At 40.3% G+C, this 128,052-nt stretch overlaps 3 protein-coding genes across 6 annotated transcripts; all 3 read right to left on the bottom strand.

Moving 5' to 3' along the window:
- Positions 1-11,923: 11,923 nt before the first annotated feature.
- On the bottom strand, positions 11,924-40,085 carry CENPC (centromere protein C). 4 transcript variants are annotated; one of them, XM_088057021.1, is made up of 20 exons: positions 39,945-40,085; positions 38,591-38,637; positions 37,339-37,400; positions 36,919-37,016; positions 35,827-35,917; positions 35,504-35,723; positions 34,423-34,626; positions 33,866-34,245; positions 32,355-33,204; positions 31,778-31,816; positions 30,488-30,558; positions 29,398-29,466; positions 27,531-27,635; positions 26,775-26,873; positions 24,079-24,177; positions 23,651-23,805; positions 23,135-23,225; positions 21,779-21,848; positions 15,316-15,391; positions 11,924-12,191 (listed from the first exon to the last, which is right to left on the bottom strand). In XM_088057021.1, exons 1-19 carry the CDS (start codon positions 40,083-40,085, stop codon positions 15,325-15,327), a joined length of 2,958 nt encoding a protein of 985 aa, XP_087913147.1. In that variant the 3' UTR covers positions 11,924-12,191; positions 15,316-15,324. The 4 variants fall into 4 exon arrangements, with proteins under 4 accessions (XP_087913147.1, XP_087913150.1, XP_087913148.1 ...); XM_088057024.1 differs by lacking the exon at positions 31,778-31,816 and having other exon boundaries at positions 39,945-40,037; XM_088057022.1 differs by lacking the exon at positions 15,316-15,391 and having other exon boundaries at positions 11,926-12,191.
- A 3,023-nt stretch (positions 40,086-43,108) lies between these two features.
- UBA6 (ubiquitin like modifier activating enzyme 6) lies at positions 43,109-72,748 on the bottom strand. The gene is made up of 34 exons (XM_014263178.2): positions 72,638-72,748; positions 72,236-72,358; positions 69,956-70,018; positions 68,966-69,060; positions 68,112-68,140; positions 67,226-67,320; positions 66,623-66,734; positions 65,460-65,540; positions 64,777-64,899; positions 62,905-63,028; positions 61,546-61,649; positions 61,051-61,113; positions 60,508-60,584; positions 59,793-59,859; positions 59,238-59,381; positions 58,491-58,558; positions 58,154-58,232; positions 57,883-57,963; positions 57,439-57,516; positions 55,970-56,151; positions 55,508-55,613; positions 54,401-54,490; positions 54,211-54,291; positions 53,521-53,649; positions 52,642-52,693; positions 52,471-52,534; positions 51,491-51,560; positions 50,783-50,854; positions 50,199-50,316; positions 49,033-49,226; positions 47,785-47,912; positions 46,921-47,008; positions 46,452-46,546; positions 43,109-44,004 (listed from the first exon to the last, which is right to left on the bottom strand). Exons 3-34 carry the CDS (start codon positions 69,994-69,996, stop codon positions 43,869-43,871), a joined length of 3,066 nt encoding a protein of 1,021 aa, XP_014118653.2. The 5' UTR covers positions 69,997-70,018; positions 72,236-72,358; positions 72,638-72,748; the 3' UTR covers positions 43,109-43,868.
- A 3,888-nt stretch (positions 72,749-76,636) lies between these two features.
- On the bottom strand, positions 76,637-118,704 carry LOC102113545 (transmembrane protease serine 11E-like). Its single transcript, XM_005517984.2, has 10 exons — positions 118,431-118,704; positions 109,826-109,947; positions 109,014-109,132; positions 96,512-96,579; positions 93,146-93,309; positions 84,727-84,765; positions 82,553-82,748; positions 81,492-81,751; positions 80,577-80,719; positions 76,637-79,225 (listed from the first exon to the last, which is right to left on the bottom strand). The coding sequence occupies exons 1-10, from the start codon at positions 118,592-118,594 to the stop codon at positions 79,064-79,066; spliced, it is 1,437 nt and encodes a 478-aa protein (XP_005518041.1). The 5' UTR covers positions 118,595-118,704; the 3' UTR covers positions 76,637-79,063.
- Between the last annotated feature and the right edge of the window lie 9,348 nt (positions 118,705-128,052).

Below are 128,052 nucleotides of genomic sequence, written 5' to 3' on the forward strand. Positions count from 1 at the left end.
GTGCAGTATTATTGCATGTGTTGGGTTTGCGTGGCCAGGCAGGGCAGGGTACAGTAGGAGGGTGTGCTACAAGGGTGGCTTCTGTGAGAAGCTGCCAGAAGCTTCCCCCGTGTCTGATAGAATGTCCCAGCTGGATCCAAGACAGAACCACTGTCCATCAGTGGTGACAGTATCACCTCAGGAATGACAGATTGAAGAAGGGGCAAAAATTACCTCAAGAGCAATTGCAACCAGAGAGTGGAGCAAAAACTTGCGAGAAGAACAGCCCTGCAGATACTCAGGTCAGTGCAGAAACGGGGAAAGGAAGTGTCCCAGGCACCGGAGCTGAGATTCCCCTGCAGCCCATGGTGTGCAGCTCTGTCCCTGAAGCCCATGGGCGAGAAGTGATCCCATGAAGAGCTCCATGCCCAAGCAGATGGATGCCCAAAGGAGACTGTGACCCTGCGGGAAGCTCACGCTAGAGCAGGCTCCTGGCAGGACCTGTGGCCCTGTGGAGAGAGAAGCCTGTGTTGGAGCAGGTTTTCTGGCAGGACTTGTCACCCCATAGGGAACCCACACTGGAGCAGTCTGTGTCTGAAGGACTGCACCCCATGGAAGGTACACACACTGGAGCAGTTTGTGAAAAACTCAAGCCCATGGAAAAGACTCATGCTGCCAAAAGACCACGAAAGACTGTCACCTGTAGGAGGGAACCCATTCTGGAGCAGAAGAAGAGTGGGAGAACTCCTCCCCCTGCAAAGGAAGGAGCAGCAGAGTGAACATGATGAACTGGCTACAACCCCATCCCTCTGCACAGTTGGAGGGAGAAAACTTGGGAGTAAAGTTAAGCCCAGGAAGGATGAAAGATGGGGAAAGGTTTTTCAAGATTTAGTTTTTATTTTCATTACCCTACTCTGATTTCATTGGTAATGTTAAATTTTTCTCCAAATTACATCTGTTTTGCTTGCGATGGTAATTGCTGAGTGGATCTCTCACTGTCCTCATCTCAACTAATCAGGCTTTTCATGTATTTCTTCTCCCCTGTCTAGCTGAGGAGAGGAATGATAGAATGGCTTTCATGGGCACCTGAATTCCAACTGTAGAGAAGCAGAGTTGAGTTTTTGGGAGCCAGGAGCTCTGGCTTGCAGAAAGGACCACGAGCCAAGTTCTTCCACAAACACAAAAAAAGGGAGACTTCTATGCAACAAAGCTGGGCTGAGTATGGAAGTCCCCAAATGTAGTCTGACATCAAAGTGAATAATTTGCCTTTTTGGTTTTTTAGTAAGAGGGAAAATGAATGTGAAAGCAAAGGCAGTTCAGGTATATTCATGTACAGATCTAGGTTTAAGGTTCAATGCAGGTGAAGGAGGTAGGAGACCATGCTGGCATATGTTGGGAAGTTGATTTAAAACATCTGAAAGCTTAAATGACACTTAGTGCCTTCAGAAAACTACCTGAATCCTCAGAGCAAGAGAAAGGTCTAAATTTTGACAGGATGTATATCCAGTACCCAGAGACATCTCCTGATGTATAGCTTCCCTTTCGCAGTATTCCCTGACCAAATGGAGGCAAAAAAAAAAAAAAAAAAAAAAAATCCACTAAAGGACTGAGCCCCGGAGGGGATGCATTAGTTGGCATTATTTTCTCAGTCGTCGAGTTTCAGCGATTCAGAACAAGTAGCGATGCCTCTCTCTACGGCTTTAATGACGTTTGCTGTCAGACACATGAGCCACGGGAAAGGACAGGGCTGTAACTTTATTTTAAGCCGGATAGGCTGTAGCTAAATCTCCTGAATCCCTTTCAGCTTTGGAAATGGTTTTCCCCTATCTCTGCCTTCTACCTGGTGCCTCCACATTGTTTGTGCTAAAAGGGGAATGATACTTTTAATCTCAGAAATGCCTTTGGAGCTTTGGAGTGGATCATTTTAAAGTCAACAGTGTTTAAAGCACATTAATGAGGGTATTCACCATAAAACAGTTTTATTTCTGTGTGTAACTGATAAACATGAATATGAGAGAATATAAGGGAAAAGAGGTGGGGAAACAGTCCTGCTTGGAAAAGCAAACAAATCACGGATCCGTGGTAAAAAGGATATCAAATTATTATAACACTAAAGCTGGCTGTGAATCTTCTGGTGGAACATAATTTTCTTTTTTTTTTTTTTTCTCTCTTTGGGTTTAAGTTCACAGCCCAGCACTTTGCCTGGTGTTTGGAAAATTATAGTCAGACTACATTGTGAGAATAGCATTATCTTATAAGTTTTTTAAAACAAAAATGGTAGCTGATGCTCATCATGCTGGCTTATTCCTGTGCAGACACAAGGTAGTAAAAAACATGAGGGCAGTAGCAACTGCTGCCTCCTGGCAGGTAGCAAAATTAAGGAAAAAGTTTTAAGACAATTTAAAAATTAAGAAAAAAGTAGGTCAGGTTGGTTCTGAGACCACAGATGTCCCTTTTTCACAGCTCTCCAGATCAATGTAAGGTTTTGTTGAGATAGCCACAAAGAGGTGAACTGGGTGAAGGTGCCATCTATGTATCTTTATACAGAAAAGGGAAAATTTGCAATCAACCTCACACAAAAAAAATATACAAAAAAATTTATACCGAATAGACCTTGAGTGCATCAGGAACGAGATGTACTTACCAAATAATCCCAGCAGCACGATGTCCTGGTGTCAATGAACCCACCACTCGTTTTGCTGTTGACTGCAATGTGATCCTGAGCTCTCTCATTATCGTTTTAACCACACATTGGTGGGGTTGGCTTTGGAGAAGCACTGAAATGTTACAGTGAGATAAAGAGTAAATTCTTGTCTGTATCCCCTGCAAAAAAAAAAAAGAACCAAAAAACCAAAAAAGTTAAAGGAATTATTTTGAAAAAGATAATAAGTATTATACGTCACCTCTCTAAACTAAAAGGAAAAACAGTTTAAATTCAGGGGTGTTGTATATTTATTAAAGCCATTTTATATGGGGAGAAAAAAAAAACACACAAAGAAAAAGAATCTGTTTCTCCCAGACAAATTCTCATTTTTGATTAAATCTATTTCCCACGTGCAAGAGGATGAAATATACCAAGTCTAAGAAATAAATGTGTGAGTAACTTTCAAGAGTAATCAGGATGTACAATGACCTTTTATTCTAGGCAAGCAATGGCAAGTGCTATGATGGATACAGAGAAAAGATTACTGAGAAACAAGGAAATTTGCATCCAGGACCAGCAGGAGCAAAAAGGGCACTGAATTGTGCTCGCTTTACACAGAGGGTTACAGTGCCATGTTATTGCAGACAAATGAAGGGCTTGCATTAAAAATGCATAATTTAATCAGGAGAAAAACTACTAATCAGATTGAAATATGCAGACCTGATATTGGTTTTTTAATATTAGTGTTATTAAATTCTGCTATAGTTTCTCACAGAATCACCCAAATGTAAATTAATATAAGGAGAAACGGTTAACAAAATTACAGGCCCAGATCAAACATTCCTGCTCATTCGTAAGCATCCCGCTGACTTGTGATATTGGGGATGGCATAAAAGGCTTAGTATAAAATACTACATGCACTGATCTAATAGTACTTTTCCCAGTCAGAGCAGCTTGAAGTGCACCCTGATGCAGTTGTTGGCTTGAGTTGAATGGCAGCTGAGGATAGATGCCAGCATCCCTGCCTGGGCCAAACACAGAACTGCCACCCCCATGTGCCATAGCCTGAGCATGGCCAGAGGGCTGCCAGCTCCACCCAAAGTCAGCCTGTGCTGTAAGGAGCAGGAACTTATTCCCTGGACATAATCAACCTCTAGAGTTAATACATGCACCAAGAACAGGGCTGAATATTCCTCTGATTTAACATATTGAGAAGCATTAAAAGTATCCCCCATTTGTGCATCACAGATGATGCAAGAGTCACTGCCTCTGCTCAGCATCTGTCAGACTTGTATTTAGCCAAGGCTTTTCCTCCACTGCTGCTAAAGTAAAAGTTTCCAAACTGCCCGTTTTACATCTGGGCAGGAAGGTACTGTCACTTGCCAAGGGAAATGGCACCTTGGAATTAAAGCTAAGAAAATGCCCCAAGCCCCTTTTCTCTTATGAACATTTCTGATGTGGCAAACCTCAGCAGAGAGATGTGCTTGTCTTGAAACTCCACCGAGAAACTGGGGGGTCACATTTTTGTCTTACACTTCTGCTTTACAGTGTTTCAGTTACAGAAAGGCAGTCACCTGTAATACCATTCTTCAGAAAATGAAGAATTATTAATATTAACTTGGTTTATAAGGGTGGCTCCACTGTTTCAAGGGGTGTACAAACCCTTGGAAAATTACACTTCTAATTATTTTCCCCTTATCAGTTAGAATATAAACACTATAGAATAGAGACTCTAGGGTTTTTGTTTGCACAGCAAACAAAATTATTATATTATTACCTTATTGTATCATAAGGTCCCAATCTTTCAGGTACATCTGAACACAAAGTGGCTCACCAAGCAACTTCCCAACATTTAACTGCTGTCCTGGTTAATCAGGGAGGCCCCAGCTGACAGCAGGTGAACAAAGGAGACACCCAACTGCAAGAAGGGCAAGAAGGAGGATTCTGGGAACTACAGGTGTGTCAGCCTGATCTCAGTGCTGGGGAGGTTTACAGACATCACCTTGAGTGCCATCATGCAGCACAGACAGGACAATCAGGAGATCAGGCCCAGTCAGCACAGGCTTATGAGAGGCAGGTCCTGCTTGGCCAACATGATCTCCTTTTGTGACCAGCTGACCTGACCAGTGGATGAGGGAAAAGTTGTGGATGTCGTCTACCTGGACTTCAAGTAAAATCTTGGACTTTGTTTCCCACAGCAATCTCCTGGCTGGTCATGGCTTGGATAGGTGCACTGTTTGCTAGGTCTATGACCATCAATTACCTTGGAGGTCTTTTCCAAACTTAAAGATTCTGTAATTCTATTCTGAAACCGGCACTGAGCATTTAACATTGATTCCCAGTGACACTTTATTTGACATCCACCTATGAGAGAAAGAGAAGATGCACAGCAGGAAAACAAGGGAAATTAAACACCCTGTGTGACCGGTAATATACAAAACTGCTCATTTTGCAAAAATAGCTGTAGACTCTTTTAGACTGAAAGCTGATGTGTCAGTCTCACTTCCTACTTATTTTTCAATTTATGTGATACACTGTATAAGTGTTTCTGACACTACTTGCACCAGGGGATAAATAAATCTAAGCTAGATTCCCTTTTCTTCCTTTTTTTCCCCATTTTTGCCAGCTGCTGCCTCCCCCTGATGTCAGGTCCTGCACAAACATAACACCATAGCACGGCACACACAAGGCCATCAGCAGCATCAGATAACGGCCAGGAAGCTGCTGCTGCTCTTGATTCCCTGCTGTGTTACATCAGTGCTAATGAGGAGTAAATAATAGTAATAAATCAGCTTTCTGCAGTTGACAGTAAGGTGTTCAATATTCGCTGAAGCCACTGGCAACTCAGAGGCGGTTTCCAGAGGCCCCTGCCTAGCAAACAGTGCAATAGTGCAAACACCATTTATTCTGGAAGAGCCAGCTACCATATTCTGTGGTATAAACTTCAAAGCAGCCCATCCTGCCACATTAGGAAAACCTTTGCAGACAGCAGATGAATGAAGTTGGAGGAGACACCTCATGGGTTACACAGCCTGTCTCATGCAGCATTCACCTGGGCTTGACCTCCCCTCTCTAACCACAGAAAGGCTGCAGCAGAGCCCTTCTGCTTCACAGGTTGGGTCAGGGGCTTGCAGATGCTGCTAAATCTTGCGGGGGGGGGCATGGGTGTGCCCTAGCTCAAAGGGCTGCATTAAGCCATGCCACCACGTGATTAGAGCTGGCTCAGGCAACCCTCTGAGCTGCAATCCCACCTTAGTTTTGCTTCCTACCATAGCAGCATATTCATAGCAGTATATCTTTCCAAAGGAGAAGCCAAATTCCCTCTAAAGTCAGGTCTCCTACAACCCCCAGAGAAATCTCACAAGTTTAGGATCAGCAGCCAAAGCACAGTGTGGCAAACAAATAGTGTGGCATGCAGAGGCTATCACACATATGTGCCACCCACATGACACCCCTGCCAGGCAGAAAGATCCTAAACCATCTTCCAAGCTCATGCCACAAGCAGTGCCTTTGTCTTACTGTAAACATTTCTGGCTTTAACCAACATATTAGGCTGCACTATTCTTCATTTACTTGAGACAGAAAATGTGGGGTAGCTCCCAGGCAAAGAAACAATATCCAAGATGGCTTCTTTTGTCTGTGACATGGAGCTGGCACCACCACCCTCATATTTGAGGACTTTTGCTGTTCTTGACCTCTTAAAAACTTTGTAAAAGACCAGTGTTATTACTTAGGACTGAGATATGACCTGAGGAGTCAGGAGGCAAAGGCACTCAGGCAGAATGATGTCAGGGTCAGGACAGGACCCTGTGCCTCAGCTGGAATGGGATGTCATCGGCTCTGTCAGTTGCAAACACAAAATCTAGGAAGCTCCCCAGTAAAACGTAGTAGCTCAAGATGTACTATTTCCTGAAACTCTTAAAAGCCCCAAGCACTGGCATTACTCACTGTTTCCATTGCCTCTCAATGTGCAGCATTATTTCACGGAGGTTGCTACATAGTTAACAGCTAGGAATTGGACATGTGGAAGGTACATGTATCAGCAAATCAAGATTCCAATTCTGTAACTTTCTGAAGGTTTTGGGAACAAAATGCTGGGAGGAAGACAGCAACTGAATTCCATTTCATTAGAGGGAGAACCATTTCTAAAAGGAAATAATCATGGCAATACCACTGTTCAGCAACAGGTCTGGAAGGGAAAAAAATGGGGTTTTCCCTGAAAGCCTTGCAGCAGCCTTGTTCTGAGCTTCATTGGCCTCTAGTGGAAAACACAAGCTATGTCTTGTGATCACAAAACTTCATTTACAGAGCACAGACAAATACACCACTGCCCACACAGAGCTTGAATACATACCTGGTGAAGGAATGCAAGGCATGTGATGAAAAAGGATTACTATTCTGCATCAGGTACATAGAGAGTCTTGGTTTTGCTATCATTCAGGGAAGAGATTGAGTTAAGTATTATTTTTTTCCTACAGATGATCCCATTCTAGTGAGCTTCTAAGTTGTCTGCCATAAAAGAAATAAAATTTCACCTGCAGAGGCACTAAGTTTGTTACATTTGGGGTATAAGCTTGATATCACTGTATGTGCTCCACTGGAAGTTAACTCTTGCAGCATTCAGACCACAGCAGTTTGGCTGTAAAGAACAATCTAAACCAGGATTTCAACTGCTGTCTTCTGTAAACACAGGCTCTCAAACATGAAAACATATGCCTGTATGCAGCAGGCAGTGACTGCAACAGCAGTCCTGCCTAGGTATAAATTTATTGACTCAAAACCCATAGCTCCAGTTTCCATGGATATAAACAAGATCACACCTCTTCCCAACTCATTAAAAATACAAACAATAATCAAAAAAGCACTATGCAGGATCACAGGAATAAACCTCCGAGAAGGTGAGTAAATGGAGGGGAGAAGGCTCAGCGCAGAGCTACTCAGTAACAGACAGGAGCAAGACATCTTTTTGGGCAGAGCAGAACCCTCAAAATCAGGGCTAGCTGAAAAAGCAAACAGTGCCCCCAGCAGAACTGTGCAGATACCTGTGCAGGGGTGCTGGTGCTGGAGAGTGCCATCCTCCTCTGGCTGAGTGCAATCGCTCTGCATCCCTCCAACAATTCCATAAGCTTGGCTCGGTTTCCTCCCTCCTCCAACACCTGCCTTCTGGAGCCCCGGGCAACGCAGCAAGATTTGCTCCCTGGGAAATGGCAGCCTGGAGATGGTGGAAGGCAGATGGAACCTCCACTCTCCATGTGGAGCAGGCTGCTTGGCTGGCCTTCAGCAGAGGAACTGTCCTGCTGCCAGCTCCCAGGATGTGTCTTCGACCCTCTGCAGATGCTTGGCCCTTGGGAGCCACAGAACACAGGAAAAAGGAAAAGAGCAACAGGCATTCTCAAACATGAGAAAAAACTTCTTCAAAACTTACTTTCAGTGTATTTTGACTGGGTTTTGTGTCCACTTGCCCCTGCATTCATTTTAGCAGTTTCTGTGCTTGCCAAGGTTACAGAGAGCTGCTATTAGAAGTTTCTTTGGAGGCTGAACTGACAAAAAAAGTGCAAACAAACTCCCTGCCAAAACAACACAGCATTCATTCATTAATTCAGGACAAGGTGGCAAGGTGATGTGAACTACATAAAAATCTGTAAAAAATACCCATTTTTGAAAGCCACATGCAATCTTCTGACTCATTTGTTTTGGTCAATATGGTTGCATTCCCTTCAAGGAGAGAAGAGAAAGGACTAACATCCAAAAGGCACCACTTCAATACTTCTTGTGAGTTCAGAAGCATTCATACCCACTAACTTGTGTGCCTGTGAGGGAGAAATGCAACCAGCAGCAGGGAAACTACCAGGCTACCTTCTCTTTAAGTATCCTTGGCTCAGTGGTGGTCCAAGTGCCTTTTTTTCTGCAACATTAAGCAGAGTAACCTAAAGTAGCCTGATTTTAATGACATAAATGTAAAATAATCAAGCATAGGACTTCACAATCATGAATCCTCAGGGCTGGCTGAACTCCCATCTGTAAATCCTGCTGGTTAGTTCTATTTACTTCCTTCATGAGGAAAGAAAAAAAAAGAAAAAGAAAAAATATTAAATACAATCAGCCTGAGCTGGAAATGGGCTTCTCTCTGCCTCTTGCACAGACTGGCATCTCAGAGCAGTAGAAAGCAGACACAAGGGCAGCAGGAGTGCTGTGTGGCAGAGCTTCACCAGGCTGGGGCAGTGCCTGAAGCAAAGCAAGGCTATTGTGGCACAGGAAAGCTCTCCTCAGTGTGAAGAGAGGCAGCCAGGAGAACTGTCTGCACCTCAATCACTTTCATCTTAATTCCTTGGGCCACAAAATATTTGGCACTGACTTGATATACAGTCTTTCAGTTAAGCATGCATATGGATAACACTCAGCTGAAAACAGAAGAAAAAAACCAAAATCAAAATCACACTAACCTTAACAGACAAGCTAAACCTGCTTATTGGCAAAGGAATGAAAATCTTTTTTTAGTAACAGCTGAATTCCATGAGAAAGCAGTCACAGATGTGCACCAGCAGACCACATACCAGCATGACCAAGAGGCTTCCTACAGGAGAGAAACTGTTTAACTCAAGATACTGAAAATACACAAGAGACTCAAATGGTAAAACCCAACATTGAGCTGCCAAAGACATGTAATAAATGTGATTTTTAATCTCTTCCACCACCACTGAACATGAAGCTTCCACGGCTGCTCCCCAATACAAGCATGTGTCTTTATGCCCACCAAGTGTCACTGCACAAGTAAACACACGAGCTCAGAACTGGCTTGGCAATCCCCAAGCAGTGACTCTGTGGCTTGTGGCACATGCCATGCCTAAAACTGGGCTACTGTATAAACACCAGCACCTTTGCTTGGTATGAGCCACAGGATATCCTACCTCCTCCTGCTGTGCAGTGGCAAAGGATGGATGACTGGGGTAATTTTTAAGACCTGCACTTTGCTTTCTATTCCCTAAGATAAAAAGATTTAAGTTGAATTTTTTCACATGCAAAAAAAATCCAGCCTCATCTTCTAATGTGTCCCCATGAACTGTGCACCTCCCCTGTTTATCACTCCTTATAGCTCCTCAAACTTGACCTTCCAGGGATACAACAAACTGCAAACAATACATCCATGTAACAGACAAAAAGGGTCCTTGCTTCCAAGAAGTTAATATTGGGTCACTGTGCAGGTTTTACTGGAACTGCCCTCCTTCTATGAAGTTATGGTTGAGTCTAACTGGCATAGGAAGGGCAAATGTTCTGATTCTTCCAGGTTAGGACAGGTAAAAAACAATCTTCTTGACTATCAAAATGCAGCACATGATCTATATGGTTATTGCTGCTTCTGTTTGATGCATTGGTTTGAGCCAATTAACAAGAAACTGTGAGACTGTTCTGAATGAGAGTATCTCCTAAACACTGCAAAGATAAGCAGTAACCATTCCACTTTCCTCATGTCAGACCACAAGCAAAAGAGCCCTGTCTGAGCAAGTCAGGGCAAGGACAGACTCCAGACCCAGGTCCTGCCTGGAGGGATCCTACAATGACCTATACAGCTGCTGAGCAGAACAGTGCTCAGGCTGCTCCAGGTCTGGGCTCTGGAAAGCACCAGCACCACCCTCCCCTTCCCAACCTGCACAGCCCAGGGACACAGGCACTGTGGATGGGTATGGGCTCACCCAGGTGCTCAGAAGCAGCCCCAGGAGGCTGAGCTGTAGAGCCAGGTTCTCTCCTCCTTCAGTGAATGATACTGGAACTGAGACAGGGCTTCAAGAACCATGAGAGCTGCAGCTGGGAATGCTGCTCCTCCAGCAAGGCTCTTGCCAGCAAAATGCTCACTATGGCTCCTGGGGCATAGCTGATGGGAATGAACGTTATAAACAGAGCTTCCATAACTTTCCAGGAGTGGAACACCTCTCTTGCACCCTTCTCTGCAAAGCTTATACAACAATATACTAACATTCATAGCATAGTATGCTGCTATTCAAGAGTATTTTTCCTCACCCTTTCACCACCAAAAATTGATTGGGTTCCAGAATTATTTTTAATACTCATCCAGACTCCTGAGTTTTAAATGCTGGACAACCTACAATATTCACCTTTTCATAGAAAACAGTGACTTCAGATGAGGCAAAGATGCTTTAGGAAAAAACAACCAACCACCACTACCAAAAAGGAACCCAACAGCCACCCAGCACTATGCATAGGACTCTTCAGTTCAATTTGGATATTAAATAATTCCTGGGGAGACCTACTTTTACTACCCACTGTAAGGAGTTTTGAGAAAATGAGCTCGTTGCTGTGGAATTAATAATAGATCTATGCAGACTGATATTCCCAGGAGATAAAGAGAAAGGGGAAAACATTAAAAACTGATGCTCCTGGCAAATGAAAAACCAATGGATCGTATTTTCCTTGAAGGGACGGGAGGTGTTTCTATTTTACTTGACTAGGCAAGATCTGTTCTCAGCATGTACCATCTCCAGCTAAATGGAAACACCTTGAAAATTTTGTAGAAAATGTGTAGTGTGTAAGTCATCACATACCAAATATGAAGAGCCCTGAATGATCACATACTGCAGCAGAATGTAGCTCTGATTATGATTTACTTGAAAACCAAAAGAATTCTGCACCATTCCAACCAGAAGTTTCTGTGTAAGTTTGGCAGGAACACCAGGGATTCAAACTGCAACCAAAGCCACTATCAACTCAGAACAGTGGTTTTCAAATCTCACCTCCATTCACATCTGGGGTTCAACAAGGCCAAGAGCTCAGGGGTGACCTTCTCACTCTCTACAACCACCTGGAAGGAGGCTATAGCCAGGTGAGTGTTGGTCTCTTCTCCCAAGTAACAGGCTGAGAGCAAATGACCTCAAGTTACACCAGGGGTGGTTTACATTGGATATCAGGAAAAGTTTCTTCACTGAAAGGGTGGTCAGGCACTGAAACAGGCTGCCCAGGGAAGTGGCATCACTTCCTGGAAGTATTTGAAAGACGTGGCACTTAGTGACATGATGGACTTGGAAGGACTGGGTTAATAGTTGAGCTGGATTGTCTTAAAGGTCCTTTCTAACCTTATGATTCTATGACTCTATCCTTCAAAAACTATTTTACTTTCAAACTGCCTTTGAATGTTTCAACAACTCCAAAGAAACAGTGAAACATTTCAGTTCATGACATCTTTGAAGCCACTCAAGATAACTCAGGTATTTATTAATAAGTATTTACAAGTCAACTCATGTAATTACTTGCATTTTTAAAACCACATGGAATGCTAGAAAATTGATTCTAAAATTATTTAAAAACAAATAAATCAAAACTGATTTGCATTACTTAATATTTATTGATACAAAAGAAAAGATAACTCATAACAAACTATGTATGTACCATTTACACTGAAGAAAGATCTTTAAGATCAATGAAACAACATGCCCCTAAAACTGGGGTGTCAGATGAAAATGTTCAATATTCTTTAAAACTCCTCTGCATTAGATGATCTTCAATTTGCAGGTAAAGTTATGGGGAAGAGGCGTCCAACAACGTATTTCTTGTTTCTCTAAATTATAAAAAAAACCAGCAATTAGTTCAAATTAACACAGTTAAAAATAGGCCTTTCTGTGCCATAATATTGGGGAGTTACTAGACAGTAGAGTGGAACAACTGCAAATTGTACTCACAGCAGCAAGGACATCCAAGCATTCACCTACTCCAGTGGCAAATCAATAAAAACATTAGTATCATTTCAATTATGCTCAAAAGAGCACATTAGCCTAATTTAATTTAACTAATAGTGGTCTCTGACAAATGTGCTCATCTGTGCAAAATCTGGAGCTGTCAAAGCCACACCTGGTTGTGGCACTGACACTTGCTCTCTGGGTATTTTCTTAAGCTATTTCAAATACGAAATCTATCTTATGAAGGACTAAGAGGCCTCAGAAGTTAATGTGCATGTAAGTTTCATGTTATTTTTATAAAGATCTTGTGTGTATTTTAATTCCCTTTAACTCAGGTTTACACAAATGGTTCACAATCTCTGGTCCGCAGTTCCAAAGGTCACAAAAAGCTGCTGAAAGTAGGGAAAATAATCAGGGACTAAAATGCTTGCTGAGAGAATAATATCTGATGCAATTCTCCGCATAAAGTGACAGCTGAGGACTGCTACTCCACATGTAGAGTTACATGGGAAAAGCAGACATTTGATAGCCTGGACTAAACAAGATGCTAAATTTTCAACTAGTTTAAAGCCCATGCAGAGAATAAAGACTGATGTTAAGACTTGCAAGTGAAACTAGTAAGCCACTATCAAAATAAATGTTTTGGGGTGTATGTGCAAAAAATTGTTAGCTAATTCACCCAAACTGAGCAGTGGGCTTCTCATCAAACCCAGATATGTGTCTGCTGTGGACGGGCTCCTCAGAGCCAAGACCAGAAAGGCGAGGTTAAAGCTGACACTTGTGACTCTACTTAATGTGCACATGCTGTCCTTCTGTGGAGAAAGGGATGGCAGTGGCTGTTCGGCAGTGGCTGGTGCTCAGGCACACCCCACACTCTTGGTGGCAATACTGGTGGGCAGCTGTGTGACACGGAAAAGACTGCTCTCCACATGAGGGGTACAGAAACAAGGGCCTTCCCAACGAAAGTGTGAACTAAACTTATAAAAGAGCAACTTCCATAGCACAGGTTGTAACTTCACAGGATGTCTGAGGTCAGAGATCCAAATGACTCTGGAAGTCATTCGATCCAACACTTCTGCTCAAGCACGACCATCGAGAGCCAGCTGCCCTGGATTTAGATAAGCTCTTTCCCCTCATACAAGCTTCTGTTTCCTGATCTCTTCTGTACCTCTTCTATACCTCTCTGCAGTAACCACAGCAGTAAGAATGAGGATGCCGAGTGTGTACACCAACACTCTGATGTGTTTTGCAAGTACACAATCCCACCCAGGGCACGAAGAATGGTAAAACAGAGATGACAGGATCTGAACTTTGTGGACAGAACTGTTCCACATGGAAGGGTATATCACATGTGCTTGGCCAGGTCTCAGCTCCATTTCCAAGGGAAATGTATGAACCCAATGCTGAGGGGCCACCCAACCTTCACAGCTCTTTTAGTCTAGACTACTTAGACATCGCAGAAACACTAAAATCCAGGATGATTACTTTCTCCTGGAATTTACCAGGAAAGTCAAGCAGCAACAGGGTGTGAGAGGGCACGTGAGAGAGCCATACCCACGCGTGCAGCAGTGGGCACACCTCTGTGCCAAAACCAGCTGGTGCCAGGCAGCATTCCCACAGGCAAGAGGAATGAAGATGTAAGAGCAGGTGAATGCCTGGACTAGCCTTGCCAATACAAAATCAGGGTATGGCATTGTGCCTAAGTGATGGCAGACACACATCAAGATTGTGCCAAGGCAAAAGAAGTCACCAGCACGCTGAATTAGTGCTCTAAGAGGAGCAAAAAGCACAATGTTACAGTGCTCCAGGGTAAGTCTGGCCACAGGGAATGGTGCTGGGATGAATTCTCCCAGCACTGCAGAGCCAGCCTCAACAGATGGATGAGGTTCAAGGGCAACCAAGTGGGCCTGAAGCAGTCTCAATTCTCCTTCTGCAGCCAGGAAAGCGGCAGATGATGACAATAACAAACACCTTGCCAGTGACATCCTAAGCCAACCTTCTTGGGATTAAAACTACACAAAAGTCTTTCAAAGAACAGAGGCCAAAAAATGCTTTGCATCACTTCTGAGGGTGAAAATTGGGAGCTATGCCAGGCCCTGTACAAAACTTGCAGGAGAGGTAGCAAAGGAACCTTCAGGCACAAGAACACCTCTGAAATAATTCAAACACCTGGAACTGAGCTAAAAAATTATTCATTCAATCTTGCAAGTGGCAAAAAGACGGAAAAGAAACCTTTGGTAAGGAAAATACATCCAAATAGGGCAGGAAATTAGTTTAGGCAGCAAGACAAAAAATGAAGGAGCAGATTGAAACTTGATGGAACAGCTGAGATGGAATAGCAGCAGGTGAACGCTTCATCCTGCAGCCTGTTCCAAGAGAAGGAAAAAAAAAAGAGACAAAAGTGCACCTTGGACAGATACTTCAAGAAGGCAACTGCCAACTCACATATAAAGACACAGTACATGACAGTAGCAGAATGTTCACATGGAATTTCATGAAGAAAAGGAAATTACTATCAACACTTCAATAAATACTTAAGGAGACCTCTCCACTGTAATTTCTGCAATAATTCAAGTTCTGTATATGAGAGGGGAAAAAAAAGGAAACACAAGTTTTTAGCCCATGCTAAGTCAAATAAATTAAGAGAGGTTTTGTACTTCATTACCATCACAGTTCAACAGAAATGAGCAAGGAGGGATGCAGGAAATCTGGGGCTTGCATCTCATCAGAGATAGCTTTGCTAACTTAAGAAGTTCTTCAGAAGAAAATTTAAAATATTTTCAGTAAAAACAATACTACTGTTGTAGGTTCCTCCTCTTTTTTTTCCCCCACCAAAACCCACAAATATATCATGCAGCATGAGTGCAGGACTGTGGGCTGACCCTGGCTAGATGCCAGGTGCCCACCACAGCCATTCTATCACTCTCCTCGCCCAGCTGGACAGGCGAGAGAAAATATGAGGAGCCATCTCCTGGGTTGAGATGAGGACAGGGAGAGATCACTCACCCATTACTGTCACAGGCTGCAGGGAATCTCAGCTCCAGTGCCTGGAGGACCTCGTTCCTGCTCCTTCTGCACTGACCTGGGTGTGGGCAGAGCTGTTTCTCTCACATATCCTCATTCCTCTCTTTTCCAGCAATAATTACTTCTGCACATACATTTTTCCATTCTTAAATGTTACCACAGAATAGTTACCACCAACTCTGGTGGGCTCAGCCTTGGCCAGTGGCAGGTTGGCATTGGACCTGTCTGGCATTGGCTCTGTCAGACACAGGGGAGCTGCTACTGGCTTCCCACAGAAGCCATCCCAGTAACCACCCCCCACCACTATCAAAACCTGGCTATACAAACCAAATACAAGGACATAAGCAGCAGAAGCCATTTCATGACAAGGTAATGATTCTGTGAACTTCAGTGGGGTGAGTAACTGAACAAAATGAAGGTATTCGAAATTCTGATAGTTCACTCCGTGTAATTTATTTGAAAGATTAAACAGGATGCCAACGTGGACTCAGTATGCCACAAAATGAAGAGGGAAATAAAGCAAACATTTAAAGTTAGTTTGTCTTTAAAACACAATGGGGCTTTTTCATTGTCTAAAATACTGTTCAAGTCTGGGAGCTGTGTTCTAATTTATAGCTGTAGCAACCTCTCTGCTTTACCTGTGAATTACCTTAAGAGTGCATAGTAAAGTTTAGTTGCTCATCAGGCAACTGTCTGCTTCTACTAAGAAAATCAGCCATAATAAAAGGCAGACAGCATTTGCTGGATGCAAAAAGGCCTCTGCAATTATCACTTAATTGTCCTTCATGGGCCAGTACTGGGAGTCTCATACTTTCCCCTTAAGGTTGCTCCCTTCTTCAGCACTTTTCTTAACTGTCTACTTAATTAGTCTTCCTTCCTGGGCTTAATTGTGAATTTGTTTTGATTAATTAGCCTCAGAGCTCACTTGGCACTAACTGAAATATAGGAGAAGCACTCCGTTTCTTCAGTGTATAGGCTACTGCATCCTAGGGGAGCCCCCTCTTTGTCAGCAATAAAATTTCAAGTTCAGATAGTGCTTGAAAAAAAACCTTTTTTGTAATTAACTTTCAATTCTTGTAATTACCCCCACTGTACTACAACACAAAAGTGTTGCTAACATAAAGAAAGGGTAAAATTCATTAAATTCAGGCCTCTTCTTCAGTGGATTATACATCAAGCTCATTAGCTGAACCCTGTAGTTTTAGATAAGATGACATAATGCTCTTAAATGCAAGTGATCAGATCACTACTAGAATCCCAAACCAGGAGTCTGGTTACCAGCAGAGACAACTGTGTCCTTGTGGCACAAACACCAGAAAACCTTCCCCATGTCAATCTTCTCAAAGTTATTGAGCTTCATTGAAAATGCTTTGCATAGCCTAGACCAGTCAGTCTGTAACACCTTTGAGCACTAGTATAGAGCTCTTAATTATGTTTACACCTCTCATATCACTCCTTTCCCCTCCCTCTTTATGGCACGTTGACTCCAGAAGACACCCTCATACAACAGCCAATAGACACCATTACCATGCATTTGCCATCTTGATCAATTCTCATTTCAGATATTGTTACTGAAAACACAGGAGAAGGCATCTTTAAACACCATCACAATGAAAATATATAATAAGCTAAATGAAATAATGTGTGTTAACAGCTATCATACCCATTTAATAAACTTCCTAAATATCTGTCAAGAGTACTGGAATTCTTCAGTTTTCAAATTTCAAAGTCCTTACCTATCAAGCTGCAAAGAGAAAAAAATCTTATCCTAGACATTAATATTTTTTCTGTGAACACTTTCAGACTTGTATCTCCAAAGTCAGGCTGACAAAGTAAACACTTTTTTTCTTCCAGCTCCTTGTTTCAACCACTATTGTTCTTGTGCTCCAAACAGGACTACAGGAATGCAAATCACCTGTGATTTTACAACCTTCTGTGTTGTACCTTTACTTGGGCACAGAAACTTAAATGAAGCAGATCAGAACAGGAGCTTTGTGAGTGGGCTTAAAAACACAGAGCAGCTCTACAGGCAAACCTTTTAACATATTCATTTTCTAATAATCTGCAGCCTACTGTTCTGACTGATGATCAACCATGTTTTCATCTTAGAACTGGGGACTCGCTTTGGTTGTCAAATCCTAACTAAAGCTCATCTATGCAACCCAAAATGTTTGCCTTTGAGATCTCTTCTGACTGTATTTGTGAACATGTGTGAAGTAACAGGATTCTGCCAAGGAAATGTATCAGCTTGGAAAAACTAAGATATTCAGTTACAACAGCTGTCAATACCATTAAAGAGGCATGGTCCATGCTCTTCAGTTAGATGTATCACCTGCAATCAATCACCTCTTAAAGTAAATCCTGTATTACAAAAGATATCATGCAGAGTCTATATAGTAGTGAAAATACAAGAAATATTCATATTGAAATGCCTTTTCAGCTGTTATGAAATGAGGAAATAGTTATTTTGGTTTATTGCATTCCCCAAACGTTAATTTTAAATCATCTGCAGATAACCAATTTAGTTGTGCACTTGAAAAATAGAAGAAGCTGTATATGTACCTCAACAGTTTGTTTTATTTGTCTTGTTTATTTTGTCTGTAATTACTCAGCTCACAGTCTCCTATTTTATGTTTACAGAGTTGTACAAATAAGGATGTGCATACACATCTGACTGTTCTGCAATCATTCTTCTGCTAATTTAAGCTTCAAAAAGCTTTGTTTAGTAAAACAGGAACAGCTTTTTAACCAAATGAAACTACAAAAAGATAGATTTGCAAAACCTACTAACCTATAATTTTTTTGAAGGGAGCCAAAGCTTTCAAAACTCTAACTTTTTGTTGTGGCATTTGTTGTGGTTAACTTCTCAGTTAAGCTTCTTAAAACAAGCTCCTGGATGTTACCATAGTACCTGCTATAGAACACATGAACCTATTATAAACATGGAGCTGAAATATGTGACTGGGCTTTTGTTTCCAGTTCTCTCAATTACTGTTGATAAAAAGCAATTAATATTTATTACAATAAATAATATTAATAATAATAATAATAGTTAATAATTCAATAATCCATTTATTATTTTATTATTTAATAAAAATACTGAAACAGGGATATTGACTAGGATATCAGTATGTATCCTCTAGGAACAGTAAGTGTATCTCACAGACAACAGAAAAGGCCATATGTCTTTCAAGACAAAGATCCCAACTTCACAATGGGTAACACTGGCTAACCAACTTCAGCCTAGCTCCACAAACACCTGGCTAAACCACAGTAGCCAGTGGAAGCGAGATTACTCAGCAGAGCAGAAAACAGGCTGGCAAACAGAAACACACATACGCAGGAAGAACACTAACATCTCACATTTCAGAAAAGGCTTATTTCTTTGCAATATCCTATTTGGCCTGCTGTATACAAAAATGTAGAAAGCAGGAACCAAAACAAGACCAGGCAGAGGTGAAACATCAGCTGCTGCTTCTGACTATCAATTGATTATTGATTGACACACTGCACAACTCATCAGCCATAGGAGTCCTGGCACTCAGAACATTCTCCTGTACCTCCTCACACTATCTTTAGGCTAATGACACAGCAGCAAATTTCTAACAAGGGCCAAGTTGAAGAAAAAAATTTGAAATTCAATCCAGACCAACAGTGAACAATCCAGGTCCTGCTGTGCACTAATGTTTTAAAGAACAACTTTGTGCAAGTGGCTGCAACAAGTACAACATCCACATAACTGAATGAACTTAGCAACGTTCAGTAGTTAAGTCCTACTGTGAATAGCAACTGACTTACATCTTGCAAGAGAATTCAACTAAATTTATCTCCACCTGTAACACACTGTTCTTCCTGCATTCCAAAAACCAGACCCTAACGAGCAGAGTCCAGCAAAGGACTAAGAGCTATACTTTGAGCCCCATCTACTGACAAATAGTAGAATTGCTGCTAAACCAGAGCAATAGTCCAGGAAACATCCCTTGGCAAACTTGAGACTGCTTCTTAAGTAAACCACAAACATATTCAGATGTATTCCAGCTACAAAATGTACACAAGACATTTATCTCAAGAAACCAACCAGTCAGAGACAAACAAAACCATCCAGCCTAAAAAGTGACATACTTTACCAAATCTGCCCTGTTCTCTTGGCACTCCCAGCCACAGAATCATGAAAACACAAACAGGCATGCTAACCTGAAACCTGCATTTGAATATCTGCACTTTCCAGCCTGTGTCAGGAAAAGGTTTGCACACATTAATTCTGCTTAAGAAAGCATTCTGAAGGACTTATTTCTCTTGACCCAAAAGAAAACCCACTCATGACCTTGCTGCCAAGTTGCAGTGGGCAAAGACACATCAGTGCCTGATATGATACGAGTCATGTCATCACTTGTCATCCCATCCCACCAAATGAAAACATATCTCTGGCAAGCAGCAGCCTACTGAGCTCTACCACACCATCCACCCACACTCTCCTTTAGGACCAGGAGCTCTGTAGTCCATCCACATAAGTTACCTACATTAATCCCTTAAGTATCCATCCTTCTGCTACCCAATCTGCAGACAGGTAACACAAAAAAGAATTTGCAGGGTATTCTTGTTCAGAACTCCCTGGCCATTAACACAACTGAAAATTTTTCTTGTTCTGATTTTCAACTGGAACCAATTTGCTGCTGGGATCAGAGACATCACATCCATGGCCTGACCACTGGGAGACCTGCTTATGTTAGAAGCAGAGTCTTTGGTTTAATCCTAGCCCTGTACTTTTTCCAAGTGGCAAAGTTCCAGATCTCTGCAGGTCTGAGGAGTTGAAAGACTTAAAAACTAAACGTTTTAGTGGGTGGGATCCCCTCAAGCAGCGAGACTGCATGTGTGCCCATCTGGTAGCTGGTATGGCTCCAGCTCAGGAAGGACATTATTTGAATCTTACTGACCTTGAAGAGACAAACCCAAGCCCAAAATTTAGAAAAGTTGCCAACATGAAATTTTTATCTAATAACTAAATGACTTTTTTCCTTTTTAACTCTTAAACTGCTTACAAAAAGTTGAGGCTGGAAAAAAAATTACTTTCTGTGCAGTCTGAACTCTGACAGAAATTAGTTTGTTTCAAGACAGAACTAAATGGCAACAGGCATGTTCCCGTTTCATCTTCTCAGAGCTACACGTGACTTAGCCATGAATGAAAAGACAGCACACAACTTCTACCAAGTATTTCCACTGTCAGTCTATACATGCACTAACCATAGGAACTACTGCTTGAAAGAGAATGACAGGAAGTATTAGCTCAAATTCCCCAGTCCAAAGGATCTTTCACAGAGGCATGGTAATCTTGGTGTCCAAGCCCTTTCACAGGCACAGGAAGTTAGCTGACAGCTAAAAGCCGATTCCTCTTTCCTACTTTAATGAATACTCTAGATTTTGCATAAAGATCATGGCCAAGACTGGTTACAAGGTTAGTGTTCCATCCTCAAGTCCTTAGAAGTTCACAATTCCAATTCAATTTTCCTTATCTCTTTCTCTTCAAGGATAGCAATGACCAGAGAGAGAAAGCAGCATACAAGAACAGCTGTAGTTTATCCTTATCTTCAGCCAGAAGGAACCTTGAAGAGTTTGGGAGACAAATGCTATGTATACCATCTGCTGTCTAGACTTAGCTTCTGGAGTATACAGTATAATTACAGCTTTCCCAAAGGTCCTCATTATTATCCAGGAACACAGCAAGCAAATCAAAAGGAGATATTAAAGTAATACATTTGGCAATGACCTATCACTGTTACACAAAATAAAGCTATCAACAATGTTCAGAGCTAATCAGGCCATAGCTTCCACACAAAAGACACAACTGATAAGCTCCTACTTAAGAGCTCCTATTTTCCTATTCAGATTGGAGGCACTAATCATCCAGCTGCCAGACAAGGAAGGGGTGCCTGTCGTTAACATATGAGAAGGCAGCTGGACCCCAGCACAGCAGCCTTGCAGCAGCCCATCTCCTAGACAACAATTACTGGAATGCAAACAGCAGGTTTGTCATTTAAACAGAGATTATTCTAAGCAGGTTGCACCAGGCAGTCGTTAAGACTATCTATCAGACGTTAGCTGAAGATGCCAACGTTTTTTCAAGTGCTAAGCATCTTTAGGGAGATTAAGCATATTGATACAATTTGGAACAACAAATATACCCACACATTTCATACTTTTATCTTTCTAACACTGGATGGCACAAGAACAGTAATTGATGCAGAGCAAGGCCCTTCACTATGTCATTTCAGTTTGACAGCAAATTACCAATGTTCTTCTGGGTTTTTTTCCTCAACTCTTCTTACGTTGATTCAGCTGCTCTGTATTCAGTTGTAATGTTAGGGTGGGCCAACTCAAACATTTCTGTACAGAACATTAAAAAAATTGACAAGTATTTAAGCAAACTTCTTTGCAGAAAGTTCTTCACCTGTCTTTGAGTTGTGTGAAGAGAAGAACGCTTTCCTCATTCAGAAGATTACGTATGTTATATCCATTTCCTACAAATAAAAACAGAGGAAGTTTTCCTTAGGAGCCGCTGGCAATTTTTGAAGTCCTGTCTTGTCTTCAGCCAATTATAGTTTTATTTTATATATTTTAACAGAAGGAATATTAGCTTTTAGTCTAGGATGCCACTCTTACAGGCAGGTTAGTGCATTTCAAAGAGATGACAAGGAATACAGCTAGTGTCATCTACTTTGATTTTCACACTAGCATGACCACAAAATAGAATTATCTCATAGGTCCTGAGATAACGGACCTGGGAATGAGCCATGAATCCTCACACTCACATACAGCCACACGATGAATTACAGGGATCACCTGCCACAAACACTGCATTGCCCATCCAGCCATACTGAGACTGGCCATCAGGAAGCAGGGAAGAATGAAGTGTAGATCCTTATGGTCATACAAAACTTACAGCATTTTATATAATCTGCTTTCCTAAAAAGCAAATGACAAAATTGTCTCTGCAGACCCACTAGACTTTTAAGATTGAAACGCCAAAAGGCAGCTTTAAAGCACCAAGCATTAATTGAGCAATGATTGTTCAGTCAGGACACTGTGCTGAAAAGTTAACAGGGAAAAAAAGGGCTAATTCCTCATTTTCTAAATATAAGCCTTTCCACAAGAAAGCTGTACAAAAGCTCTCTACAGCTTCATGAACAGCCTGCTTTAACACTACTATGAAATCTCTGGACCAGTGCTTTAATCCACTGATGAGCAGCCTCCTATATGGAATTCATGCCACTTTTATATCAGAAGGACAAAATCATGTCTTTAAATTCTCAAAAAAAAATATGAATTTACAACCTATTCAACAAGGTAGTTTGAACCTTCTATATATAAGTACAAAGCACAAAATGGTGCTTTGGTGCTATGGTGAACTGATCCAAACGGATTTTCATAATTTAACATAGGAAAAAAGCAGCAAGCATATGGTGACGGAAACAATTATATTAATTACTAGTAACATTAGGCTGTCTGTGATGTTTCCTTAACATTACAGCTAGCGACAGAACCAGAATAACAAGAGAAATTTACTCTTAGAACTTGGTAGTGTCATCAAAACTTTGAGGCCAACTCACACAAACAAGCGGTATGTGTACCCCTGCATTCAACCATTAGATCATCAACCCATGTCCAGTGTTGTGTCACATTCCATTCTTCATCACCCTGTACTGTCCCATTCTCGATTCAACCATTCTGTCTGTTTTTGGTTCTTAGCATGCCAATTTAGTCTCCTGCACCTCCCAACAAATGGGTTTTAAACACGTGCACTCACCCGCTGGAACATAGAAGCAGTCTCCTGCAGTCAGGTAATACGATGCCTTATGTAATGTTACAATAACTTTGCCATGGATAATATAGAAAGCCTTAATGTAAGCCAAAGGGTTTTAAGGTTAGCAACATTTAAGAAAGGTATTTAAGATAACACTTGCATACACATAACAAAGACAAACCCCCAAATTGACCAGCAGAGCTGCAATCCCTTTTCCCCATACTGATGAAAAATAAGATGCACAACTCAAAAGGGGGATGGAGTCCTGTTTTATTTTTATGGTATTTCTATCTTGCCTGCAAGATCTAGAAATTAGGAGCACATGGTGGACATACAGATTTAATACAAAGCAAAGCAGGACAATGTGCATGTAAAGTGCCTTCAGCAAACAATTCATTATTGTTTGTTTATTTTAGGGGGTGGGGGAACCTCTCAACTTCATATGTTACTTCCAACAGCCCCAAGAGATCTTCTGTTTACAAAATCCATTTTATAAAAAGTTTTAAAAAGCACACTTACGATTGTATCCATGTGGACAAACTGGTGCCCTTTTTCTTTATATGGTTTCAGAATCAATCTACCAGTTGCAAAAAGAGATGTATTCAAATTTTTGTATATTTCTACTGCTTCATCTTTGAAGAAGTAAGTGTGACTGCTTGCAGTGTTTATACAATCTACAAAAAATGTCCAGGAGATTAACATTAGTGCTACCACATAATTATTCTTGTTACATGCTCAGTGCCATACATATTGTTTCAGTGCAACACCTCCAAAAGCTAGACTGAATATTTAGCTGAAAAATCAGAACACTTCTTGTGTCTCCCTCAGAACTTTCTCCAGAAGAGCAATGATATTTCAAAACTTCATCTTTTTATGCCCAATGTGGCATGAACATTTTTTTTCTTATAAGTCTACATAATTCAGGAAGTCACATCCATTCAACTCACCTACACACACTTCCTTATTTGTTACTGGGTCCAGTACAATGGCTGGCTTAGACGCATCAGCTAGGCTGTGGTCCAAACTTGCAGGTATCTCTCTTCCATCTGAGGATACAAGGAAACCAAAACAAAACCAGAAAAGTAATCAATATAGATTTTAAAAAGTTAATCATTTAACCACAACTTTTCCACAATTCTAATGTCACACATTAAGTACTTAAATTTTCTTTAATAAGTGACTAAATAGACTCTTTCTTCAAATAAAGAAAATCATCCATAAAAAATCTTTGAAAATGTCTTTTTCATGGAAATAGTATCTGTGTGTAATAGATGAACACTCTAAATCCTAAGGAATTTCCCAGGGAAATGCCAACTATTTATCCTATGCTATTAACAACGGTATTTACTCAAAACTAAACTCTATGTTTTGAGAAAAGTGTTTTTCTAGCAACAGATGCTGAGAGAATACGAAATACACGATGAAGTGTGAAGAACAAGTGTTTTTGTTCAACCTATTGTTGATGGGCATCAGGAGACTTCAGGGAGAAAACATTCAAAAGATAAGCACATGTCCAATTTTCCTTTTCTCAAGAAATAACATTACAGGACATCTCACTGTAAGCTGTAAATCTGAGAACTATTGCTATAATAAAAAGGATTTTTCCAGAGAAAGAAATAGCCTAAGAATTTATGACAATGCTATGCTTTTCAAACAGAAAAGAGATGCTTTAGAATGTTCACAGCAGAATAAACATCCCAAAGCTCTCTTGCAGAATTCTCTTAAGCAGACAATTTTAGCTCTACAGTGCACAGGAAATTTCTTTAAACACAGACAGAAGCAGCATGCTAAAGGGAAGCTATAGCACTTTGTAGGCACTCATGGCAGCTTAAATACTCTTACAGCAAGACAATCAGAGGGAGGAAGATACTGTGTTTGAACAGCTTTGTTCCAACATAACCATCTCTCTATAAAAAGAAGCAGCAACAGGTGTTAACAGGTGTTAACTCTATAGCTATAAAACCAGAATTTTTATCGTATCAGTAACATTTAAGAATTTGTGCTAGAAATTTTACTTGGCTGACAGGCCTTACACGCATCACTAAGACTTAAGGATGTGAGTGAGAGACTATCTCTGAGGATAAATGTCTGGCACAGAGGAAATCAATCACTTCTGGAAGACAGTTCAAAGGCACTTGAAGCAACCAATAGTTCTTGTACGACTTTATGAACAGTCACTACCAGTTCAGGTTCTCATGGGCTGCAAATGATTTATATTACAATATAAACTGTATTCAGATCAAATATTGATCTAGACCAGGGTCCTGTCTCCCATCACTGGCCCAAAGCAGGTATTCCTTCCATTCTCCAAAATGCCATAAAAATATACTGACACTTCAGTGGAATACTTTCCACCTCTAACCTGAATCTCACACACTTTATTTAGAGCCATTAACCCTCCTGTTAAGTCTCCTGTTAATATATCTGGTTCTTGTCATGAAACTATATAAATATTTTTATGCACAATACTCTGGGCAGGAAGCACACAGTGAGAATGACCACCTTATTTTGCTGAATAACTCAGCTCTCACTGTCTTCCTTCCACACCTTCTAGTTCTTGTGTTTAAAAAAACAAGCAGAAAACCCTAACAAGACCATTTACTTCTATTTCCTTTCTCCATGTCACACGATTTCAGAGGTCTTTTTTAAACCATTTCCTTAGAGGCCTCCATAGTATTCTCTTCAAGGCTGAGGAGTCTTCACTACAGAAGTCCTTCTAGGTTTTAGATGAGCTTTCCCTAAACCTTCTCTAGTCCTACCACTTTCTTTTTGAGGTAAGGAATGAAATTTACATGAAACACATGTAAAATCAGAAATTGGCACCAACAGTAATTGTTTTCTTCCTTATTTCTCTGATGATTATGTCAGTCCTGATTAGTTTAGTGCTAGAACCATATGGCATTTTCCATGTTTGTTAGCACTTGTTTTATTAGTTCTGTAGCTTCACAGAGAAATGTTTCAGTTTCAAACAAAAGCTCTAGACAGTCCCCAAAAAGAAAGGCTCTTTAGCATTAAAACATCTTCCAGAGAGCACAGCAAAAATAATTTGGCTTTTGGACTTTGACTCTCTTTTCTGAGAACTACTTACATATTTATTATTTACTGGCCAGAGAGTTTGTGTTTAAACATAGATTTATTGTCCACTTTTAACCATTTTATGCACTGTTCTTAAAGCTCTCTCTTCACCTACCATGCTGTGGTTTTGTATTTAAACTATAACAGCTTGAAACCCTACTAACACTCTCCACTGTGTTTTTAGATGTGTCATTACAGGTATCAGCAAAATGCCTACAAGTTTTTATACCTTAAGTGTGCACACTAGCATCTGATCTGAACACAAACTAAGTACAGTTTAGTTTCTTCAGCCCCTGCTTTAAAGGCACAATAGCACTTCTGGGTATGTCCAGCATTTCTTTCTTTCATATGCTGAGAAGTGAACAATTTTACAAGAAGAATGTACAGCATTGCTATAGATCCAGTAGGAGCAGGTTCTTCCTCATCAGATTGTATTAATAAATTATGTTATAAAACTATTTTCACCCAGAGAGAGAATTGAGTGTTTACAGGAAGAAAATCTTAGAGTAGTAGAGCATTTGATTAAAGAGACTTCCAAGTATCTGAAGGAAAAAAGACTGTGTCCTACTTGTGTTATCTCTTTTCTGCTTGGGACAATCCTTCCTCCTTTTACTCGTTCTGAGAGGTTTAGTTTCTGGATGCACTAGCCCACTAATCACAAGCCCTCCTGAAACAAAAGGAAGTTAAACAAAGTTCACTAACTCATACTAAATTTAAGAGAATGCAAACTTGCACAACCAATCAGCATTTCAATTGAGAATACATTTCCTTGATGCTGAATTTTTCAGATCCCTTTAGAAAGCCAGAACAAACAAAAAAGCTTTTCAACATTAAGTACTTTGGAGTGCAATGCAACTTGAGATATTTATAATAAAAAATTCCTGAGAACAAGATCTATTTTCTCACTTAGGTTATTTAACACTGAGACTATAAAATGTTATAGTATCTGCTCTGGAAAACAATCCTCCCACAAAAAGAAATGCTTCAACGAATGATCCAGTTGATTGCCTTTTTCCAGTATCATACACAATCTCTGACTTAAGAAACCCATGAGTACAGAGAAATTGTTCTGTTCTTCCCTCAAAAATGAAGGTAAAAGTACTTAACATGCTCTGCTGATATTATTTTCAGCTGACACAGGGGTGTCAGAACAGAAGAAAACTACATGGAAAGATGACTAAGTAACTGGAGCCCACAAATAGTCTTTTTTTAACAAGTTACCCATTAGTAAGCATCTCAAAGCCTGCACAGCACAAGATCAACTCACAGATTTGTCTCTTCTGCTCTATCAAAAGGAAGCAAATAGATATTTTGCAACTAATACCTGACGACTTCATAGTATAGTTTATGCGCTCGCCTCTCCAATATTCCAGAGGTCTCAGCCGTATCCTTTTTGTCCGACGAACATTAGGTGTGTTGGAAGGCATTACTGATTTGAAGGATGAAGTAATTCACATTAAGTAGGAAAGCAAAATTCAGACACAGAAAACATTAAATATTCTTTCCTCCTGTTCTGTACCACAAGAGGGTCAGCACTTTCTAGCTGATATATTTATCACATTGCTATCACAGTAAGAAAATAGGAATCAAGTATTGCCAAATCCCTTCTTCTGCATACATCAGTATTTTACCCTCCTTTTTCTTAAACAATCACCACCCTGACTTGGTATAAGATTCCGTTCTATGTATCTTCGTGAACCACTCATACACAGACTTTAGGAGCTCAAGTCCTAGGACACCAAACATGCTACACCTGTGAAGACAAAGCTCTCAACAAAGACTAAGAACCCTGCCTGAATCTGAGGGACTTCATTTGCAACCATGAAAGGCACTGCCTCAGTTATGGCAAGGGGAAGGTAACAGAGACTGCATAAGTACATCCTTCTCTTCCAGATTCAGATGTCCTGTTTCCAGAGTCCAGAAAAGCAGAACTTTTGCAACAAGAAACTCACACATTTCCATGATTTCTCAAATATTTATCTTCAGATGTACTAATCACACAGTCTCAACTTTCAAGTTGTGTAAGCTGCCATATATGACTACAGTATGATATTTTAGTGTTTGTAAGAAAGAGTAAAAGCCCCTTCAGATCTCAGAGCAAATTAAATGAGACTATTGAAATGTTAAAAATAGTAAATACGAAACAGTTGCTGAAACAGTTTTTGAAGGGAGACAAGTGTTGTGTATAAAATAATAATGAAGCCAATAAAAAACACCCACAATGTAAAGCAGATAAACATGGGACTACAACGGATTGCATGTTCATTGCTCCATCCTATCCAGACTCAGACCACCACAGAAGTCAGGTTATTTGCACCCTCAGTTTTACTGCATAAAATCAATTCAATCTCTTACTGTTCTCACTGAAAAGAAAGAGTTATCCTGACTCTTTTTTTAGAATTTATTTTAGGATTATATTCAGTGCAGGTGTGCAGCTGCAGTGCCAGCTGAAGATTGAGCTCTGGGTGGGAGCCTCAGGCAAGAGGTCATGAACCAATGCTGACCCTTTGAACAACAAGGGGCACAGGGACCTGTGGCACAGCCACCAGACACTCGGGGACACAGCAGGAGCCAAGGACTCAGCTGGAAGGACCAGTAGGACCCCAGACTGCTGAGGACATGGAACGTGTGAGGGTACAAAAGCCCAGATAGTAATTTATTCTAGTTTAAGCTGTTATTCCATTGCTACAACATAAAATTACTTAAAGGAACCAGAGGTCTGAAAGTCTTCTACGGGAAACCCAGGGTCCAGCCAGCAAGGAAACCTTGTCTGGCTGTGTAGGGAGTCAAATGGGGCACCTGTCAGGGCACTGGACCCAACCACCATAAAGGGGTTTCAGTCTCAGGCCTTAAAAATCTGTGGTAGTGGGCGCATGGATGCCCAAGTGGCTCCAGGATGGTCAGATCTGCAAGTTTCCTTAACACAATATCATGAAAAGCAGAATTGTGGCAGTTAGAAAGACAATTGCTGAATAGAGAAATAAAAAAAAGAAACACCAGAAGTTTTAAGAAATAACTTAAAAATTAAGAGAAGGGCTATACCTGAAGAAATAGCAAACCCTATTTGTAAATACTTATGAACAGATGAACCCATTTCTAGGTGTTTGCCTGTGTCTCCTTCAGCAACATTTACATCGAGTTGAAAATGTATTTGCATTTACACACATTATGATATTTTAAAATAATCTTACCTATTTTATGCCTTGCTATTTCGTCTGACAACAGATGTTTTAATTTGTAATTCAAATCTTCAGAATTATCTGAAAATACATTCAAAAACCCCACCCCATTTATTATTCCTGACTTTTATTCAATATGCCAACTAGAAACAACCAAAAGTAACACAAACAGAAGTCCCAAGGATAGTGCTTCCACTAATACTTTTTACTTAAATAAACATATATGAAATCCAGTGTAGATAAACAGTATCTGTAATTAGTTTTAAACAGAGTAAACTTAAAAATTACTTAAAAACTATATATTCAAGTAAATACTCCTCATACCTATCCCTCTTGATAAAGTGAACATTGACAATATAAACTATACACATAATTTTATTGATCAAAGTGCAAGGTCATTCAGATTTATATGACTCAAACAAATTTAGAACAAATTTTTTACCAGAACACGCACAAAACTCGATATCTGAAGAAAGCATTGCATGAACTAATAACATTCACCTGGCTTTGAAACACAAAGTAAAAGATTTTGTATCTCCAGTGCTCATGTTCATTATGACATGTGCAACTAGTGTAGTGAAACTTAAAACTGAAACCAAACAAATAATAATAGCCCTCCCCACACAAAAACCCCCAAACACAAAACCAAACTGAACAACTAACAAAAAAAACAAAACCCTAACACAACAAAGGAAACAAGAAAAACACAAAAAACCCAAAACAAACAAACAAACAACCCCCTCGCCCCACCAAAAATAAACACCAAACCATAGAATTGTTTGGCCCACAGGTTTGCCTGAAGTGACTGCATACAGAACCATCACATGGCAACACATCAAACTGGAAGTATTTTGGAAGGAATAATTTTATCTTGGTAAGCATGATGCCCAACCATGGAGGGCTGTGGTCTCCCAAAGCTAACAACATAAAGCTGGCATGCTGTACTACACAGTTGGGCAGAAATGTAACCTCTGCCAATAAAATCTGCATTTCTTGTTCTGGACAATCTGAATACAACAGAAATTACTGAACTGTCAGTTACAGTTTAGAAGTTTAAGAAGCTTATATTAAAAATGCAAGGAAATACCAATTTAAATATTACCTGAAGATGCATCCTGTTCAGGAGATTTTGTGCTGGAAGCAAATTTATCACTATCTTCTAGAACAGGCCCACTGCAATGGAAAAAAAAAATACACCTGCTTGAACATGTTAAGTGTCAAAGGAACATTACAGCACTACCAAGAATAACAATTTTTTTTCCGATCATGTGGGCTGGATTTCATTTTGCTTTTAAACAAGTCTATACCAATTAGACACTGAAGCAAATGACTACTCCTTAGAAATCACAGGTCAGAAGTTCACGAACTACTCCTCTACTCAATCATCAGGCAGGCAATGAGTCTTCACACCTCCTCTCTAAAGAGGTTTCCTAAACTTTTTCCTTTTTCTCCATTCCAGAACAGAATCCTCACCTCTGTAGTATTACCTTAGAAACAATTTTCAATATACCATAATTATGGAAGTGCTTTAAAGAGCTGCTTTGGATACTCTAAGGAAAGGAGGGTAAAACAGCTTTTAATATGCAGTCTGTCATGAAATCTGCCCCATAAAATGGCAACAATTTACACATATAGCTCCAACAGAAATTCTCTAGCAATCAAGCCACTTGCAACAGAACTTCTCCTACAGCCTTAGCATCAGTACCCTTGACCCTCCTTCCTTCCCCTCTGAGGCTATGCTTCACTGCTTTTACTGTGCCAGTGAAGTTCAGCTGTTATCCACCTCAACTCCAAAATATGCATTTCAATTACCTAGGTTAGCAAACCAACACTACAAATTTGTCAAAGTCAGTCTGCAATAGGTTCCCTTAGAATTAAAGCCCCAAACATTTTCCATAGAATGACTGCATAAGAATTTAATAAATTCACAGACTGACACTTCTGTTTGCTTTGTTATTAAGTTCCCACCTCATAGAAGGGGAAGATACATGCCTATATATGTGCACAAAGAGTTTGGATTGCAGATATGAGTTCTATACCCCACTTGACATCAATTTTATTAGTGCAACTGTCATTAGTTCCAGGAGCACTGGCCCTTCTGTTCAAAAATTACACACTAATGTGGAAGCAAGCCTCAAAGGAAAGAAATCCCCAAAGGCAAGAAGCTTATTATGACCCTTTATTCATGACAGGAAGAATAACTATATTACTTTATCAACTGTATTAGCACAGTATTTAAATCCCTCAAGCACAAATCAGAATTCTGTTCTACTCAGTGTTTCACTAGTAGGGCACAGAACACAGCAGCCGCACCAGCTGCCCAGTTTCAGGAGGTCTCAGTGGGGCAGAAGTAGGATTAAACTAACATTTTTCAGACAACTCAGGAAATTACCTTTCACAACTCACAACCTTCCCAGCTACAAAGGAACCCCTAGAAAACAAAAAATTATTCTTATTACATTTGGTGTTAAGTAAACTTAATGAAAGGTACCTGTAGGTCAATAATTTTACATCCTGAACAAAACTATAGAAAAGACATTAAAAAAAATGAAAAAGCAATGGATTATAAACCACATTTTAGACCACCTGAACTTAGTCTTTAGATTGACAAAAATAAACATAGCTGAAGAATTAAATGCTGTATTTTCTAAATTTAGTTTTAAAAAGGAACAAACTTGACAGTGAAGTTATTCCATGGGTGTTGGAGTTGTGCTAAACTAGATCTGCTATGCAAGCCTCACAAGAAAATTTAACTAGAACAAGTTTCCTCATGTAGGAGACACTAAATATGGCACCCAGCCCTGAGAAAAGAACATTGATTAAACTGTTTGGTTTCTCTATTTACTATTCAACCAGCCTCAAACTATCATATACTTCAACTGGGCAATTGCTGCTTAAAAGTTGACAAGATGTGTTTAATTATCTACCAAGTTACACGCCACATTTCTAAGGAATCACAAAAAGCTTACTGTGGTCCATACTGTCTGTTACGTTTTCTTTTGTTACTTTTTATTTTCCCATCTGATAACTTCTGTTTTTTCCTTGACATGTCCTGTACAGAAGCGCTGTCAGAATCTGTTTGAGACTCAGTGCCTTCAGAGCTTGAGGAAAGAGCATTATTGGTTCTACGTGGAATCTTTTTGGGTATCTTCCCTGAAGACTTGGCAGACGCACGCTTCTTTTCAGGATTCTTCACACTCTCCATGGGATGCTGGAGTGCTTTTAGAGGAGTTCTGTTATTTGCACCACCAGGTGACTCTGGTGTGTGTAATACATTTCTAGGCTTTTTGGACTTGGTCAACTTCTGAATCGCAGGAGTCTCTAATTTCTGATGCAAGGGTGTGGTGCACATTTCATTCAGTCCTACAGGTTCTCTTCCAAGCTCGTCTTCACCAGGTTCATTGTTAGAACTCTCCTCTCTTTGTAATTGAGGCTTTTTATTACTACTTTGCTGGTCAGATAATTTAAGCCACTTCCCTGGACTTACTGTCCCTCTCTTAGCTACTTTGACTTCTGGAAGTCTCTGCTTAGCAGTTTGTTTCTTCTTAACTAAATGCTGAGAAGCTTTAGAAGCCAACTGCATATCCTTGGAAGACTGGAGAGACTTTTTTAGTGGCACAGACTGCTCTTCCTGATGCCCAGATGAGGGCATAGGCAAATCCTCACTTGGAAGCATCTTTGTTTTACACTGCTTTTCATCAGATGGTTCTGTTTCCAATCCAGACCATGACAACATCTGCTCTTCAGCTTCTGGTTCCCAGAATGTGCTCTTTTCCTGGTTTGGAGAATCTTGTCTAAGTGCATCCTTTTTAGTCTTTCCTGTCAATACACAAAATATTTGGACATTAATACCTTTTCCCATTGAACCTGAAGACATATGTTGACATCTGAATGCACAAAAACGAATCAAAGAATCAAAATGGGGAAGAAAAAGAAAGAAAGAAAAAAAAAAAGGAGGTATCATAAAACCAGTTTTATCACCACTGGCTAAAAGAGGGTTTCCACTATAGTCTACAAAAACCTTTTTGGTGTACTTCCAGTATTTCCTGATAAAAATACAAAGGGGCAGAAATGTTACATTCAGTCTGCTTTGCAGTTTTCAGTGTTTCATGCTACAAAACCCTTCACAAATAATTCCTAAAACTCAAACCCCTTTCTGTTCAAAGCACATAACCACCTTTCAATGGAGAGAGGAACAAAGTTTGTTGGGTACCTACCTTCTATGACTGAAGGCAACACTGCTAACTTAATTTTTAATGTTCTAACAGGGAAGGCAAAAAGTGTGGCAAAAAAAGTGAAGACACTGTCTCACTGCCTCTCTGTCTCACCAAAATCTAACTGTGCAACTGAAACACCAAAAAGGAATCCACTGATGTCTATCATCTACTTAATTATAATTTCCTAATAAACCACCAGAAATGAATCCAATAATTTCCTTCCACATGGAAGGAAAAGTCTGAAGAGCTGTTAAATAACTTACCAATATGAATACTCTTTTGGCTTTGAGATGTAAGGACATTTTCTTCACTATTAGGGTTTGGATCTGACTCTGATACTTCTTTGAAGTTAAAAGCTCCAACATCCAGATGATCCAGTTTCTGTTTAGTAAGTGCTTTAACCTGTACTTTTCTGTTCTTGACTTTCTTATTCTGTGTCTTCTCCTTTCCAGAGGGCTGAGGTTTAGAAATGGGAGTTGCAGAGCCACCTTTTTTTGATTTTTTGTTCTTAGTGGGTATCGAAATCCAAGAAGGAGAAGATGCACCATCTGATTCATCAATTGAAAATTCACATTCATTTTCTATTTCTATATTTTGATGTTTCACAGGATGAGGTGATGGTGGTGATACTGAGGTTGAATATCTAAAGAATGGAGGGAAAAAAAAATTCATATCATTCAGGGTTGGGGGGAAATTGACTTTCAATCTTCCAAATCTAGTGGTAACTTCCCAACACCTAAGACACAGTACAGAACATTCCTCAGTAGAATTATTATAAAGTTCATCCATCGTAAATTCCATATTAAGCCTCCAAACAAACCTCTTTCCAAGAGTTCTTGTGGCTACAGCTGCTAAGACAGCTGCAGAGAAAGACGTCTCTGCCTGGGCAGATGATGCAGTAACACGTTTTGCTCCTTGCACAGGAACAGCCTGCTCATGTCTCCCAGGCTGAGGTCCTTCCAATTTTTCAACTTCTCCATGGGTCTTTGCTGCAGCTGGTGTACTCCAGTTATCAAAATGCAATCTACAAATGAGAAACAGCATTCAAACGTGTTGCTGTAAATCCTGAGTGCACAATAAAGTATTGTGAGGATGAACAGATGCTCCTGCTAACAGCATCTCACTTCTTATGAATGAGCTTCCCTTTGGAAACTTTCTGCAACACAGGTTAGCAGTAGTGCTTTCCAGTATAGTAGCAAGCGTCCACAGGCAACATGCAGTCAGCATATGACTCTTAATCAAAGTAAAGGCTGCTCAGCAAGACAAATTCCTAATTTTAGGAGAACGTGCTTGAGAAATTGTCAGGTTTCATAGACTGTAGGTGCACTGTCTTTCCAATTTCAGTCCATCAATGGGAGTCAATGGGATCAGTGTCAGTCCATCTTTATGATCTACCCCAGAGATTCTACCCTTTAGGAAAGCAGAACTGTGGCCAAGACACTGGCCAGTGTTGCAGCTCAGCTTCAAATATTCCAATGAGGTGATAATAATCACAACTGAAGCTGTTTTACTTTGTATAAAATATTTGCATATTCAGAGCAAGAAGAACAATAACTGCTCATTACTGCTTTAACAGATTCTTGTTAACTTTTAAAGTCATCACTGTCAATTGGATTCACTGAAGAAGTCTGGATGATCTGAGAAGCTGAAACTTTGGTGCACTTTCCTGGAAAACAGTTTAAATCTATTCTGACAGGCGCCTTTCACTTGGGTACTGCACATATCACCAGAATAAGAAATAAAAAAGAATTCTGCCCTTTCTAAACACAAATATGCAAACTTCCTAAAAAGCCTGGAATTATTTTTTATGAGTTCACAATCTAAACTCAATTTACCCTGAGGTGGGGAATGGGGGTGCACACATGGAATACGACACAACAACCATGTTCAGCTCTACTTACTTAACTACAGGAGAACTTTCTGCTTCCTCCACAGGAAAAGGTGTACCAACAGACCCATGGTTATTCCCAGAGTCCAAAGGCACTTCTGGATGCTGGCACGGTGCTTCAACATCTTTTAGTGTATTTTTTTTTTTACTTTTGGACATAGGAGTCTCTGTTTTTTCAGAAGCAGCTACATAATGGTGTGTTGCAGTCTTCAGGTGTGATTCACATGACTGTGCTGCCATATATATAGAACAGGTTTAATTCTTTTACTTAAAACCTTACAAAATCCCAGTAAATAGTTATTTTAAAAACCTTAATTCAGTAATAGTGTGACCAACCTTTACTGTTCACTGTTTTTAGCGGCAATGTGGGTGAGGGGTCTGCAGACTCACGGGCTCTTTTCACAGAGTTGGCTGACCTTGCCTTGGACTGTCATAGTTGGTAACAAATAATGAAATGAAATAAAATATCTGATAAAGCAATGGTATTTTAACAGGAATATACATTTCTACAGAACATGACAATGTCTTTCCCTTAATTCATACTCATTTGAATCACAGTTCTATTTTACCTAAATACTTCAACTTTCTATTGTGTAAAACTTCCTAAAATAACTGTAAATTTCAAACAACAGGTAAAACAGTGCATATGGTAAAAATCTATATGCAGCTTTAAGACATCCTAGTCTCAAGGTAAACATTTAATTACTCTTTATTAAGACAGGCTGAGGCTTAGCAAGAATTGTTTTGAGATTATATTCTATTCTAACATCAGACTAACGTAAACAAACACCATTATAAGGTTGCCTGTTCTAAACCCCACCATTAATAGAATATCCTACTTAAAAAAAAAAATAAAATCAAGATACCACAACTAAATATACAAACTAGATTATTGGCATCATCCTCTCAAGCAGCACACTAACAAGGCCTTCAACTTGTTTCCAATCTTCAACAAAGTTACAGATATTTGAAGTTATTGTATAGATAACTATCAGGATTTAACCAGCTGCTTTTGTACATGAATCACCTTTAAATTTCATTGTCCATCTCATAGCTAAGAACTGTGTCCACATATGCAGCAAAGTGACCACAACCAGCTCCAATGGAGTCCAAGGCAGCCATAGCCACCACCAGTAATAAGGCAGCATGGTTCAGCCTGCAATCATGAGAAATTTAACTATCCTGGACAAAAAGCTGAAGAATTGTTCATTAGTTAAAAACCCAATGAAAAAAGCTATTAAATAATTCTACTGATAGAATATTCAGTATTAGAGCACAACAAACTAAGAACAAAACATTTTCAGCAACTGTTACAAATTGTTAAATTGTAGCCTACATACTTTTACAGGTGCTCATACAGAAATAATGCTAGAGAATTAAACTTGTACCCACATGAACCTGTACCCAGTGCTACACTATGACACTGACAGAACTTATCCTTTGTCTCTGCACTGAAGTCTCCTTCTCATTTTTCAAAATAAAGGTTGAGCAATTTGGAGAGTTTACTGTAAGGTCACTGCTGCCACCTATGAAGAAAAAAAACAGTAAATGTGGGAATCTTGGAATTGTCCAGGTTTCATTAATTTTAACAAGTTCTAAGGCTTATTAAGGTCATGTAAATCCAAACAAGAAAGGAATCAGCTGCTTGACAAAGATCTTATAAGACAGGTAAGACACAGTCTTGAAAAGCAAAAAGAGGCTGTTCTTAAAAACCTTGAGAAATACTATTTTTATCCATTTCATCCATATTTCTGACTACTATCTTCTTACCACTAAATATAACACAAGAAAGAAAATACTTTTTTTCTTTTATCAGGAAATCAAGCAGAACACCAAATAAGAGCTTACTTTCAAAGCAATCCTGTATGACTTTCAGGATGTTTTGACCTGGCTGTAGATCAATCTTATTTCTAGAAAAAAAGAGGGAAAAAATATTTTCAATCAAAAATGCTAAATATTCTTATCTCAAATATTAAAGTAGCAAAGTTTAACTTCTTAATATTTTAGGTTATTACTTCCCCGAGTTCCAACTTTAATACATTTCCACCTACCAGCTCACTGCATAGATCTCTACAAAGAAATTTGTCTAAGTAAGAATTCCAGGAGAAAAAAAGCCTCATTGCCACAATGATACAGTAAGATATAGAGATATAGTAAGTGATATAATAAGAATGAAGAATTCCCTCTACATAAAAGAAAACATGCAACTACTGCAACAGCTCTGAGGTAAATGATCTTTAGGCTGACTACAGTCTCACCTGAAATAAAATTTTTTTTTATAAATCAGACCTGGAGCTATGTTGCCTGCATAGTGATGCAGTCACAGCACACCTAGAAATGAAGTGTGCTGCTGCACGTCTATCCCTCCATACAGGGAGTCACCCTGTAAAACAAGCTATTTCTATGCTTATACAAAAGTTTCAGCAGCAAGGATTGGCTTGAGGTATCCAATAAATAAGCAAGTGAACACCTCAGCTGGTTGGATTACTATTTCAAACCAGCACAAATGAAAAGGGCAGAAATTAGCAATTCACCAGTCAGTGTTGATCACAAGCAAAACAACACTAGAAAAGCCATGGAATATTACTCTCATAATGATCACTACATACCCTTAAAAACAGCTAATTGCATACATTTGGTAAGCTCATGAAACTCATGTCCAGAAATGGATTTCAGCAACAAAACCTTCACAGACTCCTAACACATATGTAAAGAACGTCACAGCACTGCAAATGCTCAAACTCATCTCTAACACTTATCAGCAAGGTCTGAATATGCTGGAATTCCGTGTGGGCTTCATTTCTCTACTCCTTGAAAGGCAACATTTTTGCATAGGTTACTGCTTCCCCACTCAGGCAGCCCAGTTAGGGGTACCTTAGGTACAGCTACACCACCATCTGTTGCCTCAGCAAAGGAAAATCTTGGAGACTTGTCGCCCCAACAGAGCTTGCTCCTCTCACCACTAAGAAACACAAGAAATTTGGGAAACATCACATGAACATTTTAATAAGGTACTCATGTAGTTTTGACAATTAGCTCTCAGACAAAAATCAAGGTAAGTTTTCCAGAATCCAAGAATAGGTGTTTAAATGCAAATTACCTTCCTCCATGGCAGAATCTTGCTCTGTACTTGTTTTTTAAATGACTCTGTGAAGAAACAAGAATCAATTTTTACTAAGCATGATGACACTTGACAGAAAAACAAGATATCAAGGACTCTTGAGACATCTTAAAGTAGTGGGAGAGTGGGAGTTATTGCAGCATTGTTTTTCTTAGAATGCCACAGTGTCTCTTCATCCACTTGAAACCCAAGTATTACCAAAGTCAAACAGCACACAGGACTCCACCCATTTACTCCAACTAGAGCAGCAATAATTCAAGCAGCAGCACATTCTCTGTGTAATCAGGTAAAGCTGCTGACCTGGGAGCCGGCAAGGGTTGTAGATGATAAAATGGGAAGAAAGGGCAAGAAAAATTCAACAGTAAAGCAGAATGCAGTTCTTCACAAATGTGACAGGAAAGCATCTTAAAAAATGTAAATGCTTAGCTGAAAGACAACTATAATCTTTTCCTGATTCATGTAAATTTAAAGAGTATATTCAGTGTGGAAATTATGTAATCCTAACCCAAGAGAATTCAGCACCTTTTTCTGAAGTTTGCCATACTGACTGAACTTTGCATTTCTTTGTGATTCCCCTTTGGATATTACTTCTGGTAGCAAAAATAGCCAAACTCTATATGGATTGATTTCACCGCAAAATTTCAACATCGGTTTAAAGAGGCAGAAGGAAATTACTGGCAACATGGGAAAACTGACCAAATGCCACCACTTAAGAAATTATTCAGAACCACATTCCGCAGTCAACCCGGCACTGGAGCTTAAACCCCCTTCCCCTCGCAGCAGAGTGCAGCATAATGCACTGGCAACTGACCCTGCGCAATAAAGAAATTAAAAATTCCTGTCACGGACCTAAAACAGCCTTTAACAGTTTATTTATTATTGTGTTCGTGTCGCCTTACACATGAAGAATTTTAAAACTTAGGCACGATTCTAGCGTGCCTGCACAAGTGTCCTGCTCTTGATGAGCTCACCCGGCCGTGGAAGTCAGCTGTCCAGAGGCAGCCTGAGGGGAACGGGGTCTGGCAGACACTTGTGCGCTGAGGGGAACTGGGCTCCTGACAGACCAGCCCTCAGAGCACAAATGTCTGTGCCAGCAGCCCGGGTCCCGGAGTGAGCGCGGAACCCCAATTCCAACGTCGCTTTCCTCAGGGGGAAGTGGAAGACCGGCCCGCCCCTCCCCTCAGGAGCGCGCTGAGGGCCGCGCCTCCGAGATACGGACGGGCCCGGCCGCCGCCCACAACAAACCAGACAGACAGACACACGCACACACACATATACACACACACGCAGACAGAAGAAGACACACGGACCGACCGCCCCCGCCCTCTCTTACCAAGGCCTCCGCCATCCCGGACCGGGGCCGGCGCGCGCCCCCCGCGCCGTCTTCAAAATCTCGCGCTCCTTTCCCGGCGGGCGCGCGCTCACGGCTGGCCAGTGGCAGCGGCTCGGCCACGCCCCCCCGGCCCTGTCCCATTGGTCGGCGGCCGGCGCGCGCCAGGCAGGGCAGATATTTAGGCGCGCGCGGCTATTGCGCCTGCGTAGAAGCAGTGATCGCCCCCGCCCCGTTCCTGCCCGCCTTTCTCTGAGGGGACGGGTGGGGGACACTTTCCGTGCTTCTGTTTCCCCTGTGGGAAACGCCAGTTCAAATCCTCGTGCTCCAAACGTTATGAAACATCCCTTGTTCACCACGGGGGGTTGCAAATTTTTCTTTAAAATTCTACTGAAGAACTCAACGAGCAAAACACAACAGCTTGAGAACTTCAGGCCGAGGTACCTTACAGTGCAGGCAAAACACTGCCACAAAATACAGTTTTAAGTGATGCTTTTCACACACTTGTGCCCGGAAGACCTTCTTCCTATTCTTTCTGACCACTAAAGGGAAGGCTCATTATATTTTAAAAATACGTCATAACGTGAGAGGTTCGCACTTTCTCTGCCTGAAAACAGTACAGATCACTTTGTGAAGAGGGTGGCAGCTCAGTATGTATCAGATCAGAGTTGCAGCTTTTCCCCTATGAAATTGAAACTTGTATACTGCTGGGAGAAGTAACACGTCTTCCCTGTCTCTCACCTGTGCCATACAAAAGGATACACTTCAGCAACACCGTTCTGCTGCTAGCCACGCTGGAATTTACGGCACCTTTAAGCTCGAGCCTCAATAAGGGTAAGCACCTGCACCAGCTACTTCATCAACCACACAATGTACCTTTACTAAAATAAATATTCAAAAGGTCCCTGGTCAAATTTATCAACTTTTGCGCAAAAAGGTTTAGACTGCTGCACTGTGGTGCACATTTGCTTTCTGTAATTGCACAGGGATTGACACACTTTCAAGTTAATTTCAGCTTTTGGCTGAAATTCAGTTCCCTTCTTAAGGCAATGTGGCCTACAACCACATTGTTTCAAACATCAGGAAAAATTATGAACCTGAAGATCATGAACTTACCTAAAATCCAGTATTTGATAACAAGTCTGACAGACATATGAGCTCTCTGCCTAGCTCAAATCCATATTACTTCAGGGTGTGACAAGCCATGAAGTGACAGCCCAACTGGTGCCAGAGTTGTTCTTCCTATATACCACTATTCTTGAATAGCTTTATCTTTTTAACAAGCAGTCACATATTTCACTGTACATAGGAAAAGGGTGGGAAAATAATATGGAAGCATCTGCTTTTTGTCGTATAGATAATAAAAGCTTAAATCCATCTGATTCATCAAAGCAGTCTTGCTAGCAGTATGGAGACCCTCGCACAGAATCCTCTCTACTCCTAACATTAAAGAAACATGTTGACAAACCAGAAAAAAAGTTGATCCGGCTGCTTAATGCTTTGCATGCACAAATTAATTAACTGCATCTATTAAAAACTATAAAAATTCAGAGAGATCTGGTGTAAATATGAGCAAACTCTTCAAGAAAGCATTTGAGTGAGAAGTATCTTCATGACTAATATAAAACTTCATTCCTGCAAATCAACTTCTCTCTCAAAGAATAACATTTTGAAAGAAAGCTATTTGAAGTGCTCTAGTGGAAAGACAGTTCTTCATTGTTGCAGGAAGACAGCAAGCTTTAGCTTCTTCACAGGAGCTGTGCATTAAACAGTCCTAGACAAACACAAGCCTCTAGCTTGGTAGCACTGTGACAACATTGGAGATTTGAAAGATCAGCACCGCAAAATTCACTTGCCCAGTTTGACAGTGATCATGCTGAGCACCTGCAGAGACTTTTGATAAAAAGCAGCAACAGATTGAGAAACAAGCTCTATCAAACACAAATTCACACTGAATCAGTGCACTCCACAATCTTTCATATAAACACCTTCACTCTCCATATCAGCAATTCAAAAACATTTAAAGCATGAAGAACAGTTTTAACAAGCCACTTGACATGCCAACTTCTACAGAAAGTTCTCTTGAAGTTACTAGTTGAGATTTCCTAGATTAATTTATATCCAAAAAAATTTAAAGGTGTGCTAATAAAAATAGAGCCATTGTGCATTTTTAGTTTTTCCATAACCAACTTTCTAACTGAGCAGAACCCATCTACAGAGCATTCATTCATCCAACAGACACACACAATAATAGCAGCATAAAGATACAGCCATTTCTGTAAATTCGGCTGTGATCCCTGCCAGCCTTGACCTGGACTTTTTACAAGGTTCTCAAAGGTGCACATATTATCGTTAGTAAAAGCCATTGCATGAATTATATCTGACAGTTTACTTTAAACCCTGAGGACAGTCATATGGCATTCTAGAATAGTACTGAGACTTCACTGTTTTTAAATGCTGCTTATTTCAAAAGCACAAGCATGACGTTAACACCACACTAACACAACAGAGTATACTTACTCAGTTTTGTTTCCCAGCCTCCAACTGTGAGAGGTGACAATGTTTTCAGTTTGACCTAAACCTTTAAGTGATCCTTAGCACTAATTGTGACATCATTAAATTAAATGTGAAGACATCCCTAAAGCTTAATAAATTATGACTGAGGATAAACAGCTAAGTTGTTAATAACTTTTGCAACAGCTACAGGACACAATGTTCAAAAACAATCTCTAAAGCTGAAACACATGAGAAGGTATTTCAGTATTTAAGTTTTTATTCTAACCTTGCCTTGCTTTACTATGATGAGGAGAAAAAAAGAACTACTACCTCAAATATCCAGTGTTTAAATGAGTTAAATGATGATGTTTCTGTAACACACCTCTGCCTCAGCACAACAGCAAAACTAGTCCATAATGATTTCTAACTAAGCAGAAATGTTATAATTAGATATTCCTATAACTGGCCAATAAGGGCAAAAATCTCGCTGTTCAATGCAGTTCCGACTTGTTCTGAGGAGGTGTACAGCACAATAATTAGGGAAATGGTACCAAAAGGAACAGCTGAGTTTGCTATGACAAACATCCAGAGGTGTTTGTCTTCTCCTCCCTTTAATGTCACCAAGTGCTACGCTGATTTTAATTTGGTGAGGGCAGAAAGGCTCAACCACATTTTCTCTTTATTGAAGACCAAGTTTTATTGTTGAAAGTGCTAATTCGGCTCTCTGAGAAGTTTTCACTTTCCTCATACTGCAGTATTCCACAAAGAACAGTCTTAGTGCAGATAATCAACAATTCCAGCTCTCTGGACTTCAGAGGAGTTAGATTTTACAATCACCTCCTCCCTATGTTTCCGTGTTGACACTGACACAAGATAGCTGCGCTGACCACGGCACCACTAACCAGCCACACAAGAAAGCAGTTCCTCTGCTTTTAAGTGGGAGTTTAAGCCTTTAAGATGGACAAAATCTCACATGTAGATGGCAAGAATGAAATTCTTGTTTGAGAATGAAATAACATATGAAATTAATTTGAGATGTTCTTAGAACACCAAGAGTATCATAAAACGGTGCTTTTTCTATTTTTCGAACTCTTCCCTAAGCAAATGCAAATTGCCTAATTTGCACACAGGGACAATTTCTTAGGTTCACCATTCTTCTTGCTTTCCTCAATACACATCTTGCCTTTAAGGTAAGGACTGTACCGGACGTTCCATCTCATGGAGTGACCAATCCTCCTTTGAGTAAACAGACTTGAAGAACACAGGAGCAGAAGAAACAGATCCAGTTTGTCTTCAGTGCAAAGCCACTGATTTTCACCATTTAATTAAGGCTTCACCAAAAAGAAATACATAGTACCATCTTTAATAGCTGAAAATTAGCACATTCCTTTCAGAACAAATGGTCCATGAGTGACTTTTGTGTCTCTACCATCAATTGTCTTCCTGAACAAAGTAGTATCTCACTGGTGGCCCTGGCAAGTCTTCCTCTCCATCAGTCTCTGGAGCAAATGATACTGTCAAATCCACATACTTCTTATCAGCTGATGGTTTCACAAGCTTTTGCATCCTATAAAGAAATGAAGAACAGTTCATAAATGTACCAGGAGGATTGGCAGTGGGAACTCAGGCCCAGACTAGGAGGAATTTCAGTGCCAGCAATATGTACTGGCCCAGCATACTACAGACCAAATTAAAATGGAGAATGACCTCTAAATTGCACATAAGCTGTTCCTCCACCTGAGCTTCAGCAAATCATATTCCATTTTCCTGATAGATACAGCCATTAAAGTCTCAGACTAATAAAAATCCTGATATTCACAAGAAGGCAGCTTCACACCATGACTTTGACTTCATTACATACCCCACTCATTCAAAATTATTTATACAGCTGTGCAACAAAGCATATAAGCAACATTTTTGGAGACAGGCTGTAAATTCTCATCTTAGTATGCTAGGCATTCTACAGCTTAGTGGCTCTTCTCTCCCCACGAGTTTGAAGTAGCTTGCTGATAGTTCTTTGCCTGATACCTACTGGCAGGCCTTCAAAACAGTACTGATCAGTGCATTCACTTGCTTCAGCAAAGCCTATGAGCACTGACTGGCACACACTTCACAGGAGCTGTAAGGAACAGATTTTGAGCTAAAGTAGTTCACAGGTGTAAGGTAGAACTAAACCTGGGTGAGATCTGGATGTTATTTTGCAAAGGCCTGCAGTCAAAACCCAATGCCCTGCCCTCACATCCTGCCAAACTGCCAGGATGAAATACCTCAATTTCCTGTCTGTAAGCAGCACTGCAAAGCCTTTGTGAATGTCACCATTTTTAGAAAGGCTAAAGTGATGTAGAATCTCAAGCAATTACTATAATTGAACAGAGTTCCAGAAATCTTAAACTGCAAGCAACACATTATTCCTTCAGAGCTAAGTTGCTATGTATCAGCATGTTGTGGTTTAAAACCAGTAACTAAAAAATTACTATTTCTTTCTGTGAGATATGGATTTGAACAAGAGCAAAACAGGCTTAAAACTTAAAAGGAATAGAAACAGTTTATTAACAAACTACAAGAATAAGAACACTAGAATAAACTTCCAGAAAACTCTTTTCTCTCTCACTACTTAACTATTCTTTTGTACACATGATAACATAGAGACAAAAAAAAACTTTAGAACTTTGGTGGTCAAAAACAGTCTCAATTTTTGCTAGAGTCTTTCTTTCATTTTTTGTAGAGAAACAGAAGTCTCTTTTTGCCGATTTATGGAGTTTTAAGAGTTCACTCCTCCCATTCCACATCATTCCGAGGTGTGCATGGGTCAAATGAGTCTAGGGATACTATTTTAAGGATGAGTTATTCAAAGGCAGAAGTCTTCTTCAACTGTCTCTGTGAGCTTTCTTGGAAAACAGCTTTTGCTTTGCTCTTCAAGGCTTCAAAAAATCTTCACTCTACCCATCTCCAGCAACTCACAGTATCACAATCACTCTTTTTTTTTAAAAAGTCCACACTTTGAATACTCTATTCCTCCCATACTCTAGTCATGAATTAAAGGAGTCTTTTAAACTACTATTACTCATCTCCATAGCTTCACAAAAAGATATTTCAGCTGTACGCATCTTCTTATTCTCTCCTTCTTATTTAAACTTAACTCTTTCTCTCACTGTTTTTAGTGGTTCTATGATGTTTTTTGCATGTTGATTGTCTCTCTCGTTTTCTGTCTTTTCTGAGAAAAAGGAGTAATCTGTTCATTTATCCAGGTAGTAAAAGAATTAAAAGCTTTAGGAAAGCTACAAGAGTTCATAGTGTCAGGTTTCAGTCCAGCAGCAGAAACTGAAAACCAAGCTCAGCTGACCGACTCTGCTTCTCTCCCCCCCCTCCTCCCTGCGGCCTTGTCGGCCTGGAGGGGGGGGGGGGGAAGAAGGCCAAGACAGAGCTTGTTACCTTGTCAAAAGCCGGAAACCAAAAAGGGCAAGAGAACTCTGTCTGTACTTCTTAAGGGGGTGTTTACAAGTTTAATTCACTTTTTAATGGTCAGATCTGCTGTCAATTCTTGGAAATGACTGATAATTGGTCAGGAGGAAAAATTCCCATCGGCCACCAGCAGCTCTAACTTCCCCTCTTTCTAAGCTGTCTTAAAGGTAAAGCTACCCCATGACACAGCATTAGTTTTAAGCCAGTTTCAAAAGGTTCTAGTAGTCTCATTCTGCTTGAACCATAATACATTCTTTCCCCTCAAAAATTACTGTCAGACTTCTTTAGCTTTCTCTTTCTAGTATTCAATAGTTAAAGCAGCATTTTGCAAGTCTCTTTTCCTCATCACGGAAGTAAATTCACTTTCTCTTTTTTCTTTTTTTTTTTTTTACAAAAAGTAAGAAATTATCTTTTTTCTTTCCAAAGTATTAATGGCTGGAAACTACATTGAGAGAAAATACTGCTGTCAGACACATGTCCTTTTGATACAAGCAATGAACATAATTTGTATGTGCACTTGCATCCCTAAATCCATTTTTCAGTTATACTTACGTCAACTTTAATCTTTTAATATGGCCTGGCATCACAGGAACGTAGAGCATTTTGACTCCTTGTACAACCATAGTTGGTTCAATTCCATATTTCTCCTGGAATTCACAAATTAAAACTTGTTAAAAGACTAGAACAGCTGCCCAAACCAGCAGATACTACTGCTGCTAATACTACAGATAATTATTCAAATCCATAGGATCCATACCAGAAAATCTGCTAATGCATGTGGATGCTGACAAAGTTTTATTAAGATACATTTGAGCCAACTGAATTAACAGGGAATTTGAAAACAGGCTTGGATGCCTTTATTTAGAGACATTCCTATTGACATCAGTTATTACTAAAACTATTACGGTTTGAACAGTAGCTTGATGGAAATAAAAAAGAAAACAAAACACAATCTAACAATCCAAAACAAGAAACTCCTTTCTTCTTGTCTTGTATTAACCCAGGAAAGTAGGTAACTTACTCTGACAGCATTTATGAAGTCCAAGAGAGTAAAATCCTCTTTCCCATAAATTGTCCACCTGTCCCAGATGGTAAATGATATCCCATTTCTGTTTTAAAAAGTGAAAGGTTGTTACTTTAGAATGTGAACTCAGTCATTCCCTTTAAAAGTGTATTGAAGAACTGCTATGTCTTCTTGGCAATGTGCTGTTCAATCTTGAGCAAAAATCTCTTCCCTCTCTGCTGCCATTTCTCCAGCCCTCTGACCTTGCTAAGCACAAGACACAGTAAGACCTCTAAGTAAATGTGGTATCTGACAACAAAGTTACTGAGTTTTCAGACCTACTGAAAAATAGCTCTTGTACTGAACAAGATGCAAAAGCATGTCCAGGATGTTTCCGAAGAACAATGCCACACATCTACCTTCTCTAGATTTTTGAAGTCTCACAAGCTTCCACTGAAAATCAAACTAAGCCTTTAAACCCACTATTTTTCAGATTAGGACAGATAAATATGGACTGCATTTTCCAAACAGGAAATTCTTGGACGATGCATTAAGGGACACTCTTGGAAGTATTAGTACACCTCTAGCAGTACACAGAAATTGGACAGCTGAGTTTGATAGCAAGCATGAAACAATCCATCATCTTCCAAATGTAAACAACATAAAAATATTCTTGAATATCTAAAATGCTTAACTGGAGTATGGCCACAAGCCATGGTTCCATCATAGCTCTGCTATGTGAGCACATAAGGGCTTTATGTGAACATCTGGATTTAGTAACTATTCAAACTTCACACTTGTTGGAATAATTCAGCAAGTTCTAAACATCTATTAGTAGGTTTACAAATACTGTCCTTGCCCTTCTGCCATTGTCCTTCCTACCTGATTTCTGTTCTTCTTACTTCAGCAGTTTCTGTAAAGACCATTATAGGAATGGCTAGGTTCAGAAAACAGTTCTTGTATGCATCAACTGGGTAGCCACCCACAACTTTGATGAGTTCCAGTGCAACCTGCAGTAAATTAGAATTTACTTATTAGGTTTTAGTGTTATCAATTCTAGTGTAAAGAGGCCAGCAGCTACAAGAAAGTTGTTAACGAGGTCAGCCTTCGTCCAACAGGCAGAGTAAATAACATGGAAATGCAACCCACCATGCCACAGAAATTAATTCTGTTGCAGCTAAGGGAAATATTTAAAGCATTCAAAATTGCTCTTAATATAGTACCTTCCAAAGTTGTTTGGTTCATGCAATCTCCACAAAGCATGAGGTTCTGTTGAGATGCATGAACATGAACTACTACAGAACAGATCTTTTCCACTCTTGGCAGTGGCATTCTGATGGAAATCAGTATTAATGGCTGAAAACAAACCAAAATGCTGAGTTCCAACCCATCTTTCTGTGCTGCAAATCAAAAATAAAAGCACCAAAGCCTAACCATGTTAAGGAAACATCCCTTTTTGACCATTCAGCAGCCATTCCAGCAGCCACACTCACACCACCAAAGACTTTCATTGCTGGGACTGAATCTCCTTCACCACGGACAGCCTCTCAATCACTGCCTTGCTACTCCTCCCACTCTCCCAGCCAGACAAGGTTTCCTTGCTGGCTGGACCCTGGGTTTCCCTTAGCAAAGTCTCAGACTTCTGGTTTCTTTAAGTAATTTTATCATGGTGTAGCAAGAGAATAACAACTGAAGCTGATGCCTTGGAGAAGGGGCCCTGAACAAAGCACTGCCTGGGCTTTTGTACCCTCACAGTCTGTATGCTCGACAGGTCTTCCAGTTGAGTCCTCGGCTTCTGCTGTATCCCTGGTGTCCAGTCACCGGCTGTGCCACGGGTCCCTGTGCCCTTTGTTGTGCAAAGGGTCAGCCCCAGTTCACAACCTGAGGCTCCCACCCAGAGCTCAATCTTCAGCTGGCACTGCAGCTCCACACTGAGCTACCTGCTCTACATGTACTCCTCAACAACCACATCTCAAACCAAGCATGATCTTTGCTATTGGTACGTAAGAAATAAATCCATTTCTTTAAATGAGCCTCTGTCATGGTAGCAGTAATCAATACCCAGACAACAGCAGTTTTAGGCAAGAAACAACAAGAGAAAGAAATATGCATTTTAAAAATCAATCTCACCAGCCCTGATACTGCAGCAGTAGCTGTTGCAATGGCAGGAATAATCTTTCCAGCAATGCGCTTTGTTTTGAACCGATCTGCTGGTTCGATGTTGTACATCTTGGCTCTCAGGTTTGATGCTGCTGTTACAAAATCAATGTGCCCATTACTATCATCATCTTTCTCAAAGGAGATGGGCTTCATTTGCAAGTCAGCTGTTCATAAAAAAGAAAAAAAAAGAGCAAAGATTATTATTGGAAAACTGAAGATGTTCTAAACATAATTTAAAGGAACTAGAACCTTAACAAATTTAAAATGTTACATCCTGGAGCTTGGTGCCTTACTTGTTTTCCTAACCTAGGAAAGGCCCCTTTCAATAACACTTGCTAAAAGTGAATAATGAAATAAACATCAACAGAGCTCTGTAATTTTACTTTCCTTGCACCAAGAATAGATTTTGAACATTCCTATGGATTTTTCTCATACGCCTCTCTCACTAAAGCTCCATCCTATGAGAATTCCCTTTTAAAGCTTAGTTTATCTGCAAGAATTTCAAAATATGGACTCAGAAGCATTCGAGTCAGAGTTTTGGCTTGACACTCCATGGGATGAATTAGGGATAAGCTCATATCTTCCTTCTGGATTCATGGGCTGAAAATGTTGTTTCCCAGTGACCTCTTTGTGTGGCCAGGCACAAAAATGGGATGTGAGAATCCTCATTTTAAATCTAGAAGATGCTGAGGAAGACTCTTAACAGTCTTAACCAGAATTTAATCTGGTTAAGTCTCTTAACAATTTAGGATCATTTCAGGCTGAGAGCTCTAAGTAGTGACTCTCAGTCTTCTCATGCCCAAATCAACTGCAGTCCATCTGGGATCCAGCCAGCACCCTTCCCCTCCCTAAGAGTTCTATTCCTCGCTGCTGCCTGCTTGCTGTCATCAGTGTTGTAATTACAAGCAAGCATAACAGAAAGCCCTAAAACTTCCAGGAATCTCAGAAATAAAGAACCACAGAGTAATGTCAAACAACAGGACAGGTATCTCTGCACGGCGCTTCAGACAGCTTTAGGAATCAGCTCTATTTCTTGCAGAATTCCAGAACTGCTTCATCCAAAGACCTGAATGTCACTAGTGGCAAATGCAAATGCAGGATATTACTAAACTATGAAGCTGGTTTGCACTACTCACTTTCCAGAGCTTCACTGGATAGTATAGACTTCTCCAGCTGGAAAATAGCATTTCTTTCATCCTCACTGCTGACAGGAATATGATCTGGTTTTCTTGCTGTTTCATCAGTCTGTACAACCTGCAAGTGTGAGCAGTGCTTGAGTAATAAAATACATGAACTTCATACAGCGCAAGTGTCAAGTGTACTATATTTCCTGTCTTCCTTGCAGGCTTTCCTGCAAGCACATAAAATCCCCTAAAAAACATACAAAAATACTTCAAAGAAAAACAAAAACATCCCAGACAAAACTGTGAGGATGGTTGAACACTGGCACAGGTAGCAGAGAGAGAGGCTCTGTTCTCAGAGATATTCACAACCCAAATGTGACATAGTCCTTGATGACCTGCCCTAGCTGCCCCTGCTTAAGCAAGAGGATTGAACTAGGTGGTCTTCAGGGGTTCCCTCTAACCTTAACACACTCTTATTTCCCCAAACCACATGATAATTTGTGTTTATTTTTCACTAGCATCAATGCAATAGTTGGATATGTGGGACACTGCTTGTGGAATATTTTTTTTTTCTTTGAATTAAATGTCACACTTACTTTGTTTGAAGGTCTAAACTCTGGTACCTTCACAGATGAAATAATCCCCAAAATGGTTTCCTCTGACAAGTCCTGTTATGGTTTTGAAGAAAAACAATTTAAATTCACATCAACTCAAAAAGGCCTTCACAAAAAGATTGCAAATACAATAGGGTTTCAAAGGATACTAGACCCAAAAAGTCTCACAGATATTCAGTGATGTTTCAGCCAAACATTATCATTAAAAAACATTATCACATAAAAAAAGTGACAATTCATTTGCCACAGCAAATAAGTGTGAAGTCTCAAGCACTTGAAAACTGAACAGAAGTGCAAACCTGACTTAGAGGAAGGTCCAATTACAAAACAAGAAAAAACAAAGAATAACTAATGCAAAGGCTGTAAGCAGTAAAAAATAAAACCCCCATAGCATACCTAAGGTTTTAATTTTTAAGAAAAGCCTTAAAAAGATCATCTTTCAGTTCAGAAGTTATATCGTATCAAAATAATCATTCCCAAGTTCAGTGCTTACTGAAAATATCCAGCACACTACTGATTTCTTCTCCAGGTTAGGGATTTAAATAAAGAAAGTAAGTGTTAGCAGCTGCCAAACAGCCAGTGCTGAAAGATAGAGTACTGTAAGAATCACTTTAAAAACTGACAGCTGGACATCAAGCCAAAACTGAACACCAAGTGAAGTTAAGGGAACATTGTTACAGTCTGGATTACCTTTTCTGTGAAAGGAACACAGTACACCGTTGCAAAGAGTTTTGCTGTGCTCACAATGAAGCCATAGTGCCTAAAGAAAAAATAATTATTTTTGGTTGTTTTTTCTACTTTAGTTGCCCAAAGGCTTGCAATCATGTTTCAAGATCTTCAACAAACACACTGAGAAACAGTTACCATCTTTCAGTGTACACAGTACAAAATAGCACATTTTGAGTGACTCAGAGGTTGTCCCCAAAACTTCGCACATTTTGACGAATGGAGAGTTATTTAACGAAAATCTTATCTCCTTAAACTTTGCAGTCAAACAATTACAAATGCTCACATGGCATCAATATGATAAAAAGCTTAATCTCAGAATTATTCTGATAGTTACCATAACATCATTTTTCACTTAAGCTAAAAACGATGATCCACTTTCTCAAAGCAATTGTAGATATACAGCAGATAAAAGCTTTTTTATCCATCCAGCAACTGAATTTTTAAAACTATCTGTAATATCCAAGCCATCTAGATCAGACCCAAATTGTGATGAACAAGAAAAGTAGTTCCTTTGCTAGGTCATTTGGCACATCCTGCATTTTATGATGTGGACAGTGGGGGCAGAGAGGTGTGACAGCAAAAACTCAGTAATTCTGCAGCCATGTAAGACATGAAATGGGTTGTTCTAAGACATTTCACATTAGATGTTATCAGAACAGCACCCTCCAATTCCATGTCAGTGAAAGTTAAATTATCTGCAGTGAAAGTATTTGACAGCTCACCAAATCTGCCACTGGATAAGACTACGCACTAACACCTATCAATTCCAGTCCAACTCCCTGGGCTATAAAACCACTGCCTTGCACTTCCTGCTGTAAGGTTGTTGTATTTGTTAGTATATATATGTGTTGCTAGTTGTTGTATGTTTGTTAGTATATATGTTGTTATATTTTTACAGGATGCTATACAATGCATCTATACAAAGACAGTACCATACTTACAAAGGATCATTAAATTCAAACTTCACTGGGAAAGGAGGCCTCTTTGGTGATTGCCAAAACAAACCTGGTAGGAAAACCGACTTAAGATGAAATCCTAAGAAACTAGGAGCAGCAACAACATGACATATTGCCATGAATTTTCAACGGGCATTAAGGGGCATTTATACTTACTTCCATCTTTTAATCGTGTATCAAGGGGAAATGAATGAAGGAGCTGAAGAGCCTAGAGGAAAACCCAGAGAGGCTTTAGTGATTTGTCACATAGATTGACATGACCACACTAAATCAAGCTCGTCCAGCTGAAGTAATTTAAAGAATGAAGAAAATCATGAAACACCTTTGTCAAGATGGACACCTTAAAGACAAGTACTACTAGACAGAGCGTTTGCCTATTTCATTCACAGAACAGAGATGCCAATGTTGCCTCATCTGTACAAAGCTCAAGTAAGGCATTTACTCCAAGTAAAGCATTCTCCCCCACCTTACTGTCACTTTGGAATTCTTGCATATGGATTCACAACTTGGAATACAGTATTTTCTCAATGTGACAACTACCACCAGGGATTCTGTATGCACAGGAACATTTATTAATCCACAACATCCCAATCCCATCTTTCCTACAAAATTACACATATACTTTAAGTGATACTGTGGACCAGACTGTCAGAATGACTGGCTCTTATTTCAAAAAAATCTTTGAGAAAATCAGGGTTACAAAGGTGAGCTCAGTGACGGGATTTTAGTGTGGGAAACAAAACCCCACTGCCTAAGAAAAGACATCTGATAATCCTGACACTTTGGAAAACTCTGGAAAAATGCCAAGAAAACTGCATGGAGACTACTAAAAAGAGTACTAAGAGTGAGTCAATAAACCAGACCTAGAAGTGCTACAATAGAAAGGGATGCAGCACTTTTAGGTTTCAAATACAGTTTATTATTTATGAAGAGATGGAAGTGAGTGCAAATACTTGGACATCTCATTATTAGGACCACCAAGTTTTCTAAAATCCTCATCAGTCTAGTGCTACCTCATCTATAGGTCTTACCTACCTTATGGCTAAAATACTTTTCAAATTTCACTCTTGCTAGTTCTACACATTGAGTCCAACTTCGGGGTCTTCTACTGAGAGTTTTAATAACATGAAAACAGCCTTCCAAACTCTCTCCTGATTTTATTCTCTAGATAAAGAAACATGAAAATGTTAAAACAGACAAGATTCCTTCTAACCCAGTCAAACAGTAAATATGTTTTTAGTAATCCATAGCAAAAGAAAACAGAGGTTCACTTAGTGAAATATTATCCTTTATGTGCTCCTCTCCACTGGGGTTTTGCCCCCATTTACTTTCACCAGCCCTTTGGACCACAGGTCATTACAGACTGACAATAAAAAGATAGTAAACAATTTAAATCTAATTTATTACTACTTGAACTCACTTCAAACTCAGTCTTACTTTCATTTTCCCCGGCTAGTTACGCATCAGTGTGACACACACTAACAGTGTCTCAGTCTTTCTGATATTTCTATATCATGTACACAGCCCATGAACTGGAGAAGATTTTAATTATGAAACACACCAGAAAGAGCGTTCATATGATCAGCTAATGACTTGGCCAAGTAAGTCTTTGGGTTTTCTGAAAAAAGTCAGAAACTAACCCTAATTTCACTGGCCCTAAATAGAAACAAAATCAATAAAGCAGTAGTTTAAACCCTCTATTTTACCCTGGCAACATTCCCTTACCTGTAAAACTTCTTCTGCCGACAGATAGGTTTGCCAGAACTTGTTAAACAATGAAGGCTTGTGAGAAAATGAACTTTCAAACTGTAAAATAAGATCAACAAACGTGGCATTATGCAAGAAGTATATCAGATGCCCACCCTTCCAAACACACATGGAGTTGTGCTGAATGCCAGAAAAGTTAATCCATTACCTTATCTCTTGCCCACTGTATCGTATGCTCAATAGCGGCTGGGAAAGACTTCAAGGTGCAAAAAGGTATTTCTTCCTCTGGTGGATCCCGCTGTAATTAAGGAGGGTTGCATGTCAATGCAGGCTTATCCAGGTTAATTGCTAATAATAGCACCAAGAACTTGTAAGCTACATAAGTTAAAACTCTGCTCTTATAAAATACGAAGTGGCTTTTTATGCTTAGAAATCTGTTTCATGAACACTAGCTAGCATTGTCAATTTTTCTTTATGAGAAATAGTCTAAACTCAACACTGGAAAGCCAAACTGAACTGTGAAATATAAACAACAGGTGAAATTGCCAGCCAGCTTTTCCAAGATGTGCAGCTGGCATTCATGTACGCTTTCAACATGAAACATGTCCTGTCACTCAAGGCCAGAATGACTTCTTTATGGATCCTAACAAGACAACTGGGACGCTTAAAATCCTGTCTCTGTGTCCACATGACACTATTTCATGGTGTTCTCAACCAGGGAATTTCTCCACAAGAACCTTAAACAGAGGGATACTGCAAGTATTGTCTATCAGCAATAGAGTCTGAAGGTTCATTTTCCCCTTTCCCATTCAAACAGAACTGTTATGTATCCTTGTAAAGAACTATTCAAATTTTATTTCCTGTGAGTTTTTCCTTCAGAAACAAAGGAAGTAATTATTTCCTAACAGTACTGTTCTTCAGCTGCTACCGCTGAAGATGAATAGATCACGTGGACACAGGTCGAAGTGTGGTGAAAGAAAAAGCTGAGTTTATTTTTCCTCCCAGGATTTATAGGCTTTTGACCACGGCCAGGGATTGGATGGTCAGGATAACACTTTCTCACTGCACTGGCCATGAGAGATGCCCATCACAAGACGTGTAACAGAAAGAATGTACACATATCTATGTTTACAGTTACTGTCCTGGGAAAGTCTTTAGAAAACTATGTTAGCAAGCTCAGAAGCTGAGTTTTCAGGGCGACATTCAGCAGCTCAAATAGGCCACTTATTTTAGAAAGACACATAAAAATGACCAAAGAATCAGAGGGCATCATGGGACAAGCAAAGAAGATGAGCAATGGTCTTGAAAGACTTACATGACTATTGTAGGACTCTGTCAGATGGGGCACAATAACTTCTGTGTGTCCTTTTGTTCCCATAGTTCCAGAGTCTATAAGAGGACGCAGGTTTGCTACACAACGACTGACATGGGAAAACACAGACTATCAGAGTATAGAACAACCTCTACATTCTTGTCTTGCAAACATTACTGGAGTGCAACCAGAGTTGTCTCTAGGCACTTGCAGAAGAGTGGAAAGGTTACACCAAACTCAGGAAAAAAAGAGATTAAATAAGAACTATTCAGGTTAGATCAGGATACCATACACCTCAGCATGTGTGGATTATAAGCATTAGAAATTATATGTAAATATCAATATTTCTATTTTTAAATTTAAATACATATTTTTATGCTTAAATAATTCAACCTTAAAACTGCCAGAGTATTCTCACCCTCATCAGAAGTTAACAGTTGCCCTTGCTTCCCTTCCACCCCCTACCTATCAATGTATCTCCTGGCTTCAACGTTGTCCAAAGCCGTCACAATCACATCTTGCTTGGTGTAGAATTCATCACTGTAAGTGTTCTCAGTGGCTGGACAAACTTTATTAATATCAGAATCAATCTTTATGTAAGGATTGATGTTCATAGTTGCTTCTGCTGCCGTGTAGCTCTTGGGTTTCTGAAAGCATAAATGCAGAGATCAGCAATATGCAGATAAAGAACATCAGGGACACAAATATCAATTTACTGATATTCATTCACAAATATTCATTTACTGATCAGACAAAATTCACTGACAGAAATGTTAGTATGCAAAACATACAATAAATGACATTTTTAAATCATATACCTCCCTCACTGATAAACATTTTATTAATCTCATTTTATTTTTTGCTTTACTTATTGTTTCAGAGACCATGTGGTGGAAGTGCTTAAATGGTTTATCAAGTAACTGAAACTGATGCCATGTGCTGCCTCATAAGAATTTCTTCAAAAGAACGGAGAGTGCATGACTGTCTGAGGATAAACCCATTAGTAACTCTGACTATGCAGCTCTGTCTATGCAGCTCAGACGTCAAGCACCTGTGAATAACCACATTACTGCAAGGTAATCCACACAAAATCAATGTCAGAAGCTCAACTGAAATAGAGTTCTTGACCTACCCAACACTTCTAGCCATATCACAATTATCTAGGGATCACCACTCAAGCCTGTGGCTTCTAAAAGCCTGCAGGGTTCACTTTCCATATATCTATTCATACAAAGTGCAATCTGTTCCCAGATCTGTTACACATAAACAGGACGCAGAAAATTCAACTGTTGGGTTTTGGGCAGGGGAAACCTTCTTCCACAGTGCTGCCAAGATCTAAGCCACCTTTTTTATTTTGTGCTGTGTTTGTAAGTACAGGAATGTTGTCTCTGCTTCTAAGGCATTAACAGCCTCTGTATTATGCATTTATTGAATGTACATGTTGGACTTTTTCAAAACTATTTATCAGCTTAGTGAAAACTGAATTAGGTCAGAAGACACCAACTTTGGTCAAGTTCCATCAGCAGCAGCACTACTGAGCTCCATCAAGAACATTTCTGCCAGCACTGTCTATTTTCTGTTGTTTTATTTTCCCCAAATTTCAATGGCATAGTAGGCAATTTCTGACATAGTAACCTACAGCAGGCTCTTACACAATACAGTACTCATCCAACTGTCAAATTCAAGAGATTTAATTAGTCAAAAAAAACCACTACAAATTAAGATTAGACAAGCCAATTTTACTCAACTGATACTAATGATGAGTTGGATGCCATTGGAGTTCTAAGCACTGTTGAAAAAAGACCCTAGATTTAATTACAGCCTTTAAGTCTCTTCTGGACAGAAGTACAGACACTCACAAGTTCAGCTCTCTGTGGGAACACAGGACAGGGAAACACAATAGTCCAGAAAATTTACTGAATAAGAAAGCCTACCTGTATGTGGTGAGGTCGAAAAAGAAACTGCCTGTTCAGGTTGGATTTCTCTATCAAATCTGGATCTGTAATTGTAACCTAAGTCAGAAGGGGCAAAAGAAACAGCTGAAGTTACAATTTAAGTGTAACACTGAGCAATGATCTTAATGAAACTTCTATAAACACTTGCCAAAACAAAATACTGCTATTGCCATCCACTGTGGCCAAAGCTCTGCTTATACAGACTGACTAATTTTTTTTTTTAAAAAATCAAAATACAGCAAGACTGCTCCAGGTGTATTCTGCTTCTAACTGCACACCCTTCTACACCAAGGCCATGGTATCCTCTGTGCAGAGATCAACCTGAAATAAGACTTAGGCTTTTAACAGTTTTAGTAGTTTAATTATTTAATTCTTCCCTGTCACATTACCTCTAATGAGAAGTAAGGTTAACAAGTGACTTACCAATCCTTTGTCTTGCCCAGTACCAACACCAAGAAGTGCAAAGTTTTTCAGCATTTCACAGCCTATCGCTCCACATCCAACCTAAAGAACATTACATTTGTAGAATTAGAAATGTAAGTGGAAACCACAAAGACAAGTCCTACTGCAATTCTGGACCATTTATTCTGCAGTGGCACATATCAGAGCTGCCCTCATGTACTTTGAGGGCAGTGGGCATTAACTGTACCAACAAAGCATTTGCAAACAGTGTAACAGTGTCAGTCATACTCACCAAGAAAACATTCAAATCATGGAGCTTCTGGCACAGAGAGTCTCCAATACAAGCCCTCAAGGCATCGTATCTATCTCCCCTATGCAGGCACAGAAGACAAAAACAGGAGACTTCAAGCTGCTATTTATCATGGTAGTACCATTGATGCCAAACTGCATTTGACATGAACTAAGAAAGTCAGTCTATAATTCCTGTTCATCCCATGCTGAAATAGGACGCAGAGTCTTAACCCCAAACCTGTCCCTCCAGCAAAAAGCACTGAATTAAAAGACATCTGTACTTGCTTGAGACTCAGATGTGAACAGTACATAAACCAACAGCTTGTAGTTATATTTACCGTGGGAGAAACTCCTCAGAGCCCACCTTCTCTAGAGGTGTTACAATGTCTAGTACATCTATATATAGCTGTAAAAAGAATGAAAAAAAGAAAAAAATCCAATAAAAACCTGAGAAAAACATTCATGCTATTTTAATTTAAAAACTAACTACTTTGTATGAACAACAGAGTCTAGAAATTTAGAAACTAAGTTTTTACTGTCAGTGGAAGACTACACAGCATCTGGTACCCTACAGTTCACGCCACAGTTTTAGTGGAGACGAAAAAGCACTTGGACACAGAGCAGAAAAAACATTCACTCAAGCAGGTAAGCTGCAAGTTTTTGACTTCTAACAGGCATGTTACTCTTCCATAGGTATCTCTGAAGACTGTGACATTTTTTAATCCAACTGTACTCTGACATTTATCCTGAGAGTCTGAAAGCCCTGCCCTTATGTACAGTAGCTTAAGCTGGTATCTGCACTGTATCACACCTTTGCATCCATACACTGACAAGCCAATGCTCTTCTTGCTAGTGTGGAAAAACAATGTGCTTTTGGAACCGCAAATACAAAAATTTTAACTAAAACTGGCTGTACTTTAATTGTACACATAAAAACACTACTTTCTCTAATTACAGTCTCAATTTTTTTATTTTATTTCCATGTTCTAGAAGTTGTTAAGGTCACTCTGATCATACAGCATTTACACACAGTCAACCATTCGTAAGATGTCAAAATAACCATCCAAAAACCAAGACAGCCTTACCCACTGCTGTAAAGGAGAAAATTTTCCTGTTACTGCTTTCAGGACTTCCTGGCTGGCAACACCACCCACTGCTGCAGCCAAAGGAGGTAGAAATCCCTGAGCAGTCCTAGACAGCCATTTCACCACATCTCCATTCACCTGAGGCTGAAAAGTAAGACACAGGGACAGGTTTACCCCCTCAGTGAACAAGTCAGTGTTTGACAGTTTCACAGACTATTATTCTTCAGTGAAAGACAGATTATTTCACTCTGACTAGCAAAAAAACTTCCCAGCCAAAACAAATCCACCATATACCCTGTATTTGTCACATGCACTTGTCTAAAAACTGGATTCACATCACCACAGGATCAGCCTTCATGTTAGGTCAACATTCAGTTGAACCCATGCTGAAATCCCATTCATTCTCTTTCCTCACCTGGCCTTCAGCCAGCCAGCTGATCCATCTAAAGATGGATTCAAAGGCCAGAATAAGGACCAACAACTAAAGCATGACCTTTAGGCAAGTAAATGAGCACATAAAAAAGAGACTCATAATGACAATAATTCCTTACTCACTTTGTTTTCCAGTGTTTCACTTATAGACATGGCTATTTTCAGCATTTCCTCAGCATCTTGGAGGCATCTAGACACCAGGGTAGAAACAATAATGATGACTTAAACATGCCAGAGTTCTTCTAGAAACACAATCAATGGAAGAAAAAAAGCAATGGATACAGTAGGAAGTTTGGAATCTCGCATTATTCTTAACATTGAGCATTCAAGATGTACTCCTAAATGTTAGGGGTAGCTCAAGAAAGAAGTCTCAGTGGAAAAGCCCATGTGCAAGTACAGTCTTAATATTTACACATTTTAGGTAATTTTCTCTCATTTAACTCAAAATTACACACATCAAGAACTACAGCTGAATGAAAAACACTGAAAATTAAATCCAAATCATTAGGACTTTTTTTTTTAATCCATGAACTACAAGATAATTCAGGATCACTGAAACAATTTTTCCGTATCAATACACAATGTGAAAAAACCAAAACAGACAAGGCCTTCTCCAAAATTATCTTCTGTCTACCTGGACGCAGAAAGTTCCATTGCTATCTATATTGGGAAATCCTCATTACACACATCAGGGTAACATTTTCCATCTTTCCATTTCTATATGGGCTATCAGGTACCAGACAGGGAAGGTACCATGCTCCACGGTCAGCCAGTAACTATACAAAAAGAAGAGATCTGCCTGATTCAAGGCTTGGCAAACACAGAACAGCTGCTTTACCCAATTTTCGGTCCACGACCAAAGTTCTCCTGGAAGTGGTTCAAGGCAAGCATGGCAACATGGATCTGCAAAGGTGTCTGTTAAGACAACACATCAGTTGATCAGTTACAAACTAGACAGAAATGAATTACACAAAAACATCTACCTGAACTCTCCTGTTACCATTTGATTTATTGTCTCTTAAGTACAACGCTCAAAAAAGTTTCAAAATAAAATTAAAAAGTGAATTTGAAATACCTTTTATTAATATTTTTTTTAAAGTATTGCTCAGTAATGCAACGCCTTCACACATATTGAGCACCCACTTCAACTAAGTCCAACTGAAGAGTCCCCAAAAGAATTTAGAGCTGAAATTGGAAAGTGTGGTAGTCTTCTTTTAACTAGATATTATAATGCATTGCATTTTGCCAAACAGCAATAACAAAGTCCAGCATTAAGGGCAAAAAGTAGAAATTATATTATTCTAAACATAAAGCTATAGATTACAATCCATGTATTTTTACTATTAGAGCATTTATGCCCAAATCCCCACATGCTAATTACCTCAGGCTTGCTAAAATCTGCAACAAGGCATAATGGATTTATTATCTGCTTCTCCAGCCGTTCCTGGAAAAACAGAATTCATGACAACACACTACTTGAGAACACAACAGCCACTGCTACCTGACAAAACAATACTCTTCCTATAGAGATTAAGAAATAAATATCCTTTCTGACTAGCACAGTCATTGCTCTCTTCATTATTCATACCACACTAGATGCTAAAAGTAATTATCTACTGCAAGTTCTATCAAAAATGGCCAGAGAGATGTTTCACATCCTAGTGGGAAGACTCATCTTTAAACAGGTGTGATTTTTAGGGCCATCCTGCGCAGAGCCAGGAGCTGGAGAATATGATCCTTGTGGGCCCCTTCCAAACAAAGGACATTCTATAATTGTAGGAAACATGTACATATGTTATATGTATATACATATATTCTGCTTCCAGTGTTCAGAGATTAACGCCAGAGGACCCAGCTCTGTCAAGCACACACTTACGAAGTAATACATCTTGGGCGTCTTCACTTGCACAGCTATGCCTCCATGCAGGTAAGGCTCCATCTCTGATGTATCACCAATGCTGAAGGAATAAGGTGACACCACTGAAAAGAGAAGAGAATAAACACTGACAGATAATTCAAAGTGTCATTGGATGCTACAGTTCTGTATACAATGAAGTGGGGGTTTGCCAGTGCTTTCTGCACTGCAAATTTGCAGCAGGCAACCTTATTTTGAAAGCATAAGCACAGCTGATCCTCCTAACAGGATTAACCCAGAAACTGGCAGAGGTTTTCTGGTTATAAAGTAATACAAAGTATTACTTTCACATGATCTGTTATGAAATGAGCTTTAAGTGGCAGCAGATTTAACAAGAATTCTGATGACCACAGCTCTGTAACAAAAATGAAATCATGTTTAATTTTCTTTAGACTGTGCACAGCAGTGTCCAGTATTAACTGCTCTGAGTAGGATTTTAGCCCTGTGATGAGAACTACAGGCGAGCAAAAAAGGCAGCCTGGAGCATTTTGTCACATCTTCCCCCTCATACACGGGAAGCATCATTCAGGCAAGGCAAAAAGACAGAAAAATTGTTAATTCATGGAAAACTAAATCCAAAAGCTATGCCATGAATAGGAGGAAGGAACAGACTGCAGCATCAGTTCTAGCAAAATGCAAGGGCACAAAGCAAACAGATTCAAGCACATGTTTCAAGGGTACTGTTTTTTGTCTCAGACCACAAACCAGTTAAAAAAAAAACAACCCCCCACCCACACGCTCTCTCCTCTGCCCTAAACAAAGAGACATTCAGATCTGGGAACTAGAAAATTCCCCAGCATCCAAAAGGAACCAAGTAGACTCCCTTGAGACATGCATGAAGTAGAACAATGCAGGGTAGATGTAAATCATGAAAATAATTTCAAAAGCATTCTTAGAAAATTGTCAATGCATCCCTGTACATTTGTCACCCAAAAAAGCTACAAGGCAAACAGTGACACACCAAGTGGCATCCAAAACCATGACAGAAGCACAGGCATTATGGAACCCTCCAAGTACCAAACCAGTTTCATCAGCAGATGAACAATGGTCAGCTCAGAGCCTGCCAACTACATTCCACATTTTAAGCTGAGGAATTCCACTGGCTCCTTAAGCAGCAAGACAAGTTCAGGTAGACTTTACTAAATGGAAACGCCATCAAAACAACACCAGGAAGACCTTTGCATCAAAAAGCAATTTTTTTTGTGCAAGCTCACTGGAGGCCTGCACAACCCAGCACTCCTCTGACTATGGTATTAACACTGCAGTGGCTAAATCAGGCCAGAGAATAAGTACCTTGCAAATGAGTCAGCAGCAGTTTACCTGTTATTTGGTGTGTGGATCCATTCAAGCACGACATTCCATTAACTTCTCGAAAGGTTAAGAACTGTCCTGTTTCAAGCCTGTGTGGATGATTTTCAAGGCAAGTGACAATACCAGGATTTGACTGAAATAAAAAATGGCAGTCAGCAAGGAGGAAAGCATCCTGCTGTGCAAAGGGATCACGTGGTATTGCAGGTACATAGCTTTTTGTCTACTGAAACTGCAGGCTCTAATACTTTTAGCATCTCATTTCTGTCACAGTAAGAGTTACCTATGACAACTTTTTCAGTCCTATGATTTTCAATTTAACTGTGTTTCTACAACACAAACTTTTATTTTCACTGTTTCCAGTTCTCGGTATGTTAGCAAACTAGATTTGCTAGTTCTCAGCAGTCAAATCCATTGTTATGTTCTGAAATAGTAGATTTATCCCCTTTTTCTATAGTCCCTATATGCAAAGAAATTTTCAGAGGCATTAAAAAATAAAGTCTTGTGAATGGTCCTTATTACTCCATGCTTCCTTTCTAAACTCATTCTTGAAAGCTTGGAAACTTAAAAAGCCAGACAGCACACAGGAGAGACACAGCTTCAGCAGGTCACAGGCAAGCTTACACTTGTAGGAATTCCAAACACCTCATCCTGTTATGGGATGTGAAGCCAACCTGCCATGCACACAGAGACCTCACTGCAGTCTGAACACAGCTCATCAAGACCTTGTGCTGTACCTCAGGCTGTAATCTGGTGCATTTGCAAGCAAGCCTGGCTTGCAAAGTCTCCTCTTATCCCTTCCTGAGTCCCCAGTATAAGAAAGATTTCATTTAAGTAGCATAGAACTTAATTACAGTCAACCACATTCTCTGTGGACAATGAACAACAAAGGGCTTGACTGGAGAAAATTCTGCTCTGATTTAGAGACACAGTGCCACCTTGACCCTGTCTACATGACAAAAACAACCACTTGATGGCACTGAGTTTTAATTCTCATCAGTTTTACACTTCAGAGTGGAAGAAGATACAAGTATCAGATTATTAAACACAGGACACATATACAAATATATATTCATTCCTTGACTTGGCAGGTAATCAGCACAATCCATGAAACTCAGCTATGTGCTCCTTATGTAATTAATGAGAACAACCAAGTCATCCATTCCCTTTTAAAGGCACCGAGGACAAGGCTACCCAAATCATCAAATCGTAAGCTTTAATCCAGACCAAACCCAACTTGCTGTACAACCCCTACTAGATCAGTTATTATTATATCTAGACTGGAAATACAACAGAAGTCTTGCTGCTGGATGAGTGAGCTTACTGTCTGGACTTCCAGAACTGAAAAAAGAACCCAAAGTAATTTCCCTTTATAAAACAATAATACAAGATTAAATGGACAGCCTAACATTCTGCACTGGAAGTACTAGCAATAATATCCCCTTCTCATTGTCTCTGCTTTGGTAGGTTAAAACAAACCTTTAATTTTCTTTACAAAATATTTTCCCAATCCCCTTGATTATTCCAGTAGCCCACCTGTAAGTGCTGCAGTTTCTTATAAAAAGGGCTCTTTTCACAACTATTTTCACATTTCCTTAGAACTTACCCTATTCCAACACCAAAGTTACATACTGTTCTTTCTACATCTCCTCATTTCTTTCTCTGCCCAATTAAAAGAAATCAGTATTGTGTGTTAAACAGTAAATAACAACCAGGAGGCAACGGTAAGAACAAAGAAACTAAAGTAACTGCTTCTCCCATAGGCCAGTTGTAAATTGCTTAGTGGGCTGCTCAAATGAAGCACCCTGACACTCTCCTTTTTAAAGAGCCAATAATGAGTCCTTTTAAAACAGTTAAAGCAACACAATGACTTTTATCCCTTACCTGTGTTATATTTGAAATGAAGATCTCCTTTGGCTCCTCTCCTGTTGTATCCAGTACCTCAAATTCATCACCAAAGTCACAAAACAAACGTGAACATACTCCATACACATCTGCACTGATGAACTACAAGAGAAAGCAAAAACCATGAGTATCCCTAGAACAGCAGAAGCCAAAGAACAGGATACCTCACACTGGACCTTGTTGAAGGCTGGCAGGTTTAATTCTAGAGTGGAAATCTGTAGTGTACTCAGGCCACTAACTACACAGCATGCCACTGACAACAGACCTTGAACCCACAGGAGCATTTCTGAGCCCATTCATAACACAGAAGTAACATCACTACATAGTGAAATGCTGCCATTTCTACTTCTCTTACATCCAGCCCCAGCATGTCCTTCAGTCTCAGCACACTCTTCCAGAACCATTTTGAGTTAAGAGTGAAAACTATTTCTTTAACACAATTGCTTTTTAATTAAAGGACCAAGCTATGTTTTACCTGTGCTGGTATCCAGATAATACCAGTTGCAGCACTGTATTCCCAAAACTTCTGCTGCTACATCAACATGCCATCTACATTGAATTATGTACCACATAACCAGCATTCTCCGTTTTTGGAAAGAACACCCTGGAGGTTCAGAATGCCCACTGTACAGATTATTCATGTGTTGCATTTTTTCTATTACCTTAATAGGTGGCTGCTGAGCATGACAGAAGTCATTAATCTTCTTCTGCAGAAACAGACTTACTTCAGTCAATATGACACACTGTGAACAAGAACAGAAATACTTCTAAGACACTGAAAGTAATCAGTATCTTCAAGCTATGGGAAAACCTAGTACCTAGAGTAAGTTACTTAGGTGTCCTGACTCCTATGCCTTGAGAGAGCAGCCTTGAGGAAGTTTTCTTATTAAAGCAGATTAGTTACCCACCCCACAAGTTCTGGAAACAAAATGACTAGAGCAGGAACAGCAAATTTTCAGGTCTTTGTTTGTTTGGTTGTTGTTTGTTTTTTTTAAACTGCAGCTGTGAAACTCAAAACCCTATTAGAATATTTACCAAAACAGTTTTGGATAATCACAGCAAAAATCTCAGCAGATTTTGAATTTTAGGATTAAAGCTAGCAAACACAAATAATACTTGTCAGTGCACACTAAGAAGTCTGCACAGGCTTCCAGTATTTATGGTCATAAAATTGCAGACACAGAATTTCTACATGCATTCCTTTAAAGCCTAGGACAGTATTGGGTTCCAAGGCACATGCACTGCAACCCATTCAGATACACATGGCCTGCTGTAGCTGGGACACTCAGAAACTTGGTGTGCTTGTACGTAAGCCACACAGTAAAGGTTCCCCACTCAGACTGAGCCATGCACACAGGCAGGAGACAGCTGACTGAAGAACTGCAAGTGCCCTCACTCCACCACAGAGGCACTTACATTTCATTACATACATACATGAATGATCTAATTATATAGCCAGAGCTGCCTGGAATGCAGCACACAGGATATATGTAGAACATCTGTGCTATGTAGCTGCAAAAAGAGGTCACAGTTTTACCTTCAAAGAAAAAAATTTGTATAGTGACCCCACTTAGTTATTTACAGTCATAGCAAATTCCATACTAAGTGTGCTAAGAAAGTGGTGAGAACACAAACCCAGTGCTTCAGTCTTGAAAAAACAAGCACAACACTTCATCAGTCCAAATACAAGACCTACTGTTTTCTTTACACCATCTCAAAATATACTTCTAAGTTCTTCATTCTGTTTACTTACATAAAGAATTCAAGTTGTATGCTCTGAGCAAAGTACACAAATACACATAAAACTGCTTTAAGAGTAACATACCTGGTAGTGTTTTAAGAAAGACAGATCTGTGGTTTCATGTAGTGGCACAGTTGATGCTGCTACATGGACGTACGGATTGAGTTCTGCAATACGAGGAAGTGTGGCCTCAGCCCTGAAAGAAAAGCAGTTATCAGTTTTTTACATATCTACTAAATCATATTTTCAATACAGAATTTCATATTACACATGCCCGACAAGAGACCCTCACAATGTCTCCGGGCAACAACCAACAACTCATTTATTCGCACTTCAGTTCCTAGCAGGTCTGAGGAAAACTGCTGTGTCCAATATCCCACAGGACTCATGGATGGTCTGCTGTCATGGCTTTGTCCAGTCTTGTACAGGTGGCTGAGAAAGCCCAAGGCAGAAATGCATGCTGGCACCCGCTATTAAATTTGCTTTACAAGCAGTGACACTTGTGACTCAGAACCTCAGTCCCAGTCTAGACTTCCTCTAGTATCTACCTGGGCACAGTACTCACAGCTAGAAAGGGTTTAACAAGTATTTGATATGTACTGCCAGCTCCTGGACAACAAACTGCTGTTTTTGATGCTGATGAGCCTGTCAAGCTCAGTCCTCTCTCACTGCAAAGACTCTACTAACCTGTTCCTTTGACTGGTAACATCATCTTCATGGATGAAGAAGTTGATCCCCAAATCCCATTTTGTGCAGTGCTTGGTGTCATGAACTGTAAGAGCCTAAGAAAGTTTGTCAAAAAACATTTGCTGGAAGAAATATACAAGGTCACAGCACACGAAAGCATGGAATAAGGCCCACAAAAAATGTTGGAGGGCTAACGCTGCAGAAGAGTTAGCTGTAGCACATACAAGAACAAGCACTTCCAACTTCTTTCCCAACAAAACTCTTACTGTTTGAGAGAGCAAAGAACATCTGCAACATGCACTGCATTGAGCATTTTCCTCACAGTTTGCAGTGGTAACATTTAAATATCAAGAATGAGTTTTGCCAGACTGTGATATAGGGGCAATTGTGATCTGAAAATAAATGGACTCATTTCATTTTTTTCTATTGCAAAGAAGAGTTTTAAAAGGCTTCTTGCTAAAAAAATTAATCCCAGCAGCACAAAAGCGGCTGTTGGATTTAAACACCCAACCATTCTAATGTCTACACAAAAGGATTCTAACGGATGACTAAATAAGACAACATATTTTGAATAGTTTGGCTTTTGAGTTTGGACCACTCGATTTAGGAGGAGCCACTTTGTACAAAAGGATTCAGTATCTAATCAGCAGCTGGCTATAATATTTTATGAGCTATTTCAGACACGTTAATGGACATTAACGTGAGATTCTGACTGTACCACTAGAACATCCAGATTACTGAAAGTTTTCACCCCTAGGTTCTCAAATGTTTTGCAACCCTTCTACTGAAAAACAGTTTCAGAAGCTTTAGATTAATTCACTTGTAGTGTTTTCCCTTTTTCTCATGCTTACCCAAGAATACCCAACAACAGAACTGTTTTACGTACCTTTACCCCGGCCAGAATGATGTTTTTGGCTGAAAAAAAAACAAAAGCAAAGCAAAAACAGAGATGGATTATTGCAGGTTACTTGCAAATTTGTAACTGGATAATTATTCAGGTGGACAATAACAGTATTTCATTGTTAAGAACTTCACAGCTTCACAGCTTTTTCTCTTTTACATTTAAGCATTCTACAGCACCCCTGAAAGCAAAATAACATAAGCAAAATTAGAACGACTCTGCATTTGTCAGCTGTTCATCCCACAATTGTGATTACAGAGACAGTAATGACAATAAACTGCAAAACCCCATGACTCTGTTCTGGCATCTGGTGCAGAGAACCACTAGAGCCAACTGAAGGAATAACACCCCAGGCACGAACCAGCCAAAACAAACCTTGCTCATGAGGAGTACGGGAAATTGTTAAGGAGTCTCTTGTATCAGGGCAGTTATGCATTTTCACCAAATAGTTCTGTTCTCCTACACAGCCTCCCATTTCATACATGGGAAGAATCTGGGCAATAGCTATTCCTATAATACATTCACTGATACTGGTGCCTAAAGGCGAAACCTGGATGACCTGCCCTAACTCTTCACCCAGGACACAAGATTTGGGTAAAGCAATCTGGCTCATGCAAGCACATTTTAAAGTAAAATTTGAAACGATTTTTAGCAAAATGAGAACTTAAGTTCAGAATCTTTCCTGCATCTGCAATGTTACTAACAGGCATGATGCACACATAAATTCAGTCAGATAGTTCAAACATGGTTATTATGTTTAAATTCAAGGTTCACAAGTATTCTGGGACAGTACATTTACACACACTTGTGTCTTCTTAAACAAATGTTATCTAACTTACCAATCTCCACACCAAGGCCACCTATACCACTCAGGAACACATGGGACTGAGCCATCTTCTGCATCGCTGTGTCTCCAAGAACATACCTCTGGCGACTATAGCAAAGACAAATTCAGATCAAAACAAGATACAAACGAAGCCTAGAGCATATTAAAGCAAGTCAAGAATTCCCAGTCATTAAGAAACATTTTAAAAATTCAAATGCTTATCAATCAAACTAAGATTCGCACTCACAATGCATACAGCGAAATGCATTTAGTACAGACCTTGTCAGTGCCAGGTTTAAAGATAAATAAAGTTATAATTTTAAATCAGTGCAAAACTTCTTCAGGATAAACAAAGTTTTTTGGAATTAACTATTGAAGACACAAGCATGCAGAAGAAGCTCTTTGTTATCAGAAATCTTCAAAACAGAGACATAACTTTTGTAGTCAGATCCTGCAATCTGGAAGGGTTCTAACTTCCAACTGTATAATTAAACTTATACCATTCTAAGCATCACCTTTTCCACCAAGGAGAAGAACAACTTACATGAGGCTACTGCCAAAAAGTAAAGTGACACAACACCAGAAGTATTGCACTGAATTAAAAAGAAGCCTTATTTGTTCTGCATACAAGCATTTTTTAAATTATTTTCTATTTTTTGATATACATAGAAACATTTCATCCCACCATGATTTTACAGGAATACCATCTGTCCCAGTAGAGACTTTCTGAACTATTACCATGCCAAGGGATCTCAAGACACTCCCAGGCAAGAAATTAAAACAAAACTAAACCAAAAGGAACTTTTTTTTTTTTTTTTTTTTAATCTATAAAAAACCCTCAAAATCCAACAACTTGAAGTCTGGAGGGTAACAGAGATATTGATGAGGAGGACCAAGAAGCACAGCAAAGGCTGAGGGATGAATGAAATTATAACATTACTGCATGTAAATATAAGTGTTCCTGAAAAGTCAGGAGCTATGCTTAAAAATCAGACAATCTTACCTATACAAAGCATCGTCAATTTCCATAGAGTCTGCTGCCATGATTCAATTTGATTTGTTTACACTAGAAGGGTTACAAAAATAAATGAGCTGGTTATGTCAGTTGCAATTTCACAGCTGGCACCCCCTTCTTGGCCCACTCAGTTCTTCATTAAAGGAATTGAAAAATAAAAAAGTGATGCTACACAGGAATCATTTTGAACATTAAGAAGCCTTTGGAACACCATAGCACTTGGGTAAGGAAAACACACACCAGCCAGAAGACAAGAACCCCCAAATCTTCAATAAATGTTTTCAAAATACAAATAGACATTAATTTCCCCACTGAGGAAATGCAACACTTACCTCTTATATTTGCCACAGTTAGATTTACTGAAAGAGCAACTTCATTTTATATGAAGAGCTCCAAGCTCAACAACTTGCATCTACCTGATCAGTGTTTTTTTTTGAAAAGAAGACAGATCACTGAATGGCTAGAAATAGGCATTTATGCTGCACTATTTCTATGTTAATTGAGAACCATTAAGAAACAAGTGTTTCAACTAACTGAAGAAACCAACACCCAAAGATCTGAATTATTGCAACATTTAACTAAGACATGCAGTTAGACAGTTTGATAGGATTGGCAGAAAAAACATAATATATGCTATTAAGGCCTTTGGCTATTACCAAGGATGTTTTCATTGTTAAGTTGGTGATAACAAAGCACCAGGATCAGGAACAAGCTGCCCCTGAACACCTTGTTTGTTATGCACACTGGGAACTGGTGCTTCCTGAACCTGGCAGGTGACTGCCACCAAACACAGCGTGACCCTGTGTGTACTTTTGTAGTAGTGATAGGAACTGATGTTCTGGGTCACATATCTTATTTCAGCTTTCTACAAATTGCCTTGGAAACTACACATACCCAACAACCCTCTCTCCTGACACTGAAAAAAAATTAAGACATAGTAAGGACTTTTTTTTTGAGAGCACAGATATACCCTAAAACAGCTTTCTAGCCTGCCCAAAATCAAATTCCTATTCACTGTTCAGGTGACTTTGGCATATATTTTAAGACTTCTGAGGTATGGCCCCCTGCAGTCTGTCACAACATGGAGACTGCAACATTCTGACCCAAAATCCATCCTTTTGGTTTTCAGAATGCGCTGAAATAGCACAGCAAGGGACAGAGTTACATTGGACACAGGCCACAGATCTCATCCACAAAGCTCTTCCTCAGTGTGGATATTAACTCCTACACTTTAGCTAGCACTCAAGGCAGCTCCATTACAGTCCACACCACCAGCCACTTCAGTACAGCTCCCATGCTCTTGACACCACATGGGCTGAAGACAAGCAATGACCATTTCACTAGAGCCAGATCTCAAGCCAGAGTGCAACACACCACATCTTACAGTCACAGGCTTCAGTGCCTGCTTAATGAGGGCCTTCATTTCAGCCACTGCCTAAGACACAAGGCTGGAAGTCCCCCTCAAAGCAAGCCAGCATCATCTCATAACAGACCAGAGCTGTTCTGCTCCTCCATAATCATCCTCCACAAACAGCAGTGGCATTCTGGGACTACACAAAGTAACAGGATTGTGGTACTAAGATGAGAAAGGTGATTCACCCCTGCATAATAATACTCAGCTTCCACTGCTGTGATTGCTGACAGCCATCCCAATCTCTGTGCCTTCCCAAAACAGTCTTTTGTAAACAACTAGGATGTGAGAACAACTGGCAAGAGAAACTCGGCCACCTGTTTTACACAGACTCACTTGACAGTGCCTCTTTCAATATACTTTTTAATTCCTCATTCTCCTCCTGCAGTCACAGTTACAGCACTGAGATGCCGCCAGTGCACTCATCAGGTAGAGCAAAATACCTCCTTCCACAAGGAGGATTTAATGACACTATGGTCAAGTGACTGTAAGACAAACTTGGTTAATGTATTTCCACATCCAAGTTATTTCTCATTTTTGTTCCACCAGTATTGAATCTGTTTCAAAGAAATACATGCACAAAAGTCATTCTAACATTATGTCCCAGCTCCTACCAGAGGCTCAACGTTTATACACTTGTCTGTTTCCTTTTAAAAGCCAACACTACCAGTTTCAATGGCAGCCTTGTATTTAACTGCTCAAGTAATGTGCTTCATTTTTTAAAGCCTCAGCTGTTTGCATGACATAACCCAGGGACAAACGGGGAAGGGACATGTTACCAAGACGGACTAAGATGCTCTGAAGAGCAGCAGAGGCACAGGAGCTGTAGCGGTGTGCTGGTTTCACGGTGTTCTTACCTGCGAGTCAGGCTGAAGCAGTGTTAACTACTCGCTGTTCAGCACGCTGGGATGGCACAGAGGCCTGGACTCATACCACCTACCCGGAGCTTCCAGCGGCTGATCCCAGTCGATGCAGACTCCCTGTTCAGTCGGCGGGGAGAAAGAGAGAGAGGAGCCTCAAACCCAGTTCCTGCCCAGCCGGGCTAATGCGGGAACACCGACACCTCGGATCTGTAGCGGTGCCCCGACAGAGCCCACGGGCTGCCTCGGCAGCACCCCGACCCCAGCAGAGCCTGTGGGCTTCAGCCCCACTCGCCGCTCCCGGGGCGCTCCCGCGGCGCTGGGCACCGCCGCCCGCCCGGGCCACCCCGGGCTCGCCGTGCCCCGCCCGCCTCCGCGGCCGTCGCCCGCTCTCCTCACCCCGCGGCGGCCTTGGCGTGGCGATCCAGGCCCGAGCGCAGCCGCCGGCGGAGGGGGAAGAGGCAGGAAAGGGGTGGGAAGCGGCAGCGCCGGTGCCGCGGCGCTTCCCCGCCTGCGCCGACATGAGGGGCCGGGCCAGGCCGGTGCCGCCCTGAGGAGGCGGGTCCGCCTCGCTTCGGCAGCTGCGCGGCGACTGCCCGGCCGGGGCCGCGTAAGTCAGTGAAATCCCCGCCATTTTCTGCCCCAGAGGTAACACACGGTGCTGTTAAAAATAGTAAAATTAATAAATCCTCCTTAGGCTCAAGCATGAGCAGTTTAGACGATGGAGAGCGCTTCCGGGCCCTGCTCCTGGGTTATCTGCCTCTGTATCTCGCAGGAGAGCGCCAGCCGGATGTCACCTACCTACCAACAGAACTTCATTCAAAGGGTCTAGGGAGCCAACTGCGAAATACTAGATAGTAGCCAAGGCCGTAGAGATTTGGCAGAGAGTTATCAAAACCGAAGTCCAGCCCATGCCGGGGTGGTATATAGGCTTGTGGAAACCTTTTCTCTTGTTTTGGTGGTGATAAAGCAGGACAGGCCAAGCCATGGCAGCCACTGTGCTGTCTCCGACACCAACTCCACACCACCAATTATCTCCTCCTATCAATATTTTCTCACCCATTTCCCAAATTCTTGATTATGATCCCAGCACAGCCCACCTTCCCATCATACCCAGTTTAATCTCCCTTCACGTTGATCCCTGCCTTCTGTTACCCCGATCACTTGAGTAGGTGAGACAAATTTAAATCATTCTTGATGCCATTAGCACAACTTTTGTAGAATGGGAGGGATTCAAGCACTCAAAAGTGTCCTTGCTTACAGTGAATATAGAATAGTCACCTTGTATTTTAAAATATTTATAACTTAAACCCAAACAGACCAACCAACTACCTGCATCCTACACTACACAAGGAAAAAAAAAAAAAAAAAAGGCAAGCATTTTGTTTATCTTGATTGGGATTTGGAGAACTTGTAAGGGCAATAATACCCAAGTTTTGTGCTTTTTGTGAGCATCCAGCACATTATTTTGCCATTTCTTTTAACAGAGTTCTAGCAATCCTCAAGATTTACACCTCTGTCCAACAGCGCACACAGCCTTTGTACTTAATTAGTAACACAAATTCAAAGCAGCTGGACAACACTGCTCGTTCAAACTTGGGCTGTGCCTTGGCAGGATCAGGGTGAAGGCTCTTGTCTGCTGCACTGCTGTTTACACAGGTAGAGAGAATTGGAGAAGATGTGGGGAAATTTCGGAGAACCACTAGAGGCCAGTAGAAGCCTGGAATGCCGAACTCAGGGACGGGGTAATCGGAGAAAGCCATTCGGGATGTCGACTGCAACCCTTACCAGTAATGGGATTTATGCTAAGGCTGGTATTTGCTTTGTAGCTTTTTCACATAATACATAAAAATCAGAACATGGAAGAATTACTTTAATTATTTTAACACAGCAATTTCAAAGTGTAGTGCATGTATCTAATGAACGGAATTAACAGGACTCCCAGTGATGGGGGGAGGGGAATAGAAATGAGTAAGAGTTTAAAGACACCAAAAAAAGTCAGCTTCAGTTTTTTCACTTGCATTATTTTTTGTCTTGCTGGTGATTTTTATCTTTATATTTGTGGTTTCTTTCCTTTAAAATTAACCTTTTTTTTTTCAAGGTTAACTTAACCATTCTTATTTTCAAGAACTTACCCATTAAATGGGTTATAGAAAATAATAATAGTTTAAAAAATCTACTACCTACCATCTTTCTGTCCAGGTCATTACACTTTTCAAGACCCATCCATACAGCCATCTCACATGAAACAAATTTTGCTTAGTCACAGCAAATACTGACAAGGCTTTTGCCTAAGTGGAGAAACAGCAACATCCAGTTAATTCTCACATAATCCTTTAGCAGTAACCAGGCAAACACTAACCATCAGTGAAACCATGAATATGGGCCTTCTAAGATAAAATGCCACAAAGAAATGGGCAGATTCTGTTTACCCCAGAAGCCAAAGAAACAAGTTACCAAATGCATCAATTAGCAGGTGTACTCAGGAACTCTCTAGGCTGATGATACCAAATCAAAAAACATACAGATTTCCCCCTACCTTTCTAAGACTGCAAAATTTGAAACATCTGGAATCATTTTACTTTGCTTTTTCCCCATAGCCTTCTTCTTAAAAACTACATGTGACATTAAAATCTTGGTAAATTTGGTTAAATAAATTAATTTTAAAGGAAACCTCAGCTCCATATTTGCATCATGTTAAAGTCAGTTATAGCTTTTGAGGCAGGAAGCAGAGCTGTCAGTTTACAGACTCGCTGAAGCAATGAGTGGGATGAGGCTGTGGCCAGGAGAACATCACCACCTCCAGAGTTGAGCCTATTTATGTCCCAAATATCTGCAACTTCAGTGTATGTGCGCCACTGTAGATTCATTCTGCATCCAGGTATTGAATACATCTTTAAAGCCAGTATTTTCAAAAGGAGCTGAAGCTATAATAGCTGTAAATCTCTTTTCCATCTGCTGGGGAAATCCAAGCCACTTGGGTACTTTTAGTCTTTAATTTCCTGGTTTACAGGTGCAATTTCACATTCTTAGTGGGGACTTCATAGTGGAGATATGGAGATATACATTTGTTTCCCTGATTGATTTAGTTAATAAGCAAATTAACAGACAGAACTCTTGTAGCTTTTTCCTTAAAAATGTGTTATTTGAAAATACTAAGGCAAACACAGTCAAGTTCAGCACACAGGCCAGTCCAGAAGTTACCATAAAACTACATCTGCATCTTTCAGTGTGTTTCCAAACATCCTGCCATAGGCTATGGCTTGCCCTCAGCTCTTGCAGGAGCAAGGTGCTAACTTGCAAGGCTTTGTCTCCTCTTTTTGGCAGCCCATGCAGAGTAGGAGTATTTTGATGGCATATTTAAAATACTGCAGCTTCCAGCAGGGTGGGCCAAAGGATCTTGCCACTTAAAGCTGCTCTAGCAAATGAAACCTTCCTAGAAACCATGTTAATAATGTTGATAAATCCAGATAAACAACGGCACCAATTACCTAAGCTGATTTCACACTGAGATGTGTATGACTACATTTCCAAAAGCAAAAGCCAGCTTTTCCATCTCTGTGAATCTGCAGCACAGGCTACAGGTTGCCAGATAAACATTCATTGGGTTTAGTAACGACTCTTGTCTCTCAGCTCATCTAATTTGTTAACAGGAATAGCAGATACAAAATGGGATTTTCTACAAGCTTTACGTACATAAGGAATCCTGATGACAGATTGATGTCATTCAACCAGACCTCCTCACGTGATTAGGCCTTGTGCAATCAGTCCCTTCTTCCTTCCCTACTGCTCCAAGCTGAAAATTAGCATTGGCAAAGCCCCAGACAACTCAATTTGAAGAAACAGAGGTTTGGAACACATTTCTTGATGCTTTAAATCTACCTGGGAAATTTCAGGAGAATTGTCGCAGCTGCACAGAGCTCCCCATAGCCAGTTTGCAGAGATGCAACATCACACACAGGTGTTTTCCTGAGGGCAAGGTGTTGAATTCTTGAGTGAAACTTCGTTCTCAAATCAAAGATCCATTCTCAAATTTGCATAGCACTATCTTAACTGAAATTCACCTCTGAGTATTTTACAAAAGCAAATGTCTTACCTTCTCTTCACTGAAACCACTGTTAATAACAAAACAATTCCTAGGATAGGAAATGGACAGAAAGCTGTTGTTTTAGAATTGTTTTATATAAAACAAGGAAGATTAGTATTTTATATCATATTCAGATTTTAGCTTGATCATTCTTATTATGCAAAGAAAAAGGTCAGAAAAAGATCACTTGTTTTTAAATACATTTAATGTTATGAAACATATTGCCTTTATTTTGTTTAAATCCTTGCTAAATCTTAACAACAATAATAAAAGGCTTTTAAAAACCTTTTCTTTAATCACACAGTGGCCACATTGTTTTACTCTAAGGCAGAAAACAGAGTCATCATAAATAAAACACTGACATGGAATATAAGACAAACCCAGGCCAGACAGTTTGCTAAAAAGTTTGTGAAAAGTGCATCTGGCTGGCTCAGGACTCCCTGAGTAAGGTAGACATTCTCCCACACAGCTCTTGGCTATTTAGCCACTCAACAAGAAAATCTGAAATAAAGGCTGCCTTTCTCATTTTAAAGGTATTGCATTTACATGCCACTTACTGTGTGAGGTAGGAACCAGTTTCTAGGGGCTGTATCTGGGCCTCACCTCTGTATTGTTGCCCCTTCATTTGCTATGCAAAAAGAGATTTAAGTGCAAAACAAAGCTGTAGCTATGAAAGTGAACTATTGTTTATTTTCAATCACAATTCATTAGCTGATTGTTAAGGACACATTTCATGATTTTCACCTTCAAAGCAATAAGAGGCACAAAAAGCTAGATGTAACTTTTTTTTTCTTTTTTTTTTTTTCCGAAAGGATGCCTCTGAAAAATGGGGACTTGAGCACTAGAAGAAAACAGTGTGTTCAGGTTATTGAATTCAAAGCTCAATGAAGTTTCTGTTTTGTAAATGCACCCAGCCTGGAGTAAATTCTTAACTGAAAAATAGCAGCAACTCAAAAGTGCATAAATTACAAACTTCATCAATAAATTAAGGAAATGGATTTGCTGCATCTAACTATCCTAACTGCCCCAAGATCCTTTTCTTTTTACAATGACATGGAAAATCTGAATAAAGGTACTACTAATTTGAAATCTTCAGTGGATTTCTTTCTGAGATAAGGCAACTTGTCTTTTACCAAAATTCAAAATGTACACAGAATGACTGGAAGTAGCCCAGTAACAGACAACCCCTCTTACACTACCAAGCCTTAAACATAGGTTTTTCCATTCATATGTACACTTGTAATTCAGGGTGTGAGTTTTCTAGAAATGCCAAACATTCCCAGGGATTCTGATTATTGGAGAGCTTGTACAGTAGGAAGGCTGAGGAGAGATCCAGTCCTGAGCAGTGGGGGAAGCAGGATGCTTGAGCAGAATTTTCAGCTGTAGTGGGTGCAGCTGTGGGACTTGCAGTTTCATTCATGTCTTGTTCAGATTCCTGTGAGTCCTGCATTCAGAGCCTAGGCAGTCCAGTGGCCATTTGAAGACTACAGACGACAGTACTAGAGTGACGTTTTGGATCCCCATATTGAAGACCTTGGCTCTAGAAGACCCCCTTCCACCAGTAGTCCATGAGAGGTTGTGCATAGAGGTAGGAAAAGTGCTTAATCAATGTGTAAGGAATGCATTTACTCTGAAGTTCTTTAATACGAAATTACTCTTCATCCTCAGAAGACATATTCATATTCAGGATCATATTCATCCATGGCAGAGATGAATCCATCAATGAAGTATCAGTAATCCCTTTCTTTGCAGTGAGACGGTTTCTGCTTGCTGGCATGCTCTTGGAAAAGTGTGCTGTTTCTTGACCAAAATAGGTAGTTCCCAGTTCATCTGTGGTGAATATTTATTCTTCCTTTAGAACAAATTTAAATGCCATATTTCTTTCTAGGGATTTTGTTCATGGGGGCACACTTTTTTTTTAAAAAACAGTTTGGGTAGAGCTTGTGTTTCTTCATCTTAAGCATACTTTGTGTTGAACAGAGTAGAACTAGAAGACAACAGGTACAGAAGCAGCAGCACAATGTTTTGATGAAACACTTCCACAATTGCAACTTCAAGCATCTTGAACTTCACAGAATCCACAAAAGCATTCTTGTTTAAAATGTGTTTTGCAATAAGAACATCAAGCTTTTCTCTTTCCCCTTCCAACCTACTGCAAGCACAGAAATCCTGCTTTTCCTTATCTAGGACCTAACCTCATTCCTGCCAATCCACTTTTAGTTACCAAGGCCTCAGAGCAAGGTGAGCATCCAGGTTCTCAGCTGGAGTCAGTGCAGATTATAGTCTCTTAACAAGAATAATCATCAAGGCTCCACTTTGCTAGAAACACAGCTGTGACAGCATTTGCTTCACTGGAGGAGGAAGATTCAGCTGCAGATGTTGACCACAGCTGAAGAAAAATTTCTTTTTTTTTTTTTCTTTTCCCCTGGAAAATGTTTGCATTTATAAAGCAGGTAAATGGGCAGCTTTCAAATGTAATTTTAATAATGTCAGTTCATAATTTCTGCTAAGGGAGAAAGTTTCACAGCTCAAAGATGAGGCAGACAATTTCATACATTTAGCATGAATTCAGAAGGGGTTAGGATCTCTGACAGCGAAGACAGCGCTTGCTGTGGACTAAGGTTGCTTCAACCAAAATTACATAGGAATATATATACTAAAAAAATAACTTTTCAGAATTACAGACAAATATGAGTTACATGTAGTCTATGTAGTTAAATCCATTTTTTACTTTGGAATTAGATGCCTGTTTTTGTGGTAATCCAGTCACGGAAATAAGTCACTCGTGTATAAACTCCAGGTTTATTTGGCTTGGCACATTCATCTCCCCAGCTCACTATTCCCACGAGGTACCACATCAGTCTAGAGTCTGGAGTAACCAGTGGTCCCCCAGAGTCCCCCTAGAAAAAGAGGAGGGGAAAAAAATATTTAATTGATCAGAAGAGAAAATACAATTCTCTCCATAGATGGGAGGGTCTATGCTAAAAGAAAAGTTAACAAGCAGTATTTCAAGAGCAGCCATTTGTGCAGAATTCAGGCTGTTTCTGAAACTTGAGTCAGAAGTCTGTGGCATTTTCCTGTTTGCCAGGGGACCTCCAACCTCTGTCTCAGTAAAAAACCTAACAAAAAGCTTCTGTTCTGTTTTGTGATATACTGCTTCCTACATGCTTTGTCTTCTTCCTCATACAGAGAACAGAGAACAGAAACACCAGTATAGGCAGCAATCTAAGACAGCAGGAACCTTTTTTTTTAATAGATTTTAATAGTTAGTAATTTCTATTCTTAAAATAAATAATTTTGGTCACTTTCAGCTAAGTTTCAAAAAGGAGATTAGAGCTCCTTTTGCTTGGAGCTTTCATCAAGAACTTGGTCTTCTAGTTAGATGATATCTCCTTAAGGTATTAGCTATTTTTCAAGGCTCAATTCTGATACTGTTAATAGCATGACATGGTAATAATAGTTAAACTGGAAACCTTGCAGACTGAGAGGCAATCCTTATGCAAAAGACCAAATACCACAGCTTTCACTAAAATCATTTACTGAACTAAACAGCAGTTGCACCCTTCTGCTTATGTCTTTTCAGTGCTGAGCCAGGAACAGAGGAATGAGCTTCCCAGGCTTATTCTGCAGGGAGTTTTTCTTTGGGTAAAAAATCTGTAGGACTCAGATTAAGAGTCTGTATTGAACCAGCACTTTAAGAGTACAATCTTTAAAAATAACATAAATACAGATTATGTTTTTAAAAGTTGTCACTATGGAAATATTTTTCTTTGAACGTAAGCATTTCCTTGCAGCATTTGCTAACCTGCAGCATGCATGTTTCCTTCCCATTCTTTTACACCTACCTTCCTAATAGTTTTCTTTGTTTCAGTTTCCCTTTCACTGAGCCAAGTCTGTTACCAAAGATCACATTGTAACAGATCTGTTATGATATGATCCAGCCCTGAATTTAATTTCAGTGAGTGACAGTGCATTTTTTTCTGGTAATTTAACATTCTTAACCTTCTTACTTCTCATCTCTAGAGATATCTGGTGTTAGCTACTTGAGACATTTAAATTTTAGCTCATGATTAGTATAACAGCATTTAGTGCTAAATGGTGGGTACTAAATGCGATTTCACTTTATAACTAAATTCCTGTCTGAATGGAGCCTATTTAAAGGACTAATACACTGTCCATTAAGATTTGATCAACCAGGTACTGCAGTCACCATTAAAATAGTTTTCCTTTCTAATTTTCAGCTACAATTACCTGACAAGCATCTACTCCTCCTTCCAAGTATCCTGCACACAACATCCTGGGTGTTATGTCTCCATCATACACTTCTTCTCTGTTGCAAGTGTCTGAGTCAATAAGTTTCACTGTTGCCTCCTGAAGAGCATTTGGGGCTGGACCTGAGAGAAAATACAATTTGGGTATTTATCAGCATAATTATTTTGCAGTAGTTAATATACAGGAAGAGTGTTTCATGTCCTCTTATGGAAGACCAACTTAACTTGGTTTAATGTGGAGGTTTTGCTTGTTGATCTGCCTAGGTCAGGCCCTTAAGGAGAATGTACACAGAATCACAGACTCACTTAGGAGCTGTACCATTAAGACTGAAGTCAAGATCACATGGTACATAGTGCCTTAAGTCTAAAGCCATATATTTTACACACGTTCCACATAACACAAATGTTCCATGGAACACAAATTACCTAGCACCTTGAGCAGATGATACAAAATTAAGATATCTTGATTCCACTGCTGAATCTACTTTTTGTGTGGCCTGGGAATAGCATGAGCTTGAGTAATTCACAGCTCACTCTCCACATTTACCTGAAAGCTCACAGTTATCTGTAGCTTCTGACTAGTGCTGGCAAAATAGTTTTTTAGGTGCTATATAAACATGTGCATGGCTGGACTACCTTTCTTATGAATTTACAATATGAAATGGAAAGGCTGGGAAAACAAGAGTCTCATTTTTTTTTTTTTTTCCTCCAGTGGACTGTAGCTCTGTCTTTATCCACTCTACTTTTAGAACAAGAGACTGATGCCTACAACTAATCAAACCTATTGCAAATATTAGCTTGCTGTCATATCACATGTGGCTACAGAAGTGATATCAGTTCACTCAGAGTCGCTGTTTATGGACTCTACAGGTTACCAGGCAGACTCAGGACTCACCATCATTGGTGAGAGCTCCCCAGCCTGTGATGACAGCGTAAGTATTGTAGGGAAAAGTCTGAGATGGCTCTGGCAGACAGACACGGTGTATGCTGCTCGTGAACTCTACTCGTTTGGAGAGCTGCACAAGAGCAATGTCATAGTCATGTTCTGGGTAGAGGTACTTCTCATGGATAATAATTGTCTTGACTGATCGCTTCAAGCTTGGTGGCTTCAAAAGAGCTCCAAAAGTAGCAGTCCACTTCTGAGGGTGAGTCATGCTGAAAAAGGTACGAGTGCTGTAAGTATTTTGCTGTAAATATGTGTTTGGGACTTTAAATTTGCAGAGTACCTTTACTGTAAAACTCCTTCAAGCCAGGTCCCTACTAGATAGCTGTGGCATCTATCCCTTTCCATAACAGAATTGTGGGCTGCTGCTAGGAGAGGGCACTCCGGCATTCCCTCCTCAGCCACGGTCTTGTACTCCTCCCCTGCCCCTTGTCCCTGATCTAATCATTGTGTGGCCATAGGGTGTTATCAAATCCAAAGCTCTTCTGCTGTAAACTCTGCATTTCCCTTACTCTTTTCGCACACTGATAATCTGTTCAATCAACTGCTACATCTTAAAATACCCTGCAGCTTCACAATTGCCATGCTTTAAACAAAAAATGCTGGGAGTGCATGGTTAAACAGAGGGGCAGGAACATGGGATGGTAACTGCTGGTAGCAGTCTGCAGTGGCAGCAACCCCATTGTAACACGAAGGCATACGTTTAAGAAATGTAAAGTGTAACAGGAAACAAATACTCCACCATTTCACTCACCTTACCTTTTCTGCACTTCTTTGGTCAGTACGCCAAGTGACTATAGATTTTCACTCATAAAATTGCCAGTTCTGCTCCCGAGGGCCAGTCTTTAATTTCTCATTGAAACATCCAGCTGATGGGCCTACTTAACCCTGACTTTTTTCTTCCAAAATTGTTTCTCTGGGAAAGAGTCAGGGGTGTGGTGCAAATCTGGAGAGCCACACAACTTGATACAGAAGGGGCACATTCTGCAGCAGATTCTAGGATGGGAACTTACTCTCTGAAGCAGTGAGCTGCAGATACCAGCCATGTGTTGCTGATGAGTGTTGCACCACAGCGGTGGATGTTATTGTACTGCAAACTGGCCTGCCATGGCCAATCCCCGGTCTCTGCAGAAGACAATCCGCCAACAATTCGCAGCGATGAGGATTTTGCCATCGACTTGACGGATCTATTCTGCCGTAACCCACAGACTGTCAGAAAGGACAAAGAGAGTATTAGCTACTCTTCTCTTTAGTAAATCCTGTGAATGGCTGTGGGAAACATATGTAAAATTACCACTTACATTCTGTGAAAATGTATTAACATCAACAAGAAAACATACCTTCCACCAGTCAGTCCCTCCAAATCAGAGCTCCTCATGCACAACCCATGTGTTAGAAGCCTGAATGACTGAACTGACTATCATGGAAAGCCATGATGGTCAAACATTCAGGCTTAGCTGTGTGAGCAGCCCGACTCAGGAATCAAAACCTTCACCACACACCCAAGACAATTCCCAAATAGATTGCTGACTTTAATGTCCCAGGTAATTTCTCATTAGATAAAATATGAAAAAGGCAAAACCTAAAATGGGAATGATCCAAGTCGTGGGTTTTTACCATGCATGCACGCAGATTACATCAGCAAGATGTCACCTAGAGACAAGCAATTGATCACTGCAGTCTGCAAGTGGACCTAGAGAGGCACTTCAAGCAAAGAGCATCACACTACTCCAACCAGAGATGAGAAAAGGCATGGATACCTCCAGCATGGTATGCATCCATGACACAAAATAAGCATTTTTGTCCAAACCCAGAGAGAAATTGAAATATACATAGTTTCAACTGTTAAACTCAGGATATTCAGGAGCAGCTGAAGCTCCTGCAGAGCTTTAGAAACTTCTTCAATGAAAAGACCTACTTCAGCCGCCTTCTCCCATCCAAACAGCATCAAATCCATCCTACCTGGACCAAGACCCACTAGTTTTCATCCAGGTCACAATTTCAGCTAGACATTAGGAAAGTTGACACACAGGACTATCCCAATTCATTGAAAAAGAGACAAAGATGAGAATTATTTGTGTAGTGACCGCACAATCCAAACCATTGCTGCACGGCTCGTCTCCCAGAAAATGACCCAGAAGGGGCCAAAGCAGAACTTGGTAATTCATCACGGAGGAGCTTCCAGCCCCAGGGCCCTTGAAGTCCTCAGAAGTGAAAACTGGAGCCACAGAGAGTGTTATCTCATCCCTTTCCTGCTAGGATCTGCACAACATTATGTTAATGTTCATGGTCAAAAGTGGCAGGAGTACCACAGCAGACTAAAAGCTGTTCATAAATTTAGAAGAAAGAAAAGTTAAACCACATTTAGAAGTTCATAGGCTCAGTGCAGAGTCTGCCCTCTTCTGAGATTTAAAACCACAATGAAGGAAGTCAGTGAAATCTAAATCTACCTGTCCAAAACTTTTGTGCAAAAGACAAACTTCAGAATATACCATAGTTCAAAAGACTATCTGAGCTAACATTTTTCCCTCCTGAAAGGTCTATGTAATCCTCAGTAACTGGTCCTAAAACTGCACAATCCTATCAACCACCTGAGCAGTCAATGTTCAAAACACAGGGAAAAAACTCCATTAGTGCCCCAGAACACCAGCACCTACATCAGACCCAAAAAGTGATGTAATTTAATCTTTCATTGTTTGACAGCTTATTGCTAAGGAATTCATCAAACATTCTCAGAGTTAAAAGAAACACAAATTGTAAGCAAAGATAGCTTTATGACTATTTTATCTCCAAACAAGCTGACTTCTTTCTCGGAAAACTTAAAAAAATCCCTAAAACAAGGTATCTCTATCTAACCCCTACAGTAATGCATTGAGAAGACCAGTCACATTTCCATATATTTCCATGAGGAAAAATTTTGTGCTGTCAATCATTCCAAATTCCTGAACATTTTCATTTTAACCACAGGCTGATGTAACTTCTATGCATTTCCTTGTGGTACCTCTCTCCTTTCAATGCATGCTGAAGAAAATGACATAGTCCAAATTTCTGAGAGTACAAGGTCACATTCCTTAGACAGAAGAAGGAGAAAAGGCTCTTAAGGGCCAGGAAAAGTGTGCAGGGACTCTTAACACTAATTTTAAAAGTTGGAGATGAGACTTCTGATGTTTAAAAAAGCCTCACTTACTGTCATTGAAGATGGCTTCTGCTCTTTTTGGCTCCACATCTGAAACAAACAAACAAACAAACAAACAGTCAGGGTAAGGCCAGGCCAGCACAGACAGGCTTCCTCGTTCTCATGGTCATCCCCCCAACAGTTATTTGAGTACGGGGCACACAGGAGACATGGCTGAGGGGCTGCTAGAGAAACCGGGGCAGCTTATATGTGATCATGTTCATGTGCTGGCTGTTGACCTCCTCTGCAGTCAGTATTGTCTGAGGACCAAGCTCTCATCTTGCCCATCCTGCTGGCCGCCATTGTTTCTGGAGTGCAGTACAGACAAAACTATCTTGTATTACTCAAGATCTACAGTTTTGTTGGGGAGAAACTTTTATGGTGGAAATTTTTGAAGCTACTCTATTTTGCAAAAAAAACCAATCAACAGTTCACATATTATACCCAAGACAGGGCCAAAGGAGATCTGGTACTCTGTGCCCTCTTCAAGATCAGAAGGCACTCCACTGCAGCAATGGAAGCTTACAATAACAGTGGCTCACTCTCCTTTCTCCTATCTTATTGATACACTATTGATACTAAAATAGACAGTTCATAACAATTTAGTGCATGACACAGCAGGTTCTAGCAATACATTCCCTCCTTTAACATGCATGTTGTATGTTTACTGAAAACATGGCATGCTCATGCTGATGGTAGCAAGCATTGGCTCAGGGTTTAAATCTATCCCTTTTCTTCCAGAATACTTTTTCCACTAGAGCTACTACTGTAGTTTCCAACATTCAAAACAATTTTAAAAATAATACTATTATTTTTTAAAAAAACACTATTTCAATACAGTTTTTTTAATTATATAGATATTCTATACTAGTGTCAACAACTTTGTATTTTGTGTCTGGATACGCTTTCTCAGCAGATCCCTATCCTTATCCACTTCCTTCATTTCTCTTTGCTGCTACACAGAATAATATCCTAGTTTTGAGCCAAACCCACACCAAGTCTGTAGGAGTCTCTTTTGAATGCAAAGGGCTCTGGCTCATACTTGTCACCTGTTGGATTTGTATCACATGTGTTTTGCTGGCAGGCTTGACACTCCCACGGTATGCAGGGTGAATTGTCTGTTTGCAATCCACCAGTGTCAGATGTGTGCTCATTCATTTCTTAATGTGACAGTAAGCAGATTATGATAGAAAAAAAAAGAAACAAGCACAACTCCAGCACATGTACAGCATGTTCTGCAGGGAATATTACAGCACAAAGGCAGTGCTAGGGCTGCCATGTGTATGTGCAACCACTGCTTTATTTTATAAGGATGGGAGATGAGTTAAAATTGGACATTTTTAGTCCACAGTCTATTTGCTATAGAAGGAACTGAGGTCTTACTATAAAAAAGAACTGTTCACATCATGAAGATAATTACGTTTCACTGGCAGGCAAGACACAACTTCCAAGGTCCTCTCTCAAATAAAAATGCTCACTTGTACTTTCTCAATTCATATGAAAAGAGGAGGAAAACACTAAAAGCACATGTAATTTTGCATTTCAGTAATGCTAGTTGTATTCTGTGAATTTCCATGGATAATATGGTTGGTTCTCTCCTAGAACCCTTACATCAAAATGGAATAATACCACAGAGCAAAAGCTAGGTTGGCAGAGAGATTCAGCAGTGGTGTAAACATTACTGTTTGCTAAACTGTACTAAGGATTTGGCTACTTCCTCTGTATATTTAAATTGGCCAGAAGTGCTTTGAAAAATCTGGCCCTACTTGTTTCTTTCAACTATGATGAGCAACCAGTGTTTTCCTAGAAATTCATACAGCCTTCAAAACTAGTTCATCATTTGAGTCACACCAATACTTTATGTCTGGAAACTGGTAAGAAACCAACAAATGTAATTCACAATGAAAGGGGACCTTTTGCCTTTAAGTGCAATATCGACAGCAATGTTTTTTAGCTTTTCTCTGGGTGGAGAGACATTTACCTCATAATTCATAATTATAAAGCCTGCAGCCAATTATTATCACTTACATTATGTTGCAAAGCTCATTGAGAAGACAAAAGGAACAACCAGCTTGTTCAAGTGCAGTGCCGGAAGCAATTCAATTGGCATGTTCCCACTGCATTGAGTTTTGCTGTGAGTCACAGGTGCCCTGCAAGGCACCTGTCTATATCTCTGTTTGCCTTTTTATGAGGCACCTAGAAAAAAAGTACAAACCTCACATGGGCAAAATTTTGCCCATTGTTTCCACTTAGATTAACTTCTGTGTAATTGGAGAAACAAATCTTTCCCACACACACTGATAGTCTGTCCAGCTTGAATATCAACTTATCTTATATCACTACTATGCAATTGCTATACTCCCCGACCCATCACTGCTAAAAGAAAAAGGCCAGTGATAGCCTGCCAGCAAATTCAGTGCTGTATTCACTAGGGTAGAGTCCCAAACGCAGAGCACATGCAGGTGTCTAGAAAACTGAAGGAATTGACCCTATTTTCAGATAAGCTGAGCCCACAGCAGATCCCATCAAAAGCAGGGAGCACTTTGCATTACATGATACCACTCAAATTCAGGTTGCTTACTGGTTTACCTTGTTAGGGGCTTGCCTTCATTTGTTACCAGCTTCACATTTTGGCCTGATCAAGAGCACAGATGTTCTTAATTTGCCAGCCAACGTGTTGGAAGCCCTGCCTTGAAGCAATCACTTGTAAGGCACGAGAGACAATTTCTCTGCCCTGCTCATTTACTAGTTGCCCTAGTTGTTTGCACTACCAAGAAAAAGCATCAATTAGTAACAATTAAAGTGTCATATCTTGTCCCAACCACATATGGCTGCAAAAGTAGTTGTTTGTGCCACATTTAGGAAAACAGTGTTCAAGCTTCTGCAGTAAACAAGTTCCACTTGAACCTGCATTGAATACCTGTAAAATGGAGTTTGCTAATGAATTCAAGCTTGCTTAACTATAATTATAAATGAATGTTTAAATTAAAATCACACCAATCTATTGAAATGCAGCTTAGGGATTCCATCTCTTGGAAGAGGGCTCTGTTCTCCAAATGGACAAGCAATTTTGTTAATACAGTTATTTTACATAATTATTAAACAAAATAACTCTAAACCACACTTAAATTCTTAATTTCTGATTAACTTGCATTTACTATTAAAGGTTAATAAATTATCAGTAAAGAACTTTTTTACTCCTCAACATATGTGTTTGAGCAAACATGGAAGGAAGTGCTCATAGTAAACTGCAGAGTGAGCAGGACATCTTATTGGTGAGAGGTTCAGAGGTACCTGTGAAAAAATGTGCTCATTTTGCTAGATCTATAAATAATATCAGTGTCACTGCATCAGAGGAACCTGTCATGTGTCCACTGCCTCATTTAATTTTATCCCCAGACAAAATTAACATAACATAAACAGTGTTTATGTCAAAAGGAAAAGATCAGACAGAACTCTGTGACATAAGTATATCACACATTATATTGACATAACGCAAGCAGGACAAGCAAATTAATTACTAGGGGATATTATGCATTTTCAGCATAAAAAGGGCCAGAGATGGCTGCAAAATTAAAGATGATGAATGCTTTAAAAATCTGATGCAGTTTTACCCAATTATATAATTTTTCACAGGTGTTGCTTCATAAAAGAAACTTACTTTTTAGTAAGTTTCTACACCTATAGATTTTCTAGATGTGAAAACATAACTTCTAGTCTCAAAAGCAAACTGTTCCATCCTCTACTATATCAAGTTTCCACTTCTTGCTTGTCTAAGATATTTTTTTCACACAGAGAAGGTAAGGTAGATATTATCTTAAAATGGGTATGAATGGAGGAAAGGATTGTAAACAAAAATAAGAAAGAGTATGTGCTTCAATACTAATAACACATTCCTGGAAATGCATTTGAAGCACAGCTTTGGGAAATGCACCAGGGAGCAGAGAAAGCATTTTTTCCCACTGTCCTTCACCACATTTTAATAACAACTTTCTCAAAAGGAGAGAGAATTAGAAAATTTTTAGCTACCTCAGAAACAGGGGCCTCACCCAGTGTTATGGAGGGTAACAATTGCTCATGCAGACAAGAAGAGGATCGCTGGCGAGTTTCAGTAGGTCACCAGGGGCAGCTGAGAGGAATGTCACAGAGTGGGTGTCCTGCAGTGTAGACAGAGGTGGGGACAATAGCTCTACTCTAATGCTCTTTAATTACAGTAAAGACCACAAAGGTCTGAAGTACTGGGGGAAATAGGAATGAGAGCAGCAGATTCAGTCGTGTTCCAAAAACTGTACCCAAAAGGAACTGCAGAAATTTCCTGAAAGACGGCAAAATATCTTTCTGAGCTTTGTGTTCAGCAGGAAAGGCATGCTCTTGTGTGGTTACAGAGCTCATACGTCCTAAAATGTCTCTCCACTAACCTTCCAACATTCTTACTGCTGTCTCAACAGGAATTACCTCTCTAGATTTATGCACTCTTGTAGAAGTAGCAAAGCACGGCTTAGATACAGGTGGTGCAATTCTCATTCCTTCCACAGAGTAACCCGATAGAGACATGACAACTGCTTTGTGCCTCTAATTGTCCCTGTCACCCCAGCTGTTCCCTTCCTGCTGATGTTCACTGCACCTGTCCTCACATCTATGACTCCCTCCACTGTCCCCCATCAACATCTTAATCCTGTCCATGCGGCAGAGATAGCTCCATACCTCACAGCGTATTTCCAACTCCATCTGGTTGTCCTGCAGCCCAAGAAGGGATCTGCTATGTACCAGTTCTGTAGCAAGTATCCAAACAGATATGATTTTTAGCATTACTTTCCTTCCTGACCTACACTCATGCCCCAGCTGCAATCAATAACTCACTACAGTAAAGCCAGCCCAAATTGCTCTGAACCTCTGCAGTCAAGGGAGGGAAAAAACAAGGTTTAAGGGAGAAAAATCAATTACATTAATGTATCTGGGTGATGAGAAGTGAGGTTAAGATGGCTTTCTGCTTAATTCCTTTATCATAAGCATATCCTTGCAAACTACTAATTTGAAAATACATTTCAGTCCCTCCCATTTCAGTCATTCCCTCTAGACTCTTTCTGAAATGTACCACCTTGTACCAAACTAGTGATCTCAAAGTGGAGGAATATGAGACCTCCACTGTTTACCAATATACAGATTCATGTTCCATTCCACTCCCCAGAGATGCTGTTGTGGCTGATAAAGTGCAAATATCTAGACTGCTCCGCATTATTTAACATGGAACATTCCTCATCAACCCTGTCAGACACTCATCTGCATGACTCCCACAGAAGACTCAATAAAGAAGTAAGAATCTGTCTGCCAGGTTCTGTACTTTGTAGTTGTTAGGAGCTTTAGCAAGCCCCAGATTCCAGATAAATAGAAACAATAACAGTTGGCTTGTTGATTAAAACCAATTAATGACTCATTATTCATGGTCAAAACCTTTGGCTGTGCAACAGGTGGGAATACTTCCTACTCACTTTGAACAGTGCCAGTGATCTTGCAACCAGCTGCGTTCTGACGTCAGAAGTACATTCCCAAAAATACATTTTGGGATACTTCCAACCTACCTGACAAAGGGAAATAGTCTGGCAAGCTGCTCTACGCTTTACTGACGGATCCAGACTGTCAGGTGACTACTTCTAACCAAGAAACCCTCAGGAAAATAAATCAGCCTTGTAGGAGATCTCTTTGTTGCCAGAACTATACAGAAGGCAAACTGCAACACCTTCTTTCAGTGCCAGTGGAAGAGCAAGTCTTAACATGGGTGTTGCCAAGCCATCTGACACTTTGATATCTCACTTTGATTGCCCTTGCACTGCTCTTCAGGGAAGGTAGGAATTAGTTTGTTTAGTTCTTCACTGAAAAATATTTGGGCTTCTAGTGGGGTTTGTACACAAGTGCAGAGAATTCTATCAGTTCTTATTTTCTATCAAAATCAGGGGGAATGTCTAGATGTAAACCATCTTTGACCAGGGGACTCTGATGTCTAGCTAAATAAGAAAGCAGAAACTTCAATACATTTGAAGGTACCCTGACAAAAATGTATTTTTGCAGTCCTATATAGGGAACATCTACAGTTTAGTGACAGACAAACCAGACACAGTGTTATGTTGTTTTCCTTGAAGTTTTGCACATTTTCTATTTTCTCACATATGTATGATGAACCTTCTCTCTGTTCTGGAAAAAAAAACTAACTAAGAATATATATTGTCTGTTTAGAATTTATCCCCTCTTTATTCCCAATCCTCAGGAATGCAGAGGCAAAGCAACTTCTATCCCAGTCTGTCAGAATCCTTAGTGTTGTAGTGCTGCCCCAAACTGCCGCTTGAAGGTCCCAAGTGTAGCACCCAGTTTGGAGGAGTTTGTTGGAGCTGATTCTGAAGGCAAATACTTGTGAGTGAAGCACAAGTTGAGACATGATGTTGAACAACAAGGTGATTATTTCGGGGGAGGAAGACTTAAGGAGGTTCCCTTTATCAGACTCCCCCTAGCATGAGATATAAATAAGTACCTGACCTGGATTTGTTCAGCTAGTGAGCTATGCTTAGCTAAACCAAGCTATATCATAGCCCATAAATTAGAATCTTTTTATAAGTTGGTTGGAAAGAACAGGTTAATGACTTTTTACGAGCCACTATGAAAATGTCATTCTAAAAATGCCTTAGGATGAATAAGGATTCAAAGTTGGCAAAAAGGTACAATGAAGCAAGATTTAGAAAGGTGTATGAAGAGCATGGAAAAAGTCCAGGGCTTCTTGGGTTTCCATGGTTTAAATACTAATGGTGGACAAGATATTTCAGGAGGGGAGAGAAAAGTAGAAAATGCAAAACCTAGATTCTTCACTGGACCTCTAGGACCTGTTGAAAATTGTCACTTCTCCCTGGTGTGAGGAATAAGGTTTATAAATTGAGACCAGCAGCTCCTCTAAAAGCACATGACCTCTCCATTCTATACTCTTCTCCTGAGTCAACCTGTCAACACCATTCAGGAGCTGGCCTAAGCTTCATAACACTGCTGAAATCCTATTAGAAAAGAAAGATCAATGTTGGGTTTTTTTTGGAGAGCCTTTTATTGTTGTCTCTTAGAAATGCCAAGGTATTGTTTATGTTCCTTCGTATCACTTGTAGCACTTGCACAATGCTAGTCCTGTAATGAGAAGCTGACCTGTCTGGTCAGTGTTTTATGGTAAGGCTGGGAGAGCCAAGAAAAGCAACACAAAGTTTGTCACACATCTTTGATAAGATGCCATCTCTTAGTGAGACTATTTAATGAAAACATTGCAATTCAATTGTATTAGCCAATTTTTTTATTAGTTATTAATGCATTACTGTAACAATCCTGGGGCAGTTCAAGGTCAACTAAAACACCTTTGTTGTTTTCAACAGTTTTGAGTTGCTTCTCACATTTTCCAGACTGAATAAAAGCAGCTTAACTTGATAAGATCACAGTCCTTTTTTAACAATAATTTTTGTACTCTTTCCAATTTTATCCTTTATGTAAAGCATCAAATTAAACTGGAGTCAAAATTCAGTAACTCATGACCCAACTGTGTAAATAAAAAACAAAACTCTTTGAATCTCTCTGAGGCCCACACACTATCTGGAAGAATTTGCATGTTCACTTTGTTGAACAGGAACTACTGGCATATAAACAACACTGCAGGGAAATGGTGATTATTTGCCCAGAGGGATGTCACCTATCATCCGGAGCCATTCCAAAGGGGAAGGCTGTTGGCCCATCAAGAAACAATGGGGGTGTGACAGCTCATATTTGAATTTCATTGCATTACCACAATAAAAATATGTGCCCAGTTCAAGCACCAAGAGGAGGAACAAGAAGTTGCTTCTGCTCATTTCTGAGTGGGAGGAACTCTGGATCCATCCAGCATGGAATCTGGCCTAGGTTTCTTATTCTCTAAATATAATTGTCTAGCCTCTGCAGATTTCTGCTGGTTCAAGTGGTCCAGTGTGGAATAGCAAGCAGCAAGCCCCCACCTTATTACTGTACTGTCACCCTTGCACTTTGGAGTAAGCAGTTCTGCAAAAACAAATGGAGCAAGTATCTGGCCCTGCCTGTCAACCAGCAGCTCATTATTGAAAAGTCTGATACCCAGAAAAATTGCTGACTGTATATAACTGAAGAGACAAGATTCTAAGCCTGCACAAAAATTCTGTTGCAGAGCTGAAGTGTAGAAGATAGTGCAGTTAATGTTCATATCCTGGAGATTCATGTCTGCTTCGTGAAGAAGGGAGTAGAATCCCTAGCTGAGAAGTCATGTAGATAAGACCATTATGCCTTTCTTTCCCTTTCCTCTGGGAAGTTTGCAAGGATTTTGATCCTCCCACCAAATATTATTTTTTCAGTCCCATCAATCAGAAAATGGAAAGAATTACTTTTAAAAGAAATTGAATGTACTTACTTGAGACAGTAGAAGATCGGACATTTATTTGCAGAGGTCCTGTGTATTTTTTCAGGCCCTTCCGTAAGATCTTTCCAACTCTTTCCCGCAATGCTTCTCTAGAATCCGTAGAGGAGAACCAGAATGTGAGCAAAGCCTCTGCCATCACACCATCAGTATCTGGGCTACAAACCAAGGAAAGAGTCTCGTTACCTTCAGCCCATTTCTGCCTTTCTAAGCTTTTATCTTAGCTCCTCTAGCAGTAGCAACATAACATAAAAGATTATGTACATTTTCAAACTTGTGGAAGGAATTTCCGAAAGAAATCCAAGAACACTGAATGGTCAAATGCATCATAGGCTAAAAGGTGGCATGATGCTTTCTGTGAACAAATGGCCAGGCCAATTTTATAGCAGTCTGAAAAGCAGTTGCTGACTACATGCCCGAAACAGAAGAGATGAAGGAATGAATTGATGTGATTGCAATGAAAACCTGGATAAACAGCACTTCAGAAACTTGAGGTAGATGATTAATGGTATCTACACAGACCTTTCAACAGTCCTGTACATACACAGAAAAACAATTTAAAATCATCATCTAAAAGGTACTTGGACCTTTTTGGGAGATGGGGAGAGACGACACAATCTACTTCCACCACAGCAACCTCTTGGAGAATGTTCCAAATAACCTCATGCTGTGCAACAATAAATGAAACTTGGCAGCATGCCCACAATCTATTTGTTAAAGTCAAAGAGATGGATCACAAAAGGGGCCTTTAACACCTCATTGAAAAGCGCAAGCAGCACACACACTGAGACACACAATTCCACAGTTTTAATGTAAGATCAGAGGAAAGAAAAGGGAGAAAAGTCTTGTAACAGGTTGAATTCACCTTAGTAGTAGTATTTCTTTTTCCTAAAAGCATCAGATACTGCAAGAGATGGAATGATAGACTACAAACATCAGACAGACTAATCTGGAATAGTAAATCTTGCTCTGTACTTGCAGATGGCTTATCCCTGGTCATCACAAATGGAAGGTAAGAGCTTACACCAGGAACGTTCTCTCTTGTGCCTCCTCCCACCTGAACCAAGAAGCAATGAGACACAAGCCACAACAGATGAAATCACAGTTACTTCGTACAGGGGGAGAGCTAAAAGCAGGTTGCTCTGTCTTTAGATAGGACAGGAAGAGAGAAGATCTCCTAGCTATATCTCACTGTCTTGAAAATTTGTAATTACATAAAGGAAAAATAGAAGACAGCAGCTTATACCGAACTCATGCAATCAGGCTTTAATCTTTGAAAGGAAAACGTCCCAAATTGAAACAGATATTCTGATATTTCCAGTGAAGGGAAAGAAAAGGCCATGTGTTTTAAGCACCCCAAGGCATGCCAAGTGGTTCGCAAGTGAGCAGAAAGACACACTCCTTGCCTCAAGGAGCTCATAATTGAGACTGAGATGTCATATATGAACGTTTCAACAGACTGTTTTTTCCATTTGTTCCAACTTCAGCATGATCGTCGCTTCATTTATTTTCCATATATTATCTGATCCAACTGTGGGTGTTGCTCTGCATTTCTGAGGTGTTCCCTCACCTCTCCCCCCACTCCTCTTCCTGTGCTGTGCCACACTGGAATTACCATATCAACTCTTGCAAGCACACCACACCTTTCGAAACCCTCAGGTAAGTACTGCCCACCTTGATTCACTTATTATATAGCAGAGATCCAGAGCCAAGGACACCTAGTAAGATTAGTATTGTCTTTCTCAGTGAGCAGTGGGCATTATTATTAATGCATTACTTATACTGAGCCAAAAGATAGGCACAGTCCTTTCCAAGTAGATTCACAACCATGACCCTGCTCAAAAGAGCTTGGACTCTGAGCCCTTGAAGAGGCATTAAGAGTGTATATCTGAAAAAGCAAGTAAGCTTTGGTGCATACAAATCTTGCATCCAACACAGAAAATATCACTAGTACTTCAGTCTGTCCTTGGGAACAAGAAGTAATGAACTATATATTGACCTCTCAGATCCCTAAATCACCCTGACTATGCTTGCAACACTCTATTTCAGTATCAAAAAAATATCCTTAAAGCTACATTCCAGTAATGACTTGTGTGTAACTGGGGATTAAGCTAAGGTAGAAGAAGAGGCAGGATGTCACAAACCATGTAAGAACAAGGAGAAGCACATTCACAAGGATTAGATCTTTAGATCTTAGTCTTGCAGCTTTAGTCTATGATAATGAAGACATTCAAGGTTTATTTGCAAAGTGATGGGCACTGTCAGTCAGGAACAAGATCTTAGTACTACAATAGACAGTTATAAAAAGATCATTTGCAGCAGTTAACAGTGGTTAAAAAAATAAAATCAGACATATTTCATAATGTCATAATCAGACAGTTGAACAAAGAGTAAAAGAGGAAAAAAACCTCTACATTGCTAAGTGATAATCTCTACTATGGGTCTGATCCCTTCATCTCAAAAAAGCAGGAACAGCAGACCTGAGAGATATATGGAACAGAATTATAAGAAACAGTTTGAATGCAAAGAACACTGAGTAGACTGGGATTTCCAACTGGGAAAAAAAAGAAAAAAAAGAGAAGAAGAGCAGATCTTATTGAATACAGGAGAGAAAAAGGATATGATGGGAGTGTCTGTTATCAGTAATTGCATGAAGAGGAGGGGTAGTAATCAACTTCTCATCATCTCTTTCACCACAAGAGCTAGGGGTCATGGAATGATCCAAAGGAGGTGGTTCTTCACAAAAATCTCCTTCCTAAAGGGCCAAGGTTTCAAGAGTCCAGGAGACAACAGACAAGTCCTTGGGAAATAACGCCACCAAGAGCTGCTAAACAAACCACAACCACTTCAAGAACTCCCAAGTGGTAAATACCTGGAGGCAGGGAGCATACCAAGAAGCAGTTATCACACATCTGTTGTGCTGCTACTGCTCTCTGGGCACCTACTTATGCCCATTCTTAGAGCCACAGAGATGAGTGGGACTTTCTGAGCCAGCACAGCCTGGTTTTACTTGACAAGCCCAGCCCACCACATTCTAGCAATGCTAGAAATGACATTTGCATTACAGTGTAAGAAATAGTTTTGAAAATCCTTTTTGGTTTCAGATAGCTTTAGTTATCTCTGCTTTCATAGCTAAAGCTTGCTCAAGATCTGAACACAAACTTTCTGGAATTTGGACTGACTGTAGAGTGTCTTCTGCATTAAGATCCAAAGGAGAGCAAGGCTCAGAACCAGATTATGTTCAGTTAGGAATTATGCTCTGGTTTTACACACAGTACACTTCACTGAATCAGATCTAGCCGGGCTTGTTGTACATTTAATTTTATCTCAGCTGCGTGCATTTATTATAATCTCACATACCTCACTCTGATTAAGCGTGAACGGATGTATTTTTTCCTTAAAATGGAATTGTAAAATGTCTTGTCGATCTGTTGAAAAAAGAAAAATATAAGATAACAACAAAAAAGGAAGGAAGCAGACATATTGCTGGAAGGAGCATTCAGAGAACAGCATTCACTTACAAACTCACAGCTTACAGAGCCAAGAAACATAATGCAGCTCAGCCTCTAGATAATATTTGTCACAGACCTTTTCTAATCATTTCCCATTTGACCTAAGGCACATCATAAAAAAGCAAGCTCATTTTTCTAAATGTCCTATGACTACATCAGTGTGGCTCTGCAGTGCTGTCTCGGCCACTCCCAAGTGTAATGAGAGATACATAAACATCTTTGGAACACTCTGCTACAGTCTTCCAAAGCACAGCTTCCTAAAGACTGCCCATAGAACAGATACAGCATGATGTGCTCTGCAGCGCACTCAGCCTCTCTTGTAGGGGTCCTTTCTGACACGGAATTTACCCTTGGTCTTACAGAAATCTATAGCAAAGCCACCAATAATTTCAAATTATTATTTGATTATCATATTCCCTTATCACCCTTGTGATGCTTGGACAATCATCAAGCAATTCTTATCAGAAACTGGAAGTCTTTTCCATTCCTAAGGAATCGATCCCCAGATAACATCTTTACTGGTTCCTGCTTAAACACATCCTGTCAAGATGTCATCTCAAGATTGCATGATCAGTCTGAGACAGCTCAGTGTGATATAACAAGGCATGAAATTCTGCCAGGAATGGCTCGGGATCACTGAAGGATTGAGAAATATCAGAGTCACTGGTGAGTTATGCAGCAACTCCTCCTACCTACAAGACCCAGTAAATTGAACATATCCTGTAAACATCAAATGCATTACAGGAAAAACTGCACAGAAACACTGTACAACATCATGTAAGCTGTCTTTTTTTCAGTTTCTAGCCCTTAGAGGCTGTCTATTTTAGCCAAGTCTCAAGATGCTCTGTTTCCCAAAGGAAAGGGAAAAACAATGTTTCTCAAACTACTAGTATGTTGAAATATGTCAGATACAGAAACAAGCATGTAAGCATGAAATCTGGGGGTGATTCCTCCCAAGGAAGACAAACGCCCCGTTTTCCAGCTTTGGCTGTCACAAGATGAAGCTTCACGGCATTACACAGGGATATTGAAGAAGAATAATTTCAAGGTGAAGACTGCACAGTAATTATTTTAAGGTTGTTTTAAGCATACATTAGTAAGGAAAAAAAAGAAACATTTTTAATGGTCATGCATTTAGCTGATGTTTTACCTTGCTCTTAGTGGCAGTTATCTGCAATTAGTTTGGCATTTGGAACAGACAAAATTCTATGGAAAAAGACATCTCAACTGCAACAAGCTACTGTCGATATGCAGAACGCATTTTATCCTTTCACTTTGTAGATTGCCAGCTGCTACCACTGCATTTTATGATGCATCTGGTTTAAAAGAGTTTTATTTCCTATAACTCTGCATCCTGCTCCACCACAACCTCCCCCTGCTATTGGAAGCAGTTGCCCTTAGACAAAACGGGGGTTTTTGCTTTGCTTTTTTTTAATGATAACATTTGCTTATCGTTTCTGTTGCAGTGTTAACTGCTTCATCAGTGATTGTGTAAGCAGAAGCATGTGGCCTAGCAGCACTGCCAGCTTCGTGGCATGCAGTGGCATGTGCTGTCTTTGGCTACATTGTCTTTGAGAACTTTTGAGATGTCTGGGACACTGACTTCTTTGCAGTGTTCTTTGCAACCAAAAGAGAGCCCTGAGCTGGGCTGAGATGCACCTCAAGCTGTTGCATTGCTAACAAGTACAGTGAAAGCAGAGTGACTTTCAGCTTGGGAGTGAAGAGGGCAGGAATTCGCAATCCCTTGCAAGACAGGGTTGCATCCATTTGACATTCCTAAACCCTTTATCTCCTACTGGCAGTAGTGTTTTCAAGATCCCTTACTGTCTCTGATGTCAAGTGTTTTTGCTATACTTTCCACCTGCACTTCTGCAGCAGATACAGGGATCCTTATTTCTATCACCCATTCTCTTGTGTATTTTTGTTACAGCCTAAGCAGCTTGTGTGATTGTGGTTTTTGTACTCTCAACATGTTCAGCTTTCTCCTGTTCTCCTCAGCCTAGGCCACTTCCAAGATGTTCCATACAGTTTGATTAGGAACACCGTGTGCTCCAGCAGAGACAAAGACTTCCAGTGGTGTCTCACAAAACGCAACTACACAGTGTTTTTAACAAAAAGAATCTATGGAGTCCAAATGCAACTAAACTCAGCAACAGACACTGTTCTCAGAGCATTCAATCCAGAAGGCATGTTAGTTATTTCCATGGGGACAACAGGAAGCATATGATTTAAAATTATACTAAATTTAAGTTACTTCCATTCTCTTTCACACTTTCATATCTGAATGAGAAAGTAGGCATTTTTCCCATTACACACTGTCACTAACTTTCCCATCTTTAAGAGCTGCCTTGGCACTACATCACCCACAGACAAAAAAATAACTGAAGGGTGGCTTTGTTTTCAGTGAACCTTGCAGGGCCTTTAACACCTTCAAATGTGAGCTAACATTTTTTACTTTTGGAATCTACTGTCTTATCATGGAAGAAAGCCTAGCCAAACCTCTGCACTGTGGCCTACCACTCACCTGCTAGTGAATTCATTTGGCAAATATGACTCAAATATCTTCTTTCCTTCAACTATGATTTTGGTAACCTGAATTATTAAGAGTAATCTTTATATTCATGCAGGGTTTATATAAGAGGAGACTATGTAGGAAGAAGCCTTCAGATAAAAACTTTCAGAGATTAATGTTCTGCCTTATATTTTTACAGTTCCTTTTTTGGTGAAAAAACACCAAACAGAAAACACTTCTCTCCATTCTGCTTATAATTTTCTTTTCAGCTTGAGTCACAACTGTGGGAGCAAAAGCAACTAGGACTTTGTCCAGTGACTAGGTGTGACCTGGTCCTGCTTGGGAAAAGCATTTACACTCATTTTAAATGTTTTGCTTTGATTACATCCCCTCAAAATTGACACTGTCATGACCAGATACCTTAAATTTGTTACTGTTTAAGTGCATCTCACTGTTTTTCCTGGCCCTCATCTAGCAACAGCTCAACTGTGACAGCTGTTGCTGCAGGCTAGGTCCATGAGCACTCTGAACCAAGTGCCAAGTCCTGCTCCTTTCAAGTGGGAAGCATTTTCCTGACAGCCTTTATTTTAGCATTTAAAAAACCAAGATTTTCTTTTAGCTAATGTTTACTGGCTAGCTTGGCTTAATGACATTTCTAATTTCTTCAGTTTAATTTCATATTCTCTATACTTTTTACTACACTTCTCTCTATGCAGAACAATTTTCTTACACAAAATGGATTTTGTTCCTGAGTGCTGGCCCATCCAATATAGTAACTAATAGTGACTAGCACCAAAGATGCGGTAAGAGGGCAAAACATTCCCCCCTGTACAAATTCAGACAAAAAGGAAATTCTTCCTTGTTCATTGTAGCCAGATATTGTTTTATACTTTGATGATCAAGACTTTTCTTTGTCTCAAAAACCTTCAGATTTCTTCATCATATTCTTTTTCTTGTGTCGCACCTTGCTTAACCTTCTAAGGGTCATGAGCAACCTACTGAAATCTCTGTGATTCTTCTTGTAAAAACCTCTGTGATTTCAGAGTCACACAATACGTCCTTCCTCCCTAGGACGCAAAAAACACCCAAGCTCTGGAAATAGGTCATGACAGTGATCCCATTGCTCCAGGGTAGTGTGGAGCTGACATGAGCTGGGCCTGCCCAGATGTGTGGAGCTGTCTGTAAGTGACCCAGCAAGGCTGGCTGTGTCAAGCCCTCTCTTTCTCCCACCACACACTGCTCTGCCACTGCACAGTGGGTCACAAGGTTTATCCAGAAGTTATCTTAAATCTAGTTTGACAGAACTCTCCTTGGGAATATTTGCTGAACGCACTGAGTTACTTGCATGGGATGTTCAAAATCATTCAGTAGGCTTGAGAGCACAGAGCTTCTTGCTGCTCAATTGTATTGCTTTTTTGCCTGCTGCCAGTTTAGTCCTTCAACAGCTATCCTCATACCACATTCTTCCTCTTACCTCAGTCACTTCTTAGGATGTAAAGCCTATTATTAGTGATTTTTAAAGCTTTTTGACCATAAATATTAATTACAACATACCACTTGATTCAGTGACTCTCCCCAATTTACAGCTCAACATGCTGAGACCTCTAGAGCTGACCATAATATAAATCCAGTAGCTGTTCCTTTGAGAACATGACATTTTTATTGCCCTAATTTCTACTAAGGGGTTGAGAGAGGACACAAGGAGAAAGAGTGACAGGGACAGCAAAGAAAAGAATGTGGCAATGTTCCAAACCAGGATGTGGACATCACATTCTCCTTGGAAACAGACAATCCAATTACTACCACAGCCCTACAGCCACAGGCTTTGCCTGAGGAGAAGAAAACAGACCTGAAGGAGAGCAAGTGCAATGGTCCCCATGCCTTCAGCAAACCAGAGGATCAGAAACCTCACACACAAAGACAGCAGGTCACACAGTGGGCAAAAGCTGTGTGATCCCAAACATCAGCAAATGGCATCACAAACTCCTCATGGAGTTTAATCTAACAGGGCTGCTAAAGCTGAGGGGTGACTGAGCACTGCCTGACTGCACTGAAATAAGGAGCTCAGCTGGATGGTTCCCAGAGGCCACATCTGCAAAAGAGGAAAAATTGTCCTTGTACAGCAGTTCCTAAAAAGATCGGTCTTTCGGATAAAAGAAGTTAAGAGGACTAATACATGGGATAATGTCAGGATTTAAAGTTCCATGCTTATGCTTGGTGCAACCAATTTCAAAGGCATGTAATGACATGAGTGTTTCATTATAGTTATGTGTATTAGTGACAGCTGGAATTAAGGTCACCTAAGTATTCTCATTCCTACTCCCTGCTTTCAATTATCCATAATTAGCTTCCTAAAACTTTCACACTGCTATTAAAATTTTGTCCACTTAGGGGGAGGATTTTCCAACTTTTGGAGAGAAAATCAGGTTTGGTGAGAAAAGCTTCTGTGTCAATATCTAGAGAAAAGCTTTGTGGTTGGGGTTTTTCTTCTTCCCAAAATAATACACTTTCCCCAGGAAAATTATTATATACATTCTGGGGTTTTTTTTAAACAATACTTAGAAGTAAGGAGCTGAAATACAAGAGCAAATACCTCTTAGGAAAATAACAGTTTTGTGAAATCTAAGGAAGATCATTGGTTATATGTTCAGCTTACAAGTGCCCAAATACCACCAGGCACACAACTTAGTATTGAATTTGGATTCTCCCTTTGGACAACACCAGGACCTAAGCAGCCACTCTCTTGACCAGCCAGATTTTGATCACTGGTTTGCATCTTGAATCACTTCATTGACATAATTACTTGCAAACAATGCAGTAATTCTGGATTGTGAGTCTATAATTAAGATAAGGTTCTACCCTTAATCACACACACTATCGATAGCTGTGCTTTACTTCATTTTGAATTCCTTTTCCCACCCCAGGTTCACATCCATTCTCCTTGTGCGCATTTTATAATTTTTCTTGATGCACAGTTTCAGCGTTAAAGTAACTTGCTTATTGGGAGTGAGGTGTCTTACGATTTTTCTGGATTTCTATATGCATAACACAACTTCTGCTTTGATGAACCAAGGAAGAAAATGAAAAAGAAAAATCAGCTTGCATGCCTATTGCTTGAGAAAATTGCATTGCATTAGTAAGTCAAAGAATCAGTCAAGTGGAAGGATCACTGAATTTACATGAGAAAAAAGTTGGATATTAGGCACATTTTTGATAACTAACAATTTCATCCTGAATATCCATGAAATTTAGGTATAGCTCACTGAAAGTTCGAGCTCTTAAAGGTGATGAAAAGCACTAAGCCACAGCTTCATCTGCTACACTGCATACACTCACACCAGCACTTAAAAGTGCTTCATATTTTCTTCATTATTTAGTTTCCTGTGCTACTTTTTTCTGTGCTAGTTTTTCCTGTTTCCATGTGATCCATGGTAACAGGAAAAACTGGGAACAAAATTAAAAAGCAAGAAAGCATACCATTTTTTAAATCTATGCAGTATATAGCTATGCCAGTGGTCTTTCTCTTCTTTTAGTTTCAATAGGAACTTCTAAAAACAGCATCACAAGAGAGATGCAGGTGTTTTCAGTGAGTTACTTCCTCTCTCAGAGAACAGCATTTCACCTATCTCTTCAGGGCCACACCTATATATATACATACTGACAGTCAAGTGTGCTGTCAACCTCTAATTCCAGGGCTAAATAAACATGTTGCCAGGCTGTCTTCTTGGCCACTGATCCATTGCTGTTTCCCTCTTGGCTGAATTACTGTGGAAAATCCTTTCTGCTTTGTTTCTAGCCTCAGCCACCCATAGAGGGCACCCCTATTGTATCTCGCTAATCCAAGGGCAATGCTTCCTATTTGTGAGAATCCTTCCCTTAAAATTACGATAATAAAATGGAAGATGTCAAATCCCCTACATTTATTTTGGTATTTTTCTTCTCAAAATGTTCCTTAAATAACTTTTTTTATATAGATAAAAGGTTTTTTCCTGATTTTACAATATTGTTTTTCAGAACAAAAAAAAGAAAAAAAAAGACTATTATTTTTAAAGTCTCTAAAAAGCTAAATTTAGAAAGCTTAATTATTCTGGCTTTTGTACTATAGATGCATTTGTAAATAAATTTGCCTTTAGTAATGAACATGAAAATCTTTCAATAAAATTTCTCCTCTTTTCACCTTATATTGGTACTATGTAATTACTTGATGGATCACATATAAAGACTAGGAATGCTTGAGTTTAAATAAAGACTTAGTTTTTAGATGCTGGGATCTTTATCCATAAACACTACCAAATCTCTTCTGAAATTTATTACAGCCAGAACATTCTTACTCAGTTTGGTCTAGGTGCTGCAAGACTCTGAAAAGTCCTTGGAAAGATCTGGCTGCTGCAGATCATAATTTATGATTTGGCTAATTTATATTAAATTTTCCTTTTTTAGGGGCTGAGAGGGAAAAATAAGTGGGGGTTTTTCACACACAGCAAATGAAACTACATGATACTTGTAGATACCTGCACTTCTCCATTTGCTGTAAAAATGAGAGTCATGCTAGACTCCCTTGAACTTCAGCATACTCCCTTTTCTCGGGGCATGTTTACTTATCATCTCTAAAACGATCCTCGGAGTCTGGTGTCCCAAAACAAATATTATTTAGGAGTGTTTCAAAAACCTGCTGCCTTGGGGATCTGCTCCTACTGAATTAACCTCCCAACCCAAGGATCATAAAGCACTGATGGAGCAAGCCACAGACTTTTGAGCTTTATCTAAACACCCACATGGAAGGTGTGACCTCATACACAGTTTCACCTGGCTTTGCAGCTATGTGCTCTGAAGAGATTGGTATTTCATCACCCTCTCTCTCCCAAATACACACACTTCTGCTCCCCAGGAAGAGTTGAGTCACGTGTGACCTTAAAAGCCCAAGTACCGTAAAACAGCAGCCTCATCTGCTCACTCACTGCTGTTCTTGGTGTTTTCAGATAGGCTTCCTCAGAGTTCAGCCCAGATGGAAACCCTAATCAGAACTCTGACTGACCCTTTGGCCCTGCAGATGCGACAGTAATCTGTTCACAATTTATAGGATATAAGATACTTCCTGATATTGGGATGATGCCAGCTTATCCCTGGGTATAAATCAGAGGGCCTTCCAGTTACAAGCATCCTGTTGAAGGCTAGCCCTTCCACCAAACAGGGTTGTCAGGTGTCAGAGCTGGGGGGTGGGAAGGAGCTGCATGACACCTGGTTGCTCCTCTGTTTATTCCCCACCCAATTCACAGTGAGATATGTGTCTTAATAACCTCTAAAATTATCATCTGCCAAGGGAGAAAACTGCCGCCTTCCTCACCAGTTCCAGTACAGGGACTCAGCAGTGAGCCCTTCATCCTACTGAGAACAGGCACCATTATCAGAACTGTTGTACAGTGTTTTCCTGTGGAATCTCAAGTGCCTCTGCAATACCCAGAAAAGACATAAAATCAAACCCACTCTAATTCAGCTCAATCAGACAGGACAAACTTCAAGAGCTGTATTAATTAAAAACTTTTCCCCAACACCTGTACTTAAGGACATAGAAGTTTCTCTTGCCACTGGAAGTAGCTGAAGCAAGACGTCTGTTTCTAAAAGAGATGTCCTGACACACAGTGCTGAGTTCTGAGGTGAAAAATACTTGATGAAATTCAGTTAATTCAATAGAAATATCTGGATAGGCAGTAGTTTCCCAGAGGAAGTGTCCAGGTATTGTTTTAATATAATCCCTAACCTCTCTGCCCAGGCAGAGGGCTCTGATCCAGCCAGTTAGCTCTGTGCTGGTTTCAGATGGTGGAAGGGCAAGGGGGTAGCCCAGGTGCCTTCTGGATTATGAGACAAAAGGGGAAACCCACGTCAGTCCATTCCATGTCTCAAGGCACTCCAGGAGGGAAAACAAGCACCTCAGCTCTCCCCCAGCCACCCAACCAGCCGAGGAGGGAGCCATGCTACACTCCTACCTGAGGAACATCCATCCACCCAGCTCACAGCCTGGCTTACCAGCACATGGGAGTAGAGTGGAGTAGGGAATGACAGGACAAAGCCCCAGGAGCTGGGAAGGGTACAGTGTCCAGCACAAGATTCCACAGAGACACACAGGCTCAGACAGGGAGAAGCAGCCACAGAGCAGGGCTGGGAACAGCTCTGGCCAGAGAAGGAGACAGGGAGATAACAAGGTGCCTGAGAAAGGAGAAGGGTTGCATGGGCTCTCCTCAAAGAGGGGAAAGCCCACCACTTCTAGGAGGAATTACCAGAAATTTCTCGTAGTGGCAAAATAGAGCCAGCAGGTACATTTATAAACCCCTGATGGGCAGAGTAAAGGCTGATGTCTGCTTCTGTTGAGCAACCAACCATGTATTGAAGGGGTCACCTGCTGTGGCTGCTTGAGATCCACCTGTTTCTCACATCTAGAAACTTGCCAGCCTTCAGCTGAGACAACTTCCACTGAGATTGAGATACTCATTTCAAGCTCTCCTGACTGCACTTCCCCTTCCCTTGGGGTCAAAAATGACTTTCTACACAAGACCCACCACCCCTCCACCCTTCTTCCTACACACAGGGCAGTTACTACAGCTGCCCAGAGTAGGCAACTGGGATTATCCCAGTAACCCAGGTCTATCTGATTGTCACAGCACCCTCCACTCTTTGGCATGCCAGAGAGACTGAAGAAGCAAAGCTTAAAGCAGGGCCTTGGAAATCTCCCCCAGGATTCTGCTAGTAAGAGGGTAGTTAGCGTCTCCAAGGCATTCTTGAAAAATCCAAAAGAGTTAATACGTTTCGTAGGAGAAGAAAAAGAAATCCAAGTCTGGTGAAGGAGCTGGAGAAAAACAGAAAAAAAGACACAGATGAACCACAGAATAAGTGAACCCACTATAAAATAGAGGCTCCTTGGAGAAGGAGCCATAAGGCTGTGTCTGTGCTCTTTTTATCCTGTGTAAGAGGGGACAGTCTGGCACAGATCATTTTAGCTTAGCCAGGGAAGAGGGACTAGTCCAACTAGAAAAACGAGGAGGCTCTGGTGAGCTGGAATCTCTCCTTCCCTAGTGGCATTCAGTCAAGTCTGATTTTTCAAGAGAACACAAAGAGAACACTCACAGACACTCACAGGAAGCCAGTCAAGGAGCAAAGACCTTTCATCATCTGTTCCTCAGTCCCCCCAGCTCCACCCAAAAAGACATTTTCCAGACTTTCCAGTCAGCCCTGAGATGTTGACTGGTGCACCAGCTTCATCAGCTCTCTGGCATGATCTGGCTGCATTCCCTCCCACCTTCAATGAGATAAGAGTCAGGAATGTTGTTCACACAATGGGTGTTACTATTCAAATTTGGAAACCAAAGCAAACATTGGACATTTGCTGCAGGTCCCAAGGAAGTCACGATATGACTTCCATATGGAAGCAAAAATATTTTTCCTGGTGAAACATCAGCTCTGAAAATAATTCCTTTCTGGGCCTTTCTGGGGGCAAATGAAGGAGGGCTTCATCAGGAAGGAGTCAGAGAAGGTAACACTTGGCAGGGAGTTGCATTAACTCAGGTAATTTGAATGCTTCTGATTATCAGAGATGATTCACTTCTGTTCACTTTGCAGCTAGTGTTGAGAAAGACATTGCATTTATCTGCCTTGACTCACTGTTTCACAACATGAGTTTAAGGTATTGTTACCTACTATGACAATGGGAAGGCTTGGACATCCAAACCCTGACACCAGCCAGGGAAAGACTGCAAAGGGTTTTGGTAAATCCAAACAAATTAGAAAATCTGATAAAGAACTCAACTCTCTCCTACTCCATCACAGTTGCTGTGAAGATGCTGAGAATAAAAATGCAAATGTTCTGAGACAGCTGTCTGTCAAGATTTCAAGAGGATATGTGTGTCTGGAAAGATTGCTTTGATTTTTATCACCACAAGATGAGTTTTGCTGTTATAAAATCAGACTGACAAGGAACACACTTTCATTACTGTATGGAGCTGCTTTCAATAAGGTTACGGACAATTCTCAATCTCATACATCCTTGTTCAATGGAACACCTGGAACTAAAACCACAAAAAGTCAAACTTACGGCAGGGACCATTTATATAAGCAAAGAATTCATTAAATTTGAGAGAGGAAGATAGAATTTAGTGGCTGAATTAAGGACAGCTCTTAAGAAAAGTTACAGGAATGATGGAAAGACAACACAGTTCTGTGTATGTTTGTTATGGCGTTACTTATCAGGTACAATTAACATGCCCTGATATAATAGTTCTCACTGCTCAACCTGCACTGGTATTTACTGTCACTACTGTCAGAACTGCTCAACACCCAGAGAGGAGATGGGGTTTCTAAAGCATTGGCTTCCATTCAAGCATCTAAATTGATAGCCACCTTCAGAGGAAATCTGACTGCATTGGACACTGTCTGAAAGAGCTCCTCAGCTAAAATAAGTGGGTTTTTGCCAAATGATGCACATGTTTAAAAAAAAAAAAAAAAAAAAAAAAGAGGAAGGAATTGGAAGGAATTGAATGGGAGGAAAGGATACAACTCAGCTCAGACTCCTTCTCAGTCCTTGCCTTCCTTCCCCCTCAGCAATACACAGTGTCTTGGTCTGGGAGAACATTCCCTCTCCAAGGTCCTATATCACAAGGTGAAAAGCCTGCAATTATTAGGCAATAGATGTAAAGTGGTAGCATCTTAGCAAACACAGCTCGTGTAAGACTATACATACAGATATGTATCAGAAGCACATCCTGGGAAATCTGGTATGGGTCCCAGTAGACAAAGAGGGCAGAAAGAGAACAGACACATTCAGAGAAGAGGACAACTTGACTAAGATCACTGAAACCTTTAGCAGTGGAGCTGTGAAGAGATGCTAGTGTTGCCAAGTCCTACACAGCACCCTCCTTCTCCAGAGCAATGTCCACAACAGCTTTTATTGTGGCCAAGTGCCATTGCCCTAAATTAAATGATAGTGGGCAGCAAAGCATTGTCCTATTAACTGGGTATCTATGCATGGTTGCCAAACAGGAGGTAAGAGATATGCATCGGATTCTGATGAATGAAACACAAAAAGATACAAGCACAATCACATGCTTATTGTATAGAGGTGAACTTTGTAATTAGCATCTCTGGGGTAGTGTCTCAAAGAGAAAACAAGAAAGGAAATTACAATGTATCTATTTATTTCCATAGCTACTGTATGACTGAGATCCATTCAGCAACCTGTGCTATTTGTAGGAGGGTTTCCCAATAAAACATACCAAAGGCACAGGAAAAGGACTTGTGTGTTGTTTTCTCAACACACAGTAACAGCCCAACAGGCAGAGTTCCCCACCCTGTAGAGGAGAGGGTGTGAAAGAATGCTTTCCTTAGAGATAATGGGACATAAATCACAAGCCAGACTCAGGGCATGGAAAGAGACCACACACAAATGATGAGATTAGCTCAGCTGATTAGAGCCTGCTGCTAAAAACACCAAGGTTATGGGTTCAATCACTGTATGGGCATTTCACTTAGGAGCTGGAGCTGACAATCCTTATGAGACCTTTTCAGCTGAGAGTATTCTGTGATTCTATGATCAGTGATATAGGAGGAAGCTGAGGTTATTTTAAATATCTACTTCACCACTGAAGAGAAGAGACAGGCTAGAAGGTGCCGAGTGGCAAGCGCCTGGTGTGCGATCTATGATCGTGCCTCTCCTGCTATCCGTTTCCCAGGTCTGCCCTCCTGGGGACTGAGGGTACACCAGACCCTGTGGTCTCTGAGTGAACTGTTCACATTAATGACTCTTGTATTATCACACAGTCCTTAATGGAAAGGCACAATGATCCAAACTTACCAGTCTTTCAACCCTCTCGCTCAGGTCTCTAAACCTTCCTGAGGACTGTCTGGAAAATTCATTATTGTACCGGATGTTGTTGATTTTTACATTGGCACTGTAATAGAACAGCTTCTGATCTGTAAGGGAAAGAAGAGGAACAGGCAATAGTCATAGTACCAAGATGAATGAACTTTAGAGAAACCCCTGGCACTGACAGATATCCTGACATCTAGGGAGTGGATGAGCCTTCACCTGTATCCAACCCATTCAAATACAGCTTCCAAAAGCTAGGAGCAAGCACTCAATTCATTTAGGTGATCCAGTCCAAGTTTTCCCAGCAGTTACATTTCTGGCCAACCAACAGCACTTGGGGCTCACACATAATCACAAGCTGCAACTTACTTCTTAGTTACCTCCCTTCCTGGCCTGTCCAGTCAGCACCAAGCCCTGGCAGGAAGCTGCTAGTGATCAGGGAAAGGGAACATAGAAGCACCCCAGGGAGATATGCAGAAGGCTCTGTTTGCCACTCATGTAAGGGAGACCAGACATCATCCCAGAAGTAGGTCATGAGAAAAATGTGAAATGAGTGAAAGCAAATGAGAACCAACAGAAACCACAGCCCTAAATCACCCTGCACAGCAGGAAATGTTCCTAAGAGATTTACAGAGGTGCTAAATGAGGAAGGAAATAGAGCTCTAGAAAAGGCAGTGGGTTTTTTTCCCCAGATAAGCTTTAGACAGACTGGTAAAAACTCCCAGCATCATCTGGCACAACAGGCACAGAGGAAATTCACTAAGCACAGGAATAGTGATACATTATGCAAAACTTACCATATGCCAGAAAATAAACTAGGAGACCAATGGTGATAGCTGCTGCCACTGCTGTTCCAATAACGATTACAGCAATTTTCCAGGGCTCAAGATGTCTTATTTTGATGGCTGACGGATGAATTCTGGGGAAAAATAAGGACAAAGATTATTAAGAGATCCTCTTCTATTTAAGGCCCCCATCTCCCCCCAGAAAAAATAAGCTAAAATTTTCTCCCTCAACATTAATTGATTATTCCCAGGAATATTGACTTCTCACCCAACAGCCTTGAAAATGAAACCATGACACAAGACTATTTTGAAATAGGTGTTGGGATGTGCTAGAAGAATGCAGACAGTTTTGAGGGTTTTAGGTATTATTAAGGCCAAATCAAATAGGAATCTCACTAAGATTCTTACGTGACTCCTGACTAGAAATTTGCAAGACTGAAACTTATTTTTCAGCTAGGTAAACTTTCACACATCAATGTATACAGCTTTCAATTGCTTAAGCAAATCATTTTTGGCAGATACATTGGCATCTTTGCTCCCAAAACTGCTTTGTGCAGTAAAATTGGTAAAAAGCACCCTGTGATTTGTATAGTATGTATCTATACATTATTCCAGCTTCTCAGTCCATTTCAGCCTTCAAAACAGAGCTGAATAAAAAAGAAAAATATTTCAGAGGGACAGCCTGTGTTTCCTGTCATATTCAGACTGAATCTAAACACAAAGGCAAGTACTGCTTTAAGAACTATTTGCTGAAGTGATAGAATGGCAGGGAAGGGCAAGGACATGTGAGTAGGAACCTCACCAGATGCTTCTCTCTGCTATGCTCTGAATTATGTGGGTACTAATCCAAATTAACTCATGGAAAGCCAATGGACAGTCAGTATTATAAAAAAAACTTCCTGAAAAAACGTTGGTTACAGCTAATTCTGTCTTTGTCTATAAACTCAAAGACTCCTTAAGAACCTTAAAGCCATTTTTCTATTACATTATCAGCCATTGCAAAGCACAGAACAAGAAGCCACTATTTTTAGTAGAGTCCTTCATTCTATTTCAGAACCCTCACTCATGCAGACGTGCACACCTGCAGGTAAAGGTACAGCCTACCTCAGAAAAGCAGGCTGCAGGGATCCTCTCCCAAAGGTGTGAGGCACCTCAGAGCTCCCACGTACAAAGTACACACAGCTCACTCCCAGAACACACAGCTCATCAGCCAGAAGTTTAAATATATTCAAGTAAGTTGAAATAATTGCAACTGACCCCTGCAGCTGTGTGCAGGAAAGGGACAGCAAGCAACGTTCATGGCTCATAAATACCAAAGCAGATTCTGATATTTCGTTCTAATTCCATTGCAATGCCTTACAATTGCAATCTTATCACTTCGGCTTGGAAAACAACTGACTCAAGCCAAATATCATGATATGTGATTGAATGAAAATGGGAGTAATAATTTGTCCCTTGAATCTGTTCTGACTTGTTCTGCATGTCTTATTTAGTGTTTCCTTCCCTCCTGCTATCCTGTACAACAGCCATTAACCTCTCATCAAGATTGTGTCAAAACTCATTTGTGACTCCATAGAAAAAAAACACCCCCAAAATGCCAAACAAACAAAAAACAACTAACCAAACAACCAAAAAGAGCCCCAAAACACAAAGACTGAAATTAAATAGTCCTGTTAACAGTTCGGAGATGAGCACCTCCAAAATTATTTCTGAGACTATTCTATGAAAATTGCCTTAAAACTTCAACTGGAGAAATGAAAAATATGGAAGTACAAATAGTCAGGACTTTACCTCACCAACAAAAATATTTCTAAGTTATAGCTTTTAGGTGAAATCATAAAGCCAGTGGTGAATTCAATGTGCTTTTGTTGTTTTATGGTTTGACGGGGTTTTTTTCCCTCACCTCAGGTAATAGTCTTTTGCATGGCTTATATGTTTTGCAAATGTGTCTAATATGTTTGAAATGAGACTGAGTTACAAGAAAAGCCAATAAAACAAACACAAAAATGCATTTAACTTAAGACAACCTACTCTTGTATTCTTGTAGATATTCTCATCTAAGAAGCAGTTGTCTTGATTAGGCTGCACAGAAGGAAAAGCCTCAGAAGGTCTTTCAGCTATAATGATCCTGGCATAACCTCAAACCAAAATGCTGGGTTGGAGAAGCCCATTTGAAAGGCTGAATGCCAGCTCTGCAACACAATAGGTGAGCCTGAAGAAATTACAAATTACAAAAAGAAATTGCCTATCATATCAGTGAAACAGCAGTTTGAGAACAGAAGTAACATGGCTGGGGCACAGTTAAATAGGGCACTATAAATTTGAAACCTTTTCAGCATTCTCTTGTATTTAGTGCAAAACATTTTGTAACTCTTATTCTTTATTTCTTCTATTTCAAGTTCCATGTTATCTTTGACAAACAGAAGTCCCAGTCCACAACAGTTACTCACACTTGTAATTCTACTCACAGACATGACTTTCACCTAGTTCATGAAACATGTTTGAGAACATCATTTCAAAGAGGTGCAGAGGGGTCTCAGCACCAGCTTCTAAACTGAATTTCTTCAAACAAGAAGCTGTTTGACAAATTCATCTTAGAAAGTCACTTGAGAGGGGTAGGAGGTGCTGTTTGGGACTTGGATGTCTTTTTTCTTGATTCATCCTAAACTTTCCCCCTTCCTTTATATATAAACAACAAAAAGCTATTAAATTTTATCCTCCACTCCTAATTAATTTTAAAAATGAAAATTGGTTTTAAAAACAGCAGGTATTTTTGAGCAAAATATCCTTGGTTAGGCTGTACCATCTGGATAAACATCTTGAATAGACATGCTGCAGACTAAGAGGATTTCTAATCCTGGTTTTCAAAGATATCTGTGAGACAAGCCCACAAAGATTACTGAACTGATATTTTTTTATTCCCATTAACTTTGAACTTTATTACTGCTTTGCTGTACCTTCTAAGGTTCATTCCTCAAAAATTAATTATTTTATCTGACGTGTCCCACTGTGTAAACTTGAACAGTACTTACAGGGATTCAGTACACACAAGAGAAATAACTGTGCCAGAAATGCAACAACTGAGATCCATGTGATGACCTGACAGGGCTTGAACACTCTGGAGTGAGCTGATAAAAGTTTAGTGCTGTGAATTTATTTTTCTCAGACCAAGAGTCAAGCAGTCTTTGTTTACTCCATGGCAGCTATGTGCTCAAAGGGAGGCAACAGGGACCAAAGCTTAGAAATGCCTGCTAAGATTAAAAACACTCCAGCTGGGAAGGTCACTGAAGTCCTCCAGAATAGAAGTGGATATTTTATGCCTAATCCAAATACCTAAAGATGAAAGCTCCCCATCAACCTCAGAGGACTTTCTGACAAAGTCCCTTCTACTTGCAGCTTAAGTGGCCCTTCCCTCTTCCCCAGAAACTCTGCTCTTTCCCAGGAAACCATGCCTGTGCTGTAATCTTAAATGCATTGCAAACAAGGACTGGATTTCAGTCTTGACAGAAGGCTGCCAAGTCTCAGATTAAGATTTTTCCAATGAGGATGAGGAGTGAAATACTTACTGGCAAAGAAAAACAACAAAAACTGACACAGAATTGTTTACACTGACATAACGATTTTACTTCTTTGTCCTCTCTCACTTTCCCAGTAATTTCCAACATTGTCTCAGCTTATTCCACTGACATTCAACTGACATTTTCCCAGAAATACCCACTGAGACCTTTCCTGAACACTGGTATGTGATTTGGAGCCCTGCATTCCATACTTGGGTTCCTTCACATCATGCACAAAGAAGCCTTTCAGGAACCTTTTCCTCAACAAGGAGCTCACACTAATGACTACAGAGCCAGAGGGATCTCCCTCCCGTTATGCATTTTAGAAGGCATAAGAAGGGCACAGTTAATTATGTCTGAGTTTTAGTAACAGAAGAACATCAAAAGAAAAATGTTAGTTTCAAAGGAAAATTAAAACTATTGCCTAATACCCTAACTTGGGTTTTTAAGGGTGTTTAATGAACAAATTATAAACATTGCATTAAATAAATCATAAATGCACTTGCTTCACTGCAGCCTGAAACTCTTAGTTTATAGAAGAAATCAGTGTCTTTTACCTACTGAAATTTAGATTCACTTCTTGCAAAGAAGCAGAATTGGAACTGCCATCTGTGAGTCAAACCATCTTCTTTCTGGTTTTCCCCACCAGGGCTGGAAGCACACTCAGACAGCAGTGGGAGACCTCCACTACCTGCAGTGAGCTTCGTGTCTAGCTAAGTCATCATGCACCAGGAAAGGGAGCACAGGCTCTGCTTTGACACGCACCCACTAGCAGTGGCTGCTGAAGAAAGGTGCTGACAGGACAGGCTGATGAAAAGCCAAACCCAAAACAGTCACCTAGAGATGATCTCTTGTGGGCTATTACATGTCCTTTGCTTTCTGTCCTTCCTATAAGAGAGACATGCTTAGATTGACAAAATTTCTCCACTGTTATATGATACATATAGTACCTATCTTTTAAAGTGCTTTGAGAAAAAAAAAATACAAAAATCGCTATAGCAGTACTTGTAATATTATTTGACAATGTAATATAGCATAATAAATACACAAATAGTAGGACAGTGCTTCAATTTGTTTACTGAAATAAATCTCTTTACTGGTACATGAAAACTATACTTACCATCACTCCCAAGGAGTTCGGCAAGTCTGACACAGCTCTTCTGCTGCTGTGCACCTGTGAGAGCTTATGTCAACTCAGAATCTGACCCAAAGCATCCACCTTCTTCTGTAGTTTAAAAGCTTATATTTCTGGATAATAACATATATTTCTGTGCTTTATACTTTATGTCCTGGTTTTGACTGGGATACAGCTAATTTTCTCCTTAGTAGCTGATACTGAGCTGTGTTTTAGGCTTAGTGTGAGAATAATGCGGGTAGCACAGTGATTATTTAGCTATTGCTCAGTAGTGCTCACTATCAGTCAAGGACTTACCAGTTTCCCACATTCTGGCAGTGAGTAGATGCAAAAGGAGGTGAGATGGAGCATGGTCAGAACAGTTGGTCTGAACTGGCCATGGGGATATCCCATACCACAGAGGGTCATGCTCAGTATATAAATGGGGGGAAAGTTGGCTAGAAGGGGTCATTTCCTTCTGTAGCATGGCCTGGGCATTGGTCAGTGGGTGAGCAATTGTATTGTACATCAGCTGTCTTTCTTGGGATTTTTTTTGCTGCCTCTTTTATTATTATTATTATTATTATTATTATTATTATTATTAGTTAGAATTTCAAATATTAGAATGCTCTTATCTCAACCTATTGGTTTTTACCTTTTTTCCCCTAAATATCCTCCCCATCCCACTCGGATGACAGGCAGTGTGTGTGTGGTGTGAGTGGCTGCATGGCACTTAGCAGAGGTTTAACACAGAGGTTAAACCACAATATATAATAAACAGTTGCTAGGCTGGGTAGATAAAGAGTGAAATGTAATCTAGCAATGCATTTTCACTGAACATAGATGGACAAATTTCTTCATGGGAAAAATGCTGCTGAAATTAGTGAAAGCTCCCTAGACAGGTGCTTCAGCTGATACTGAAACCCCAGGCAACTCTCCAGTGGCAAAGAAATTGGATAATTTCCTGTGTTCAATTCTGTATAAAATCTGTCCCCCTGTTATCATCACATCTGTCCACAGACTACATGAAGCTTTCAGATTGTCTGACATCAGAAGCATTTCAAATGAAGTCACCCCAAGCTTTGTGTTAGCTTGGCTTCACCCAAAAGGAGGGTCTGTATGTAATAAAAAACACAAACATGGAAGGAGCATGTGGTGGAAGCAGAATGCCTTGATTTGCAAAGCTTATGCTGACCCAAAATTCCCAATCATAAAACTGCGTGGGAAAAAGCCAATAAAGGGAAACTCTTCTGAAAGACCCTCTAAAATGAACAGCAGAGGCCAGAAAAGCTGATGGGATTACACTGGGGCTTGCTCAGGGAATGAAGATGACAAGATTTTAAGGCCCAGGAGGAGGTCTTGCCTCATTCTAGCTTTCCTGTCTAAAATGGCCAGAAACTGAGGGAAATCAGCAAGGAAACATCAATGGTTCCAATTTCATATGAGGAAAAATCAGCTGTGATGTGTACCAGAAGCAAAGGCATTTCACTAGGGTTTGCTGAATTCAGGATCTGCTCTGGGACAAACTGAGCAGATTAGGTTTCTCTTTGACACCATGCAGGAACCACATCTGCCTCCTGCAATAATCAAGGTAAACTCCCACTAATGCCAGTGGCACATGAGTGTCCTTGCACCAGGGCTGGTATCTATTTCCTGCTACACCTCAGCAGTCTGTAATTTGCATTCATTTTGCCCACCTACTGCATGACAAATTGGTGCAAGCGGCGCTGCATTTCCACCTGCATATTCACTTTTAGACTGCCACATACAGCACCAGCTACTCTGTACCTCACCCTGCCAGGGCACGAGATCTCCACAAGGAAGCTGCAGAGAGGACACTGCACCTGCTTCCCAGAGTGCAGGACACAGCACAACAGCAGGACAAGACCAGCAAGGCTGTCTACTCCACCCAGTTTTCCTCAACAGGTTTGCTTCCTGAAGGATTTTACAGAGCACACGTTCCAACTTAGCTTGAAATTCCTTGAAAAGGGGCATCTTGGAACTGGATAAAGCAAATAGTGAAACTCCACTCTTAGAAGGGACTAAGGCGGAGGAGGATGAGCTCAAACAGCAAAGCTTACAGCTGCACACTGATCCACATCCCAGCCCAGCCAAGAACTCTGGACACGTAACAGGCTACACAGGGGCTTTGATTAAGACTAGGCAGTTTCCATCCCTTCCCAAATATGCAAATATTTAACTATCCAACACAGATTTCCCCTAATGTACTTCAGATTTTATAATAATTTCAACAACCATTTAAACAATTAAATCCTTTCCTAAGTAGGAAACAACCAAACTGTACTCAGAGGTTATTTAACTACCCTCTAGCACAGTGTCATTAAAATTATTTACACCACTGTTGATATCACAAGGACATGGCAAGTAGATTTACATCTGACTAGAAAAAAAAAGGCTTTTCAATTCTGTTAGGTAGAGAACTCTCCTTTAGTTTTCCCTGTTTATGTAACAAACATAAACTGATAAACACAACTGATGGGGATTTCTTCTTTACCTGACACTTAGAGTAGCATATCTTTTAAGTTATAAATATTAAATGGGGCAGAAAATCTTTGGGTATTGAGCAGGGTACTACTAATCAGCAAAGAACACAACAATGAACTTCATCTTCTCCAAAGTCAGGGCTATTGACAAAAATGATATTGTTTCCACAAAATGAGAGCAACTTTCAGTGGGAACAAAGAATAAGTTTTGTCCAATCAGAAACAATATTTCTATTTCATCATGCCCTGAAATTATTTTAAAAACTCAACTTTTAAAAATACTGAGGGTGGAAAAAATAAGTAGTACCTTGCAATCATCCACAGCCATTTGCCCAAAGCAACACAGAGAGAAGATTAATGTTGAAATCTTTAACAATCACACACAAAAATTAAAGCATCCGGCCATGTCATTAGGATGTAAAAAAATAATTCCATTTCTTTTGAATTTTGTTCCTGAGGTCATACTTTTAAGCTTCATCAAGTGCTGAGAACATTATAATAATAAAAAAACAAAGCCACGGAAGACTGAGCATCCCCCTATTGCCCCATTAACCCAGAATCCAGTGAGTTAAACAGGAATTACAAATTCCAAGAGGCTTCCTGTACATCTAGAACCCAACCTCTGTTCTGACCCAAGAGACAATAGTAGAGTGTTACAGCTGGAAGACTTATTTTTGTAAAAATACTCTGAGCATTCCAGTGCGGTCTGAAATACTGTTATGATAAAATAAAACTAAGGATATCCAGCATCTCTGACTGCATGAAATACTTTCTGATACAAATGACCTACTCACTACTCCCTAGAAATCATGGCTTTGTCATTAAAATACACGGGTTAAAACCAGAATGGTGAACACCAATAGTGTTCTCCTTTATGCAGTCATGCTGACATCACCTATTTAACCAGGATTTTTTTCAGGATTTGGGGGAAATAATATTGCGACTACACCTGACCAAATGCCAAGTTTTTTTCAAAAATCACTTGACTGTGACACAAATAAATGCCTATTGCAGGTAGAATAAGATGATCAGAGGGAAGAAAAGATAAGTGTCAACCTGACATCATCTTTCTAAACAGACAGCAAATCATTGTGCTCCTGGCCGTGCTAGAGAAGGATTTCCTTCTGCATTTCTCATTCCAGCCATGTTACTCTTTTCATCCAGACCACAACCTCCAAAACCACCCTTTCATCCTGCAATTTCTTGTTCAGCTTTCCCTCCGTTTATCATCCCTTTTCAGGCTGCACATTTCAAACAGATCCATGATGTACCCCAGGTCTAAAAGGATGAAAGTGGCATAGGTAGAGCACTGAGCACCAAAGCTAAATCAGATTTCTGCTCTGGATCTATGGCCTTGAAGCCCTAAAGCTTTCCCGCAGACAGTACCTTTACCACCATTACACCTCAAAATTAAACTTCCCAGATTAAAACATGCCACCTACTTTTGAAGATCCCATGGTAGGTCCCGGTAGTCCTGGTAGCCTTTCTGCCCGCCAACAAAGGCTTGACTAAAGTCTGGACTGCGCAGAGAATGGTGCTGGAAAACGCAGGAGTCACATTGACTGGTGTGACGGGAAGGGAAAGGTGTTGAATGAAGATCCTTCATTGAGGCACGGCTGGCGCAACACCCAGCACCCTGTGGGTTATTGCAAAATGAGGGAACGAACTTCAGAATAAAAACAAACAGAGGTAAGCATGGAGTTGATAAGGAGACTGTAACCTTCCGATCAGCTCCGCATCAAAGAGCTCCCCAGGCAGAGATGGAGTGAGCAGATAAACCGGCCCAAGCAAGAAGACTTGTTCTTCACTACAGAGAAACAGGAAGTGCGTGAGATTTCCCTTTTCCAGCACTCCCTTTCTGTCCAGCTTTTATCCCTACAGCAGGCCGTGTCCTGAGTGGCTGCACCTTCTACCACATGCTCGTTGTAAAACCCACAGCAGAGAGGCACCACAATGTCCACAACGCTCAGTCACTTGTCTTCTGAGAGAGCCAACACAAAAATAAATAGGGACATAAATGGCTTGGTCAGCCAAGCCTGATCTACCTCGGTGCTCACTCATCCACAGCTGTCCTGGACTCCCTTGGCATCAGGGACAAGACAACTATAAGTATCCAGCCTCCTAATTACATGTTAGTCATTTAATGGTTGGCATAACCCCGCCTGTGGAAAATGCTTACTCTGTGAAAAGGGCCACCAATCTCCTTGGAATTCCCTTCTCCCAGCACAAACGTGATTCTTCAGAGCCAACTGGAAAGGGGGAAAATGGAGATTCACTAGTGAGAAAATGTGCAATTACATCGAAAAAGCAAAAATCACAAACCAAAAAGTAAAATTACAAGAAAGCAAATCTGTTTTCTGCTGTTTGATGCACTAGAATTCGTGCCAAAAAGCTTGAAGCATTTAGTTCTCCCATGAAGTCTCAAGATTACAGTCATTTTTGTTGAAACATTCATTATCTTCCAGAAACAGCCTCAGCATAAAGGGAGGGGAAGAAAAAAAAGACAAGACGAAAATCTGAGGAAAATTTTACCTAAACATACCAAGTAGTTTTCCATCTTTCCCCAAAGTTATCCATTCACAGGCATTTCGGTGCAATTGTAGGAGCATCTGGGCAGACCGTGTTCAGGACAGTGGGACAAGCTGATCACTGCTGAACAGCATCTGCTGTTTCTGTAACGATGATTTCTTCATGTGCTTTGATCAAATCAATTGGGGCTTTTTGGCTTCTCCGAGCTCCCTGTGGAAAGGACATTGTCGCAGTTGCCTACCTTAGCTGAGGATTTACTGACTGAGTGCACAGGTACCTGTGCAAGCACTAATATCCTCCCTGGGCTGTACCTTCCATTCCCCACCACCCACCCTGTTTTTTTCTTTTTCAAAATTAGTAAAACTCAAAAAAGATTGTGCACAAAGGATTCCCTGCTCCACCCAGAAACACACACATCCCCACAGGAACTCAAGCACTTGGTGGAGTGATGAAGGTTGATTACAAACCAATTTAATGCAGGAGTCAAGAAAACACCTTAGAATTCCTTGGTGAGGTTTTTTCCTCTTTTTTTTGGGGGGGGGGAGGTTTTTTGGGTTGTTTGTTTGTTTGTTTGTGGGTTTTGGGGGTGTTTTTTGATTTGAGGTTTTTTTTGTTTGGTTTGGTTTTTTGTTTGGGTTTTTTTTTTTAGTTGGGTTTTTTTTTTGTTATGGTGGGAAAAGGTGGCCCTTGAAGTGCTGACCCTGTGAGATGTGGAGAATTCTCCCTGATGTGTGCAGAAGTGACCACCTGGATGAGGTAAAAAATGTATTACAGGAGAAGTAGGTTTTAGCAAACAGCTAGATTTTCAGACATCATTTACCCGAAATCTTGAGCCCTGAAACAAGAATGAAAGACATGCATTAGAATTGCAAAGGTTCTCAGGAAGAAGTGCCAGAGAAAAGGAATTGGACAACAGATGAATGAACATCTGGTAACTTTCAGATCACACTAGGATAGACTGCTCTTGTTGTTACCCCAGAGTATGAATAACAAAGATATTCCTGAAAAATTATTTCATTTTCCTACAACCAAGAATATTTTGCAACCTGCCTAATAAAACTCTAAGTAGGTTGCCTTTGTTTGCAAATTAATTAAACATTAAAATTAACTGTCCTGCAAAACAGTGTGAAATAAGGAAATACTCTTCTTTCAGATGATGCAAAACCAATTTACACATACCTGTGTCCCAGGAACAATGGTACAGACAGACCAAGAAAAGACAATAATTAGCAAATAATTTTCCTCACAATAAATTATCAAGTTGCAAAGTGCTTGGTATTAGGGTGTCATTCAGTAAGCTAGGCAATTAGTAATCTTTTTTGGTTAATACTAGGGAAGCAGTACGGAAACTGGCTATCAAAGCGTGGGGTGGAAATCCAAGAATGTGGGTACACAGGATTTTGTGAATGAAAGTGTAAAAAGATGTAATAACCATTCTCTCTCTTTAACCCTGCAAAGTCAGCCCAGCCGGTCAGACAGACTGCTTACCTAAGAACGGTAATAACAGACTGCCAGGGTTTGTGTTTGCATACTTACACAGGCTCACAGGCTCTAGAGACAAAATACACCTTTAGAGAAGACCACTGGCCAGTCCTGTAGCAATAACATCTTCGGAATTTACAAGCAAAGATGTTTTGCATAACTGTCTACCAGTTACTCAAGCCAGGCTATGAATTTCAGACCAAAGACAGCAATCAGTCATTACTTTGAAACTGAGAAGTGAGTGTTCCTTTCAGTGATGTTTAACAGAACTGACAGAAACTCTCTTAAACAGCCAGAATGTTAAACAACCTGAATTAATTAGAGCTGCTCTGAGCAGGGGGTCCAACAAGATGACCTCTGTACATCCCTCCCAATCTAAATTACTTTGTGATTCTCTGTGAGCATCTCACAAGACCAAACTTGTACACTGCAAGGAAATCCTTCCCTTGGACAAGTCCACTCCTTTTTCCATCAGCACATCTGGACATCTCAGTTATGGTTTCAGGCCTCCCCCTCCCAAAAAACACAAAAACATGCTGCATTTGGTCTTCAAAAATCAGCAGAAACTCTAAATGGGCTGTATTTCATCATACTTTTTAATTTCAGCTGTGGACATGCTACACAACTTTACTCTTTTGACTGGAAAAGGCCACCAGTTCATTATCCCATGCTTTCCTATGCTACATGAAATACCAGCCATGGCTTTTAATAACGGATGGTGGTTAATAACTGATAAGCAGAAAAACAAAGGCAGAAAATTCATTAATAAATAGAATTATTTTCCAGAGCCAATGTGAGGGCTGGGAGAGAAGCCAGGGCCTTCACCTTGAGCCTTGAAAAGTCACTTGGGGCAAGATTTTACTACGTGTCCATGTGCCTTTGAGATACTGAACACGCGGAGACTGGGATGCTACAGCAATGGCCTGAATCTCTGAAGTATGCTAGATCCTGCCCTGGCTGGTTTCCAAGCAGTCCCTCTTTCCAGGCCCTTGTAACAGAAACTGCTACACCCGTCTGAGTTGCAGCCAGGGAGGCCAGCCCAGAATACCAGCAACGCCCTTCAACAACAGAAGTCCCCCAGTGCCAGAGTCATTAAAAAAGAATTCATAGCCCATCGCCCTGTTTGAGGCAAAAAGGTTGTACACATGTGCCTGTGCTCTGCAGCTGCCCAGGCAGAGCTGCTGCTTGGTGCAGTGAAATAGGCTAGCCTGCATCTTCTGTCAGGCTAGCAAGCTGCTCTCTACATCCAGTGCATGAATCCTCCTCTCCCTGTTGCTCTCCCAGCATCTCTAAAGAGGTGGGAGCTCTTCACATTACTTAGACTAGGCCTATAAAGAAACAGAGCATTTAAAAATACAAATAAATCCTTTACTGTCACAGGTCCAATTAACAAAAGAAGAGCAGCATTGTTTCGCATATCTGAAGTGCTAGAGGTACTGGGAGCACTTGGACAGAGCTCTGGGGATGGAAGCACACGCAAAACAAGGCTTTTCCTACATCTCTACATCCCCAGAAAATAGGTAGCATGGGTTTGATCTTGTATTATTTGTTAGCAGCTAAATTGTCTGGTAGAAGCCAAACAGAGTCTGAGATGCTTTCTGCAGATATTACCTGTTCCAGTTTACTCTGCAGAAGCATACAAGATCCTACATGGCATTCTTGTCAGTGCTGACCTGATTTATCATGCATGAGCCTTCAAATTTGACATAATGAAAATCATGTCCAAGACCTCTATCCTGCAGCTCTTTTGACTCTGGCTGTATTTTCAGCCACAGTTCAGGGGATCAGTCACTCTGATAGAAACATGCAGAGTACCAAGTGAGGGTCCCACTTGGTTCACTGCCTCCCTATGAGACCTTCTGTCTGAGCTCTCTCTCGGGTAACTTGCTTTCTACTTAGGTGGCACAGAATGGATAGCTTTCCCTTCCATGCCCCGCTGTTTCCATTGATTATTCAAAGGCAACAGTGCCAGACAAGTTTGGGACAACAGCACTGTTACAGCATCTGAGGGTTAAGCATGAAAAAGACCTGGTGTCAGGCTTCTTCAGGCTGGCTACCAGAGCACTCGGCTGCCACAGACACAGCTGAGGGGCACAGTCAGCTCACCTGAGACAGTACCCACCCCTTAGCCATGGCCATGTGCCTTCCCTGAAACTTCTGAGGCACTTGGAAGAACAGAATCACAGAGCAGCTGAGGCAGAAAGGGAGCTCTGGAGATCATCTAGCCCAAAATCACTGCTCAAAACAAGCATAGCTGGATGAGTGTGCAGAGGATCATGTCCAGTTGTGTTTGGAGCATCTCCAAGGACGGAGACTCCATAATCTCTCATGACAACCTGGTTCAAAGTTCAAGTACTCTCACAGCAAAAAAGTTTTTTCTTACATTTTCATCATGCTCTAGCATAGGAGACATTATTTCCTATCACAGTCCCTCCATCTGGTCTGTCCACTGGAGAAGGAATGCTGCCACCAACAGCCCCCTTTGGTATGCAGGTCGTCTGCTGGCCTGGAGAACAGTGCCAGACTGTCTGAGTCACAGCTCCAAAGGCTGCAGGTGATCCCAAGAGCCTGGTGAAGGTCAGAGACGTGTGACAGTTGCTGTTTGTTTGTATTGATTTTGCAAAGAACTGTGGTTAAAACAGGCTCTGGATGCCAGGCTGATGGCAAGCCCTTCCTCAAGTAAGGGACAGCCCAGTGGCACAGCTGGAAGGTGGAAAGCATAGGCACAGAAGAGACAAACATCACATAGCAAGCACAACTCTGGTTTACTGCAGGGAGGAAGAAATTCAGTGGCTAATCAAGTGAATTGGAGGTATGCTGTGTATTTCTCAGACCTGTGCACACTTATATAAAAGAAAGAGTTGCATTTGCTGGGTGACAAGTTCCTTAAAGCTCTTTCTTAATTGAAACAATATTTTTTGCACCTGAGAAAAAGCCACAAAAATTGAACTGCAAACAAAATATTCTTCAAAGGAAGTGTGATTTAAGAAAGGGTTCAACTAAAGATAAAGGAGAATAACTGCCATGTGCTCTATTTGTTTCTGAAGTCTTCTATCCAGATGAGTTTTGAAAAGCTATCTTTGCAGCAGTGATAGATCAGACACCCACCAAGCTGAAATACTGACAGCTTTGTTTTATAGAAGGATGCTGTTTAGCCACACGTAAAAAAGATCACAAGAATTATTCTTCTCTTTAGCTCTTCACTTCAAACTCTTTGACAGAAACTCCACCCACATAGCCAAATACAACCACACCAGCTGAGCATATCCTTGGGTCACAGCACAGTTACCAACCTAACTGAATGCTCATAAATGCTTCAAGTGTTACATACGCAACACAGGCCCTGTCAGAAACTCAACACAAAGCTGTTTTCTAAGCCATAAAAAATATTTGTTAAAATTATGTCCTTTAAGAAGTCTGTCTCTAATGCTCCCTTTTTTGCACTGGACCCAGTAAAATGTGACAAAAGGGCTACTCTTCTTTTAAACAAATGGCCACCTTCCCATCTATAGCCAACATGGCATGTCCTGTAATACTGCAATAAAGCTTTTTATTCTCTTAAATAACCTCAAATTCCAAGTTCATCCTGCTGGCTGTTAGGTACTACAGACCAGGATTGTTGAACTCCAGCATGTAGTTCCCTTTCAGTTCAGAGTATGGTACAATTTGTACCAAATTTCTCATAATGACAGTGTTTTCAATCTACAAGAATCATCAGGAATTGTCAGTATGGGAGACCAAAGCATGCCACTGCAAACCTCATTATCTTTATCCTTTATCCTTTATTAACTTGATAAAGTTCTCAAAATTACTGCTGCTCTGATATCTTGTTTGCAAGAAGGGTGACAAGCTCAAAAAACTGACCCATGATGCCAGAAACACCTGACTATATGCCTTTCCAGCCTACTCTTCCACAGGACAAAGCTCTGGCTTCGTTGTTGCAGATAAGCAGACAAAACCTGCTCAGCCCTTGCTCTCACAGCCATAGTCTACTGTACTTAACATCAATTTAGGGGAGAGAGGGATGCCAAGCTTTCTGATAGGAGAAGCCTGAAACTCACGCAGTGCCCCAGGTACCTGTGTTTAAAGCCTCCAGCTTTAAGCAGCTGCAGCCTTCTCAGATTTTGCAGGCAAACTAAGTAGCATCTCTGCATCTTCAAGGCAGCAGGAACACAGTGCCTTGTCCTCCAGCTCCTCTCTAGTGAGTTGAAGCAGAGCACCACCACCAGCTGCCAAGGGCATACAGCTCTTGTACAATACAATTCACCCTCTAGTGGATGATACAGGACCTGTTTACCTGCACATAGATTTGGGTAACTGCTGGCCAGGTGGCTAAATTCTGTCCTGGTCTGGATGACATTTTGCTCCTCTAAAAGCTTCTAACGATCAAAAAAGACAGATGATTAAGAGTACATAAAAGCCAGCACATAAATCCATGGTATAGGATCAGTGTAGCATTCTAAAGTCTCCAACTTACAGTGGCTTACTGTGATGCAGGAAATTAGTAAGTACATGAAACAGAAGGTAAATGTAACAGATTTTATTAAGTTTACATATAAATTACAGTCTTGTGTGTTATGCATGATTGTATAGTTAGATGTATCCCATTCTGCCTTGAGTGAAGATGTTAATCCCTCTAAAAACACAGATGGGAGAAACTGCAGCTTGTAGCTTCACAAATAGGTGAAAATGCAGCTTAAAATAAATACAAGTCTGCTAGAGCACCTAAACACAGTAAAACGTTTTGGCTTCAGTTTTCCTTAATTTCCCCTCATGAAAAGCCAGACAAGGTTGACAGAGTAGTTTTGCCACAAGTAAGGGGTTCAGACCCATCATGCCCAACCACACCAATACTCCCTTGGATGAATTCTGTTCTTTCAAATGCTCTTCTTGATAGTCACCATTTGTACTGCTCTGCATCATCAAGAGACCTCAGAGCATGTGAACTAGATTGTTTCCAGAAAAACTGGAACAGGAATTTCCAGATGCTACAAGGAGAATCTCCATAAGGTAGTCCAATAGAAAGGCTTCTAAAACATCCACCAAGTAGATGCCAGGTCCTCTTCATCCCCACTCCTCCTGGCTGCACTGTGCTGGCACTTAGCAGTAAGGGAGATCAGGTATCTCTACAAGTACACCCTCAGAAATGGCAGCTCCTTAAGCAAATGACAAGTTGAGTTTCTAAGTTTTGTTTGCTCCACTTTGGAGAACGAGGTTTACTCCAGCCTTTGAGACTGAGCTAAATGCTTAAGGCTGCCTGATAGAGTACCCAAAAGAAGCAAATTGGAAAGTTCACCAATTCAAAATTAATTTTTTGGACATCTACTTATTTGTTTTGGGGAATCAGTGAGAAAGTTGGTATTTGCAACCCTAAAAATGTGAAGTGTGCAAGTTACTATGAAATCCAGCAGATGGGGAAACCATTAAACCCCTTGAAGACCCAAGCCTAAAGTGCTTTAAGAACTGAAAATCTATAATATTTCATAATGATATTTATGAAGAAAAGTATAAAATTTTATTTACCATCCTGGCAAGGCAATTGCTACAACCAAGAAAAAAAAATCATATATAACTTTCATATATCAGTTTTAAGCTTCCTGTAACAAGCAATATATGTCAAAGACATGTTTGGCTGAAGAGGCTGAAATGAAATTTGTTGGGCTCAGACCTATGGAACTAGTCTGATAGTGTTTATTCCCTGTGTAGAAATTAAACCACCAAGTTTGTTTCTGAAGCTCACAACATTCCACAATAAAAGTTCCTGGAGGGGGAAAAAAAAAAAAATCAAGTGCCAGGTATACACAAGTATAGAACACACAACAGCTGCAGACCTTCTGTGGGCTTCCAACTATTGCAGTACCTCCAGTGAGACTCTAGAAAAGCATTGTTCTCTGGACTGACAAACAGATCAAGGGACATGTAACCAAAACACTTCTGTTATCACTGCTCTGGAGGGATTGCTGCTCTGTTTGGCAGCACTGGCAGCGAGCTGCAAGGTCCAGAGGGGATCCCTGAAATGCCATTGACTTTGCCAGCTGACTGGTGTTCAACTTGAACAAAACTCTGATCCTAAGACTATAATCACTGAAGGCCTCTTTCCCCTGGCCCTTCTGACTAAGAGCATGCTGAAAGCCTGCTGTTTGCCTTTTCTAGCCTGGCAGAAAGTCCTTGCTTGCTTGCCATGCTGGACCAGCTCTGAGTCTTGGCAGTGTGGCCAGTATCTCCTCTCCTGAGTTCTTTCTCTTCTGACCACAGAGGGAGAAGAGAGCAGTTGAGTGGCTCATTATCCAGCAATTAAGTCCACAGCACTTGCTGTTGTTAGGATCAGGATCCACATGAAGCGTTGGAAAGCTTGCAGACACACCAAAGAGAGCACCCCCACCAAGAATAGGTGTGTTCTGCTGCTGGGTTGTAGAAAGCATTGGGTATCTACCTGGCTGACAGAAACATGGCTCCTGAAAACATGAAGCCAGAGAGAATATGATGTTTGTGTGGCAGAGATGAAACAAGTCAGCTACAGTCTGGCAATGAACACAGGCAATTCTTACTGCCTGTGAGAAGAGAGAGATCTGTACATAAGATTTCTGGGTCTGTCAGAAGTTCTGTCCTGCTCTGAAGGAGAGGGACATTTCCACTGTAATGCAAAAGCTTTTTTTTTTTTTTAACAGGATACAGCTAAAGATGCACATATAAAACTACAAAGACTTGAGAACAACATTTACAAGAATAAGAAAAATAAGTTACTTTGACAATGTTCATACTAAGATCATTACAATCATCCATCCTACACAAAAGGCAAAGGACTTTTATTCAGAAAAATACAGTCTGGAAAGATAAAAATGTAAATTAATTCAGCTAAATATTGTGCTATGACAACAGACTGGTAAGAACATAAAGTGGTTTTTGGTCTTAAGTCCAGCAATCACTCCCTTGGCAAATGCTGTGGTAGAGACTTTTTTTGTGAAGAGATGAGCAGGCATATGTTCACTTGTTCAAGAAGGTGGACACAAGCTGGTGTTTTCCACTGAATTTCTCTCTCAGGCAAGGAAAAGT

Source organism: Pseudopodoces humilis, chromosome 6 (assembly GCF_049639895.1).
Source record: "Pseudopodoces humilis isolate 2021_Gansu_Grassland_sample_001 chromosome 6, ASM4963989v1, whole genome shotgun sequence".
NCBI lineage: Eukaryota > Metazoa > Chordata > Aves > Passeriformes > Paridae > Pseudopodoces > Pseudopodoces humilis.

What these genes read in the sequence shown, in the direction of transcription:
- CENPC (XM_088057021.1), bottom strand. Translation starts at nt 40,085, where the DNA reads ATGGGACAGGGCCGGGGGGGCGTGGCCGAGCCGCTGCCACTGGCCAGC. An exon ending in AGATTCTGCCATGGAGGAAG is followed by an intron (nt 37,401 to 38,590) that starts GTAATTTGCATT and finishes CTTTTTTTCTAG; the next exon opens with AAATAAGATTGATCTACAGC. An exon ending in CATACAGGATTGCTTTGAAA is followed by an intron (nt 37,017 to 37,338) that starts GTAAGCTCTTAT and finishes TTTTCTTCATAG; the next exon opens with GTGGCAGCAGTGACCTTACA.
- UBA6 (XM_014263178.2), bottom strand. Translation starts at nt 69,996, where the DNA reads ATGGCAGCAGACTCTATGGAAATTGACGATGCTTTGTATAG. An exon ending in CTGGGCAAGACAAAGGATTG is followed by an intron (nt 57,517 to 57,882) that starts GTAAGTCACTTG and finishes CTTCTGACTTAG; the next exon opens with GTTACAATTACAGATCCAGA. An exon ending in GTGTTCCTTTCACAGAAAAG is followed by an intron (nt 50,855 to 51,490) that starts GTAATCCAGACT and finishes AAACCATAACAG; the next exon opens with GACTTGTCAGAGGAAACCAT.
- LOC102113545 (XM_005517984.2), bottom strand. Translation starts at nt 118,594, where the DNA reads ATGAAGGATCTTCATTCAACACCTTTCCCTTCCCGTCACACCAGTCAA. An exon ending in AGTTTATTTTCTGGCATATG is followed by an intron (nt 109,133 to 109,825) that starts GTAAGTTTTGCA and finishes TTTCCCTTACAG; the next exon opens with ATCAGAAGCTGTTCTATTAC. An exon ending in GAGGAGTAGATGCTTGTCAG is followed by an intron (nt 79,226 to 80,576) that starts GTAATTGTAGCT and finishes CTCTTTTTCTAG; the next exon opens with GGGGACTCTGGGGGACCACT.